Here is a 110,820-nt window from a genome sequence, read left to right as displayed (position 1 = left end):
TTAGGTAAGAGTTGATGAACTGTGTGATTTTAAAACTCTTTGGTGTGAAGACGTGCATATTTTCTCCGCATTGATATTCAGTCACCCTGGAGCGAGCCTGTCTGCTGGAGCTGTCTACTTAATGGGAGCGGGTGGGTGTGGCAGAGAACTAACTGGCAATAACAACACCACGGGTCTGACTCGATGTCTCCATCTAGTGATCAAATGAAACTTATCATGGGGAGGTACATTAAAATAAAATCTAAATAATAAAAAAAAAATCAATAACAGCAATAATGATCACCTTTAAAAAGAATAAACGTTTTTGAATCGTGTATTGTTAGATTGCAGTTGAATGATTTTCTGTATTATCTGCTGCAGTCACTTTGGGGGTTTCCTATTGAGCATCTAGCTAACAACTGAGCCACTGGGATCATTCCACACAATCATGTCTAGGGATTACAGAGAATGGTGCGACAATTGTTACATAGATTAAATTGTTATAATGTGGGTTATATGGGTTAAAAATGGTTTAATGACTCCAACAAACCAAACTAAACACTTAAATGTCATTTTAGGATTAATGTTTCGTCAACTTATGACTCGTTTTAAACACAGGCTTGTTTTATTTTATTTTTTTTTTTAAAGGTAAATACTCATCACAATAACACATAATTCCATCGTCAAGTTGATTTATTTGACAGACCAAACATGATTCATTACAGTCCATCAAAAAGTTGACCATGCAACAATTCTGTCATCACATCCATATATTTTTAAATCACTCTCCAAAAATACAAACACAAATGACTCTTCTCAGTGGTCATATATTATCAATATTATTATGCACAAAATATAAAACTAGCATCCATCTTTGAAATCGATACACTGCTGATGCAGTATTACTTCTCTTGCATGTATATTTATATACACAAAATTAGTGACTATGCAACACATAGTCGCCTTAAACCTCTCGCCATGATATTGCATAATAAATATGAACCGACTTCTAAGACTTAGTTTGAATTAGACAGATGTGCTGGCAGCGAGAAAAAAAAAAAAAGACTCAGTTAAGACACAATAAATAACCCTTCAATGTGTTTGTGCATACAAGAGCATGAAATAAAGAAACAAAAATGGTCAAGGGCATGAAACATGACCTCCTTGAAGGCCTTCTGTGCATCTGTGTAGGTGCACTCGCATGTGATTGAGATTATGTCATTAACAGAAAAGTCTCCTCAGGGACCCTGAGATAGCCCATGTAGCCAGCAAACAGCCCGTCTGTCCACAACACTGTACAGTACTTGTAGAGTTAAAATGGGCGAAACCAGCCAACCCCACAAGAGTTTGGCTCTTTAAGTATCTCTCAGTCAGGCTAACCGCTTTGTTAAAACATCTCAACCAGGAAAGGGTTGCAATCTGTTACTTCCATGAAACACTGCCAAAGTAAAAAAGTAAAACCTGTGTAGTTAAATCATTGTTTAGTAGGTTATATTGTTCATGTAGTTTTTTCTCCAGAGTCCCCACTAATTTATTTTAATTTTGCCAGCATGAAAATAAAATAAAATGACAGCAGCACAGCTGATCATTTAGTGCACACAAAAATCTTGCACTTTTTTCCCTTTTCACTTCTAACCAGTTATCAACATCTAGAACTCTGGATACACCGGACAAAACATTGGGATACAAACTGTATTTTACATAGCTACTGTATATGTTGGCCTGTGAGATGGCAGCTGATTTGTCAACTCTGTTTGAAAGAAGTAGTCTACCTTTTATTTCCACCAATGGACTGGAGAATGTTATTTTTAAGATGTACTCTTAGAAAAGCTCTTGACTTGTTTGATTTTTGTGTTTTGTTTAGTTTTTTTTCAGGCATCTTGTTAAGTTAGAGGCCTGACTCACCTTCCTTGAGCAATGACGTCTGTTTCACACTACAACAGCCATCAGAAAGCGATGACGCAAATGACATCCACTCTGTGCTTCACACTTCATTCATCAGCCTGCTATCAGGCTCAGCTCCTGTTGGGGCAGCCTAACACTGCTTCAGGGGAGCAGTGACACTGCCTTCATATAATCTGTACAAATTTTCTTTGTCGTCTCCTTTCCTTTATTTATTCTCTTCGACTCTGAATTATTTGCTTTCTGCTTAGCTTTTCGCTCGTCTGCTTTGGTTCCTGCTTTCTCTTTCTGTCACCTCTTTCCCCTCACTGAGCTGCTTCCCTCAGTGTTGCAAGAGGAAGTTTGTTGCCATATTAATGTCATTATTTGAAGCTCTGAGCGCCTCGAGGGCATCGATCCTGGAAAAGCCCATTTCCACTAAACGTGCAACCTGTAGGACACAAGATAAAATCAGCTCAAACTTAAGCACAGAAACACACACATACAGGAACACTGAAGTGAACGTCTACCTGTTCTTCTGCTACAGGGGAGTTGTCCAGAAAAGGTGGCTGTGTGGATTGGTGGGCTTGAGGCTGAGGACGGGGCTGCACCGGGACGCGGTTCTGTCCTCTGTGTCTCAGTGAAGGGAATAACCTTGTCCACTGTAGCAACCCGCTCTGCACAAATACACAGACAAAAGCAGTATCTAATACTTTGTAATACCAATCACTTTCATCTAGACAAGAACCAATTGAATACCAATATCAGATATCTGTCAGATACTCTGATAGCTCAGTGATTGTACAGCATACATCCTTAATGACTTAAAAAAAATGTTCTTCTTCTCATGTTTTCTGACTCTTTTTCACTAGCTCTGCATTTGGCTAAGTTCAGTGTCACTACTGGTAGCATGAGTTGATATCTGGACCCTACAGACGCTACACAGGATCATGGTTAAATGTCCGACTACAACCGTAACTGTAAGCATGCTTCCCTCTTTCTTTCATTGCTGTATCGCATACTGTCATACTGGCATTAGAAGCAAAATCAATTTCTGAGAAACTGGGTGGTCTATGCATAGGGTTCAGTTTTAAGTCTTTGTGTGCATCTACCTGTGGCTGATGTCTGGCATTCCTCCTGGCCTCGTTGTACTCGGCCAGTAGCAGCTGTTGGTCGAGCAGCTCCATCCTCTGCTGCCTCTGAACGTCAAGAGTGGCACCCATCCCCAGAGGTGTCTCGCTGGTAGGTTGGGAGCCTTGACAAACACAGATATAAACCACAGATTCATCTTAAAAATATCATATCATATCTGTACACGAGTGGATAAGTGCTATGAAGGATCATTTAGCACAAATTCAGTTTTTCTACGAGGTTTCAGGACCTCATATCCTATATAGTGGTGAACAAACTAGATTACTATTATCATGTTTCACTTCAGTCAGGGAACAATAGTTCAGTTAGGGAATTTGACATTGTTAAGCACTGACTATTTTGAGGCTGATAAGCACTCTAAAAGGCTTAAAAATCAGTGAGCGGGACATTAGGGATTAGAGAGGAAGAGCTACTTAAAACAGAACATTAAAAGGTAAGTAATCTATCGAGGAAATGTTTTAAGAGGTAAAAGTAATCTGCACATTAACATAAAAAGCTCATTTTTGGTTTAACTCCATCTGTTCACACATTATTTAATAAACCTTAATCTATTGGTGAGCTGACGACAATATCCCATCAGCCTTTTATAGCTGAGAGGTAAAAATCTTTTTAACCAGCAGTTAAAAAGATTAGCCAGCAGTGACAGCGGTACATCTTATCATTTTAAGTCACTCTGTGTCACAGCACTAGTCAAATGCCTAAAAGGTATGTATATTATTATTATCATTAAGTCAGGCAGAAAGAGACAACAACCCCACGTCAGGCTCTGCAACTCTTGTCCTTGTAAAAGGGATTTAGACAGGATTTGTGTTTGTTATTACGAAAGGATGGACTCACTTGAAAAGACTGGCTCCAGAATATATTGTCCAATACGAGACACCCAGACGGGGACAAACAGAATCTTCTGTAACCGTAGGACACTGGAGTGGTACAGTCCACCTGAGATCTGAAAGGCATATTTATAAAAGCACATGTGGACATAATACAGAAATAGCAATCTTTACTGAATACAGATTAAATTACACAGTAGAAAGTAAGGCAACAATATTAAGTGCTTCCACAGATATAAACTAGTATAGGGCAGTAAGTAAAGCTGGAGTTAAAAAAATAAAATAAAAAAATGTTCCTCTCCAATAAATCCTTTGTTTATTTTCCTCAGTTGCTTTAGTGATAAGATGTCAAAGTCTATGATCATGTCTTCAAAAGCTTTGCTTGGTCTAATCAGCTTTCCAAATCTTAAAACCCTGTAATGTGAAAAAGACAGTCACCTCCCCTTTTTTTATTCCAAGGATTTAGGCATAAAGAAAATCATAATAATACAACCTCAGATGAAGAACGTGTGTCATATTACACCTAATCATTATTTATTTAACAAAACTTAAGCCAAAATGGAGAACCAGTGTCTGAAAAAATAATCCCATCTCATGATTCAATAGCTGTTTGACTATCAGGCTCTCACTTCCTTGCAGAGGATTTCTGGGCAGCTCTTCTTTACAATGATTCTTCAGTCCATCGAGGTTTGTGAGTATTTGTTTTAGCACAGCTCTCTCCAAGATCCTGCCACAGCATTTCAATTAAGTTGAGGTCTGGATTTTAACTGGACCATTGCGACCCCTTGATTTTTTTCTTTTTCAGCCAATTTGTTGGTGATTGCTGTACTTTGGGAACACTCTCTTGTTGCATGACACAGTTAGCTAAGCTAAGTTTTAGCAGTTGGACAGATAGCTTCACACTTGACTCTAGAATACTTTGGTATACAGAAGACTTGATGGTCAACAAAACAAACCATCACCCCTCTACCACTGTATTTGAGAGTTGGAATGAGACGTGTATGCTGTGTTTGATACTTGCTTAATGTGGAACTGTGCATTATGGCCAAACATCTCCACTTTGCTCTTGTCTGTCCACAGAACATTGCTCCAGCAGTCTTTGTTTTAGATGCAACTTTGCAAACACAAGCTCTGCTAACATGTCTTTTTTTTAAAGATGTGTTAGCAAACTCTTCCAAAGAAGCCATATTTTCTGAGTTTTTTAAACTGTACAGTTATAAACTTTAACATTTAATATGGTAATTAAGCCCTGAGATCTAGCTCTCGGGTGTTTTGTCATTTTTCTGAGCATTGTATCCTGTGACCTTGGGTGAATTTGTTGTATGAAATTTTTTCCACTTGTGAATAATCTTTCATTAGAGAATGATGGACTTCAAATCGTTTTGCATTTGCCTTCCCATATTGATGTGCAGCAACATTCTCTATTCTAAGATCATTGCTGATGTCATTCTTCCATGGCATTGTATTAACAGACACCTGAATGCTCCACTAACAAACCTTCTGCCTTTATAGAGGTGCTCACACTTAGATTAGCATCTGTTACTACTTATAAATAATAGACTTACATTAAAACCTTGGAACTGAAAGTAGGCATACTTTTTTTCCCTCACACGACTATATATATTTTTTTAATCAATCAATCAATCAATCAATCAATCAATCAACTGTTTGATTAATACTGAAATGCTTATATCCTTTGATTTTGATTTCCTTGATTCATACTGCACACGGAGTCCTTGATGATCACCATTATTTATCCCTCCTGGTCATGAATAGCTTATTATGTTTTAAATGCTGGTACACATGCTAGATATACATTCAAAAGACAAGAAGAATTTATTTACTCACCAATCCACTGAGTGCAAGGAGCCACATAAAAGGGCTGGAAGTCAGCAGCTGTATCACAAAGAACAGGATGATAAAACAGAGATCAGTAAGAATTCAAACTTAAAAGTGAAACAGACTTCCACGTGTCCATAGGGATTTACCTGTAAGCCTACTATGTAGACCAGGGACTTGTTGGTGATGTGGATGCGACCCAGTACCTGTGTGACTGGCATCCTGGGGATCGACAGGTAGAAAGGCACAAACAGAGAGAAGACTGGGGCAAGCCTGTGGGAGGTGAGAGGGAAAAATCAAGAGGATTGAGGTTTGGGCTCCCTTGTGAACTTATATTGATTTTTATGCATTTTGATCTTTTATGTTAAGTTTACATGTATGTAAATAAAACTGCCATTGTCTCTTTTGTGGAGGTGGATTGTAAACTGATTATCTAATACATCATGAATGATGAAACAAAATATGGTCATGAAAACTGTTTGATTGCAGAATTGTCGCAGGCCATAAAACTGAAAAAGTCTACTTTTATTTTAGTGATGCTGCACGTGCGTTATAGTAAAGTCTACTTACAGTCCCGAAGGCAGTTCTTCCACCTCATAGTAAAACAGAAACTGGAAAGCCTTTGCCAGCAAGAAATCCATCAGTGCAGAAAGACACCAAGTACCAAAAAGAAAGGACTGGTAAAGGGAGAAAAGAGCACCATATAAGATTATCAGAGCAGTACATACCTATAAAAAAAGAAGAAGAAAAAAAAAAAACCTTCACACTGTATTACATAAGATGAGTTAAAAGTGACTGAGACCATAAACCTGGTCTCTATCTAAAGTCACAGCTGGGGAGTTTCACTTTCCCACAGACTTCTACAATCAGGCTTCTTTTTATTGGTGGCCATTACAAAGACTAGAGGTTTAAGGCACTTCTAATTTAGCTTTACTGTTCATACAGAGATGTTAAATCACTCTTTTATATGCAGCCCATGAGTCTACAAACATTTGCACAAACACAAAGCCACCTAAATGAGGAAGTTATGCATTTTCTTCCCTAAAAGGTGAATTCAAAACTGAGATGAAACTCATACTGATTCTGACTGATGATCACACCTATGAAATAATTCTAATTTGGAGAGTCAAAGGAGCTTGCAAAGAAAAGCGTCTGGACTTCTTTAAGTTGCTTGAAGACGTTTCACCTCTCATCCGAGAAGCTTCTTCAGTTCTAAGGTCAAATGGTGGGGAGTCCCAGATTTAAACCTAGTGGGAGTATCCCCCCACAGAGGGACAAAAGGACCCCCTGATGATCCTCTAATCGCCTGAGTCAATTTGGGGAATAATTTTTAATCGCTTTATACAGCACCATCCACTCTTCACTCTGGTTCAGCTAAATCTCTGGTTACACTCCTTCCTTAAATGTTTTTATCTATCAATAGTTTTTATACTTACAGCAAACTTCCTGGTGCCAAACCTCCTTTCAAAGATTCGAAAGTTGTAAATGAGCAAACTGCTGCAGAATGAGTCCTTGATATCGAGACACACCAGCCTGCCACACAATAATCTCCACACCTAAAACAGAAGGGACAGAAGAGTCATACACAGACACTTGCATCCAAAACATATGAAGAACAAATAAACCCCTGTATAATAATGCCTTTTATGTATATATATTACACATATTATACATATGTGTCCCAAATTTGGCATACTATCTCACATTTCTGAACCAAATACTAGTACATTTTACCATAAATTCCAACAAAGGTTTTATTAAAAACAAAAAACAAACTCAAAATCCATTTAGCAACTTCTCTTAGCACAAATAACATCTCCCCAAGCTCAGACTCCGATGTAATCATGCGACCTAAACGGGGAATTTTAGTTTCGTGATAACAGGTCATTACATATGACGATAAGATAATTCCTGTCACACCACACACTTCTGCATGGTTGATGGTGTACTACTGAGCAACATAACCAGGTTTTGTGTAAGCAGGCTTGACAACAGTGTATATCACCTTTCTTTGTCAACCCATGCTTTCTGCTTTGGGATCTTACATGCTACTCAGTATATTCAGGTTTAACACTGTCCCACCCCCTGAAGCAGGAAGCATGGACATCTCTTTGTTAACTTTCAGTTAAGAAAGTAAAAGTAAGAAAGTAACTTTGTTGACTGATTATTCTTTGTGATAAATACCCTACAAACTTAATCTGTTTTAACCTGTGTTCTATTAGCTGTGTAAAACAAATATGGTGACAAATTAGGACAAGCATAAACAACATTTATGTATTTTCTGCATCGCCAGGATACATGCAAATTCTTGGAACAGGAAATTTACTCCACAGCTTTATTCTGCAGTTCAACAGGTAAAATGGATTTCTTCAGCAGACAGTCTATAAGCAAAACTTCAGAAAGACCAACAAAGCTGGTGTCTGTCCTCCGAGACAAGGTGTGTTTGTTCAGGGTCTTTAGTCCTGGATCCTTATTGTTTCACTGTTGTAAACTATCAGATGGCACTAGGTGCTGGTTTTAGCGTTCCCTCTATGTTTCACCCCCAAACACACTTGTAGATGCCGGGCCGTACCTGATGCTCCTGTGTGATAGCCTGCAGGTGGTAAACAAACAGGTCTTGGTACTGTGGCAGCAGGGTGAGCATCACAGTTAGCCCATTTAGAACCAGAAGAAGGCTTTTCGACAGAGGAGCCTTGTCTGTCAAAGACACACACACACAGTATAATTAGCAGCAATATACAGCGTCGCTTTGTTCATCGATTTATCTAATATTCTTTAAATATTGCCAAGAGTCGTGAAGATGGAAGGGCTTATTTGTATACAGAGGCGGGGCACACATAGACACACAGCCACCTCAGTACTACGAAGTTAGCATAATATTCACTTTATTTGAACTTTGAGGCCTTAGCTGAACAAACTGAATACTTGGAAACGTGTAACATAAGGTTCTAATTAACAAACCGAAGCGTTAACTGATAGATACCGTTCAGAGTAAATGAATGACAGCGCAATGCTAACGTCAGGTAGCTAAGCTAGTAGTCCGTTGAGACTCGCTGTGGTTTTAACGGCAAATTCACGATACTTACAAAGGCCACGAGAACCGGTGGTTGTGAACATGACGTCCAGGTATTTTACGGTGTCCAGGCGACGGCTGTCAATCCAAATATAGCGCCAAAGTGACACTAAAACACCGAAATAAAGTTGGAGACAGGATCCATGCTGTAACCGTGGAAGGAAAGGCAGGGCAAAGGACTCCGCTACGGAAGCCCGACAACAGCCAAAAGGTTTCTCTCGCAGAAGCCCCAAATGTTAAAAGAAATTCGTCCTGTGGGGGTCGCTGTTGTTCTGTGTTGAGCCCGGGAGAAGTCTCGCTGCTCAGACATTTTTATGGATGAACTTCAGATTCAGGTTCAGCTTCAGGTTACTTTATTTGTACCCACAGGCAGGTTTGGTCTGCTGTAGTGAGTCATTCATCCTTACGTGTGCATTTTTAATACATACACAGATCACAGATAAACACATGCTTAGAGAATCCACATAGCATCGTGTAGGAAAGCTACAATATGTCTATCTGACTGATAGCTGATGGAAGAAAGCTGTTTTTAATATTTGATGTTGTGCACTTTGAGACCAAAAGCCTTCAACCAGTAGGAAGAAATTGAAACCTACTATGCAAACGGTGCAAATCATCAAGTAAAATCAAACCAACTGGTGTAACCATCTGGTGTATGCTGGGTTCAGCCTGTCAAACCATTTAACAATTTCATTAAGTGAGTTTGTGTTCTTTACAGATATATATCCATTACTACGAGACCAAGGAAAGGGATAAAACAGATTCAGTAAAAGCACAGTAAAATAATAACATCATGGTTTTATCAATCTGGAAACAAGAAAACCTTCTCATGCACGGCAGTCGCTGATGCCCTTTTTATAAGTGCAGCTTCACACTCATTCGTTTCTGTGAGCGTTTTCTGATTCGTTTTGCCATCAGTTCCTGAAGACATGCCACAGCTCACTGTTTTCTGTTGCTTCAAGTGCTTCGTAGATTAAAAAGTTTTAAATTAAATTTTATTTGCATCTACTATGATAAGAAAATGCTGTATGTTGCTCAAAAGAGCAATTTTATTTTAAGGCACTCATATACTATATTGATACTCAAATACCCATATCACACCATCTCTGAGAGCCGGGTCACCTCCATCAGCCAGCGACAACCATTAGGTCTGTATCCTCAGGTTAAAAGCTACTCCAATAACAACTGGGTTTTTGTATCCATGATGAAATATCAGGCATTTCAACAGTACAGATGCTGCAGCTGGATGACCCTCAGAAAGGCAGTATTTTCTACACAGTGCCCCCTTGCTGTTATCTTATAAACTAATCCAAGGGGATTATCAAGGCCTGAAGTCTGATCTTTAACCTTGTCACCTATGACCATTTTTAGGTATGTAATAAGCATTTATGCAGCACAGCAGATGTTTATAACTTCAGCTTTCTCAAAGAGTGCTACCCATGTAAATTATTCTGTGGCCTTTGAGCAGGATGTAACTACACAAGTCTAGCTTAATGACTTTTTCTTATGGTCATCTGGCGTCATGCACACAGTGTCATATCTTGTCAAGGTCCAGACTTCCTTTGCAGAGGGCCTGCTTTGTCTTATTGTCAAATTGCTGCCAGTTTTAGTCACATCAAAATGTGTGTATTGCTTCTTGCCTGGGTGTGATAGCTCCAGAACCAGTCGATCCAAAGCCTAGTGCATTTGAAAAGATATGGCGAACAGCTGTCTAATAGTGTTGCACTTTCCCCATCATCAACAGATGCAGTTGTGTTAGTTCCCATTGGTTAGTTCCCACCCATTAGGTCTATTTGGCTGCCTGTGGTCAGATGTGACTGCAAAGCAGAGCTCAGTAACAGCTTGCTAATTGTGTTTCAGACCTTCTCTGTCACTGATGTAGGAGTGAGGTCTAAAAAGGTTGCTTTGCCCCTGTTCTCAATCAAAGATAATCAGATTAAACAGCACAGAGATGTGTGTATGTATGTGTTTGTGTGTGCTTACCAATAAAGAGACTCCAGATTTGGAGACAGCCTTGACTCCTGCTGTTTGCTTTGTTCATTAAGAGGAGATGAGCAGATGGTTTGCTGGTCTGTTGTGCAGTGCACACATGCAGGCACACATACACACACACACACGCACGCACATGCAAATACACATATACACATGCATGCTCGGTCCTGTCACCTTAGCTTTATCCTCCATTTATCTTTTCCATTACACATCTCTCGGCAGGACAATGCCACTCGGTGAATTGTGAGGGATGTGTGTGTGTGTGTGTGTGTAGGTGTATGTGTGTGTGAGAGAGACAGAGAGAGATACAAGGGAGTGTGAAAGAGTAGTGCGCTGCTGAATGAAGTCACAAACCTTTTTAGTCAAGACAGCCTCTGAGGTGGTCATCTGAAAAGCTGATGACTCATTCATACATTCATTTATGTGAATCATTGCTATTCACTTGTCAGCCATTCTGTATTCAGGAAGAATTGCTTATAACAGAGGTATTGTTTTCGTCCTGCATCACAGCTTATCTGCCTGTGTCCAGGAAATGGCACACTGCACATTTAGACAAGGTTACACGAGCAAAGCCTGGCTGAGTGCAAAGATTCCTTTTCTTTTTGGCACAACAAATGGTTTCAGAGCAATGAGAAATGTATTGTTTGGGATTTTAGAAAACTTAATATTCCTCCTGAGCCGAGTTCCTGAGTATGTCTTCAAGGCAACTGCTTCTAAAGTCCCTAAACTGCCAGCACTTTTGATCTGTAATGCCTCTTAATATATTATATATCCATGCTTTTAACATCTGCATCAGTAAAACAACACTTCTTAAACCACACACACACACACACTTTGGTTTCACTGCTCTGACCTCATTTTATGAGCCAAATATATCTTATACCTGTAAGTAGGCACACACTTTTTTTGAAATTCTAAATTGCAAATTAAGCTACACTGGATTTATATTATAAGACTTTACAGGAGTTCAATTTAAAAAAATCCTATTGATTAGTTTGATTATGCAGGGTTCTGTCTCCTGCATAAATACTAAGACCATAAATAGCCACAAGTGTACTATTTTCTTCCACAAGTTGTTGTCAAGTTCTTAACAAAAAAAAGGTGCCAACTACTAATTGTTGACTCAAAATGATCCATTCTTAATGAGAACTATTGTGTCTTTTCAACATGTGTCATTAATCAGCAGCTCACTTATGACCCTGCTCTTTGCCATCAATACTTGCGTGGAAGGTTTTAAGGATGGAGCAAGAATCAATGCCACGTCCCTCTCCATACCCTCACAATGCATAATACACATGGACCATCTCTTCCTCCACTCAGGCAACTTTTTACAAAAAGTTTAATATAAATCCATAAATTAGAAATGAAGACAAACAAAATGAAAAATGTCATCAGAGACTACACTAGTAAAATAAAGAAAGAAACAGTGACACAATTTAATAAAAAGGATTTGTATTGTTTGTATTGTCAAACTGCACTACTGCATAACATACACAATACAAGTCATTTCCTGACTGTACAACATGCCATTATGAGTTTTTTTTTCTTCCTGATAGCGATAACAAAAATGATGACTATATATATGTACACAACTCTGTTACAAGTTATATCGATCACTTGTGTCGAGATAAACAGCACTGACAAAAAAACAACTATGGTCATTTTCGTCTAGGATCTAAAAACCTTGATTGAAAGAAACACAGTCAAACACAACATCAGTACTTTTCCCACTAGAATTTGGTGATAAATGCAATAAATTAAACAAGAGAACAATGAGAAAGTTCAAATGTCACTCTTGAAAATGTAGGAAGGGGTCCTCTTGGGGATGTGGAGATGCCACTGCGCGACTGAGCATGCCTGTCGATTGTATTTCCCATGAATGAAGAAATTTCATTACTCTGTCCATCCATCCGTCCGTCCATCCATCCATCCATCCATCCATCCATCCATCCATCCTCTTCAGTACATCCCAGTGGTTTGCAGAAACACTCTCCCCTCTGAAACAATAAAAACGATAATGAATAAAATTTCAGCACAATAACATTTGTCAATTTCAGGGGAGACAAGCATTATTCTAACAGTAAAAGGCACGGTGCTGGATCCAATTCATTCACTAATTTCAATATCGAGAAGGTCCTATAGAGCCACAAGCAAAGATCATTAACAAAAGAACATTATTAAGGCTCAGTTGAAAGTGTTTTTCTGCCGCTGATCTCCATTTTTGGCGATAAAACTTCCTGGCACAAAGGAAGCACATCCTGCCCTGCTGTCTGACAGACAATTCCCCTTTAAATGATTTATTACTGGGTGTTAATTATGCAAATGATGTCCAAACAAACTCGTCATGAGGACAATTAAGACAGCCATTAATTAGTGGCCAGTTCTCTTCTTGCTTCACTGACATTCAATTAAAAATTGCTTTTGAACAAGCACGCTGTTTGGTATGGCGGTCTTGGCACAGCGCGGAGCAGAGGTGGGCTGAAACCATGCACTCTTTTGATGAGGCCGAGCTAGAGATCATGGCCATTTCTTTTTCTGTCTGTTTAAGATGTTACATGTGGGATTTTCTCATTAATCTATGAAGACAATAAAGGTGGCAAAATAAATATATTAAATGCCTGTCTCCATTAAACCGGCAACCTCAGAAAACTGTCTCATGCTTCATTTCATTTTGTTCAATTTCTCAGGAGTGGTCTCCCTGTGAAATCTTTGAAAACTCTTCCAGTAGACCGGTCAGTTAAGCATCAAAAGCAGTGAGTAGGTGAAATAAAGAAATCTCCTTCCCCAGCTTGGTCGATAGCTGCTAAATAAATTCCTGCCACTACGTATATGTATTTTTTGGGAACATTACGTCAGTTTTTAGCCATTAATATTAAATCAATTAGTCCCCACTTGTTTAAAGTTTTAAGTTTAGTGCGTTTCTGTTGGCATTTCCTGTATTAATCACATTTAAGTTGTCTTTTGGTGGCAGAACATTACAGCAGTGACAGCTTTTGTGCAGCATTTTTACCACAATTTTTTTAATCACAATGTGACGCCTGTTTTCACCTCTACATACTGAGAAAGCTGCCTTCGTTATCTGGTCACTTGTACCTTGTACTGTTGCCTTAGTGTCCACCCTGCTGTCATCGTGGTTGTTCCCATCCGAGTCCTGGGTCACAGGCTCTGTGTGGGGAGGGGCTGCTGATGATTGATGGCCTGTAGCTTGGCCATTAATTAATAAAGACACTTAATTAGAGGCTAATGAACAGTCAAAGCTACACCGTAGTGAAGGCTTGGGCAATATTAGATATGAAAAGAAGAATTACGAAGGATTTAGTCACTTAAATAAATTCTGAGTCAAAACCGTTTCTGTACCTGTGTGTGTGTTGGCAGTGTGCAGGAGACTGTGCTCTGCCTGATCACGGAGTTTCACCTCCTCCTCCAGGGCCTCCTGTAGTCTCCTTTTACTCCTCTTTTCCTTCTTCAGGCGCTTCTGGATAAGAACTTAAAAAAAGAAGAGGAAGAAAGGAACAAGCAGACGGCCAAGAGTGTGAAAGGATGTCAGAAAAGTTCAAACTTTGCAATCAAAATATTTAGGTGCTTTTTTTAATGCTTGACTTGCATGCAGTGTTGGATGCTTTCTGACCTTGGTGGATATTTGCAACAAAAGCTCTGATGGCACTTTGACCTTAGTAAGTGAGGTCAACATGCTATTAAAGTATAGCAAACTCTGCATTTGCTCAAAAACCCCTGCAACAGGTAAGCAACATCACGCGGCTGTTTTAGTTTTTGTGTTTTGTGGTCATTTTCCACCACAAGTTGCATGCTTCCCCACCTGGTGTGTCCTCATCAACCAAACTGTCCTTGATTGGAATTTTCTCTGACCGTGCCGTATACGACAGCTTTTGTAAACTTGCCAAACTTGATTTAGTTTGTAGCAGACTGCCAACTTTAGTCTAATTCACCTCTGCAGATGCCTTGAGGGGTAATATACAGTAGGTGTCCTCACTTCCTTATCTGATTTTCCCGATAATGGACGTCCTGTCAGCTTTACAAGTGGATTAGACCACTCTTGTTTAGCTGCACGGCCGATTTTGTCAGTGTTTCGACAGTAAAATCCACACCGTGCCAGAGTTAATAAATTCACGAGGGCCAAATGTAACACTCCAATCAACACTTGCCAACTAGAATAATTTCCAGAGACAAAATCTCGAGTTAGCACTGACATTTGTTTCTAACTCATCTGTATGTGGAGCAGCCTACCTCTGTTTTTCTGTTCCATGCTAAGCTGTCTCTCCAAGGTCTCTCTGAGCTCCCGCTCTCGGACCAGCTCCATCTTCAACTCTGTCCTCTCCAGCTGGTCCTGCTTCTCCTGCGCCCTGGCATTCTCTATGGCAACTCTCAGTAGACCCTGCTTGGAGACACACAGACACACAGCAACAGGTTACACCAACATTAAAAAAGTAAACCCTTTACCAGCTGAACCTTACTAATACAAATTGAAAAAGACGGTGTTTCTGAACATTTCATGTTAACATAAAAAGTCTCCTAATTGTAAAAGTATAACAATCACAATTAATCTTTTTTAGGGGCAAAACTTTGTCTGTCATCACATTCGGTTAGGATTACCGAGTGGGAAAAAAATGCTGGTCTTTTAACTGCCATCACTTCAGGGTCAGATGGGTTATTTATTTTCTCCCTGTGAAAACCCAACCAGAGAGGGCTTTCATTGTGACTATACTATAACAAAGATGTAAAATCTGAGAAGCAGGTCAGCACACGCCCATCTGAATTACTGCATATCCTAAATGTCTACTATTTACCATTTCAGGAAATCCCAAAGAGTGGCTCATCTCTCTTCCTATTCATCTTGGGGTATAATAATAACAATAAAGCCCGGCAGAGCCTCACCTGGATGTTCGTGAGCAGGGTCTCTATGGAGGACAAGCCTTCCGGGAAGATGAAGGGAGTGTGGTGAAGACCTGCTGGGAGCTTCTGTCCTGCCGGGTAAGAAACCCTCTCACAGCCCTCCCTGCTTGATGGGGGTTTCTGGTAGACTTGTCTATCACAGCTCTCCCTGGTCGTCTGAGCGGCCAAGGAGGTGTTATCTGGAGGCAAGAGAGACAGTTTGATGTCTAGTCTGTAAGGCTGATGCACATCTGACTGAATCAGTTTACCACAGTGAGCCCATGGCTTTCACCTTCACACAGACTCTTAAGGAATCACACACAGGGGTGCCATCACTTCATTATGTGAAGTAAGGATCAATAAAAAAATTATTAGAGCAAGAAAAGTAAATTACTGACCGTGGTAAATACCACTTTGAGAAAACAAAGATAAGGCAATAAGTGTATGAGACTTTCAATTTACACATTTATATTTATCATGATAACTGGTACGTCATTTACTCTAATATATTCTTCATCCACTAAGAGACAATAGAGAGCTCTGGAAAAAGCTAGAAAGTGGATCTTGATAGTTGATAATTTTAAATACAAGTTGACAAAGCGTATTTCATATAGATTATAAAAGCAAAACACTTCAGCTGAAAGCCTCCTGCAAAGAAGGAGTGATTTAAATAATGTACACGTATAAAAATCGATTCGATTTTCTTGAGCTTCCAAATGTATTTTGTGGCCTAGGCACCTGTTTGGTTTTTTGTTTTTTTAACATCTATTCTCCTTCCAAAAGAGCAAACCTTTGAAAAGTGGTATGCATATTTGACAATACTTACTGTGTTAGTAATTTGTCTTACAACTGTCTCTTTTATCAAGTGTGTGCTTCAATCCTATTAGTATAGTATATATTGGTTAATGTTTGTTTAAAATCAGCAAAAAAGATCTTCATTCTTGCGACAATATGTAATCAAAGCACAGAAATTTCTAGCTTACTAATATAATTTACTTAATTTCTTGTAAACACATCAAGCCCAACAGCAAATAGGTGTTTACACTAATTACTGCGTGCAAGTTCGTGCACACATGCACAAACGTCCTGGTTTGGGGTTTTAAAAATGTGGTTACCCTTTATTAGATGGCAGTCTGCCTATTGATAATGCACCACAGCTTGACATCTCCCATAAAACCAGCTAAGAACCTGCATTATGGATGACCATCTGTTTGCAAACCTGAGAACTGCGTGTACCCTATTCGTGACAGAGAGGGAGATGAAGATTAGCCATTTCCTGCATGGTTTTTTTTCCCCTTGCATCAGGCAGTTGCTCAGTTTATGCGTCTACTGTCTTCAGAGCCGCCGAGGACGAAGACGTCCTGGGAGTTCGGCAGTTATTGGAGCAGAGACGAGTGTGAGCGTGCGATGTGATATCTGGCAGTTTTCTCTGTCTGTGACAAATGACAGTGTTTTCTCCACTTAGCTGACCACAGCATCTTCTGCTCCAAATCCACCCACCTTCCCCACACTGCCTCGGCCTCACGTCTTGGCAACTGTCACATTCAAGGTGTTTCACAGATGAGAAGCAATACCCCCCCCCCCCCCTCCCCTTTCTCCCTCTTTCTTGCTAAAAGCATTGCTCTGTAGAGAAAGGTAATTAGCAGGTGCTGGCGAGCTCAGCGGAGGGCATCCAACTACACTCCTGTGGCTCTCATACAGACGCACACACACACATATTCGAAGCTGCTGAAGTGCGCAGTCAGCAGCGTGGGCTCCCCAGGCTCCTTGGATGTGACTGATCCTTTATTGAGTTACAGTTTTACGCCTACTTTACCTCACACTCGCACACAGGTCTGGCATACACATACACACACAGACACAGCTGCCAGCTTGTTTGATCATTTACCCATCTCTCTAACCAAGGTCACTGTCTGTTTTTCTCTTTTCTCCCAACTTCTTCCCCCCCCCCCCACCCCGTCTCTCTTACTCTTCTCCCACCCGTCCCCAGGGCTAATGAACTTCACCACGTGAAGACTGCCAGTCAGCGGAAGAGGGAAAAAAGGGGGAGTGGGGGGAGCGAAAGAGAGAGACAGTGAGAGAATAAAATTTTGCTGATGTTTGGTTAATGGGAGTGAGGTGTCAGGGATGGCCTCTGATCTTTGCTGCATGGATACGTTGTTCAAAGACCAGTAAAACAGCACACACAGCCAAAAACGGACTCGCATACACACACTCGCAGATTATCATACAATGGATTGACAGAATGACAGCGCTGAAGTGCTCTTTGAAACTCTGCTCAATCCACGATAAAGCCTATCCTGTGATGTTCTAGGTCAAGCACAAAAGTTTGCAATCCAGTAAATGCACATGCGTTTCATTTGCATGCAGGAAAATCAATTGAAAATCAATCACATAAATGCAACGTGTGATGCACGGCGTTCACGTTGTTGGTGCCCTCGCTGCTTTGTCAATACTGTCAGACACCTGACAGCATCAGAAACCGTACCTGGGAGGCCTTTGTGATTTTTAGATTCAATTACTGAATAATGCGATTCCGTATTAGAATACATTTACATGCACGCACACACGTACAAACTCGCATACAAACAGTCTCTCTCTCTTTTTCTCTCGCAGTAGATTTCTGCTGACTGTTTGTCCTTGAGCAGTCCTCATTAAGCTAATGCAAACCTCCCTGACAGAGAGAACCAAACAACTGACGTTGCAGCGCCGTGGCAACGCAGGCCCTAACGACAGGGAGGCAGTCGTTATGCAGATGAGGTCCAGCTGAGAGCGCGGGAGGCCGCCTGGCTCGTTAGACCGCGGCCCAGCAAATGGCTCGCTAATGTAACACCGCTTCCTGGTCTAATGGAGTCCTGTTTTGCAGAATTATTTGTCTTTGCTCCCCGCAGGGAGCCTGGGGGCCACTGACAGCAAGAAGGAGAGAAAGTGGAGAGAAAGGGTAAGACGGTGAATGCTCATTGACCTGTTACTGATATACTGATTTCTTTCTTGTTGAACCCTCTTTCTTTAAAAATAAATAATTAATGAGAAACTCTCAGATAGGTGACGGAGGTGTTTAAATCGCCTTTAAATAACAATGTGCTGTGGATGAAGGTGAACTGCAAGGAAACTGAATGCTTGCTGTTCTGCATTGACAGACCTGTTTCAAAGGCAATTCATCTGTCTGAGAAATAATCAGTAAGCATTATTAAATGACTAATGACTAACTATACAATATATTCTCAGAAAGCAGTTATAAATTGACCTTTGCAGTGAGGTCAACACACACTCTTTAAGATTTTGGAACTTCAAGCGCTGACTGTCTTACCTCTGTCAGAGTGGCTCCTCTTGTTCTCCTTGTTGTATTCCACTGAAGTCACATCTGTATCTCTGCCCCCCTGCACCAAACCAGGAGAATGACCCAACACACTGTGACTTGACGACAGGCCGTCATGGAGCGGATCTGGAGAGAAAACATACAACGCAAAAAGGTTATTAACGGACTTATAGCTCCTGTTACAGCTAAGAAAATGAAATATAAATAATATATATATGTATGTATGTATGTATTTTTGAACAGATTGAACCTGCCGCAATACTGTGCGTACACAAGTGAGTACATACGTGTAGTTTCTGCAGTGCGTTCTGTGTGAGATGGTGAACTTGACACACTGCTGCTGTGATTGGACGACAGCTGAGCTTCCTCCAGTGAGGGAGATGGGGAGGGGCTGTCACGCATTCGCTCCTAAGAAGCACCAAAGTGGCACACGGTCACAACTCAATTCAACTGAAATTATGGATAATAAAAAGACACACAAAGCTCACAAAAATCAAACTTTACAAAAACGAGAATCCAGAAATCTACTTTCAGGTCTTTTAAGCCATCCTAACCAATCATCAAAACCATACTTAATAACATTATGAGATGAGACACTGGGAAAACTGTGTTGAGTGATTTGTTAATTTGATGTGTTTTATGTGTCTCTTCAAACTCTAATTTATTTTAACAGGTTCAATTTCTTTAATTATACATAGCGGTTTATTTTTAAGCAAAGTCATCAACTTGGCGAAGAGGATTGCATTTTCTGTCGGTATGCAGCACATCTGAAAAATGCATAAATAGATATTGGATTGACCTGAAGCCAAGAAACGACTAATTATATTCTGGTAGCGATCCATAACTTGATTCCTAATTTTGCACGTAAAGGATAGAGACATTGAATCATTTAGAAGATGTAGAGATAAGAACTATTTCTTTGGATGTTAAATGTTGGGAGAAATTTGTTTTAGCAAATGTTTTGTTTTGAAACAACATTTCGATGTAAATCTTAAACTCTGATTTCTTCCCTGAGCATCACGCGGACTCAGGCAATTACTGGCTCGTGGTCAGATCCACCGGGCTGATGGGCCTCTGAGTTCACCTTAATGACGGAGGTGGGAGCCCTGGCAGGGGGGTTGGCGTGGAGATGCGCCACGTTGGCCATGCTGGCCAGCATGCTCTGTCGGTTCATCTGGCCCATCGCCATGGAAACGGAGGCTGGCGCCAGGCTGGCAGGGATCAGAGGATGTGACATCATCATGAAGGGCAACTGCTCAAGAACTGGAGTAGAAAAGAATAAAAAAAGAAGGAGAACAAGATGGAGTAAGACAGTCAGTTGGTTTTCATAAGTCAGACCAGGCTGGCTCGTCATAAATGTGGGGCTTCTTTCATTTTACCTTCAGCTGTGTTTGTTTTATTTCTTTTACCCATCACATCTTAAAAGGCTTTCCTCTGTTCGGCCCAATGTCATTTACTGAACTGAAAATGCACAGCATCTCTCATGACAAGAAATAAATCTGAAAACCAGCATCATTCCTCTTTGTTGTATTACCTGGATGACTGCTCTGCTTCTAAATCACAACTTGAAAATGTGCGTGAAAAAAATGTCGAAAGGAAGAAAAGGCAACAGAGTAGAGGAAGACACAGCTGTTTCTCAAAGGCTTTGATGGCCTCAAGATTTTTTCTGAGCGCCAAGAAACCTACAAATTCAGCCCTGCTGGAGTCAAGGGAAAAACACATAACTTTTCTGTTAGCACCCCGGTGTTCTTTACCATAAATTAACACGTTTTCAGCAGTTGAAACTAAACTCCTATTATCTCGGCCAATCTGTCGTTCGCGCTCTTCTCTTTAAGACAAGCATCCACTATCTTTAAAGAAAATCCTTCCTTCACAGCACCCTAGTGGGTTGTTGCAGTCCTTCTATTCATGAAGCAAACAATCCTGTTGGGGGGGAGGGGTAGAAAATGACATAAATATTTATCATTTAATAAAAGGAAAAACAAAAACAAAAGAAACACAGGGAGGAAGTGGAACAAAAGAAGCTGATGGCAGTCCTGGTGCTGGGCCAGCAATGCACGCTGGGTAATTATAAACACAAAGGAAAAAATCTTGGACTCTATTCCGCACAATTGTCACAAATAATAGAACGAGTGCATGGAAACAAAAAAAGGCTATCCAAAGAAGAGAGATGAAATAGAACAAATAAAGAGAGAAAAGGGAAGAAAGAAAAAGGGAGAGAATGAAAGAAGGGGAAAAGGCAAACTAAGAAATAAAGGGCGAGGCGTTGACTTTATGAGTTGGGCTCGCTGGACATATGTGCAGTGCTTTGTGCATTTGGCAGATTAGTCTCTCACTTGCCCAAAGCAGAAACCAATCCAAACAAAAGATCTGTCTGAATGGAGCTGAATAACCAGATGCTCCAACAATCAACTATGAGCCAACTCTAAATATTAAGCCTTGGTTTGAAACCAGCGCTCCACTTTTGTCACCCCCCTCAACCCCAACTCCAATCCCACCTGCCTCCATAAATTTCATTTTTCTATCCCTCATCCTAACTCTGTTTTATCCCCCCCTCTCCACTCTCTCTGCCCTCCCATCACTTTCTCTTATGTTTCATTAAAAAACATCAAAAGTCAAAGTGCCTCTCTTATGTTTATCCAAACAAACCATTACTGTAAACACACAGTTACTGTAAATTTCCCAGAAGATCTTGTTAAATGCAGAAATGGCTGCTCCCTGCTCTTCCCCAGCCCATAAGGTGTCACACTCAGCATTTGTGAGTGTGTGCGTGTGTGTAATCTGAGATTGCCTTTGTAGTGGTTAAAGCTCTGGTAGGGGCCTATCCTTCCCATAAGGCAGTGGGTGGCGGTATGGAAAAAACACATTGTGCTTATGTGTGTATGTATGCCTGTGCTGTTTGTGTGTGTGTGTGTGTGTGTGTGTGTGTGTGTGTGTGTGTGTGTGTGTGTGTGTGTGTGTGTGTGTGTGTGTGTGTGTGACTGAGAGAGTGTGTGTGTTTCCACTTGACTCTATCATTAACAGTGATTAAGCTTTACAGGTTTATAATGGCTGGTGGTAACCATGCCATCTAACTGTGCACAGATGCAGGCAGTTGTAAGTGAGTGTATACAATGGTAAACAATGCTTAATGTTGGGATTGTTTACAGACACAAGCACCGTACACACAAAGCAAAAAAAAAAAAAAAAAGGTAATAATGGGTTTAAACATACAGGGATTTAACTGTAAGGACATTTTTTAGGACATTTCTGTCCTAAAGCCTTGTGCTGTGCTCCACATGTTAAGTGTGTGTGTGTTTGTGTGTCTGGCTGATAGCATATTCCACACAGACCTCCATAAGCCCAGTCATCTGTCTAAACACACTGATGTCGCTTTAACCTGTCGATAACAGTGTGTGAGTGTGTGTGTGTGTGTGTGTGGTGGGGGGGGGGTTGTGTGTGTGCGCACACGCGCGTGCTTGTGCCCGTCCCGCCATCGATTGTCCAGCGTTTGTCGTTTGCATTCAGGATAGTGAATTAGAGAGAAGACTATTGATTTGGCTTCAGCCTCTCATCTTATTCATCTCTCTATCATCCCCGTGTGCTTACTACCGTGCACCGATGCTCCAGATCTGCTGGCTGCTCTCCCTCGCTGCAAATCCAGGGATGGGCACTGTGAAGGGAACGGGTTTTTCTAACATATGACTAAAATAGGAGAATATCTGAACATGTAATGAGCAGCCAACAGGGATTCGATCAAAAAAATGAGAAGGTGATTCTTTGCTTTCCAGGGGCAAACTGTAAATGAGAGCACACTCCTTTGTCAGCTCTGAAAGGCAAGACTTTTTCCAGAACAATCCTGATTTAATTTCTCTCCTTATGGCAAACAAGTGTGACTAACAAAGCTGGTCTGAGTCGACACTCTCTCATTGGGATGACTAATAAGTACTAATGACTTGCCGGCAATGTTTTGAGGCCACAGAGCAGATGACCAACTGCGTTTTTCAGGAAATGATTCCTGAATCTTTTTGAGTACCACAAATATGCAAACTAATCCAAGCTGGAGAAAATATTCAGCCTTATAGTCAATTATTACAAGCTGGGAAAAAACACCACAGAAGCAGTAATTTAGATAGATGTGTTTATATATTTGTTTGGATTACCTCACCCAGATATCCTTTTTTGAATTTCATCTCAAGATCTTGCTGCTGTTGTTTGTTTTTCTACTAACTGTCTCTCAAAGGAAACATACAGGCTGCAGAGGTGATGTCACATCCTGGTTTTAATCAGCCTGGTTCATAAACACAGCTGCTCAAGTTGTATTGACTTGGCATCACAGATGTGTTCAACAGTGTTATGCGGGTCGTGATTAACATAACACTCACACACTCACATATGCACGTACCAAAAAAAAAAGGATGAGACTCACCCAGTCCGGGGTTGTGGTCGCCGTTTTCTCCGTTTCGCCCGCCATGTTGTTGGTTGCTGTGGTAACCGGCCATCGCCTCCAGTTTGATCTTTTTGGCCAGGGCAGAGAGATCTAAGAGAGAGAGACAGAGACAGATACAGAGATGAAGAAAAAGAGGGAAAGAAAGAAAGAAAAAGAATCAATAAGGGCCAGATCAATGGCCCCCGGTGGAGGATTAGAGCAGTAGGTAGGCAGGAGGTTGTCATAGGAGGACAGGGGCCAGCCATTCATTCTGACTGCACCGCTGCACTGGCCATTTAGTCTGCCAGGGAATCAGCAGTGATAGGAACAAGCCAAGACATTCATCTCTCCCACACAGGGATATCACATCCCACAGCACAGAGCACAGGATAACACTCAGCAGCGGCAGCAGCAGCTCCACCTTTCATCCAGAAAGAACTTCGTTATCGGTACGAATTAGACGCACAAGGCAAAAAGTGAAGATACTTTCTAATGGGGGTTGTGCACTTTTGGATAATGTGTAATAGAGAGTGAAAAAATGCGAGCCATGTTTTAATTTGTGCGTTGAACCCCAGAAGGTAGTTTGACCCTCAGATCACCCTGTAAAATAGAAAATTAAATATGTCTTGTGCTAACACAGTCAAACACGTTGAATTATTAAAGTTCAGACAAACCACACAACTGTGCAAACACGGCAGAGGAAACACAAACAGACCGTAAGTCTTAATTTCCTGGTCTTCAATACGTCTAAACATTTGCAACAAACTGAACTGCTGAGTGGTTTTCTACACTCCCATCAGACGGCGGGTGTCTGAGGTGAACAGCTGAAGACGTTGACAGCCACAACAAAATCGTTCCTTTTTCTTCTCGTCTCCTCTTCTTCTCTCTCCTGCCCTCTCCCCTTCTCTCCTCCCATCCCCTCTCCTTACGTTACCTTTTCAAATGTCAGCATCACAGCGGGACATAAGCCACTGTGCTGCATGTGTGTGTGCGCGAGTACACGAGGGCGAGAAAAAGAGACTAAGGAGGATCACATCAAAGATTTTCCCCTGCCTTTTACGCTCAAATGTCCTCCCTCTCTCTGTCTCCTTCTCCCCTCTCATGTGGCCAGTTCTAATCAGTAGCACTGACATTGCCGCCGTGCCCTCTCCTTTGGTGGAAAAAAGACTCTTTTTTCCCACTGAGAAAGATGCTCTTGAACGCTCGCGCAGACACAACGCACACACACACGCGCGCAAATACACATACACACTCAAGCACCTTTGAACAGTGAGAGGAAGCGGAGGCTAATAGAAAATGGCTTCTTTTGAGGCGGGGAATGAAAAGATCAGGTTGCAGTGAAGAGCACAAAGCCAAGGGCAACTTTGAGAGCGGTGAGGTGCCAACAATTACTTTTCTCCCTTTCTCTTTGCAACACACACACACACACACAAACACACACAGACTACAAAAGGGACTCAAACACAAAACCGTGACTAAAACAAGCAGCGCCATGGCCTTTAGCAGACTGCTCATAGAAAGTCAGAATATAAATGTAACATGCAGCTTCAGATTGTAAAATTTTAAGTGCCAGATGTGCAAACACTTCAAAATGATCATAAATTCTAACTCATACTGAAAAGCACAAATAACGATTTAAAGTCTCCTTTACACAATAAGAACTTAAAGGTTTACAGTACCAAGCTAAACACATCCTCACTTCAATTATAAAATGAATTTCAAAGAGGTTTCAGAGCTTTTAGAGATTATGATTCTAACCCAGTTCAACAGAGGGCTTAACAGGGAACGCTGTACTTATAATTCAAGAAAAAAAGACCAAGCTTGCAAGTTATGAGTTGTTTCTCATATGTCAGCAGTGCGTATGCTAATTTTATTAATCAACACAGCGGTCACCTCCCCGAACCCCACCTCCTCATACTATTGATGAGGGGTAAAATGTGCCATCACGGGGGTCTGCTTGGAAAAGCGGTGAAACCCGCCCCATTCTGCATAAGCAACCTGTTCTTTTTTTTTTTTTTAGACTGATGGGGTAACTCAGCTGGCTGCCAGATCACTGCTTTCACTCTGAAAGCTGAAGCAAGAACAGTTTTTGAACTTTGCTGACCGCCACTCTTGTCTGAAGCAACAACGTGTCACTAGGAGGGATTTGTCTGGTGAACCCTGACATCAGAAAAAATTGTGTAAAGGGGTGATTACACAGGCTTTCTCCTTCACTTCTTGAATATGGAATACAATCACAGATGTTTCCGTTATTAAACTTTAATATTAGTTTTGTTTACTTAAATGTTAATGTCTTTATAAGTAACAGCTATACTAAAGTAATTTTCTCACCATATTAAATAGTTAATCTTGAAATACATGAAACTATGTGAACAAACCTTAAAAAAAGCTGATTATAGATATTATTTGCATTAAAATCAAATTAATATATATACATTAAATAAAATATTATTTTGATAAGTGCATTTTCATTTATTAAAATTTTTCCCCACATTTAAACATTGCACTGCAACTTCATACGTGTCAGTAATTACATTTTTTTCACTTTTTAAAATTAATAAATGTGCATTCCTTTCTATTTCTGTTCTATTTCTGTTCCTGAAAGACCAGGTGGTTGGACCAACTGTTCATTCGTCTTTATTGACGATTATTTGACTGCACTACATATGTACTCCTCCTCTGATTGTCCTGCTTAAACAAATTATCTTTTTTCTACGTGCAGCAGCTTTTTTACATCAACATGCCGACTAAGGGCACACATCGGGATCGTTTGTGAGTCGCTTACTGTAGACAAAAAATTATTGAGAAAACACAAAATACCAGAACCTGAAAATATTGATTATTAAACTATCACAGCCAGTTAAACAAGGTGAAAGTCAAAATTTAATAAAAAATTTATTGTGATATGTGTAAAACAAAACTTGCTTCTTTCCTATACTCTTTTAAGAACATGCCCTGCACTACACATGATGCCACACTGGTAATTTAAGACACACACTGTCATAATAGTTTACTGTGCTCATGCACTGTTGTGATATTGTTTCTTCAGAAAATATGCTCGATTTATGTGTTTGTGTGTGTGTGTAGGTCTGGGTGGTCACCTGCAGGAGGTATAATCCCAGCATGCATCAGACCACTGTGAGACAGCATGTGGTGAGTCCCGCCCTCTGTCGCACTCTGCAGCCTCTTGGGCGGTCGTCCAGGCCTTGAACTGCAGGCGGAAAACACAAGCATGCATTAATAATTAGGCAGTTTAATACTTTACCCACTTAGTCACTTTTTCATGCCGAGACTGAGATGGGTGGCCCAGTTAAAGAAAGTGTCCTTCAGCCTGTAAACCTCTGATCCTGCTGAAGTGTCAACAAGCAAAACACTGAAACCCGACCGGTTCCAGGAAGGCTGCTGTACAGCAAATCTGACCTCCCTGTGGATACGAGCAAGCAAAAAACGAGTTTCCCTATGGCATCAATAAAGCACCTCATTACTGTTCAGCTTACTCATTCATTTGTTTGCTTATTAAATGTGTTTGCTCGCCTCCTCTTTCCTTCAATCCTTCCTTCATTCAGTCCTCTTTCCCCGCCGTGCCACAATTTTTCCTCAATAAACACTGACTACAAGCAGATTCACATGGATTCTTGTCTTGTGTGCGCGGGTGTGCGGTTTGATTGAGCCGGGCATGCTCAATCAATCTTAGAGGAAGTATGTGAAAAGCTGTCAGGCATCACTTTGGCTCTGACTAAACGGTGTGAATGTCCTGACAGGGGAAATGACACGGGCCACATCAGGCTTAATGACAACCAGCGTACCTCATCTCCTTTCATAGCAACCTGACATAACATGAGTCTGTGGGCAAGTGCGAGACAGAGCGAGGGGAACAAGAGGAGATGAAGACGGAGTGACCGAGCGCTGAAGAAACAGAGAGAACAGTTGAAAAGTTGATGCAAGACAAGGAGTGTAAAGCGAGAGGAAAAGGTGAATAAAAGGGAGAGTTTGAAAGTGTAAGAAAAGGTGGGAAAGAGTAAAAAAAAAAAAAAAGAGGGGGGGGGGGAGAGATAGACTAGCAGCAGCAGCTTCCTAGCGTGGGGTGTCTTTGAGCAGATTTTAATTAGAATCTAATCCAGCCGTCATTAAGGCCCCATAAACGAAGCTGTCAGTCAGGAGATTAATGGCGCCTCATTTGCATATTGCATATAATTCATCAATTACACAGCAGAAAGGACCAATCCCCTGTTGACACACCCACTGGCTGAGAAGGGGGGAGACGGAGAGAGACAAAAAGACAGAGAGAAAGATTGTGTAGTCACTAACTGTGGGAGAAAAACAGGTAGATTGTGAGTGTGTGTGTGGGCGTGCGTGTGCGTGCACATCGGAATGTGAGTGTGTGCATGTGCGGGGTCGTGTATGGGTTTGTGTGAGTGCGCGCGCGTGTGTATGAAGTGTTCAAAGGTTAATTTGATGAGCCGATGAGCTCCACAGTTCCTGCCCTCGGTTTTAATGAGTTGTTATTATTGTCTCTTATTATGGGCCCAGACCGACTGGGATGTGACAGCTGACATCAGATATCTCACACTATCACACACACACACACACACACACACACACACGGGGGACGCAGACAGTGAGAGACGCACACAAGCATGCAGACACACTCAGGTAGATTCGCATACCCACGCACACGACATGAAAGACATACAGCAGGGATGTGTGAGTGGGATAAAGTTGTAAGTATGTGTTTTGTGTGCGCGTGTGCGCATGCACGTGTGTTTGTGTGGGAGTATGTGCAGTTTTTGTGAAGGTGGGGGGCGCATTCAAATTACAAACAATATTCTTTTGCAGTCCTTATAGAGCAGCATACTGGGCTTAACAAAAGCAGGAAATGTATTTTTAGGTCTCAGGTTTGAAGGTAGAGTAACAGTTCCACCGCAACTGATGTTGAAACACCTTAAATGAATACACACACACAGACACACATGCACACACACACACACACACACACACACACACACACAAACAGATGCGCGCAAACACACACAAACGCAGTAGTGAACATCAGTGGGGGGAAATAAAATACACAGAGACCAAAAGACCGTGGTTGGTTTTTACTGCAGCCGCTTCCCTTTCCCTTACTACTGTTTATTTGCACACACTAATTAATGGCCTCTGCGTGTCTGCGTTGATGGGTGGGTGTGTTTTGTATGTGTGTACGTCTGTGTGTGTGTGTGTGCGCCTTTGTATATGTTGCATTTTAGGGGGCATAAAGAACTCAAACCTAATTTTGTGTTTAGTCTGCAAGTGCGTTGATACATCAAAGTGACCCATGGAGGGAGGTCTATGTGTGTGTTGTGCATGCAAGTGTGTTTGTGTGTGTGTACATGGTGTGTGTGTGTGTGTGTTTGTGTGTGTGGTTGGAGAGCACCGGTTCCCTGAGGTAGGATTAATGAAAAAGCCTTTCATGGAAAAGTCATCAAGCTGAGGGGATGGAATGAGAGAGAGGAGGGGGGAGAGAGAAAACAGTTCATTGTGTGTGTGTGTGTGTGTGTGTGTGTAAGGTGTGTAAGGTGTGTGTGAGTGTGTGTGTGTGCAGAGGAGGGGGTGTATGGCTTATGACCTCTTTGTCTCAAACTTTAATTAAAATCTCACCCAGACGTCCTCCCTCATGCCAACGCTCTGGCCACACATGCACACACACACACACACACACACACAGTTTTTTTAAATAAAGGTACTCTGTACATTGAGTTCTGCCCTCCAAGCTTAGTGTGTGTGTGTTACCTGAAACATGAAACGCCAAACATGGCAGCTGGAGCTTAGTGCAGGTGGAACAGAAACAAAACACAACAAAGATGACAGATCTCTATCCTTGCTAACACACACACACACACACACACACACACACACACACACACACACACACACACACACACACACACACACACACAGGGGAAAGAGAAAAGTAATGAAAGAAGAGGAAGTGTTACAGTCAAAACAGTGGAACAGTGGAACAGCTACTAGCTTGGAGGGACTGAGGTGGTGATAGGTAGCAGCTGTGTGTGTGTGTGTGTTTATATGAATGTGTGGGGAGAGAGAGCGAGGAAAAAAAAAAAAAAAAAGAGAACTTGCTCAAACAAGATTTTGTTTTGAATATATTAGAGGCGCTTTACAGCTCCCATGCTCCCATCCTTTCAATCTGTGTTTATCACATGGGTTTGTATTCGCCGTCACGGTCCGGTTTGATAAATCATAATGTCGCTGCTGTACGCAGGAAGACTTATGTTGGTGGTTACAGAAGGCAGGGAAAGATTGATGTTGTGATCTTCCTCTCAAATCGAGGGCTGAAAAAGCTTTCTGCGCCATTGTTATTAGGAAAGCCTGCGTGATGATGTCATGAAAGAAGCAGGCAGGACAACACACACACACAGACAGACGTGCGCACACACACACACACAGTAGGGCTCGACTTTGAGGACGTTTGATCATGGCAAAAAATCTGATCTCCTAAACTGATACCGCTTCACATTCCTGTCCCGCATTCCAGGGTCAAAGCTGTGTCAAGACTGAGTGTGTCTGTGCGTTTGAAAAGTATGTGTACTCCATTAAAACCTGTCACAGTGGAAGACATGGAGGCCCTCTCTATCTCATCGTGCTCGTCTCTATAAAACATCAAAAGAGTGATGAGGTTAAAGTTGAGCTAACCGCCCCAGCCTAACACAGACACTCGAACACACATGAGCATACACACAGCCCTCCTCCCCTTCATCCTAACACTGCTGACTTTGACAGTGAGTTATGGCATGGCAGTGGGGCTCAGCTCTGAGAAGTCCACCTTCCCATGCACACACACACACACACACACACACACACACACACAACAACAACACTGGCTCGACACTGCCAAGTCGAGAAACACAAAGAGGGTGCTTTTGTTGTACTCTACATACCACTGTGTCTCATTCATCATTCGTCGTTTGATTTAAGTTCGAGTAACATTAACACCTGCTTCATATATTTGACTCTGCTTTTGTTGACGCCCCTGCTGCATGAGCTGCAAAGAAAAGCGTGTGAATGCCAGCTGAAAATTACCCAAAAAAAGGATTTCTGTTTCCACCCAAATATATTTGTGGTAAATGGAATTTTGCTCACGCTATTAGAAAAAAAAGGGGCCTCTTTCAGCAGTATCTCCCAAGAAAATGTGACCTTGGTACTGTGGTTCATCAAAAATAACACACTATCAGCAGTTTTAATAGGGACAATTTCTTTGGAAGAAATTAGGTCCTCTGAAAACTGCTATCTGTCCAGTTGTTATCTGTAACATGGACTTTTTTCTGGAAAAATTGCCATTAAGTTTTTTTTTTTTTTTTTAAAATGTCACAATTACTTTTACCTCATTTTACAGGGTTGGAGGCAAGAATCTTAATGCAAATATGAGGGCAAACAAACCTATCTGCAAGGTCCAAATCAGGTGCCAAGTTAAAAAAAAAAAATGCATATATAGAAATAATATAAAAATGCACTATAAGTTGCAAACCTTAAATACCATTACTTATAAATATATATCCTGTGTTACTATTCAAGTGTGTTGTTATTAACGTAATCAGTTTGCCATGTTACACTACTTTTATGTAACAGTCAGGAGGATAGGCATATATGGACACTGCATAATGAATACTTATAGGGCATCTGTAAACTATATGCACACACACACTTTGACCTGAGCGAGCTATTTGATGTGTGTTACTAACAGAGAATGAAACTGTTCCTTTGTCAGGGAGAAAGAAAAGGATGGAGGATCAGGTTGCCTCCTACACGCCATGTTCTCACTGTGGAACTAATGTCATTTAGCAGCAAAGCCAGCAAACACACAGGCGTGACCATGTGAGTTTCTGTGTGTGCGTGTTAACAGAGAGTGTGTTTGTGTGTCACCTATGCATGAATTATAACTAGGCTTTGAGTGAGGGTGAAGTCGGCCCTTCTTCATGGTTTGATGAGTCAGTGGTCAGTGTGTGTGTGTGTGTGTGTGTGCACAGCAGGAGTTAACAGTGAGACAAAGAGGAGAAGGAAAGACAACGGTAAACAGAGGACACTGCTTCAAAAAACCACTTCATTTTAATCTAAAAAAAAAAAGAACCAATGAATAAACAAACGGCCCAAAGAATAACTAGCAGGATGAAAGCCATGTAAAGCATTCTGTTAGTCATGTTAAACTATCAGACAAGGCTGCTATTTTTTTTCAAGCCTGTCTCACTGTAGTGAACTGGAAAATAATAAGTGATGGCTGTCTTAATCAGTAACAGGAACCTCAGTCAGCCTTGACGTGGTCAGAAAGCTGTATCATCAAAATCTCTGAGATGTTCTTGAAACTTTTCGCTTTGGTCAGAAATCTTTAAACAAAAGCCATCGTGAGTTTCACTTTTTACCTGCTATTGTATGTCGATCCGTCCACGCCGGGGATTACTTAGAAACTTCTAATGCAGGTGGAGCTGATACTAATGGCTACCGCAGCACACTTGAAGCCTTCAGACAAAGAATCACAGAAGTCGTTTGAAGATTTCAGACGAGTGATGTTTTAAGATCTCATTAAGTAAAGGCTGTTTGAGTGTTGTGTGGATAATTAGAGACGGCAGAGGATGTGTATTTTTCGGGGGTTGTATAACATCGTTCCCATTAACACCAGACATAGAAGAAATCCCTAAGCAGCCAGAAGATGCATCTGGATTTTGTCTTGGTTGGAGGGCCGCAAATGCTTAAGCGCAGGTGTTAATCCACGCATGTAAAGCTGGAAGCTGATTCTCACAATAGTATGTTTCTTTTTGGAGTTTTTTTCTGGGCTTGCTCAACAAGTCAAAGCTTGTCTTAAATCCCACACTTTGACTTAAAAACCAAAAACGGCTTAAAGATTACATAAAATGAGGGCATATCAAAACACTGGAATGATCTTACCTGCAAACAGTAAATATAAAGAACTGGGGGGGAAAAAAGTAATTTAAACATTGCAGAATCGGTATTTTGGCATTTATCAGCGCACATCTAGATGCATTCTCCATCTCCATTTAATGGCAGGTGTAAATTGGATCATTCATGCTCCAAGGAGCTAGGATTAACCATCAAACAATATAAATTCCCCAAACTAAGACTAATCCACACTGCTCTGGATTCAAACTCATGCTGTTATGAGCATGTGGTCTGCACAACAGCAGACTGAGGCACCAGGAAACCACAAATCCCAGCCAATTTAGCCCCTTTATCCAAACATATCTGCTGCACACTGGATTGATGACCCATGTAGCTGGTCACCATCAGAGTTCTGCAAAACAGGCTAATTTACATAATCGCATCATAAATACCGAGAATTCATTTAATCATCTCCTCTGTTCTGATGCTCAGGGCTAAAGAGTGTTGATATGATAAGACAGCAAGTTATTAAGAAGGGAGAGAGGGAGAGAGGGATGGAGCGAGGGAGGCAAAGAGAAGGAGGGAGAGAGTAAAGGGATCAGTGAGTGAGTGAGTGAGCTTGTTCTGATTTAAGCTGCCGCTTGGGGCCAAATGAAAATTAATTAATTTCTGTGAAGAATCAATTTCTCAGAATGACAGTGTCACATTCAATGTGTGCAAGTGTGAGTGTGTCAGAGAGAAAGGGAAGTAGTGCGTGCGTGCATGTCAGCGCCAGAGATCAGACTCCCAGATAACATGAGAAACTTTTAAGAGTGTTTTTCTCATAAGGATTACTAAAATTCATTATCGCAAACACCATAATCACCATCACAGTGTTTATCATCCATAAAAATGGTAATTAGTAACAGCCCCAGCAGCAGCAGTGCTGTGGCAAATGAGAAGGGGTTAACTGGACCCAAGTCAGTTATTATCAAATCAAACACGAACTCCAATAAAAGCTAAAATAAATAAATAAACATATGGAAAATGTATTTTCCCTCATGCAGCAGCTTTAAGGAAACTGAGTTTGCTTTTAAATTAGTGGAATCATTTGTAGGCAAGTTCTGAAACATAACAGACACACTCTGTAGAGATACCCTATTAGATATAAAATAACACAAGGTCATTAGTAACAATGGAGTTTATATTATTATGTAGATTTTTGTGATCCTTTTCATGACCTGCTGACTGTTTGATCCCCAAATTTGATATATTTGTAGCTATCTGCTAACCCCACCTGCTGCACTCCCCCTCCCTCAATAATGAGCTGGGTAACCCTCCATCACACTGCCACCCTCCCCACCTTCCCTTCGCTCTCCTCTCCCCGGACCCCTGCCTCACCTTGCATTGGTACAGTCGTTGTAAAGCGTCTCAAAGTCCTGCCTGGAGATAAGTTTGCACCGGTTCACCCCGGGCTGGATGGCCCCGAGCCCCCGAAGAACCCGGACCTGCTCCACGTTGCACACCACCGGGGTAATGTCCAGCCGTTTCAGCTTGGTGTAAACGGTGTGTAGCCCGCCGACCAGGTGTTTGAGAAACACGTCGAAAGCCTGAGGCAAACAGATGAGCTCCTTGTCTTTCACCGTGAACGACGCCAGTTTGGCACCTTTCACCTCCACCAGTTTGCACTCGTTGTTCTGCGGCGTGCTCTCTACGGGCGACGCAGTGGCGTACACGGGCTTAGCGCTGCTGGACACCGGAGCTCCTCCGCTCTTTAACGGGGTCCCGTTCGGCAGTAAGAGGTCCGCCCTGAACTGGTGAAGCAGCGCCGGGTGCGCCACCGGAGGAGCCGGGGAGGAAGCGGCGGAGGTGGCCGCAGGTGGCGGAGAGTTTGTGGCCGGAGACACGGAACTTGGCGCCGGGTGGTGCCCGAGTGGAGCTGCGGGCAGCAGAGCCGGAGGCGCAGGAGTTGCCATAGTGGTCATGACCAAGAACTGGAGAATAAGTAAACTTCAAAGTCAACTATTTAAGAAAGTAACTTGGCCGAACACACGCGTACACTTTGGAGAGTGTGAACTGCGCATGGAGCGTGCCGAGGAGGAGAGAGGGGGATGAAAGAAGAGTAGACGGGGTCCGTGTGTGGAAAAACAGATCACATACTTGAATCAGAATGAGCGGAGGCTTGTCTCAGAGCTGGAGATGCTACTGTCACATTAACATAAAGAGGAGGAGCCTGGGCTTATTCTTAGAGAGTGAGAGACGCGATCAGAGAGAGGAGAGGGAGAGAGAGCAAAGATTAGCCCACATAAACTTTGGATAAGCCTATTTATGAACGCCTAACGAAACGACACCTAAATATTAACGCCTCTGATGTCTGTAGCAATGCAATCTCCAGCTTTATAACATTTAAATCTCCATATTAGGGTAATCTTCCTATAACATATTTGGGTATAATTATTTTATCCTCGGGGGGGAAAGAAGTAAATGACTGCAGTTCTTTTTCTGAGAGAAAATGTTTGTGTTATCCCCAAATACTAGTCTTTATGGATATCAGAGGGACTTTTAAAAATCTGATTATGACAAGCAGAGTGCTTTAAATAAAGTATTGAACGCCTCACTCTAAAATATCAAATATTAGATATGTAGAAGTGGTAGTATTTGACTTTTATGTGCAGTCTATTTTTTTTTTAATTGCGCTGATGAAAAAATATATATTTTAGATTTATGCAGATCTGTCAATGAAATTAAATATTTGGAAAAATACCACCCCGCCAGTGTTGAATCTGATAGTGTTATCACAGGTGGATTAAAAAAAAAATCATAAAATGTTTTAAAAATCAATTAAAAAAAGGCATAACTTTTTTTTAAAGGTAATTTGTGTTGCACCTCCTCTCTCTTATAAATGCAAAGCGGCTGTACAAGAGCTCGTACAGGGGCCAGTAACCTTGGCTTGACAAATTGACCCCTTTACCCCAAACTGATTCCTTATCCACACACACACACACACACACACACACACACACACACACACACTTCCATCATTTACATATGGAGCTTGCAGTCCTTTCAAAGTGGCTTTCACGGAACATTGTGTTGATAATGATCTCGGTCGAGAGGGAGAGAGAGACACAGATCTCCAGAGACCATCTCACCATAAGACAAGGGGGAAGAGGATAAAACTCTGACTGTACTCCAACTCAAAGGACTTTAACACTTCTTTCCCTCCCAACCCCCCCACCTCTCTCGAATAAGCCCTCTTGTGTTTTTTAATTGGCAGAAATTAATCTTTAGGATGTAGATGGTAGATTTACATTCATTAAAAGTCAAGAGAGGAAGCCAGGCTTGATGCTAATCAAATCTGCTTAATTATGCTTAACATGAGTATCTCCAGGGGGAGAGAGAGAGAGAGAGAGAAAGAGAGAGAGAGATAGCTAACTCGAACTTTTTACTTTTTGCCTTTGATAACTCCTGCTGAGTATGGCCTTTTCCTTGGCAAAAAGAAATGTCACGACTCTCTTTCTCCATCTGTAGAAAATACACCGATAAAGCCATTAGTGTTGAGAAGAGCTGATTCATGTTGTAAATTCCCACCTTTAAGTGTTTAATAGGTAGTAAAATGTTCGGTTCTAACCTCCCAGGGCAGGGCTTTGCACGTTTTTAGCCATCATCTGATAGGCTTATAGATTCGCTGATCTATGATGAACTCAGTCAACTTTGCACAACGGTATAAACAAGGACCTGATGAGTAATATGCCAGCCTAGAGGAAAGCTTCGCACCTATAAACTGCACCGCTAGGTTACAGTTTAATTACATTTTTCATTTTACCAGAGAATACCACTGCAGGATGAACTGGTGGGAAGTGACTTTGTCTCGCAACAGGAAGGTCATGGGTTTAATTCATACAGCAGCTATTGTGCTTAAATTCCCCTGAAAAGAAAACAATGAAGTAGCCCAATACTCAAGTCACTCAAGTATAAAAACACAGTGTGGCACACACAGGAAAACTAATTCATACTTCACTCTAACGTTAATCAAAGCTTGCTCGCAGATCTTGAGAAGTACAGCGTGGTCCTCGTTTATTTTGAAGTCTAAATTATCCATTGTGAGCACAACACACCTGATTCTCCAACGTAATTATCTTTTTGGGTTATGCGAGCAGCATAGTTTTTAAACTCACTAGAATAAAATGAATGGAATAAAATACTTACATTTTTTAATTGTAAATCTGACAATATCATAGCAGTGAAATGCCAAATCAGTTGTATCCTTAGTCTTTGAAGTGCTTTAAGTTCCTCTTCCTCAGCCTATCTATCTTGACCGCCTGGGAAGATTCTCCCTTCACTGAATATTAGCCTACTGAGTTAATTAATGTTTAATATCTTCTTCAGGACCTCTAATTGCACCAGTAGTATTATAATTTAAGTTTTAACCTCCAACATTTCCCTCACTTTATTTTTATTGTATTATATAATCCTTATTAGTTTGTTTAAATGTTTGTTATGTTCGGCGGACTTATTGATTATATTAAAGATTTCCTAGGAAATAACAGTCAGATCCCAAGTGAGTTGCCCCCGCCAGAACAACGAGCTCGCCAGAGATTTAAATCCGGTTTAAGATGCCTTTTCCTTGCCGTTTTATTGCCTGAATCAAATACACGCAGCTTCCTTTAAGATCCCAATTCTGGCTGCAGTTTTCTTCTTTTAACAGTTCATATTTATCTTGCCACGCTGCCACCATGAGCCAAAGAGACAAAGATAATGTTCATGTTGTGTCGCTGTTTGAAAGCCAAGCTCTGGTCCTTTCCACATGTCTGTTTTGGCCAGTGAGCAGCAGAAGCATGAGGGAAATGTGTAGGTGGTTAGATCAGCCGATGAAGTGTAAATACCACTCAATCTGTTCTCATTAGAGGAGTAAAAACATACGAATCACTTCGCCTCTATTAAAAATGCCCCAGGGTCCTAGTTAAGTGTGTGTGTGTGTGGTCATATATGTGCTTGTGTGAAAGAGAAGGAGGGGGGTAATGACAGAATGATGTTTTGGCATTTGTGTCTGCAGTGGGGATCTGAAATGCCACCACCATCAATGCTGCTTAATTCTCAGAAACATACACTTAATCTGAACAGACAATCCGTTCCGACAGCCACTGTCATGATTCAAATCAACTTGGAGTGAAGAGTGTGCGTGTGCTCTTGTGAGTGAGAGAGTATGTTATTGTGTTTTGGTATGTCATTAGGTGCCTGTGAGCGTGTGCGTGTGCATGACCAAGATATCACACATCCATTCCACATTCCCCTATGATAATGTGGATTGATTATGGATATGATAATGAGAGGCCGGCGCGGCGTCGCGACCTTCACAAGGTCTAATTGAAACAAGCGTTGGTCCTCCGAAGCACTTATCAAGTCACACAGCACATCATTAATCACGCAGAATACAAGCTGTCACTGTAACACACATGCAAACACACACACACACGCGCGTGCACACATTCTCTAAATTTTTCTGTTTTTCGAATATACACACACACACGCATACTCTCCATCTCCCTTCTCCTTTCTCTCCCTCTCTCTTACACACACACAAGCGCACACACAATGCAAGCTGTCACTACAATATGCCTGGCATTGTCTTCTTTTAAGGAGAGTGGACAGCTCGTCCACCCTCCATCTCTATTTTCTACAAGAAAAGTTGAAGAACAAACAAGCTGTTGGAGTTAAACCTTACAAATAAGAAAGAGGAGAGGGAGATTGTTAAAGCAATCCAGCAAACAGAAACAGCTGTTCACTCCAGAAAAACTCTCCTGAAATTGAATTAGCACAAGTTGTTTTACTACCTGCTTTTATTAGAAGACAATTTAACAACCAAATGTGATTCCAATGTCTGATTAAGGCAGCATATGGTGCCTACCTGTTAAACACAAAGTGTTCAGTACCAGCTTAACGCCTCAGTGAGTCACTCGAATAAACTAATAAGCTCAATATCATATTAGTCATTACATAGTCCAACACACAAAATTTCAATCTGATAAAAAGGTGGTTTCATTATCATCACAGGGAAAACACAAGGGAGTTTGCATGCGCTGCCGATACCATCATCAACTTTGTTAATTGTTATTCAATTAACTGCTTTTGTTAATGAAACCAATTAATACTTTAAAACAAGCAGGGAGATATACGATTATTATGCATCTATGCAGAGCACAGCTAATTACAACTGTAAATCAATCATTTCCAAATTAATCATCTTGGAAAATGTCCAAAAACAACAAAGTCACTAAAAGACTTTGGAAGTTTTTTGCTTTTTTTTTTTAAACATATTTTGATTGCCATGCTATTATCTTGTCTAATGATTGTTAACGATCCTTTAAAGAGTTTATGATCCAATTTCCTTGCTATGTAATTGAATTGGAACCTAAACAGTATAATCTTAAGGTTTAAAAATGTGCCCAGTATTTAATCAGCGGTGGAGCATTGGCGAAATCACTAACAAGGTCACAGAACTCCTCTTGGGGCAAATACAGTCAGTGGAGCTTCACCTTGCGGAAGGATGAGGGCCAAACAGGCTCAAACCGTTACAGAAATATTAATCAATCAATCATTTCAATACAGAATACAGACCTCCAGGATATGCTCCACTGCTTAGTAATGACATTTTTTTTTAATCAGTGTTAGAAGAACCGTTTTAATTTCCTGCTTAAGTTATCCTTACTTAAGTAGGTACACCAATTACCAGTAAAGGATCTGCTCTACAAATATTACTTCAAACAATACTGGAGTGCTGCTATTGAGGCTAATGTACTACTGCACACTCTGTACTGTTATGATCAATAGTTTGTGATAGCTGTGAGATGGAATGGATAAACATTTTTAAAACAATAACCAAACCCACCACCGTGTAAAAAAAAACCCCACAAAAAACTGTTGCTTTCTGCTTATGGTCCCATGCCACTTGCTCTAAAACAAGTTGATGCCATTAAAGCAATAGTCTCGAGAGAATCTTTAAAAAATTTAAGTGCCATTATCCTGTACTAGAGACCATAGTGGCCACTGCGCAGCAAAAGATAATACTTACTAGCAAAATTAACTTGAAACCTAAAAATATTCACATACAGAAAAAAGGAGCCAAAATTACTGTGCGTTAAGTGGATTCCAGTTGCTTATGCGTTCATGTAACGCACATTTTAACGCAAGCTATGTGGATATTATGGGTTTTAAACCTAATCCTTGAAATATTGTAGCAGAAGTATAAAGTGGCATATTAAATTACTGAAAAAAAGTACTTTGAATACTTCTCTATTACTTCCCATCACTGTGTGGATTGTGCAAATGCAAGTGTCTTAGTGGTGGTAAAACATTTGTTAGACATAGAATATTTCAAATAGTGAACTTTGTCTCTTCTTTTATAACTCAATTAAAAAATTTTTAATTCTTACCACTACCACACAATTTTAATAACTTGTCAAAAATGATGTTTTCTTTTAAACCAAAAACTCTAGCCTTCGTGGACAAACAAAGCCAGGGAACGCCTCACCCCAGCCTATTTATTGCTGAAGGTAATTAGTGACCTGAACACAGAGATTTTTGACTTTTGTTTAAACTCTGCTTTAAATTAGTCTCTCCACTGTAGTTGTTTTCATACGCCAATATTGCTGTAATTTAGGTTTGGAAAAACATCAACAGACCATCTCTCCCTTTACTTAGGGACCTTCTAATCAGTCCAGTCTAATTATTTTCCTAATATCCACTGCACACACCTGAACTGTAATTGCTGCACATAGATCTTTCACTTTTAAATGAGACTGGCCTCATTTATCAGAAAAAATAATCCTCGCCCTGGATAATTATCAGACATACAAATATAAACACCTTTAGAAGTTTTTACGTGAGGACCCGCTCGCCTCTTAAGTTGATACAGTCATGTGACCTGACCAGTGCCCTAGTTGAACACCTCTTAGATGTTCATGCATATATGGACGCTAATCTCTGTTAGGACTGTGGGATTTGGGAATATTTTGTTTAACAGAGATCAAAGTAGCTGCTAGGATGAGGAGAAACCTTCAAACACATCAAACAGAGGGCAATACATCCCGAATCCCATGCCCATAGTAGCCAATCAAGCCGTGCATAACAATTTTCCTTTTGTAAAAGAAAAAGATTCCAGGTTTTGGTCTTCCTTCATCAGCATCTCCTGTGGCTCACCCCCCACCGAGACCTGGGGTTGTTTTGGCTTACGGACTATCAAGCAGAGCCACCGTATCGAGTCTGTATGTCTCTCATTCTTGGTTAAACACGGTGTTGGTAAAGAAGAACAGAGAGATACTGTGTTAGGAGATCAAAGCAGCAGTACAGAGATTTAGACTCGGAGCCTGTCAGTCAAGATGGCGAGACAAAGCAGAAGAAGACAGAAATGCTTACACACAACACATGCTCTCCTGCTCAATCGCTGGCTTTCTCTGTGGCGTGCCTGTGAGCGGTGAGGTGTTACTGTCAGATGGCTTAGGGGCTACTCATTTGTAGACATCTACAGCACTGCATGAACACCTAAGCTCTCACACATAAGGGGACACAGACAAGCTACTGATAAAAGCCTGTGTGAATAAGAGGTCTCCTCTAGCCTATATATGGCCTGTGGAGGAATGTTCCCTGCTCTCAGCATTTTCTCTCGTCTCGAAGATGAATAGATCTATTTTAAAGACAGGACAAAAACAAAACAATGCATGTGCTTGTACGTGATTTAGGAGTTTTATTCCTTGTTGATCAAAGATGTGTTTTCTTTTTTTTTTTGAGGAGGGGAGGGGCAAGTTTGCAGTATTCTCCAATGATTTTTGAGAATAGAGCACAGACGTAAAGGAGGAAAGATTTCAGAGCAACAGTGCATCCTGCTGTAAAGAATGACCCTTGTTCAAGTCTTCGTTTTTGAAGTGCGTCCTGCACGGTCTGTTTTTGTATTACACTGTGCAATGTTCCGCCAGTATCTTTTCCTTTTCACCCAGTCTGACAGGAAAAATAATTTCCTTTGTAAAATCCTGCACAAAGATAAGCTCCCAATAAAAGGTGAAGGGGTGTAACTATGAATTCATCGGGATGGATTTGGAAAACTGGCTCAACATAAAACAAAAATAAAGAAATAAAATGTGAAAAATGTGATTTTAAAAAGTACCTGATTAAATCACAGAAATGGTGAATCAGTAGGAAAAACTTGGTGGAATAAATTACAACTGTGCAAGCTTCCCAACAGCGATAAAGACCTCTGACTGTAATAAGAAAGACAACACCACCTGGTGGCCGCTCACTGTAACACTTTAATTTACACTTCATCTGCTACATGTAAAACAAAAATGGCAAAAGTTGAGAAAAAACAGAAATGCAAAACTAAAACAATTCGCAATATATTATAGATCTTAAAAAACAAAAACAAAGTAATGATCAGAAATCGAGTCTGCACTCAAATTAAAGCAGGAAGTCAATTATAGCCTGAAGTAACAGGAAACACATGGAGTATGTCTATATTTGAGACAGAATGGTTGAGTATGAGCTCATTTCAGGAGAAGACTACATTAAAAACACAAAAGAGAAGCACATTAGTCACCAATTAGACACACAGTGCCAAAACGGAGACAAATCTGATTGGCTGGCGATCCCATGTATGTACACTTGCAGGTAGGATGCACGATCCCATTAAAAGGTCCAAAAACTTAAGTGATCTGTTTTTATCTTCAGTTTGTACAGTTCTCGGAAGCCTGAAAGAGAAAATAAATAAAATGCTAGTTAGTCATCATCACGACTCATATTTTTACCAGTAAAAAGCATATGACATCTTTGCCAAACAAAAAATGAATGGGTGGGAAAAGATGAGGAAAACACAAAGGCTGCCTCAAAATTAATACCACACATCACCTTTGATGTGGTTTTTCAGTCTCTGCGATGAGAACCAAAGAGTTTTTTTTTTTTTTTTTTAATTTAGCACAAACAGAAAACTGTAAGCGAAATCAACAAAATTAACAGACCAACCAGAACTAAACCTCTCAGTCTGTACTGTCTGTCATTCTGACATACACTCACACCTTGATAGAACCGGGATGGACCACCTTTGGCCTTCAGCACTGAAATAACTCTTCAAGGCACAGATAGAGATTTCAGTCCATACTAACATCACAGCATCACACAGTTGCTGTGGATTTGTCAGCTGCACACCTATGATGCTCTACTGGGATCTGGTAAATCTGGGTGCCATCTGAATACAGTGAAATAACCAGTTTTGGATTATTTGAGCTCTGTTAAATGAAGATAACACACTTTGGTCATTAAAGGGATGGATAAGCTCATCAACAATACTGTCCGGTTTCCACTAAGGGGCCCAAAGAATGCCAAGAAAACATCCAACCCGATTACACCACCACCAGCGTCCTGAATTCTTGATAAAAGGCAGGTCCTTTGCAAACAGTAGCCTCAGTTTCCTGTTCTTAGCTGACAATAATGCCACCCAGTGTGGTATTCTGCTGCTGTGGGCAATCTGCTTCAATGTTCAGCATATTATACGTTCAAAGATGCTCTTCTACATACATTTGTTGCAACAAGTGGTTCTTTTTAGTTGCTGTTGCCTTCCTATCAGCTCAAAGCAGTCTGGGGATTCATGGCAGGAAAATCCCAGTAGATCAGCAGTTTCTAAAATACTCTGACCAGCCTGTCTGGCACCAACAACTATCTTGTGCTCAAAGTCAACTAAATCACCTTTCTGATAATTGGTTTCAGGTTCAGCAGGTTGTTTTGACCATCTCTACATGTCTGCCTAAATACATCAAGACGCTCACATATGATGGGTTAGGATGTTTGCTGTATTGAGGACTTGAGCACTTGTACCTAATAAAGTGGCCAGTAAGTGTACAGTAGGTCGCTTTTAGATCAATGTTCCTCCCAGCTTCATACTCACAGTAGCCTCATGACACTGAACGACACGTGTAGAATATTTATCATCAATACCAAAGATTTGTTTGCTTGTGGGCTTGAGCACTGACCACATTTGCTCTTCATGCTTTTTATTTTTGTTCTCCAAGCAAGAGGTGTGTGTGTGTGTGTGTGTGTGTGTGTGTGTGTGTGTGTGTGTGTGTGTGTGTGTGTGTGTGTGTGTGTGTGTGTGTGTGAGTGTGAGTGAGAGAGAGAGATTTTGAGTACTGGGTGGTAATTCTAAGAAAGCTGTATGTATCCTTTCATACACAGCTTGAGAGAAAAAGATCTCTCTTTGGAATTGGGGAATAGAGAAAATGCAACATACACAAGAAATGCCGAAAATTAGAAATGAGTGAATGGGACAAAATGCTTTTTGCATGTGCTATGACTGTTTATGGCATTTTCTATTTGTTAAGGCAACTGCATGCAGTAAGACTTCTGTTGAAAGATATGAATAAAAAAAAAAATGTTACAAAGGCTCACTTATAGTAATGACTTTTTTTGCAAGTTGACTGGGGTGGTCTTTTAGACAGGAAGCCAACAGATTATAGATGCAGCAGAGCATATCTGAAAGGGGCCAATAGCAGCAGGTTAGGAGAGAACTTTATATAAAAACCCCTTCTGTGAATCTGGTACTTCATATCCTGATATGCATTAAATGACCACAGTTTATTTTCTGGACGACATGTTAAGCCTCTTTCAATGAGCAAAATAAGCTTCGTTGGAAATCTGTGTTTAAGATTTGGTTATATTGATTGTTATATCTGTGCAAATCTAATAATATGCCCATAATGCTTTAAAATCAGGTGTTTTGCTTACTTTGTGTCGGCATATCTCAGTAAAACTGGTATGCAAAAAGAGGTTCTGTCACCCTACACCAGGCCGCATCTTTATAAACATTCTTAAATTTCAGATGTTATCTTCACACACACACAGCTGCTGCAGGCAGTTCACCTTTCAGCCTGTCACACTGCCAGTGCTGGTGTTCGCTTTAGTATTGACATCAATTAAACATCTGAATAAGTCTGGAAAGACTCGGTTGGCTGGTGTGATGGTAAAAAGAACAGGTATTACATATTTGAGGGATTACACACAACACTTTTCTTAAACATAATGGATTAAGTTGCTTAATTATTCCCAGGAGAAAGTTTTCTCCATAAAATGACCTGAAACTCATTGTTTCATAATTATAGAATTTTATCTCATATAACAGTATAAACCTATACAGTCCCACACACAGAAACAAATCCCTATCCTACTGAAGACACGCATATGATCTTTGCTCTAGTATTTTTCTTTAGTATTTAGGCATGAACACAGAGTATGCTGGGCTGGGGTCAGCATTCGCTCAGCTTTAACATCACTCTGGGTTCTTGGCTAGATTAGCGTTAGCATATCGTCTGTGCAGGTGCTTGTAAAGATCTGTAGTTAGGTTAGCAGCAAAATTCAGTTGTTTTTGTCCTGGACACAGTTTGCAATTTACCATCGCACTGGCTTTTAAAACTAAAGTATTGTTTAGATCCATGCTGTAGACTGTGTCACTATTTTCCTCCTCATGTTGCACTACCTTTCCTAACAAGGAATCAAGTATAAGCCTGTGGTACCTTTAATAATGCTGTAGATTATACCATTTTTATCCTTCTGCCGCTTTAACAATAATTTCTTTGTTGGCTCAGTAAATTATCTACATGTATATTAAACAATGTGAGCTGATTAGCTTTTAGGGAGGCTGTGTCTGTACCTTGAGGGACTCGGAAGCTTTCCGCAGTTCTTTGATGACTGCAGAAAGGGCTTCTGGGTTGATTCCCTGCTCACACAGTCTCACGCATATGGATAGAGACTCCATATCCAAGCCAGTGTTGAGCAACCTGGAGATCTCCAGCAACACTGTTGGGGGAGGAGGTAAAAACAGACACAGCTATGACACACATGCTAAAACGTACTATATATATATTTTAAGATGAATTTTCAACTACTACACAAATACACAAAACACTACACGCAGAAATTACATATTTACCGTCCATCGTCTCCCGTACTGCGTTTAGATTTGCGTTTGCTGCACTGGCCATAGCGATGGATGATTATAGCTAGCCAACGCTTGCTAGCAAGTGGCTGACAAATTAAGATTTAGAGACACAACGCAAAAAAATCAGCCAGATTTCAGGCGTGTCGTATACATTTAGATTGAATCAGCAAAAACCAGGCTAGCACAATCACGTAAAGGTCAATATAAGCTCCTAGCTAGCTGACAGCGCTCATTGCCGCTACTCGCGAAAGTGTGCTGAAGGAAGTGACGACACGAAATTCTTCATTGGTTACGCGAGCTTCCTGCGACGATTCTATTGGCTAGCCTGCCTTGTGGGTGAAATTAAAAAACGTTTGAACTGGTCTCTCTGCTGATTGTTTGCTGCTGGCGTTTCAATGAATATTGCTGTTAGAGTTCCGGCTCGTTCACAATTGTAAGTACCAACAGTTGTAAGGCAAACGTTATCTAGTTCTTGCGTAAATGTATAAATAACTTAGGGGTGAAGTGAAATGTGTGAAGCTAAATCCTCTTTTTAAAAGCTGCTTTCTTCCAAGGTTTGTTAACGCTATAGAAACAGAGGAAGTAATGTAGCCAACGTACTAGAGGTAGAACAAAACGAAAAATCTCCTTACAACGAAATAATTTTAGTGTCTTTTTGTGTTTGGATTGTCATTTATCGTCATCCCGACTTGGATATTTCTTGTCAGCTAAAATGGGGGACCATGCTCAGATCCAGATCACTCCAGAGACTCCAGGCAGGCCCTCCATTAGAAACCCCTTTGAAAGTCCAAACGACTATCACCATCTTCGCGAACCGCTGGTGCCAAGTCCATCTGTATTTAAGTCCCTACCTTGTAAAGCTGTAAGTTTTAAATTTACTTCATATCATCTACTCAACTCATTTACTCATGAGTGGATGTAGTGTCTTAATAATTTTAGACTTGTTTAATTTACCCAGACTCCACCTAAGTTTAACTGGTCTATTGATGAAATGGCCAGTCTCCTACCAGTGCACATAGACCCAGAGGAAATTCAGCGGCAATCTTTTTACCTCAGTCAGACAAGGTAAGTGATGTAATAAGGCTGACACTGTGACAAATGTGAAATTCTTTGAGGAAGATCTGTATTGTTTTATCTTGTGATTTTTAATACCTCCTCTATGTATTAAACCTGGGGAGCTTATTAAAGACTCTATCAAAGTGAGTGGTCTTTCTTTTAGGACGGATTCAGACATTGAGGAAAAACGTCAGAATGCTATTGAGCAGGTAACCAAATCTCATCTTTGCTAATGATACAGAATTTAGTGTACCCAGAATTTATAGATTCCCTTTGTACTGATGTCATTATCCTGTCTCCAATAAAGTTTTTCACCAAAGGAATAATTGTCCCTTCCCCCTGGGCGGCACCAGAGACCCGTAAAGTCCCTCAGATTTCTAAGAATAGTGAGTTATCTTATCGTTTATGTTACTTCTTAATTCTTGTAGGTTTTGTATTTATTTTGTTTTTATCCATAGATTTCTGTTAAACTGTGGTTTTGTAAAAACTTTTATTTTTAATGTTGAAGGTTCAATGTCTGCAATGATTGCAGAGGAGCCACAAAAAATTTCAGGTCGGTTACTTTTTCTTTTTCTTTTACCTACTTTTTTGATAGATAGATAGATAGATAGATAGATAGATAGATATTAAAATTATAAAACTTTGTGTGTTTTGATCTACAGTGGGATGTCAGACCACCCTTACATTGCCTTTGGCTTTTGATTTGGAGAAAGTTCTAGGTAAACCTTGACTAAACACCAACAGGATCATAGTGAGAAAAAGAAAATCGAACAATCTGCTGTCAAGTCACTGTTTCTGTTTTTTTTTTTTTTTTTTTTCCTCACAGGGGAATATTACCGTTATGAAGAGGTGTGTGATCCAGTGCAGGAGAGTCTGAGCAGCTCCTCCTTGCGACGAAAACTATTCCTTGATGGCCAAAATAGTTATAGTGGCTCAGACAGCTCGAGCCCTCCAAGTCCAGAGAGAGGCAATGCCGGTCACGAAAAGCCATCTCCCAAGAGAGGAGACTGCATTGAAGGTTCTGAGGGAGAAGCTGTATCGGCTATCTTTTCCTCCCCTTCGGCCTGTGGTGTGTCAGCTCCGACGCCTTCTACAGTGAGTAGAGGAGTGTAGAGATTTCATATACACAACCGTTACCCAAACTATTTATTTTAGGCATAAAATTCAAGAGAAAAAAATGTATCTAGAGATCATATTTTGCTCAACGAATAATTTTAATAACAGGAAAATGAACATTGACACTGTTAGCCTTCACCCAGGCTTACATTAAATAGTTGCTGTTGATTTGTTTTTGTGTTTTTGCTGCCTTAAAGGATTGTGAGCATACACAGGTTTTTATCTTCTTTGTTAAGCAGTTTACACTTAACGAAATGTGCTATATAAATAAAATTTCTATTGCTATTTTAGGGTCAGTTCTCTTCGAGTCCCATCCAGCACGGACGCTTCCGGGATTGTAGCCTTGGCAGCATCGACAGTCCTCTCTTCCGTGATAGGTCCTCTCCTGCTGGCCTCATCTCCCCCACAATTTCTCCTATTGTTGCACATGCAGAACGCACACCTGTTGGCTCAGGTACACAGTTGTAACTAAAACACTAGTTACACTTTGTAACTAAAACTTTAATATCCGGACAAATCAAAATTGGAGAAATATTGGCTAAGGCTACATCCACACTGACACGATTTTGTATTTAAAATATATAAATATATATATATTTTTTATTATGACAACAGTTTTCATCCAGCTAGTAGTTTTAAATCTTCCTCTATAATACATAATCCTTTGAGTATGGTGGTGATGCCTCCATGTGTTTAGTTGGTGATATTATAAAATGCAGAATAAGTTGCATTGCAGCAAGAAGAACACCTATAATTTGGTCTTTACATTAAATTAGCAACTGGTAATCGAGGCAGATGTGTCTTCGTTATCTTCTGAATGGGGTTGTGCTTCAGGAATGTTATGATCCAATAAAGAATATGTGACTGAGAAGACAAAATGTTGGTAAAAAGGCAAGTAATTGTTACTGTGTTCTTTCTTTAGCTGAGAGGAAGCAGCCGAGCTGTTTGACCCCACGTGGTGCCCCCTTGGATATAGTCGCTTCCTGCAGTGAGAGTCCATTTGTTGAGGGTTGCTCTCCCATTCGTAGCTGCTCCCCACACCAGCTCCATTGCCACAACGAACCCCAGCGCATTTCTCGACCCAGGCCCAGACCTAGAGGCCGCTGCTGGGCTTCCCCTCCCCTCATCTCACCGATCCTCAACCCTAAGCTCCCAGACAATGAGGTGGCTGAAGAACACCTCCCCTCTGCCACTCGCTCTTCTTTCCCCTCTATGGAATTAGATTCATCATCATCCCTGACACAAGACTCTCACCCCACCAACACTGAGAGGGTTAGCGTGGACCCAATGGAACCTGTGAAAATGGAGGAAGGCAAGGAGACAGAAATTGAGCCGAGGCTCGAGTATGAGGAGGACGAAGGTGTGGGGCCTTCCGAGCAGCTGACCAGCTCTCGCATGGTTAATGCATCAGCAACAGAAAACTCTCATATGTTTGTGTCTCTCCTGGCAGAGGGAAGCAGCATACGCTACGATTCTAGCATGCAGGTTTGTAAAAAGAGCTTAACCCCAGCAAGGGTAATTTCATATTGATGTTTTGGGTAACAGAATATTTCTGATTGACTGCTTTTTGCACGTGTTCAGGTGGACAGCGGTTATAACACTACCTCAGCAGTCAGTCTTATTGATGGCACAAACAAAGACTGTGACAACAAAGAATTCTTCAGTTCACACATGGCAGAAGACGCCTTCCAAGTCACTCGACACACTAAAATAAAGGTACTGACTTTACACACAATCACAAGAATGTGGATATTTGAGTTTGTGCCCTTAGATCTAGATTAGTTATTATCCGCATTAAGTTTTGATGCTTTTCATCCATTGTTTAATAAAATTTAAGCAACTCTTCACTAAGAAAAACTTAAGATTAGACACTTTAAACAATGACCACATGTTCGTGTAACAGAAAACCCTGAAGTGTGCTCTAGTGTGTACATTGTATATCCTTACTTTCTTTTTCTTTCATTAAAACTAAGTTTCTTCTCTTTCAGGTGTTTTTTCCTCACCACTGAGCCAACTGATAGATGGATTGAAAGGGATTCTTCTTCTAGTGAAAGCATGTGCTTAATATGTTGCAATCAAATACAACAAGGTTTACACTATGTCTAAAGCATTTATGGTAAATATGTTTGGTTAGACTGAATTGTGTTAACTGTTAAATGAGGTATGAATACAACCATGGGGTTTCACAAGTTACCTGACTGGAAGCAGTTTCTTTAATCACAGGTTATCAAAGGGAAGTCTAATCCACAGACAGGTGTACTTTTGAAACCAGCATAAAACTATCAAGTCTGCATTCAACTTGCACAACGATAACCTTCCTGAAAGCTGTATTGATCCTAGCACCATTTTTGTTGTTGTTTGGGGAGGTTTGTTTTCTTTTAATTTGGTGTTGGATATATGTTGACTTTCTGGTGACATCAGATCTGAGCTGTATTTATGATTTTTTTATTTTTTATTTTTTTTTTTTATATGAAGAAACTTTTTATCATGTTGTTTTGATACTGAGTTGTTTTATATCAGTCTGATGCACTGAATAATGTCACTAATGAATTAAAAGCTGACTGAGCCATTTCTTTGCTCTGTTTCTAATAGTTAAATTCAGTTTCTGGATTATTGTCACATTAAGTTGCGTTCAAGTTTGGTTTTTTGTTTTTTTGTTTTTTGACTGGCTTCAGGACACGTTGTTTTACGGACCTCTGCACAGGGTGTTTATTTGCTAATAATTTAAATCAACCCAAGGAATAAAAGTAAAACAAAACTGTAAACTTCTAATATTTAAATAAATGCTGAAATCTTCCAATATTTTGATTTATGACTCCATTCAAATCATGTTTGAAAATAATTCTGAGAAGTTTTGTACATCAGAAACAATTAAATAACTTTAATGGCTGTCATTAAAATGCCTTTAATATGTAAGACAGCTTACTCTTCCAACAAATGTTTTAAATCATAAAAGAGCAAAATTTTACTCATTAGAAAAGTTGGGGTTTTTTTTTTGTTGTTGTTTTGTTTTGTTTTTTTTTTAAAGCAAAATAAAACAACTGAACTTTATCAATACATCAAACAGTCCAAGCTGGAACATCATGTGGTTTAGGTGAAAACCGAGAGCTCCTTCCTGTGTCAGCGGTCCAATTTTTGTTTCTTGGCTGGTCTTTCGGTATCTGGGGCTGGGACACTCACACCAGGGATCTAAAATAAAACAAACTTTTATTTCTAGGGAAAAAAACGAGCACATTTTCTTATCATGGTTGACTGAAACCTGTAAATTAATAGTATTCAATTTATTCTGAATACTTTTAACTGTTAAAAGTTCAGTTTTGGTCTTTCTTACCACTGGTTCAATCAAAGCCATGCGGATCTTCTGGTGTTGAATATTGGAGTCATCTAGGCTGATGGTGACCTTCACCTTGTCGAATATGTGGAACTTGTGCTGTTCTACAGACAGAGTGGGACCCTACACACGTGCAAAAAAACAAAAACCATGTTAAACCTTACTGACTTTCTATGCATAGCTGACTGCTTTTAAATTTAAAAAGAGAAAGGTGTTTATACCTCTTCCTCAAACACAATGTTTGGGGAAACCTTGTCTTTTGAGTCAAAGAACACCGTTCCCTCCAAGCCAAACTTTGGGATGAGTACGATGATTGCGTTCTTCCTCACAAACAGAACGAATCCTTCTTCATTAAGTATTCCTCGGCTCTTGAAGAACAACTGCAGAAAAAAAGGGGTTTTAATATGAAGCAAAGACAGCCAGTTCACACAGTTCAGATGCTGATATGCGTTTACCTGTGTGTGGAAGGCCACAGAAGCCCGCTGTGCATACTGAGACATTTTGTGTCTGTAGTTGAGGTTATTGCAGAGAGCTGACTGTTTATGCTTGTCCATTAAATCTGGGTAGGTGGTGTCTGCACCTATAGCCACTGCCAGCAGTCGGTGCACGATGATATCAGCGTACCTGAGCACAAGATAAAAACCATGAAACGGGATGACAAAAGAGTATATTAACAACTGATCCATAATCAATTGTGAACATCTCTTTGTTAGAAAAGCCTGACGTACACATATTTTGCCAAGATGTGTAGAACATCTGTTTTCATACCTCCTGATAGGGGACGTGAAGTGCGTATAAATGGGCGAGGCGAGACCATAATGATGGAAATCGCTGTCCATGCCAGAACAAAAATAGACGGCTTGCATCATGCAGCGAGTGGCCAGGATGCGCAGCAGCGTGTTAAAGTATGGGAATCCATCCACTTTGGCTGCATCAAGCGAGTCAGCCAGTGCCTTTGCCGAATCTGTGTGGATCTCGACCTCCTGATGGGAGTTGGAAACAAAAATGTTGACACCTTAAAATATTTTTCCTATTAAAAACGTAACCATATTTACTAGTTTTTCTACTTAATGTACTGCTGTGATTCAACTAGAAGCAGAGACTTATGCAGGTTGCTTTCCAATGTGAGAGAAACCCACAAAACTATTTCAAATTAAAAATGCTCTTAGTCAGGATCTTGAATTAAAGCTGCTTTACTGACACAATGTTCTTCTTTCATAGCAAGAACTCACATGACTGTTTTCCTTTGCTCACCTTAGACTTTGCAGCTTTGATTAGGATGTCATAGTTAGACGGAGGTGGTGCTGGGTGTTTCCTCAGCAGAGCGCACTCTGAGAATTCATCGTAAATCTTCTGAGCAACTGAAATATTGGCCAGCAACATGAACTCTTCAACCATTGAGTTTGTCTCCCTAATGAACAGGAGATGATTTTATTTACACTCATTAAAAACACAGCATGACTCATACGCTGAAAAATATGAAGACAAAAGGAGGCTTCTGCAGAGAAATGGATTCTGCAGAGTGCTCCTTTTCAAAGTAACCTACATGAGTTCTTTGGTCTGAAGATCAATGGGGTCGTGGGTTTCACTGTCCATGTGAAAACGGACCTCTAAAGAGGACAGTGTCAGTGCCCTAAATGATATCAAAATGAGATTCATGTGAATTACAACAAGTCTAAATATCCAGCTTTTTGCCTTTGTTTTTTACTATTCTTTCACTTTGGTCTTTACCCTTTCTCTATCCTCTGCCTCTTGAGGATTTTAGCTAGTTTGTTCAGACCCCGTAGGCTTTTTGTTATATCGTCATTCTTGTTGGTGTCATCAATCCTCATCTGGGCCTCAGCATAGGTCAAAGATGCCTGGACCAAAACAAAGAAAATCATCAATAATAGTAATAATAAACCTTACACAGAAACAAAATTATTGCATAAAATCTAACACAAAATGGTAACATTAAAAAAAAAGGTATAAATTTAAAAAACAAAATGCTAACTGTCCGTGTGTGTTGGCACGATACCTTGGAGTTAATAACACTTTTTGTGAATCGAGTCTTTAGAATTTCAGCCTTGTGGTTTATTTCCCAGATACACGAAAAGGCGAGTCTGGTGAAAAGCAAATAAAAGAACCAGAATTAGACACAAACAGTCTAAGTACATTCATTTTATTCATTTAATGGGAAAAGTATGTGTTTGTGTCACTACCTGTCCACATTGGACCGCAGAGAACAAAGATTGGAGCTGAGCAGTTCAGGAACCATGTCTATCCTCTGCGAGATATAAAATTAAACACACTGTTAAAAATCAAACATGATCAGATGATTTCAATAAACTACAAATAAGAAGAAATTTGCTCATTTGCTTCTACTATTAGAGCCATTTCTAAGTGAAAGGGCCCTAATAAGCTTGTTTTCACAGTTTCCTGCAGTGTTGAGGAAAACGCAGCACAGTGCAATGCAAGCATGAAGACCGGAGAGCAATCGCACAATCAAACTTTGAAATCAGCACGGTATTACGTACATTTGGTGTGACACATACTTATGTGACCAATAAAAATAGACCAAAAATGCAGAGTGACAGGGAGTAGGAGCTACATTCGACTTGGTAAAACAAAATCTGTGCACATGGAACGGATGAATGGAGGTCTGCAGGGATTTGGGCTGGATTTTATGGATGAAAAAGGTGATGTATTATGGCATGTTCTGTGAGAAGTTCCAATTGCGCTACTAAATGTTATAAAATACTGACAAAAGCCAGCCCAGTCCCTTTGAGATCAACGCACTCTAAGATTTCTCCTGGACTGATAAAACTCTGCATCGCATTAGCTGACTTTTGTGACAAAACATTGAGATCGAAGAGGTTAAGGTGATACAGAGAAAGTATATTTCACTTCTACTTCCTCCCAAAGTAAAAGAGTTTAACTTCAGTCCTAAATTGTTTAGATAAAATTCAAGACTTTGTTTTAAGTTTACAGCACTATGTGAGTGTTCTCTTTTTCTGTAAACACTTAACCTTTTGCACATAGGATAGTACATGTGAAGACGCCCCTGCAAAAAATGATGTAGTATAGAGAGAGCTGTCATGCTGGCCAGTTCAACACAAATTTTGAGCCGTTTGCTTAAAATAGTTGTCAGCAGAGTGCTTCCTTTTTCTCTTCTGTGGTACTGCTGTTGATATCGTGGTTTAAAACGCATCGATGAAGGATGCGAACATGCGAGGTGGATTTTCTTACTTTGCCACACAGGTACACTGTGGTGCCACGGTTGGCTGCCTCTTTGTCTAGAGCGTTGCCAGGTCTGATGAAGTGGCTGACATCAGCAATGTGGACGCCCACCTGTTGCAAACGAACATGGATAGTACATCAAAAGACTCGCATGTACAGTTTTACAGACACAAGTACTTTTACTAATAGTGTATTTTTACCTCGAGGTTTCCATTTTCCAGCTCTCTACAGTGCAGAGCATCGTCTATATCTGTGCATCCTGGAGGGTCCACACTGCAAACTGTCAGAGGCCTCAGGTCCTCCCTTTTCATCATGTCCTGCACCACATACATTTACATTCATTTATACACAATTGTATATGTGCATCCTGTCAAATTATAGGTTGATGGACCAACTTATGACTTAAACAATAATATACCTGTGCTCCATTTATCTTAAGGAAAAAAAATGTTACCTCTGGTGTGATGGCCCACGGCATCTTAGGGAGGAAACTGAGTACTGCCTGGGGGAAAGCCTGATGAGGGACATCATGCTCCAGTAGCAGCACCTCCTCTTCTGTGTCCTTCTCCCCCGCACCTCCCAAACTGCGTACAAAATGACCCTAAATAACAAAAAATAACAATAATAAAATAGAATGTTTCCATGGACAAATTGGTATTCCTTGAATTTTATATTTTCCTGTAAATGTTGTGCTAATTTTTTATATTAAACTTAACATAGAAATGGTAAGTAGATATGCAGGTTCCAATTATTTGACAGTCTGAAGAGATTCCAACTCACATTTGGATATCTGGAGTCTTTGGGCCAGCCATCAATGGCCACCATGATCCTCTGGCCTGACAGTGTGGATGCCTGCCGCGTTTCAATGCGGATGCGTGGGATACGGCGGTCTGCTGGGGTGAAAAGATGCCGAGTGGACTGAAAGAACAGGAAAAGAATAGGGATTGTCAGTGCTGACAATAAGAGGAAGCACAAAACTATCTGTAACTAAGTTGTATTAATTTACGTCAAAGACGCATATCAATTTTGAGGAATGTTCCATATATTATTGAGCAGCTTTAACGTACCTCTTTGATTTGGGAAACATTCAGCATGCCACAGAATGGCCTCCAGTTCCTTTTTATGATCCCCACCACCTTGCCAGTGGGCTTCCTCGCTGCCTCGACTGCAGCTGTTCTCAACTGCTCAAACAACAAGGAGATTATTAATAACACTCTAAGACACCTTTATACATTCAAACATCTACACCAATACTTATTTTAAATTATATTCCAACTAAATTATAAGAAATAAAAAAAGCAAACAACTCAACTATAAGCAAATATACAGATTTATCTAATACCATCTTCTTCCATAAAACTTACTTTCCCCTCCTCTTCTTCAGCATCCTCATCATCCTTTGCGGTGCCTTCATCCTGAAGGACAACTGAGGACGGTGCCACCCACTCACTTCGCGGCAAAAGCTGCACAGCAACCACATCCTGATGCACTGCTCTGTTGAGGTTCTGAAGACCCTGGATGAGAACCTGTGAACAAATAAAAGGACCGTAGAGAGCTTTCAGCATGCTTTCGCTTTTTTGAAAATTAGATTATTTGCACAGAAAATGACAAACTTAGACTGCACGACATGATCAACAGAACTATATATATATTCACAGACAGATGTACATGCACACAAACACACACACACACACCTCTGTGCTGTCTTCTCCCTCTCCCTGGACAAACACAGTTGCCTCCAAATAGTTGTCTCTGCTGGCCCTAAAGGTGCCTTGGAGGAAGGAGCCACTTTTAATTCCTGTTTGGATTCTGGATAGGGGAAGGTGCTCTGGAAATAACACTTTACTGCTAGTAATTTCATTCTGATGGAGGAGAGACAAAGAATACCAAAAAAAAAAGAGGTTGGGTTAAAAAGAAAATGAAATATGTAAACAGGAGAAACAGATTCAAGTTCAGGTACAGACACCTGACTTTTGTATGTAACAATTTTAGCTTACCTTGTCATCACCGGACAAGGCCAGGCGATCCACAAGCTCAGGGTTTGCTATCAGACTCTTGACATATTCTTCACCTATAAAAAAATTTAAAAAGTATTCTTATTACAAACTGTTAAAGCTGATGTCATTTAAAATTAGATTAAATTTAAAAGAACATAGTTAGAAGGTATTTTCTTGCTGAAAATGTGATACATTACATTTGTACACCAGCAGGCCGTTGTCCTGTGCTTTCTGCTTGTTCCCTTGATCATTGGTGAGGAGGACCACCTTGAGACCATCTGTGTCAGACTCAAATGTCTTCAGGTGCTGGCTGTACCATTTGACTGCTACACGAATTGCCCGGTCATTTCGGTCATTGGCACTCTCCCCTGGTTCACGTTCAATGAATGTATCTCTGGAAGAGCAGGAATTATAAGCATGGATAAAATAAGGTATCGAGCTTCAAAGTAAAATACAGTTTCATGCCTTTTTAAAGTGATCTGATACCATGAAGAAGAAAAAGATCTTTCTACTTATTACTTTTGTGTGTGTTTATTTTTGACAATACTGTGAAATTTGGATGTCATTATGATGTTAAAAATGCCAACAGTGTTTCTCTACCTGTGGTGTTCATTGGTAAAAGTGTAGAAGCGTTTTTCTTTCTCGTGTATAATGTCCTTCAGGCGCTTGTAGACGGGTGCACTGCGGTGGCGCACCTCCTGCAGCACAGTTTGAAGGATAATCACATTGCAAATCACAGGATCTTCCAGTATATCGATCTGCAGGACAAAGTGTACACAAAGTGTTAGGGAATCAGGTGCAATGCTTAAAAGGAATCTCTTTCACCTAAATTGATGTCAGATATCTGTTCCAACTGGTTAATAAGAACTGGCCAAAAAACACTTTCTGAATATGGTCAGTCTTTTTTCTTGAATAATAGGCAAACAGTCACTACTGATCACTACTCAAGTCAGTAAAAACAAAAACAAAAAAAACCCAACTTTTATTAAATTTGTATTGAATCTGTAATTGTTACTATATCTGCTGATCTCTCTGTTAGGTCACTTAGGTCACTGTTAGGTAAAAAGGAAAATATTGACATTGGCCAGAAAAAGTGTTATTTGTCAATAACATAAGTTTAATGGCCCCAGTTTGTGCTTTTTGTGTCTTCTTCTTCTTCTTGTGACTACTCCCTTTAGGGGCCCCCAAAGCAGATCATCTCACCCTATCCTAAAACTGTCTGTTACATCCTTTGCAAGTCTTCCTTAATTCAATCCATGAAACTGCTCTGGCATATTCTCTTTTGTTGCTGCCTAGCAACTCGGTAGCCTCAGCCTCGCCTCTCTAACTTTGTATGCAAACTGCTTAACCTGAACGGTCCTACTAATGTACTCATTTCTAATCCTGTCCATTCTGGTCACTCGCATCTTCTACTATCTACTACCTCAAGCACAGCCATGATTCGTGCTTCTTCTATAGTATACTGTACTTTTAGGGGCATCATCGCAGTACTTGAGTCACAAACTTGTACTATGTGCCTAGGGAAGAGAAGTCAAAGCTTACACGTTTAGAATACCACATTCAATTGTTTGAAGAAATTTGATGTCACTTTTTACTACCTGATGAAGCACCACATTGGTGTCAGGGACCAGATAATGTGGATAGGAGCAGAGACTGCTCTCCATACACGCGTCTTTCTGCAGCACCGTGGACTCCTGTTTGCATTCAGTGCAAACTTCACTCCCGCACCAAATATCATCCCTCAGATAATGCTCACGCACTACCTTCATCACCCCACCCGACCGGGTCTTCTTAACGAAGGTTTTAGACTTCAACATAATGACGATCAAAAACCGAAAACAGATAAAATTCAGATGTTTTCTGCTACCAACTGATGGTAAGCCTTCAGCTCCCCATGTGTAAACTACCTCTTTGGCCCGACAAAACTTTCCAAAGGTTTTGAGAAAAACGCTGCGTCTAACTTTACGCGTTTTTGATCGTTTATATTCCCATTTATAATCTTCTGCATTTAGAAATCATGTCGAATAAAAAGCATGTTATGTCGAAAAACACAAAAGTATTTTTCAGCATTGTGTAAAATATTATACATGTTAAAAGTTAGTTTTGGCTGGCCATCTAATTGTTTGTTGAAAACAAATTCTTAAAGGAAGCAGTTGAATTATTTGTCGCTGTCGTTATTATAGCGACCCCCGTGTTAGGAGGGGGTACTGCACGACGGTGTATCGTTATCACGTACAGAGAACTATATGGCGATTGCACTTCACGGTTATTACTACAGAGGGCGCTGTAGCTGAACCCACATAGAAGTCGAGCCGGCGGCGGCTAGCAGGCAGCTCAGAGCGGGACCCTTGAAAACAAAAACAATTCTGTGGCTTCCCTTTTAGAGTCCGGGGTGTCACTGCAATTCAGCATGAAGTTCATGTCCTCTTTGTTTAACGCTGGTTGCCAGTGTTTAGCGGTTTAGCCAGAGAGGTACCGAGGAGTCAGAATCAGGATTCAAAACGATACAAAATGCCTCCGAAGAAGCAGCATCTCAAGCCGACTGCAGCCAACGTCTCCAGCTCTTTGGACCTAGAGTCTGAGGACATCAGCTTGGAGACTACCGTGCCCACCACCGAGGATGTCTCCTCGTCCGACGAGCAGCGGAACGGCTCCCAGAAGGTGACCCGCCAGCTGATCGAGAGGAAGGAGCTGCTGCACAACATCCAGCTGCTTAAAATCGAGCTATCTCAGAAGAATCTCATCATAGACAACATGAAGGCCGATCATATGTCAAAGGTAGACTTGGGGTGGGAAATGGAGGCAGTGTTTCTGTAGATATCTGGGTGTAACTTTTCCCCTGGTTAGGAGAAAAACGACCTGGTACTGCAGCATCATTGTTGCAGTAATAGTTTTGTGATTGAATTCAAGCGTCTATAATAAAATATCTGGTGTTTCAGATTGAGGAGTTGGAGGAGAGGCTGAATGACGCCCTGCATCAGAAACAAGTGTTGGTTCTAAGACTGGATAACCAGCTGAAACTTACTCAGGAGGAGAACAGGTGAGAAAGGACACAACCAGAGCAGGGGTTTCATGACTAGTTATATTTTCCGAGACATAAAGACTTAAATTGAAGTCTTTATGTGTGCATATAAAGCAGCACTCTTATAGACGTGGCCCTGCCCCCATATCTCATTGTATTACATCACACAAGGATGTTGTGTCTGCCCTGTGCCCTTTGTAGCATCAGTGTCATGTTTGGGAGCAAGAAATGCATATACAGCTTAGGCTATTGAGCAGTATTTCCAACAAGGCAAGGTTGACATGGTTTTGACACGTACAGTGCGTGAATAATTGATACAGTATGTCCAGTGATTGATAATTGATATATCGGACAATTATATATCAGATATATCAGTTATCCGTGCACTGCACGTGTCCAAACCATGTCAACCTTGCCTTTCTAACTTTGTATACAAACTGCTTAATCTGAACCATTTCTAATCCTGTTGGATCTGGGATTGGAGGTCAGGGTCTTATGGCGATGCCAGGCAGGAGGAAAACAGGAATACCACAGAGAAGATTGATGGATGCAGTGAAAGAGGACCTGCGTGTTATGCATGTTAAAGTACACAATTATGTGTGCTTTAACGTGCATAAGCAGAGCTTCTATAGTGCATTGTAATGGAATTTCTAACTAATAAAACTACATATACCCTCCGTCCCATCATTTAGCTGCTGAGGTCAAATGTCAACTTTGTTAAAAAAGGCTGTCATCACCAGGAAGCAGCAGGCTCTGCGTAAGCAGGAGATGGAGGCCATCCTGCTGAGGCAGCAGCAGCTGGAGGAGACTAACCGACAGCTGTGTGAGAAGGCTGGAGAACTGAGGAGGTCTCTCAGGGATCTGGACCTCTCCCAGGACAGATACCAGGAGCTTCGTGGTCTTCCTGAGGACAAAATATCTATACAGGAATATGTAGCTGTGAGTATGAGGTGGTCTTCTACTGGTCATTAGAAAGGACAACATATAAAGAAATCAAGAAACAAGGTGACGTTTTCTTTGTGCTGTGTCCCTAGATGCGTTTCTACGAGGTAGTGACTCCTCTGCGGGCCCAGCTGGTTGAGCTTAGTCTGAAGGACAGCAGTGTGACAGAAGAGCTGGGTATGCACAGAACCAAGATGAAGACACTGATTGAGGTAAAACACACAAACCCAACCTAGCAGCACTTGTGCAAAGTGTTCACATAATTGTTTGCGTAGCATATCAAACACTTGTTCTTTTTGTCTTTATTTTCTTTTGTTATGTTTAAAGAAACATACTTGAAACACTCAGACTTTGAGTCACTTGTTTAGGAAATGTAAAAACAAAGATCGCAGATGGTCAAGATGTGCTAAAAGCATCAATCGTAGCGACTTTTCAGTGGTCATGTTAAAAACTGCAGTGTTGAGAATGATATTGGTGTGAGTTAAACAAAAACAATACAGTCAATACAACTACCAGACACCCCGTAGGCATGCATGACACAATGATGAGAAAATGCTGTGTCATGCTGACAGCAGGGTTATAATATGCCAAAAAAATGTCATGAATTCAGACTCGGGCTGCTGGAGGGATGTTGGCTAAGCAGTTTCCACCCTAAGGAGGTGAATGTGAGAACGCAAATGTCTGACACAGTCGGACCAGACATGCTGGTATTTAACTTGACGGTTCCATAGTAAAAAGTAGGCATGCTGTTGCTTTGTTACAGATTGTAAATAGCACAGGTGTACTGCATTACTGAGTGGATATCATGTGTGCTTCCACATGTGCACTATCCAAACAGCATGCTTGTATTACCCACACAGAGTACTAACAGTAGTGTGGATGTCTTAAAAGCAGACTATTTCCTTGTGTTCGGAACATCTGAGAATGGGAAAACTGTGGAAAATATCCTGTCCTAATTCTCTTCTTGGCAAGAGATGCTTTAAGATGAAACTGCCACAGGGCATCTAAACATTGCTGTGTGACAGGTGATTTAAAAAAAAATGTAGACATCCCGCACCCTGAAGAACACGCAAGCCAATACATGCTAGTGTACATATTCTAATTCCTCTAGCTCACTAAAAACAAAGGCCTTTTGATCAGTTGCTCCTACATTGAGTGCCTGGACTGGATTCTTCCTGAAATCCTAATCTTTCAGTTTTTCGTTATTATTCCTTCCAGTGTCCAAGGAATACTAGTAGCAGAATTCCTAGTATTTCTTTCGGATGCCTTATTTTCTTGGCAAGGTTTCGGTTTGTGATTTGGAGACGTCTGGCTGTAAAATTGCGCATCACCTCGTGCTGAATGCGGGAATGTGTCTTATCACATCTAATAATAATAATGCTAATGCTAATAATGATGATGATAATACTAATAGTAATAATAATAGTAGTAGATAATGTGCTTCTTGTATTTTCAGTATTGTTTTTTCTGTGCATGTGTCCTCAAAGAGCTACGAGGAAGAGCGGCGGTTGCGTACAGAGCTGGAGATGAGGAGCCAGAGATTGACCTTAGAACTGGCTGACACCAAACAGCAGATCCAAGATGGCGACTACCGCAGAGAAAACTACCCAAACATCAAACGGTGTGTTTGCTTATGTGACATTTGCTAATCAGAGGTCAGCTTATGAGCTTTCTATATTTCCTACGAAGGCCACAGTACATATTTTAGGCTCTGTCCTTGTCCCAGAAACACAATTTTTAAACAGTACATGGGGAAAAAATGCAGAACTGTATTGTAGATTTAAGAGCAGCCCGCTGCTTTTTCTTCTATAACAGTAATGAATGAATACATTATAAATTTGACTACTGTGAGTCAGATCCTTTGAAAACCAGTGCATTGTAACATTTGATACTAGCGTTGAAACACTTAATGGATCGTCTGGCGTAACAGCATGTCTGTAATAGATGTGGTGGAAAAGTAGGACTCCAGAAGCCTTTGTGTTTTATTTAAAAAAGGAAAACCAGCCGTCAGTTTTTGTTTGCTATCATTTTAATTACTTTAATATTATGTAATGTTTCAAAGAGCAGCATTTCACTATGATATTATCTAATAAACTGGAAACAGCAAGCTACAAACCCCTTTTCCCCTCAGAAAACAACAAATAGGAGATGATGAATTTAAACTTACCTTTATATTTAAATTTTGAACTTGTAAGTTTAAATTTGTGTCCACCCCTGATGTTGTGTTTTGTAGGGAGCGCGACAACTTTGAAGCAGAGCTGAAGGAGTTAAAGAGGAGATACGAGGCCGTAGACTTGTCTCACGCCGCAGTGACCAGAGAAAGGGACACACTCAGCAAAGAGGTGCATCACACAGATTTTTTCCTTGTAATACCCTCTAAATCTTTCTTTCATGGTTCTGGGTTAATAGTTTTTTTTTTGTTTTTGTTTTTATGTATTCTTCCTTCGTGTCCTCCAGGTGGCAACATTGCAACAATCAGTGACACTCCTGCAGAAGGACAAGGAGTACCTGCACAGGCAGAATGTGGAACTCAGTGTTCGCTGTGCACATGAAGAAGACCGCCTGGAGAGATTGCAGGTTCAGACGGTTCATCAGCAAAATGCTTCTAGTAACACAAGAAGTCCCCGTGTGGTTTGCTTTCACTTTTGTTTCTGTTTTTTTGACCAGGTACAATTAGAAGACACTAAAAAAGCCAGGGAAGACGCCTATGAAAAATATGTAGCATCCAGGTTCGGCTTTGCTGTTTTTGTTCTTTTATGCTTCTCATAAGAAGCCACTATTCTAGTGCTTTGATATGGAAGAAGTAAGCTGTGCAAGTATTATAATAGTCAATAAAAATTAGATGATGATACGCAGTATCTGCCAGCTGTATTTTGATCTCAGTTCTTATGACCTCACCCACATGAAGAAAGCTTCTGCGTATGATGCTCTGTTCATTTAAAAAAACATTTTTTTTTATCTTCTTTTCTCTACAGAGACCACTACAAGTCAGAATATGAGAGCAAATTAAGAGAGGAGTTGGAGAACATCAGGCTGAAAACAAGTCAGGAGATAGACAACCTGCAGAGAACCTCCAGGGAGATGTATGAGAGGGAAAACAGGTATCAGCATCTTTTAGTATAACTGCTGAAAAACTGAATACCAGGGGTGCTGTTTAAACCAAGTAAAGTCAAACATTATTCATTACTCATTAAGAGTCAGTGAGTGGTTTATAATTACAAATCGAAGCATTGCATTAGGGAAGAGACTGGTGACTCAATGATGTTGTGGTTTACAAATTCACCTAAAAAGCAAAAGATCCCCGGGAGGAGGAGGAGAAACAAGAAGGACATCAAACATAAATATTTGCATTGTTAAAATGTGTAGAGCTACTTGTGGTGAATTAGAGAACAGCAAAAAGTAGAATAATTGTGCACCCACTACACTTGGTCTTTTTATTTTTCATCTTATCTAACATAGAGTAAAGCAAATTTCGCAGTAAACTTCACCCTGATCCTTTGTGAGTGTGTAAGTTGTGTGATTATATATTTATTCGTGTCAACTTAATGTTTCTTTTCTTTTCTTTTTTTTTCCTTTATATTTACATGTTCAAAAAAGGTCAGTAAAATAACATAACATTTGTCTGTTACTGTATTTACTTGTGCCTACACAGATATTTAAGAGAATAAAGAGCTGTTACAATGTTACAATGTAACAGTACCTCAAAAACTAAGAAAATAGAAGCATATCTTCGAATGACTAAAATCATTGCTTTCCACAGGAATGAGAGTGTCTTTCAACTGTGTGCGTGCGTGTGTGTTTGATCAGGAACTTGCGCGAGGCCAGAGACGGCGCGGTGCTGGAGAGAGACCGAGCAGTGGCTGCTGAGAGAGACGCCCAGTCCAGATATGACCAACTGCTGGAGCAGTGAGTTTTATCATCTGTCACATGCTTAAAGCGCAACACTGACATGTTTTTTTTTTTTTTCCCTGTCACTCCATGTCATGCACAGAAGTCAGAAGTCTCCCTTTAGGTCATTTTTGTAGCCAAGAAGATAAGTGGAAGTTATTTTATTGATTATTAATAAAATTCTCTCAGTCTTAATTTGATTAAAAAACAAAGAGAGAGAGTGCTAAAAAAAGTAAGTGGGAAAATGGGACTGTCTATGCACCTTGTTAAATGCATGTTAGGGGTAACTTCTTTTATTTTTTCTTGTATAAACTAGATTTTTAATGCGGTTCAAAATGGGAGGTTTTAAATAACATGAAAACTGGTAGTTTTAGAATAAATATCAACATTTTTATCCGTGCAAGCAGCGATATAATGAGTACAAATTCTTAGTTACAATTGAAAATACCACACATGAAAGTTGGAAAAAAGTGCTTGGTCACATGATTACATACTTTAGACCAGCGGTCCCCAACCCCTGGGCCTCGGACCGGTACCGGTCCGTGAGTCGTTTGGTACCGGGCCGCGAGAGTTGAGGCTCAGGTGTGAAATGTATGGTTTTCAGGGTTTTTATCTCTTTTCAGCGTTATTTTGTTATCGTTTTTATCGTTTACTCGGTTTTCCTGGGTCTTTTCACGTGTGTTATGAATAAATTTTCTTTTTTTCAGTACCGGTACTAGTTTTATTTTGTTGTATTTATCCGCGACACCTTAAAGGCCGGTCCATGAAAATATTGTCGGGCATAAACCGGTCCGTAGCGCAAAAAATGGTTGGGGACCGCTGATTTAGACTACTAAAATCTGTTTTTGTTTCCAGCTGCATGAGAAAGATTCGTTAATGTGACAGGTAGCGTCGTGGTTAGTTAACACCTTCCAATGTTGGCTACTTAAGAAACTCCACCTGAGGGTAACTGAGGGCATCTGGAACGACTCTTTGTTGTCGTTGTTAACCACGAAATATTTGAAACCCATTTGCATAATTCATTGTATTTTGTGTTTGTGTGTGTTTGTGTGTAGAAGACCAGCCAAAGAAGCCAAACTAGTTTGATTAATAAAGCCAGCTTGATTGCTGTGCTTTTTATAAAGATTAAGTTCTCACCGTGTTTCTTCTGTTTCTTTTAAAGCTGTGAGCTTGTACTTGCTTTGACGCTGACATGCGAGCCACTGGCCGCCTGTCATTAGCAAATGTTGTGGGCGCGGCAGGACTTTGGTGGCTGTGGTTTACCATCTCTTACTAAAGATCACATGAAGGCTTTGCTGTAGCAGAGAGATCAAAAGGTTGCTCGGAAGTCAGTTTACTTTATAAAAAGAGGTCCTAAGCAGCCAGTGTCTTGGCCTGTATAAGCTGAAACAGCACAGGTAAAAAGCAAAATGAGGCACCGATTATTTGATGGCACTGACGATATTTGCTGAGGAAATAAGATGAGATTTTGAAATTGCTATTAAGAGAAAGTGAGTTTAGTAATCAAGTTTTGTTGCCTTTTAATGCTTAAACTATGTGGGTTTTTTCAGATTTTGTAGGTTTTTTTAAAAAAAATGAAGTTGTTTTTCTAGTATTTTTTTTTCCTTTTCCACCCTCCTTCTGAGTGATTAGTGTTTGACCAGCTAGTCTCTATCTCTGCTCCAGGCCACAGAGGCCATCTCAGTATAGCCTGGAAAGGTGCCTCTGGGCCACAGCCTTGTAAGAAGTTTTAAAAATTGCATGAAAATTGCTATAGAAATATTGTGAGCCCTGATGAACACGCCAGCACATAAATACTTAAGGTGTAAGATTTCTTTTTTATTGGAGGTAGCATTTCAGTCGTCCTGGTGTGTTGTGCCTTATTTCTGCTGTGTACATACTTGTGTCATTAGTCACATGGTATGTGTCTTTGCACCTGATTTCTCAAGACTCCCTTTTGAAACCACATTTTAAAACTAACAATTATTTACGTGGAGAAATTTCTTTCTGCACCATCAAAAATTCTCATTTCTCATGTCATAAATCTTTATTTCTTTCACTTTAAGTGTCTCTGCAACACACAAACAGAGCCACTTACACAGCAGCAGCAGCAGCAGCAGCAGTAGTAGTAGTGCCCCAGTCCTGGGTTACTACTACATGCCATGCATTTCTCTACATCCAAACCACCAGCTGTTAGTCTTTCCATACACACACACACACACACACATATGCACAAAGTCACTTCACTCTCCCTTGGACTCTCTCTACAGCGATCACATTCCCTCTCTACATCACATCGCAAGCCAGCAATGACAGATGCTAGCCTCAAGCCCTTAACCCCTAACCCCACGCATGCCCCTATTTTTGGGGCAAAGAATGAGGGTGAGAAGCCTGAAATGGCGTCAGTTAATTTAAGCCTAAAGGGCCAGCTTGAACCTTAGCGATCCGATTGTCCAAAACAAAGGCAAAGTGTTGTTATAGCATAGTTTTCCGTTTTCACCTTCCTGACAGACTTTGCTGCAGCAACGCTGCCTTGGGAAGCTTGAGTGTCACGTACTCTTATTTGCCACTGTCATAAATTTGCCATTTAAAAGCACAAGAATAAACGCAGCTAATGACAGCCTTCCGGAAGGGTAGCATTGTTTTCCTAAGAAATTTTTACTTCTTTGCTTCCATATTGCGGCCACGATGAATAAAAGAAGGCATAAAATGTCCACCATGTGTACACGTCTATCACTGTGAGCACATAGCTCAGGCCTGCGCACTATGGATGATGAAATCTTATCAGGTCAGCTGTAATCGAGAGTTATTAATATTATCCAACCAACCTCCACGACTTGATGGGGTCTGTGTGTGCATGCTCGAACGCTGCCTAGGGAGGAGAAGTGAGCTTGAAACTGTTGTCTGCTCGTGTTGTACTTTAAAAGGCTGCAGAAAAATCGTTGCCCTTTTTTAATTAGTCACGAAAAAATTGAGTTTATAATTTCTCTCGAGCGGGAAGTGATATCTTCAAGTTATTTTTCTTACTCATCTAACAGTCTTACACATGCTGCTCGATTCATCAGGATCCATTTGCAGTTTCAGCCTGATAAATGACTGGAAAGATTAAAATAACCAACCAGTTTGTTATGTCTTTGCATTTACATGCATAGAAAATTGGATCAAAATGAAAATAAAAGCACCTCTGTCTTTATATTCTATATCCGACATTAACTGCAGGGCACTTTCGGTCCCTTTGTTCTTGTCTAATTGGTTAGGTTATATGGAAAAACCTTTTACTGGTGCCAACTTAATCACTGTAGATGGAACAAAATCAAAAACTGCTGCAAGCACAACTGAAGAAATGGTGCACTGTAACAAGCAAACTTCCTGCTTATTGACTTTGTGTAGCGGTGGAGGCACAAATTGAACTTCATTTCACAATAGTGTAGAATGGGGAATTAAAGTATACCAACTGACAGCTTCTTTGCCAGTTTCCAAAGGAGCATGCTTTTAAGACATTTACCGCAAAATGTAATTGAGTCCCTGTTACGGAAGAAGTTGCAGCATTTGTTTAAAACCACCGGGCATGCCTGAGCTCAACCACCAGCCTACAGCTGAGTTTACCTTTTGTGTGAGAAGCACACTGTGCTCCTTTATTATCTAGTCCACATAGTCTCTTTGTACCAAAACATGTTGTAACATTTAAAAAAAAATACAAAAATTATCTTTAATATCTAGTGAGGTGTGTGACTTTATCTCCATCTTTTCTTACTCTAGGTTCCGTCAGCTGCAGCTGGGTACAGACAGCCGGGTGGCAGAACTATCCAACCAGGCCAAGCTGCACTCTTTTGAAGCTGAGCGTGCTAATATGGTCAAGGATGAGACGGCTAAAGCCCTAGCTCAGTGTCAGCTAGAGTGTGAGAAACAGCAGAAGAAACTAGAGGTACTCAGACATAAAATGATGGGATACCCGATTACTAGTGTGTTTGTTTTACTTTCTGCTTGAGTTAATGTTACAGGTTGTTTATTCGTATTAGTAATTGGATTTCTCCTAGAATTTTTAAAAGCAGGTTCAGTGCATCCTGCTGAGGTCTGTGGAGCATTCATTACAGAGAGTAGCACGCAACTTAAAAATTCTCTCAGTCTTCTTATTTAATTCAAGATTACCTCAGTCTGATTGTCACCTTGAACACTTCTTTGATAACAAAGTTGATGCTTCTAGTCTACTCCTAATTATCAGTCAGTCAAAAATGATCTGTTTGGCACAGATGGGAGAAACGTTGCCCACAAACATACGATGTTGTTGTTACAACCGAATATGCACAACCGAAGCCTAAAATCAAGTCCGTCCATAGTACTTAAAAATTAACACGGCTATCCGTCTTCATAAATCGCTCCAGTGGCTTCATTTTTATTTGTGTCCAATGAATCAAGCGTACTTATGAAAGAAGTACACTAAGTGCAATTAGTCCTTGATGTCTGGATGCACCTCTCATCACATCACGTGTTCATAAAAGGAGAAAAATGCTTAATAAATATATATATATATATATATATATATATATATATATATATATATATATACAGTGGGGCAAAAAAGTATTTAGTCAGCCACCGATTGTGCAAGTTCCCCCACTTAAAATGATGACAGAGGTCAGTAATTTGCACCAGAGGTACACTTCAACTGTGAGAGACAGAATGTGAAAAAAAAATCCATGAATTCACATGGTAGGATTTGTAAAGAATTTATTCGTAAATCAGGGTGGAAAATAAGTATTTGGTCACCTCAAACATGGAAAATCTCTGGCTCTCACAGACCTGTAACGTCTTCTGTAAGAGCTTTCTGTCCCCCACTCGTTACCTGTATGAATGGCACCTGTTTGAACTCATCATCTGCTATAAAAGACACCTGTCCACAGCCTCAAACAGTCAGACTCCAAACTCCGCCATGGCCAAGACCAAAGAGCTTTCGAAGGACACCAGGAAAAGTATTGTAGACCTGCACCAGACTGGGAAGAGTGAATCTACAGTAGGCAAGCAGCTTGGTGTGAAAAAATCAACTGTGGGAGCAATCATCAGAAAATGGAAGACATACAAGACCACTGATAATCTCCCTCGATCTGGGGCTCCACGCAAGATCTCATCCCGTGGGGTCAAAATGATCATGAGAACGGTGAGCAAAGATCCCAGAACCACACGGGGGGACCTGGTGAATGACCTGCAGAGAGCTGGGACCAAAGTAACAAAGGTCACCATCAGTAACACACTACAACGGCAGGGAATCAAATCCCGCAGTGCCAGACGTGTTCCGCTGCTGAAGCCAGTGCATGTCCAGGCCCGTCTGAAGTTTGCCAGAGAGCACATGGATGATACAGCAGAGGATTGGGAGAATGTCATGTGGTCAGATGAAACCAAAGTAGAACTTTTTGGTATAAACTCAACTCGTCGTGTTTGGAGGAAGAAGAATACTGAGTTGCATCCCAAGAACACCATACCTACTGTGAAGCATGGGGGTGGAAACATCATGCTATGGGGCTGTTTTTCTGCCAAGGGGACAGGACGACTGATCCGTGTTAAGGACAGAATGAATGGGGCCATGTATCGTGAGATTTTTGAGCCAAAACCTCCTTCCATCAGTGAGAACTTTGAAGATGAAACGAGGCTGGGTCTTCCAACATGACAATGATCCAAAACACACCGCCCGGGCAACAAAGGAGTGGCTCCGTAAGAAGCATTTGAAAGTCCTGGAGTGGCCTAGCCAGTCTCCAGACCTCAACCCCATAGAAAATCTGTGGCGGGAGTTGAAAGTCCGTGTTGCTCGGCGACAGCCCCAAAACATCACTGCTCTCGAGAAGATCTGCATGGAGGAATGGGCCAAAATACCAGCTACTGTGTGTGGAAACCTGGTAAAGACCTATAGTAAACGTTTGACCTCTGTTATTGCCAACAAAGGTTATGTTACAAAGTATTGAGTTGTATTTTTGTTATTGACCAAATACTTATTTTCCACCCTGATTTACGAATAAATTCTTTACAAATCCTACCATGTGGATTCATGGATTTTTTTTTCACATTCTGTCTCTCACAGTTGAAGTGTACCTCTGGTGCAAATTACTGACCTCTGTCATCATTTTAGGTGGGGGAACTTGCACAATCGGTGGCTGACTAAATACTTTTTTGCCCCACTGTATGTGTGTGTATATATATATATATATATATATATATATATATATATATATATATATATATATATATATATATATATATATATATAATTTTTTTTTTTTTTTTTTTTTTTTTTTTTTTTTTTAATTAACGCTGTGATTGCAAGGCTTGCTTTTTGTCTCCGTCTGATCTTTCTTTTCTCCTGATCTATTTTTCGAGTAAATGTTGAAAAGGAAAAATGGTAAAAGGAAACAATTTCTAACAAGTTAATCCAAAAACAAAGTTTATGTAATCACATATGTAATGGGAACAAAAATATACCCTACGTCTCAAGATATTACTCCATTAACCATCATTTGATTACGATGGTGGAACATTCATTCTGATTAAAAGTCCGTGTAACGCTTTGTAGTTCACCGTTGATTAAATCAAATGGGAAAAATCAGTTTAAAATTTTCATTATCCCTTTAAGGTATTTATCAGTGCTGTAATTACGCCATCTTCTCTTTTTAGTTAATTACTATCTAGCCATTATCTTATTTATCTTGTCATTATCTTATAAGCTGTATTTGAGCATGTGTTTCATTATGCATCTGCACGTGAACCGAGGCATAGTGGAGAGACACACTCAGAGGGGTATGTAAGTGAAGAAACTCTATGTTTAATCTGAACGATAACAATATTGACCTGTGGCTTCAGTACATAAATAATGTTTAGGTACTTCTCCACAACTTCCCAGTATAGTGTACTGTGATTAAAAAGACAAGCGTCAAATAGTTCCTAGCTTCCTCTTTTTGCATTGGACATTGCATCTTTGTTACACTTACATGTTTCAGATCCTCAAACAAATTTTCTTTTAAACAAAGATAACCCAAGTAAATACAAAATGTAGTTTTTAAATTATGATTTTATTTAGTTGGGGGGAAAAGAGTTAAACCCACCTGGCCCTATCTGAAAAAAATATTGTCCTGCCTTTTTAAGTTGTTAATTAATTGTGAGAAAATTAACCACATTTATTTTGGAAAGCTAAGTTTAATTTCACTAACCTCACCCAGGCCTGATTCCTGCCAGACCTCTTGAATCAAGAAATCACATGCCACCATCTAAAAAAGCTCAAGAAGAGATGGGAAACAATGTCATTGTCATCTCTCAGTCTGGAAAAGATTAAAAAGCAATTTCCAAGGCAAGGCTTTGGAACTTCAGTGAACCATCGTGAGATCTATTAATTACAAACAGAGAACCTTCCCAGGAGTGGCCGTCCTACCAAATACTCTAAGAGTGCATCAATGACTCATCCAGGAGGACACAAAAGAACTGCAGACCTCATGTGTCTCAGTTAAGGTCAGCGTTCGTGATTCAACAGTAAGTAAGAGACTGGGAAAAATGGCCATGGGAGACTTCCGAGGAGAAAACTACTGTCGACCAAAAAGAACACAAAGGCTCATTTCATATTTGCCTTAAAACATCTTGATGATCTGTTGATGAAGACTTTTAGGAAAATTCTATGGACTTATGAGGGAAAACTTTCTGGAAGATTTGTGTCTCATAACACAAGCAACACAGCATTTCATAAAAGGAACATCATACAAACCATCAAACGTGGTACGGGTGGTGGTGGTGGTGTAGTGTGATGGCCAACTGGTGGAACCGTGAAGCTCTCTACCACCTCTGAATGGCTACAAAACAAAGCAAAATGAAGGTTTTTGGAGTGACCTAGTCAAAAGCCCACATTTAAATCTAATTAAGATGCCTTGGAATGACCTTAAACAGGCCATTCATGCATGAAAACCCACCTGTTTGGCTGAATTAAAATTTCTGAAAGTGCGGGCCAAAATTCCTGCACAGCAATGCGTAAGACTATTTCCAAGTTACTGCAATTCTTGCTTCCAAGGAAGGCACAGCCAGTTATTAGGTTAGGTTTAGATAGCTGTTTTTCTGTAACAAATGACATTGTCATTTAAAACCTGGCTGTCTTTTTATAATACTAAAATTTGTTTCATAGTCTGAAACATGTAAGTGTGTCAAATATATAAATGTACTTGTTCCCTACAAGCCTGTTGTTACGATGAATTTCTGCCTGCAACCATATATGAAACCTACAAGTAAAATATAGGCTCGATTGTGCAGCAAACTGTGTGGTAGTATGAGCATCAAACTGAGTTTGGTAAAACAGCAAAGGCAAGAAGCAAAATAAGCAAAAGCAAAAAAGCACTCATCCAATTCAGGAAATTCTTACCCCTCAGCTGTAAAAGTTTGATGGGGTATTGTCGTAACCTTGCTGGCTGGGCGGGCGGTTTAGACACTCAAGTTAACTTAGAAACGAGGTGACTTCTCATCTCAATGAACTTGAACTCAGGGTCAAGATCAGAGGTCAACCTTTTGGAAAATCGCCTCAAATTTATACGATGGGTGTCTTTACTAGCAGGCTGAGGCACAGCATTTTACATTTTCTTTCAGTCTCTATAAACTTGGCAGTATCAAAAGATTTCAAAGCCTTGTGTGTGTCCAGGGTTACCTTAACATTTATTAACCATTTTATCTTTGTATAGCGAAAGGTTTTTTGCTACTATGTTCGTTTGGGGTGGTGGGGAAAAATAAATCAATCAATAAAAAGTATTGGGATATTTTGCATGGTGATTTTTGTAGCTATACAGAGAGACCAAATATCAATATTATATTAAATTATTTTAAATACTCTGGGAATTCTAGAAGCAAGAGGGCTCTTATCATGAGTTTTAATACTGAGATTAGAATTTATATTAAATCGCCTCCATCAACAAACCATCCCACACTGGGATAGCTTGACATGGCAATGTTGCCATCAGTGCGAATGACTCTCTGTCAGTAAGCACGACTCATAGGGGACTCGAGTCAACTCTTGTGGCAGTTGCACAGGTCATACGCGGCAGGTTTATGACAGGATTTACTGATAGCGTTGGCATGTTTGACAACCTCATTTTACAGCAAAACATAACTGAAGTGAGATAACTTTTATCATTTTGGAAAAAGCTGATCTTGATAAACTATAACTCTGCGGACATAATTTGGAAACAAAGGTGTTAAAGTGCAACTAAGAACAATAGTTTTGAACATTATTGTCTGTCTCTCTGTCTCTCCTCCTGCTGCTAAGCTCCTCACTCAGGAGTTTTACAGGCTACAAACTTCCTCAGAGAGGCGGGTAGCAGAGCTGCAGACTCAGAACGCTGAGCAGGCGTCTCGCCTGGAAACGTATGAAAAGCTCGAGCAAGAGCTGGACCAGGTCACCATGCAAGCCGCCGAAAGTAAGAGTATTGCATTATCTCTGTGGAAACAGCTACTTTAAACACATATCTGTGAAATCAGACAGACAAAAGCAAACAAGTGCACTCAACTGGAACCTAACATTGGAAAAATGTGTGTAATACAAATTACATAATAATCTTATTTGGGTAAGATGGGAGATTGACATAGAAAGATGGCAACAAAATCATAATACAGTTTTATCTTTTGATCGTTTTAAATGCCTGAGCTTTGCAGGAGAAGAAAACAAACCACATGTTTGTACCTGTTTATCTTAATAGCCCCGCAGACATACTCTAATTCCAGTTGTACCATTATCTCTTGCCAGTTGAGAATGAAGAAGAGGCAGAGAGGGTTTTGTTCTCATATGGCTATGGGGCAAATGTTCCTACAACGGCCAAAAGAAGACTAAAACAGAGGTATAGTACATGAAGCACTTCACTGCATTTCAAGCAAAGGATGCAACACAAATGTTGGTCTTTTAAGGTTTTGCATCCTGCATAAGATTTGCAAAACATATTTTGAGTGTTTAAAGAAATGCATCATTTATATTGTCATATATTCTTTTCCTTTGTATTTGATTTTGAATTTTGCCCTTTATGTTGCAATACTGGTAAACAATTTGCTGTTTATGGTTTAAATGTGACACATATCGTGCATCTTTGTGGCTTTCTTCTTTGGCGGTCACCCACGCGGTGTCTTTTGCCTTGTGAACTAAACAGTTGTTTAACAGTAATTCCTTAGAAATACCAAGCTAGAACATCTGGGCATGTTTCCACTTAGTATTTTATTTGATTTTTATCTCCAGCATCTGCAGCCAAAAGGCTAAATTAATCTCATTGCCTAGCAGCAGACTCTAGAAGATGCATTGTGTAAATACACACTAGTGTAATCTTGTTGATTTTTGTCTTGTTGATTGAAATTCCCATAACTTTATGTGGCTGTTGTGCAGCGTTCACTTGGCCCGCAGGGTGCTGCAGCTCGAGAGGCAGAATACATCACTGAGGAGAGAGTTGGAAAGTCACAAGTCGCAGACGGGGCAGATATCCGAACAGGTAAACACCTGAAACAATATCAAATTCCCTGGAGAACATCATTAATATGAGAGTGGTACTTGTTAATTTCTAAGGAAAACAAACTTGAAAGCATTTCAAGTCAGTACCTGCAAACACTTGTTTTCCCGCTGTGACAAAACTCCTACAGCGACTCTGCTTAAATTTATTCCACTTTTTCTGTCAAAGTCACAATGATTTACGTATTCCCTCTTGTAACAAAAGAAAGTCATTACAAAGCCCAACCTTGATGACTCCTCTCTCATCTCTATTTACCTCCTCACATTGTCACGACTGTGGTATAATCACTTCTCTCTGAAAGGCTGCCATTGGAGCCGTGACATTAGGTCACATCTTGAAGAATGGAAAAAATGATTTTGGCAGAGTGTGCGTGTGTGCTGTACTAAGCCAAAGTTTTAGGTACTTCACAAGGGTAAGCATGACAGTGACCACAAATATATCCATAACGGTGAATCCTGATCTCAACGGCGCTGAATTTGCGTAAAGAGAAAGAAGCACCTGCCACAGGTTAAGTCCTCAGAAGTGGCATGGCGAGTTTTCCTGGAAGACGTGCCAGGTGTCTTTAAAATTTATGCGCAAGTGAGCTTAGGAGGATTTTTATTTTTATTTTCTTCTTAACTACTGCGTAGTTGTGTAAGACTTTATTTGTGGTATTATTTCTTTCATATCATCCTCAGGGCCAAACTTTTGCACAGTAGTGAGTATCATCCAACCCACTTAGGGACACATTGTGATGGTCCCCTGCTTTTTTTCTGAATCTTCTGTCAACATTTAACAATGAAACTGTCAGATTCCACGTTTGAAGTCAAATGACGAAAATGGCAGGTTGTTTAAAAACAAACAGCATGCATTGCAGACTTTGTATGAGAAGAATGTGAAGTTAGTCATAATACCTGTCAAACGTTGTTGATACAGTGGGAAGTATTGCCAAAAACCATGACAGCCATTGAGCTTTTGTTGCGTTTGGCAGACTGTGTATGAATGTGCAACACTGAAGCTTAAAGTTTGGGTGTGTGAATTCTCTCTGTATACAAATGTGTATGTAAAGTCACGTGTCTGCCACTCGTGCACTAATGGGAAATTTTATCCAGGAAGACTTGTAGCCTGATAGCTCTGTCAGCCAAATGTGCTTGTGTTTTCCTTTCTTTTCTTCGTCTTTCTCCTCACTCATTATTATAAACTCAATGAGAGGAGAGGTTGTGCAAGCCAGAATGGGCAGGATTTAAATAAGCCAACCATTCAACTGTCAGCTGTGATCAACTGGCATTCATCTGGAATAACTCATGATTCACTGAGTATACAAGAAAAGAAGAAGAAAAAATTATACTTCCTTTTCACTAGAAAGGCTCAGGGTGTTAACTGCTAAACCACCCACACGAATGCCCTGACTAACTAACGATTGTCCTTAGCCTCCACCCAGTTCTACTCACTATCGGCCAGTTGTAAAAGCCGTTTAATGTTTAACACCCATACTTTATCTAGTGTTCAGCAGATTTTAAGAACAATACCAACTGATGGATATGTTTGTTTTTTTTCATAAAAAGCTTGAAGTTTAGATATGCCTTCATAAAAACTCACTTTTATGCAAGTTTCTCCTGATGAGATCAGAGATGCCATGACTGTAGATCTTGCATCATTCAGAAATATTTGCTAATATTTTAGTTGATATAATTTTATAATATGAACTAAAACCAGTTTCTAAAGAGAATTACTTAACTGGTGTGACATTAGTTTATCAATTACTGTGCACTGTACTGAGCCACCGCTGATTTCTTTATATTTTGCTTCTAAGCTGTCAGACGTTCTTGAAATATATTTTGGGTTTTTTTATAAATTGATTTTCACTACTAGTTTTCTAAAGGTCTTTTAAAGGTTTTTTTTCTCATTTTTGTGGAAATTGGCTGCTTTTTCACTCTTTTTCCATCAAGTTATCGTACCTGACCATTTCCAGGGGAATGTTTTTGTTTAAGCCACTTAACACTGACCTATGAATCATTCAAGCATAATAAAGGCACCTAACTTAAGGAATGAGGTAGTGTTGTGTCTACACATAGCAGACAACTTTGCAAAGAACTTGGTTTAAATTGCATCTTTGAGCACTTTGTTACTAGCCGTGTGTTTTGAAAAACACATTTTTCTAATTTCTTTAGTTGAATCTTTGAAAAATGCCGGAGATAAGAGTTTGACAGACCCATGAAAAATTTACACAAGTCAAACGAAACATTACATACGTGAAGTAATTGCTCTCTAACTGCTCAGGTTAACACATACTTTGTTTTTTCCACAGTTGTTGGCCGCCAACCAGCTGTTACAGCAGACGCAGCAACCTTATAGTTACTTGATTGAGACGGTGAGACAAAGGGATGCACAGATCAGCATACTGAAGGAGCGTGTCACCTCACTTGAGGGCAATGTCAGGTACACATGCTGCATACTACATTAAAAAAAACAAACATTCATTCACGACCTTTTCAACTGAAGGTTGTTCAGCCTTCTCTCCTTCTTGGAAAGCGTCCTTTGCTAATTTGTTTGGTTAAACTTTGTATCTTGTAAATCACTTGATACAATAGGGAGCCCATACCTCCCCACCCTTTGGTTTATCTCTTCTTTATCATTATCTCCCAGTCTCATCTTTTGTCCCTTTCACACCTAGCCCATTATGTCTGTGCAAACCTGCATGCGTGCATGTAAGTCCCCACATGAGTGCATTTACAGGTTCCTGGCAATGACCTAAATTGCTGTTGTGCCCTCTCTATTTTAGCCTGTCAAAAATGCAAATTGACAGACTGCAGGTTTTCTCTTGCTGTGCGCTACCACAGAGCGCTCACCAGGTGCAGGAACAAGAAGGGTTAAAAAAAAAGAAAAAGGTTAAGAAATGCTGTCAGACTTTCCCTGTCGGAAACATTTAAGTTTTCTCTGTGGGTCTGCAAGGTTAATCTGTTTGGCTGCAGATGCACAGCTCAGGAGAATTTTACGTGATGCACTGAAGTCCTGTTGCTTTTATCTATATGAACGTTTTTGTTTATTTTTGCATACACAAATGAATGAACATTCAAATTACGATGCATACCACACCTTCACATCTGATCCTGTGTGTCCCATCTCCTGACCTGACGCTAAAGAGCAATAAAAAAAACTAAAACCCACTAAATCTGCTTCATGAAGGACATTAATATTACCGTTTCTGCAGTCTTTAAATATTTTTGTTCAAGACATGTTAATATTTTACTACATATACTTACTGAATAAATATTAAGTGTACTTTTTGTATTAACTAGAGATCTGATCTCTCTTTCTGTGTTTGAATATGACCTCAGTTCTCTGAGGAAAGAGCGGACCGCTCTGGAACAGGTGAGAAACAACATGGCCGCTGATCTGGAGCGACTTCTCAACCATCAAGAGGTACACAAAGGGACAGTGTTGGTTACTGGTTGTGTTTTGTTTAGTGTTTATGTGATTGTTAGCAATCAATTTGCTGAATGCTTTCTGATGATATCAAGATATAAAATATTCGTAAACTGAGTGGGTGGTACATTTATTCGAAAAGCTACATTGCTATTTATATTATCAGTGGTTTTTGTTGGAGCTTTTTTTTTTTTTTCAAACCCCACACAAATAGACTCCAGGGGGCTTAATTATAAGCTGCAGTGATATTTCAATAACACATCACTGTAAACATAAAAAAGCCAGAGTATTCTCTGAAAGTAAGGTCACAAAATGAAAAGTGAGAAACCTGGAAGAAAGAAAGAAAGAAAGAAAGAAAGAAAGACTGGTTGGTTGGTTTCTTAGTTTCAAAGTGTTGGATCAACTTCATCACACAACTGACGTAAACAGTAAAACCCTCAAACAGCAGTCACCTCTTCCAGCTCAGCATGTTGTTTTCTTCTGAAGTGCAGACAGAAATGTGGCAATTCTGAGCTCAAATCACAAGAGTTTACTTGTAGCTAAACCAGATTGTAAAGCAGGCTGTAATTTGATCACATCATCAGCTGCAGGGATGAGACACAATTTCTTTTTTTCTTTCTCCTACAAGTTCATGACTTAAACCTCAGAGTTTTTTATTTTGATTTTTTGGCAATGTATGATTTTAAAAACTAAAGAGATTACATTTATTTTTTGTTATAGTACTTCCCAGTTTGCATGAATTTAATGACTAATGATTGCAGATCTAGTTTTCGGTGATGAGGTTTTGCAGCTGTGTTACCTGCGACATCCACTGTATTGTCTGAGTGTATCTTGCTCCAGGTGGGTACCGTACCTGTTAATCCATGCTTCAGTGGAACAACACATATAAAGATTTAATATCTCTCTTTAATTATGGCCCCAACAGTCTTTAGTAAATATTTAGGAATTTTCCTTTATAATATCCTAGAGCTCAAGTCTTCTTTAAATAAATAAATAAATGAATGAACACAAACCTAATTATAATTTAATCAGATAATTCACACATCTTTTTTTAACCTAAAAACAAAACGTTTGGTATTTTTGTCTGAAATTTAACGGTATTAATCAATTATAAGTAATAGCTGCTGATTAATTTAATGTTGATCTTCACACCGGAGAATTTAGTGCAGCGTCTTAATGATCGTAGGCACGCGTGCGCGTACACGCAGGAGTATGTTCCCAAGCAGGCCGTTTGCTGTATGAAGTATGTGCCCTGTCATAGACAGCTGTTCCTCAGCTTGACTATTTGGGATGCCTCTAGCGTGTGTGTGCTCGTGCGTGTGTGCGAGATGCCAGGGCTCATGTCCTCAGAGGTGATAAATAGAACCGTGAAATGGCCGAGAGTCCCCCTCTCTGCCCTGCTGCTGTTGCCGCTGCTGCCATCCCTGCAGACCCTTAGTGCAAGTCGTCCCATCGTTGGACTGTGTTTGGTTTCTTCGACCTGAATTCTTGAAAGCAAATGTTTCAGAAAACATTAATAAAGATAAAAGAGAAGAATTACATTTTTTTTTTGTTAAATCAAACGATTATATAGTTGAAATCTGTGGCCTTTTGGACTCTACACTCCCAGTAATTTCTCATACACTCCTTCATTTATTGTTTTACTCTTGTTTCCTCTTTTTTTCTTTTATGAACTGTGCGGTTTTCCAGGAGTTAGCCATGATGAAGCAGGTCCTGATCAGCATGCGGTCCAGACAGGCAGACGCTCTAAACCTGTTGGAAACAGATAAAACTGGTATCAGGACTTCTGGATTGGGGAAAAAACAGCAGTCCAAACGTATCAACAGGACAGCAGAAGAAGAATCACCAAACAAACCCAAACCCACTGTGTTTGTAAGTGACTGTTGTAGCACCACCCTTTTTATGAGTCACACCATGTGAACGTGCTTAGACACATGTTAGGACAAAGCAATAGAAATGAAAGGATGAATAGTTTTTAAAAAAATCATTTAGTGAAATAGCCAACTTCACTGAAAAACTTCTAACTGAGCATATGTTCTAGTATGTAGCCATGAGTCATGAGAAAGTCAAATAGATGAGAGTATATTAACAAATCTCTTTCACTTTTCATATTATTTCTTTCTCTTATTTTCATTTACAGACAAATAAAGAAGTTCCCGATTGGTACCAGAAGCAGAAATCCAAGTGACCGTTTGTGTCATGACTGGAGCTCAGGACCTTTGTTTTGTTTTTAACTTTTAGGTTTTGTCTAGACCTTTGTAAGTTACAGTTCATTTCATTGCTTGATTGCTTTTCAAATACAAAGGCACAAACAGTTTGAACTGTCTAAGCGTTTTGTTTTTCTCATCCTTTGTTAAATATTGTTCATGGGATAAATTATCTGTGTGCTGGTCCAGAGATATTACCTTCCACAGGGTACACATTCCAAGCTAACTGAAGGCCCAAAAATTCCTCTTTTTTTGGCAGTGGCCTGTTTTATTAGGTCTGTCTATCATTATTTTCTCATCTTTTCCAAGTTTGCAGATACTGCTCGCTACAAACAACACTGCAGGAACCTTAGCCTTTGATTTGCACAAGCTGAGGTTCCTTAAATAGAGACATAGTAGGCATACCTTTATTATTTCTGACCATGTTCTTATCGGTGTCATATTAAATTTGGGCGGGCGGCTAATGCGAAACTGGTTTGTCCCTTTTCAGGAGTTTTGTTATCCTACATGTGATGTTAAAACTCGCATAAGAAGTAGTAGTAGATCTGTGGAAAAGGTTTCATAAACCTCAAGAGTAGAAAGGCTACAATACACTCAACTAAGAAAATATCAGAAAATCAGCTTTGGAAGAGAAAATGTCAGCCAGATGAACTTGAGATTAACCTTGATGGGTGTGAGGTAGGGTGAGGAAAGAATGAAAGGAGGTTTGGACTGGATGTTAACCCGGCGAATACATTATCCTCAAAACACAGTGGAGACGAGTGATGGCATGGGTAGGCATAGCTTCTCAATTCACTAAGGTAGTAGTGATCATTGATAATGCAACAGAAACAGCTGGATTAATCGTGAAGTGTATGGTTTTTGCTCATATTCAGCTAAATGCAGCTGTTGATTGGAAGCTGCTACACAGCACAGATGTTGAGGGAGCCAAAGCATGTTGCACAAGGCCCAGGTGATTCTGAATAAAGTGTAAAGAAATGGGATATTCAGTAGTGGCCGTGTAAATCTTCTAATCTCACCCTGATCGAGCATCAAGTTTTGAAGGCGAAAGGCAGAAAGACTCAAGAGCAAACCATAATTGATGGCAGCTGCAGTGAAGCATTTGCTTTACTGCATTTGGTTAAATCCATGGATTTCAGACTGTCATTGTTTTGGCAAAGGTTTCTTAACAAAGTACTACAACTGAACATTATACTCTATAATTATTCCTCTATTTGTCCAATTACACTTGGGTAGATAAAGATGGCTCATATATTTTTTGCGTTCAGCCCTCTGGATTACAGATGAGCCTGGGCTTCACCTGATTCTTGATTGTTTAACTTCAAATCTACTGAGGTGGAAACAAAAGGCAAAAATATAAACGTTGTGTTCAATTCAATTTTATTTATATAGCGCCAAATCGCAACAACAGTCGCATCAAGGCGCTTTATATTGTAATCTATTATTGTTATTGTAATTGTTTGGTAATTTACTAATTTGATGGGTTATAGGAGTCAAATAAACCCACAATATTTTAATAATAGTTTGATGACAACACAAATATTTCCTGTAACAGATGGTCTCATTTTACTCAAGTACAGTTTTAAAATACTTTCAAGTATTTCCATCGAATTCCACTTTATTCTTCTGCTCTGTCCAATAGTTTCCTTGATTCCTTACTAGACTAACCACTAATGCAACATCGAAACAGTTTATAGATTATAGACACAGCATTACACAAGAGTAACCACACCTGTAACCACACCTGTACCTGCTGTAACTATATTAAGTAACACGCGTGTGTCATATGCAGTCATGTGCATCATACCCACTATTTGACCAATTTCGCGGTGCCTTTCCACGTTTTATCTGTTTTTATCATCTCAAAACACTTTACAAAAACTCTGTTGGTTAACGTGGCTGCGATGAGTTTAACTTTCACCACTTTAATGCGGTTTGACCGGTCTCGTGGACTTTTTTACGGCGCTGTTGTCGGTGTGTATGGATGGCAAACGTAGGGCGGTGGCCGGTGAATGAATGATCAAAGCGTTTTTAAAGGTTTGGTGGGCGGTGCGCGGTCTGTATTTACACTGGGGCCGCTCCGCCCTGCGAACGCCAGATAGAAAACTGTCTGTGGGCCGGAGCAGAGGGATGAAACAAGTGGAAGGAGATGTAGCCGACAGGCACACATTAATTACTCTAACGCACGCACTACACCTCGTCGGCTCCACTCCTTTCTCGGTACGCTGTAGCATCCTCCTCTTTGCATAATAACTCACGGCAAGCGATCGTTTTTGCGGCGCTGCGTCGGAGCTTCATGGCCGCAACACTCACGATGAGCGGCGGCGTGCAGGAGGATCCCTTCTACCCGCTGCAGAAGGCGACTCTGCCCGCTGGGTTCCCCTTGGAGGACTCGGCGTTGTTCGGCTTGGATTGCAAGATCACCGAAGCAGACAAGGCTGGACAAAATGATTACGCACAGGTAAACCGGTTGGAAATCAAACCGACTTTACACATTAGTGATGCATTTCACTGAATGGGCGTGGCAGTCTGGCTTTAAATCCAGCTTGTTTTTCTGTTTGCTTGTTTATTTGTTTATTTATTTGAGTCTAAATTTCAGTCGTCCCCCTCTGCGCGATCGTAACCGTCACTTTATTCAGCTCTATTTTCGGTAATAAGCGACCAGCTGGACGCGTTGTCGAGCACCTCCGCCTGCAAAACGCATTCACCGCATGTTTTCTATGCCAGCCAGCCAGTTGGTCACCAGTTGTTGGTCTCTCCTTGGCGTCCCTTCTCACCATCATACCACGCTGACAGCAACTGACTCCAGCTTCGGACAGAAACGTCCCGGCAACTCTGTCCCCAGTTAGAAAGAAACTTGTGCAACATAGCAGGGAGATCTATAACAGCTGGTAGGATCAGGACCCTCAAATAGCAGCCCATCCCCAGACTACTACTGCTGCTGCTGTTTCTGCTGCTGCTGCTGCTGCAGGGAGACATGGGTGTTTCCCTATTCCCTTTCATGTTACTGTTTCATCCTCTGGTGCTCTGCTTCTTTAACTTTTATACCGATTAGACCCCCCCAGAGCCACAGGAGCTGGACCAAAAAGAGCAGTACGAATGAAGCATTTTTTATGCCAAGTTGTTCACCTGTGGTGTGCAGTTTGACCGGCGATTGGCTGCTCTGTTACGCTTGTAATAGCTGCACATGTTCAAATAAGAGGCGTTAGATCAGGTTCTTTATTGACATAACATCGTTTAATCCTCAAATGTGGGCCTCACCACCGTCAGGTTTCTGAGTTCAGCCTTGCAGGCGGCGAGGGAATGTGGCAACTGCCTTTTGATGACTACTTGATAAATGCTTTAGCAGTGACTGTCCTATCAAACCTTTTGTCTTCTCATAATAGTGGTTCAGAATAGAAGCACTGAGAAGGACTTAGTGAAATCAAGCTGTGGTACTTTTCATTCAACAGAAAGTTTCTTTTTATGTTAACTGCTTGTTTTTTGTTTGTTTTTTTTTCTTAACTTTTTCTTTTTAATGTGTGTTTTCCCTTTTAATCCTCAGGCAAAGTGTGAGATGGACAGATATCTCTCCCCTCAGCCTCTTCCACTTCCAAACCCTGCAGACAACCAGCAGAAGTCACTCAGAGACAGCTCGTCAGCAGTGGATCAGTTCTTCACTGACGCTGGGGCTCCCTATACCCTCAACATGAATCTTTATCTCCCTGACGTCGGCTACCTGAGGATGGGCTTGTGCCAGCAGGTGCGGTCCCCTCAACACCAGAACCACCCGAGTCTCACTCACATTAAAACAGAATCTCCCTCCTCGTGTTTTTCCTCTAACCTGCAGCCCCACTGCCCCGGCACTACGCCCACAAGTAGCTGCAGCACATCCGGCCACGGCCCTGGCAGTATGGCCATGGAAAACTCCGCCACAAACATGACATTAACTGGGTTACCAGAATTCACCAGTGTTTTCAATCAGCTGGGAGGCAGCCGCGGTGGTGATTCACTGCCAGAAGTGTATGTCAAACAGGAAATGTCACCACAGTTTGAGCAGCACGCTCTCCACCACCACCATGACAACAGCGGCTCGCTGTTTCAGCTCCTAAACTCTGGCTTGGATCATCGCCATAGCAATGGCATGGAGGCTCAGCATCATCATCACCATCAGCAGCAGCAGCAGCAGCAACCGATCCAACACACTACCACGATGCACACACCTTTTCATGATTTGCCAGTAGCTACTTCTGCTTCTCAACAAGAGCAAACTGTCAAGCCTGCCTACCGCTGTCCAGGTGGTGGGGTATACACACATCCTCATTCTCAGGCACATCCCCAATTCCTCCAGCAGCAGGTGCCCTACCTGCCACCCTCTCCGCCAAACTCAGAGCCCGGCAGCCCTGACAGGCAGAAGGAGCTGCTCCACAACATGTCACCACCTCCATCGTATGCTGCCACCATTGCCTCCAAGCTTGCAGGTAGCACACCCGGACTTGGACCTGGCCCGGGACCAGGTGGCTTAGCTCTGCCCCACCCTACAGGCCCCACACCAGTCCCAGGCCCAGCCACAGTCCTTCCTCAAGCCCACACAACAACACCAACCCCAAATCCAGCACAGAACGCAGTGGCTGTCCGCTACAACCGAAGGAACAACCCCGACTTAGAGAAGCGACGGATCCACCACTGTGATTACCCAGGTTAGAAGAATGACACACACACACACACCACTGAATGTGCACTGTGAATGTAATCACCGTTGTGTGTTTATTTTATCACTGCATTGTAGTGAATGTTTCTGTTCATGTTTTGAATGATTTGCCTATGCCTTTGGGTCGTGGAGGCAGAGTACACTCTGTACTGCCAGCCAGACTGTTACTACCTTTCAGCCAACTATCTGGTTCAAACACTGCTTTGCATATATTAGCACACCTCAAATGACTGTGGCACTTTCAGCTATGAGCTCTCAAACAGTGTGGTGGCTTTAAAGTAATCACTGGTATGATTGTGGAATGAACCTGTTTTTGTGTGTGTGAGAGAGAGTGCACGTTTTTGTATGCAGGGGCTGTGTTAATTAAAAAGATGTTCTCCTTGAATCATTTGATCTTTTTTCCCACACACATATCTTCATACTGTTACACTTGAGATTGCATGCTGAGATTAAAGTATTTATGTTCTTTAGCTGGCGCACACACACACACACAGACACACACACACACACACACACACATACAGACTGTATGATATGTAGCTACTTGTAGAACATGTAATGTCAGCTAGCCTGTGGCGGCATGTAAAATAGGCTTAAGCAGAGCCTACCGCAGCACGTTAGCACACGTCTTACTTCTTAAAAAGCCAGATGAAGCAGATCCATCATATTCACAGAGCCACACTTCATCCAAGTGTATGTATATTAGTCACACTGTTGCAGCTGCTCACGGTTTAATCATAGCAATACACGAAATTTTATCGTTTCCTAACTTAAAGTCATAAGATATCTGACAAATATCTTTCTAAATCGTTCAAAATCCTTAATGACCTTTCTGACATTGTAGAAACAAACTGTAGCGTGCGCAGAAGGAGAAAACAGAGGTTTTCAGGTCGCATTGTTGGTGATTCGAGGCTTGTAATCAAATGCCTTTTAATACCAAATGAGGCTATGAGGGCTGCTTTTAACAGAGCCTGTTTTGTTCATTTTGGAAAACAGCAGATGAGATAGAGCAGGATTTGAGGCTCTACGAAACACACTTTACTATATTTGATTCCAAAACGGCTTCTGTTCTTCATTAGTTTGGATTTTTTGAATTCCACAGCTCAGTTTATTGGGTAAATGCATATTTGCCACGTGTGAATTACTTGGATTAAGCCGTCTGTTTGTGTTTATCTCCATGTCTGTCGTCAGGCTGCAAGAAGGTCTACACCAAGTCGTCCCATTTGAAAGCACACCTCAGGACTCACACTGGTAAGAGATTCCTCTAATTAATGCAGCTTTTTAAAAAGAGACCCATCAAAAAAAAAAATGACGCTACCCACAGGACTCGTATTTCAGTATCTGCACTGGCACTATGTTGCTAGGCAGAGTGTTGTGTTCTTGGCATGTGTGTGTAAATGTATCCTAGCCCATTCCCCATCCTCTGCCCAATATACTATTCCATCAAAACAGGTGGAAGTGACACACTTCTGCCAGGGGATGACTCTCAGACTATGTGGTCAGTGCTAAACGTGTGGTGCCATGTTTTTTTTGAATCCCATCGCCCGTTCAGGAATTGTTCAAATGCTTTAATGCACTTTTCCACTTTGATTCCGTTCCCTCTGCATTTCATTTTATTCCCTTTCTTCCTGTCACGTTTAGATTTGAGCTTGGATTTGAACAAGCAAAGTCAATAAACAAATGCTTAGGTGTTGGGCCCCACCTCACTCCAGCTAACAAAACAAAGCTTCTGTTGATATCTACACATTCCTCGCTCATCTGGATACACACACAAAAGCCAGAATGTGTCCTAATTATGGATCTAAACTACTTGTTCGGAACATCGTTGCGGGTGCGCGTGCGAACATGACGCGACAATTATATCTGGCGTCACTCATGCTGCAGGCTGATTGTGGTGATTGCACTTATTACAGACCGCAAGATGAGAACTCGACACGTAAATGTTATCTAGCAGCGACTACATGTCCTTTATGCCTCTGTCGGCCTTGCTTAGTTATTCTCTCCCCTCCTTCTTTTTCCTATCCAATCCTGTTCTCCTCTGTTTTTGTGCTCTCATACTTTCATCTTCAACCCTGCCCTCCTCCTTTACTTCTATCTTTGTCTATAACTCGTTCTCCTTCTCTTATTCAGCTGCTCGAATGCACACTTATGTACTCGTACACACACGTGCACACCCACACACGGACACTTCCACACACACCTGTCAGTAATCTCTATGAGATGATTCCTAATGCGTTTGGGTCCCACTGGGAGTTCCCACTCTAATCTCCATCAACATCCATTACCCTGATTGTTAGTGTGTCTGTGTGTGTGCATGTGTGGGTGGGTGTATTGTGAGAAATATTCTCTTTCTGTATTGGAAATCATTTCTGATTTTTTTTCCCCCTTAAACAGCGCCTTCTCATGGTCTCTCTTCCTTGTGTTCGGTTTAAGGTGTGTGTCTTTAAGTTTGGTGACACTGTGGTTCTAACAGGTTTACTCTGGGTTTTTTTTTATAAAAAGCAATGCTGCAGAGCTTGATGTGCTTGTTTGAAGAGTTGGTCACCTAAATGACAAAACGGGGAAAGAAATTCTTGGATGTCCCCAGCGGCGTTTATCATGCGGAAATAGTTCTGTTTTTATTTGTCCAGATTATAAAACAAGCCATCTCTGTGATTTATGCTGCCACTTCAGTTTAATGGAAGTTAATGGGATTATGTTTATAGTGCAAAGAGCTTTGAAAAATGATTCTCAAATAGTTGTTTTTTCCACTATCATTATTATTATTATTATTATTATTATTATTATTATTATTAACTTTAGCCTTGGTGGCCTGAATAAGCCACAGAAAAGGCTCAAAACATTTTCACTGTTTTCTCATTACAATGGAATGGGGGGTATTTAGAGTAATGGGGACACTGATTCTGGACTCTGTTTTTGATATGTAAATAGAGGTTAAAGGCAATGAGGAGTGGAAGAAGGAAAACAACCACACAGCTTGATTTATTCCGTTTGATTTTGCACCACAGTGGCTCATATTCATGAATCTTAAAAAGCCAAAAAATGTGTTTGCTGAAATGAGATGCTATTCCACCTAACCTTCAAAATCTGGATGAAAGGGTACAAAAAGAAGGAAAAGGGAGGAATATAGCTCAGCAAAAATCAAGTTCCTTCCAATCCTTTCATATTTCTTAAGCATCCACTGTTATCAGACACACGCTAAATACAAAGAAGCAGTAGATGCGTCAACATGTACAAGTTATAATTCTAAGTTTTTCTGTTCTGGTCTTTTGCATGTACTGTAGTTACTGTAGGTTTGTCAGGTTGGATTTAAGTTGCAGAAAAATGAATTATACTTGCATACTAAATATTTAGCAAGTGCTAAACCTCTTTACATTTAGTAGACCTGAGTATACACTGGTCAATTTGTGGGCCTAAGACAAAACTCTCCCAGAGGGACAACGAGCAGAGCAGACTGGTTTTTCAGAAAGTGCCTGAAGCTGCAGGTGAATTTTGCTGGAATGACTGACAGAAAGACATACGTGCTGCAGTCATTAAAGAAAAATACCTGGAGGGAAAAGTTGACAATACAGACCAGGCACTGTGGGAAAATTGTGAAGCACTGGTTGCTGCATTGGCGTGTGAGTGCTTGATGAATGCTTTTGAGTGACAGTGTTATGACTGTATATCTAGTTAGACAACTGGCGTTTTCGGTGAAGCCTGTTTTCCCAGTTCCTCCACCCAACTGTATGAATCGCTTTAGTTAGAGAATTGGCTTGTGTCACAATAATTGTTGTTCTTAGTACCTGAATATTGACAGTCCTGCTCTGGTTCGTATCGTGTGATCAAGTGATAGCTCAGAATAGATCACCAGACGGCATGGCGGTTTGCACTCACTCAAACTCTTTCTCCTGTCCTGCAGGCGAGAAGCCGTACAGGTGTACGTGGGACAGCTGCGACTGGCGTTTTGCTCGTTCGGATGAGCTGACGCGTCACTACAGGAAACACACGGGCGCCAAACCCTTCCAGTGTGGCGTCTGCTCACGCTCCTTCTCCCGATCGGATCACCTTGCCCTGCACATGAAGAGACACCAGAACTAGCAACGTTTTGCACACATGCTCAAACATACAAGCACTATCTTGACAAAACATAAAGCATTCACTCCGTGTCCCGCAGCTACACAAGCTGCCTGATGCAGAGTGACTTTCAGTGACATCACAGCTCTTCCTGGTGCTGCTGTCGTGGGCTAAAACACTTCGATAGCCTAACAAACATGTTGCTCTTAACGCCAAGTGGAACAATTTGGAGGTTTTAAAGTAGGAAGATGGTGGCCAGATGATCTTCTGGTCCCTTAACCACCAGATACACATATTATAGATGTGTTTGGGCAAATGAAAAGATGAGATGGGGTGTGACTGGAATGAATTAAAACAGCATCTTTTTTGTCTTTATTGTAACATAGAACTGGCTTAATTTTCTTTTATAAAAGAGAAGCTTTTGTTTGCAAAACTAGTCAAGCCAAATCTTTGTTTACTCATTGATTTGTTAGTTTCTCTCTAGAACTGGAATGTCCAGGTTTTTATTCTTTACCAAATCCTTAGATTTGCACTAGAATTGGTAATCTAAGCCTCAGCCTTTTTGGCCCAAGTATCTCATTCACCACTGGAACGATCATTATCACTACTGGACTACATCTCTGTGTGCACCACACAAATCATTGCTGTTCAGATATTAAAAATTGAAGGCATTTGTACTCTGGAGAGAGGGAAGAGAGAGCAGGGAAAAAGTGAGAGTGTGGGGGTGGAGATGGAGATGGAGAGAAAGACCGAGAGGGAGAAATTTTTGATTTTAGAGAGAGGAGATTGGAAGACGATTGAGAAACAGAGGGAGGTGGATGGATGCTAAAGAGCAGCAATTAGATGATGAATTATTCAGGTCGTCTTTTGATGGATTTCCATCCAGAGAAATGTAAGCAGAACCCATAGACGTGTTCTAGGACTCATTCAGTTAATACAGAATCGACAGTATTTGATGCACAAACTTGAATGTGCACTGAAGTGTCTTCAAAATGCAGCATGCTATTAGTGTAGATCAGTCTCACCCAGCGTTTTACTTCTGTTAATTGTTTTAACCAAAGCATCATGTTCAACACATCGCCAACACCTTATTAAGTGCCTCTTTCTCTCATTTATGTGTTTTTGTTCTCTAGTAGCAGAGCTGTGATGAGTGTAGTCAATCGTTTTAAAAACATGGTGCTTTTTAAGAAAAGAAAAACTAAATCTGTTAAATCTCTAGGTTTAGCTTTGAAAAGGTAAATCTCTTGAATTATAAGGTAGCCACCCTTGTGGTAATGTAACAGCACAGCTCTGGCCACTTCGCGGACATCCTGGGATGCTCTGGCTCTACGGAGCTATCTTGGCTCTAACTACTCCTGGACACGTTTTGTTAAAGGACGGGTTCACTTTGTTTTTTGTTTTTTTTTTTAAATTTATTATTAACTTGTTGAAACTTTGGTTCAGCTTCTAAAGTTGAAGATTAGTTCCCCCCCCACAGAATATTGAATTTGCCCAATTGCTTGCATTGAAATCGCTCCCCAAAGGGATCTCGTCAATCACCAACTCTTTTAATGTACATATGGATATGGAGTATTGTTTAAAACAAAAAAAGCATAACAAAAAAGTGTGAACCTATCCTTTAATGTACGCCTGAATGTCCATTTGATGGGGAGATTTAGCCTGCACTTATAACTGTATTTGTTCATTCACTGCAGGTAGCATATCGATAATATAGCACTGTAATGTATAATGGTAAATCTGACTATTTATTTGATTGTGTAGAAGCAGGGGTTGTATCTGATCAACCGTCTTTTTTTCCCCAGCAAAAATGCCTTAATGTAAATATATGCACTGTAAATACATTTTTTTTGTTTGTTTTCCTCTTTTGTTATTTTTTGTAAACAACAGGGCAAACAGAGGAAAAATGCCCCGCATCCAAAAATATTTGAGCCTTTTTTCTTTGTTTTTTTTCTTCTTGTCAAACCTATTTTGATGCCATTGTTTTATATATTGTCCTTCCAGCAACTTATTTTATAGATGCTTTTTTTTTTTCTTCCATGGTTAAACGTTCCAAAGACAAAAGTTGTTTTTCTTCAACTGAGTGAAGCTGATGCTAATAAAGTCAACTGACACTTTTACAGATGTGCTTGTTGTGCTGAAGTTAATGGGGAATATTTCTTCTTTCTTCTTGCTAACAACATGCTGCAGTGGTGGAGTTGGTAATCTGTCTGTGAACTTCGTATAAAATCAAATCCATTGCAGTACAAATAGAAAGTCAGGTACCTTTGGAACAATAAACATGCCTGACCAAACAAGACAAACAAGACATAACCGCGCTTAATCTTTTATAATCTTAACAACATTTCTGTGGAAGTGCTGATCCTTTGTTTCTTGGCTTTTCTGCGGTAGGGCCAGCATACTTAAAAAGTAAAAATAGAAGGAGATAAGAAGGGAAGATGTGGAAGAAAGGCAAAGCACTTTTGTCCAGGACCTGCAAGTAACCTGAGGAACCCTTGCTGATCAACAAACAATAGTCCTTTGATATCCCAGCAAGAGACAATGGACAAGAAAATAAATCTGACCACCACTCAAGGACCGTAGGGGAATCCCACTGTACTGAAATGGATGTTCAAACACGCATACACACCATATGTTCTTGGTTTAAGTCATAAATGTGACCCAGGGTCTCTGTTGTAATCTACCTCAGATGTCAAAAAGTGGGAGGTGGAGGGGAGAGAGTGAAAGAAGTGAAATGCAGAACAATCTAAACAAAAGAATCTCTGGGGGAACCCAATCAACCACTTCCGTCCTCCTACATCTTGTCTCCTTCTCCTCCTCCGCTCTTCCTATTTAATTTCATTTTCTGTCTCTTTGTCTTTCCATGCACCGTATCCCCCTCTCCTCCCCGGTGGAATGTATTGTATGAAAGTCCAGGGGCGCTGCTCCACAGGTCAGAGTGGAGAGTGTTCTCATAACCTGCTCCACTCCTAATCTTTCCCCCTTTTTTAATCATGTACCTCTCCTCTCTCTAGCCCGCTCTGCTCTGTAGTTTTCTCCACCTGAAACTCATGAATTTGAGTCAGTCTTGATTTCTATCTCTTACTTAGGGTTCAAATTAATAGACTTTATCCCAATAAAAACATACAGGTGTTTTATGGGTCTGAAAATATTAAAAAATTAGGTCGAGTGCTGCAACACCACCAGCAGCAGACACACACACACACACATGCTAAATGGTGATGACTGAGTGGGAGCTACCGGTTCATGTTTTGGATCAACTAAATTAATATCACACATCTGGAAGAAGACTCCTGCCGGCTCCACCCTCTGCTGTGCTGCGTTGGTGTGATTCCCAGTTTCCCTTTGTGCATGTGTAAAAGTGTGCGTGTGTGTACGCTGGTATAATGTTTCCAGTACTCCTCTCTTGGAACAGACCACCCACCCAGAAGACCAATAGAATGACCACGGGGAGCCCAGCTAGACACAAACATCTACGCACACACACACACATATGCAGCTCCCTCCAAAATCAACCCTTCCCAATATTCTCAGAATAGAACACGTTGTTATCAAAGATTGAAGAGATACCGCAACAACTGACACGCTGACACAAAGTTAAAGATAATATCAGAAATTGAGGAGGTTTTCATATCACGACGTTACGTTCATTTTTAAAAATGTTGCCTGAGGTGAACCGCTCAGCAGTTAGAAAATATTAGAAGGCTGAAATCGGATACCAGAGCCTCATCATGCCTGCTGATAGATGGTTCTCTATATGACAACTGCCACGGGGGACTTCGTGGGCCGTGCAGCCGAGCACTGTAGGCCAAAGAAATTCCAAAAGTACCAGAACACTCCTCAATCTACAGGTGCATCCTGAGTGAAGACCCAAATTGCTCCTGGTAGTTTAGATGACACTTTGTGTGACACATTTCGGTAATCAGTGTTTATCTCTGTGTCACTATTATAGCTTTAGCATTTAAGTTAAGCCAAGATTGGCCTCAACAAAAGAGGAATTATTAACTGGGGAAAATGGCATTTTCTCTGGCTGTTCCCCTGAATTTTTGGTTTTGGTAGTTTTTGTATGATCTTGATAAGCAAACAGCACTTACGGTTGAAATATACCAACAGGACAAGGCCTCAAAGGTGGCTTTTATATTTTTACCTAAATTTTGAGAGGACCTTTGTGTCTAAATCTGATTTTACTCAAAATAAATACAATTGCATACTGATCAGTCATTACAACTGCTTTTGGTTGATAACTTTGGTTACTACCTACTGGGATTAAAAACAAAAAATATAATAAAAAATGGCAATGGGTTAATGTTTGAATTGAAATGAGATTATGCTGTTTGAGATTTCTTATGTGCAAGACAGTTCCCAATCTTGCATATAATGAAGTGATCATTCAGTTGCACAGAAATTCAAGTTTGAGTCATGGGCTTAAAGCACATACAGTCACAGCAAGGCAATGAAGAGTGAAGAAATTTTCAATATGGGGGAGGACAAAATTCACAGCGAAGATATGAACCTTATCTGAGGCTTCAGACATTTTTGGACTAAATGTTCTCATTGTTATTTTTTCAGACAGTGCTCTCTGGAAACACATTATAGCAAATGAGAAAGGACTGGACCTCTATGTTGCAACCTTTCACATATCTTGAGAGAGTTTCAGGGATTCAGTTTCTTCTAATGCTGAGTGACAATTGCGTCCCTAGTTTAAAAAAAATAAAATAGCCACAACTGGGTGACAAGCATGGATGAAAAATTCACAAACTGCTACTAGCAACTGAGAGCAAATGGTGTCATTGCTAGGACTGACACCAGAACTACTGATTGATTAAGAGAAAATAGCAACCCTAAAATTTTTAAATTAAAAAAAGCTTTGGACTGGAAAATGCAGTGAAAGTCATATTGACTGATTTTGACTGATTTTGAGGGAGCTCATTATCCCGTTGGATGGCTGATGATCAACAATGAATTTCTAACCCTTCAACAATCAAACAACAGATACAAGAGATTGGCAAACAGTAGCATGACTAAAATACACACATAGTTGTTGAAATTTAGTGACCTTACGTTCTGAGAATGAAATAAGTGGGCCACAAAAATACTATTATGAAGTTTTAGCCGCTGTTCTGAAGGTTGAAGTCTTGTGTTATTTTGTCTTTTATTGACTTCCTTTTTCAAGTTCACACTTTTGTCACCGCCTCACTGAAACATAGCAGTGTTTCAAACAATCGGTTGTCAGGGAGTTTCAACACGACTTGACAAATGACAAATGAGAAAAACATGACATTGTAAACCCAAATAACAGTCATAGTTCCTGTTGAAGGAGCATTTTCTAGTAATAATTGATGGTCAGAAATCTGTTGCAACAGCTATGAGTCATCTTAGGTTAGATAACTTTATTCTCATGCTTCCATTGAATGTAAAATAAGCTCAGAGTTTAAACCTGTGACGTTTCCCTGCATATCAGACAAATATCTTTCCACCTACTGAACACTCAGGGCCCACTCAGAGTCACACTTTAAGTGGGGATACAACAAAAACCTTTTCCCTTCACATTTGAGGTGTGACTCTGAGTGGTTCTTATCATGTTTTTTTTTTTTTTTTTTTAAAGAATCACGCCACAGGTTATATATCATCCACATACGTGCTCTTAATCATAGCTGTTTGCTTACTGAAAACTCCTAGGCTGTTGGATTGGACTGAAGGCCTCGCTGTCCAAACAGCTAATCGTTTCTCCACGTTTTCTCGCAATCTTTATCACTTTATAGGTTCAGATTAGAGGTGATGAGCACATGTGGTCACCATTTGGTTATTTGTACAGTCTTACTCGTATAACTGGAACCTCACGGTTCAGTCCAACATGTCAGTCAGCTGCAGAGGTGGAATGTACCTAATGACATTTACACAAGTGCAATACTTAAATATAGCTTTGCTGCACTTTACCTGAGTATTTTCAGTTGCTGCTTTATTATACTTCTTCTCCAATACATTTGAGAGGAAATATTATGTAGTGATCCTACTTTGAGTTTACCTAGTTACTATGAAGAATGAAAAATAAAAAAAAAATACAATATATATAAAATAGATTTTAAAATTGCTACTTTAACCTTTATCTTGATTCTAATATTTTAATACTTTTGTCATTTTACTGTATTGTAATTTGGAATGCCCAGTTTTTCTACACTGTAATGCTCCTACGCTTCATTAAATTAGATTAGATAAAAGATTAGATAAAACTTTATAAATCCCTTAGGTGGGTTCCTCCGGGAAATTCGGTAAATGTAATTAATGTAATTTTCTTGACACTTTTGAGGTGTTTGTGTGAACTCCTCAGTCAAACAAAAGCAATACATGACACAAATAGAAGTAAATGTGTTTCACTTTGTTGTTTTTGGCTCTTCCTATAATGGAAACAATCAACAGACAGACTAAAATAACTGGATTACAACATTTTGTAAAAATACCACACGGTCAACATTCTTTAAAGTATCTTATATGTCCCTTCTTGTTGTGAAACTGATCAAAACAAAACAGCTATGATGTATTTCTATTTTAAAACAATGTTTTCTTGCATGCCTTCTTGAAAATGTGTTATTCCCAATCACAACAGTGAGTTAAAAAAAAAATCCTACCCCTCATAAATAAAAAATGTTGGACACAGTCATTGTTTAACATATTAATCTCCACTTCTGTGCACACTGCATTGTGTTACCAGTTAGTAAGCCAAACTCATCTCCAACTTTTTGACACGAGTGGCTGCGAAACACAATACCAACTTCAGCTTTGCATGTGACTAATCAGAAACGTGTAATTACACGTGTAAAGCTTCAAATATCCATAAATGGAAGGGCGTGAGGGAAATGATACGCAGCAGTTGGTCAGTGGCCTTTCATATGAGTGTACAGTAGACAATGACTTGAACCTGTGGCTTAAGAATGTTTTGTGCTTTTGTTGTTACTGTTTCTGTTTGAGGAACTGATTTATTCTGTTTGAGAGGAATCAGTTGGGGAACTCTGAGGTCTTGTCATCGCAAAAAAACCAAACAGGATTCTTTAAAAAAAGAAAAAAGTATCATTGTTGAGTCTTTTGTTTTGAATGGCAAACACTCATCTTTGGTAGGCAAACTAATTGCAAAATGTGACCTCCCAGTGAAGCAGGAGACAACCTAACATTCCTATCTTCTGGTTTTAGTTGAAACATACGCTCAGGAAGGGTGCAAAGGAGATTATTTACAAGCAAAGCCCTACCAGTAAGAAAACCAAGGTCATTTCTAGGAGGGATTAAAAAATAAATAAATAAATAAAGAGAAGAAAATAAAATAAATGTTGAAATCATCCAATGCATTTTCATATACAACATACACAGAAATAAAAAAAAAACATTTGAAAGGGTTTATAATTAAATAAATGTATTTTTTTAGAAAGTGTAAAAGTATGACAATTCTGAGAGCTATTGCTATGACATATTTTATAGCATATTTAATTCTTCTTCTTCTTCTTCTTTTTTTTTTTTTTTTACAATATTATGCCTGTACTTTCAACCTCAACTTATTTTTTTTATTTAATTTTTTTGTTTAACATAATTTCATCTGTTTTTAAATATATATAGTTGGTGTACTTTTATCCTAGTTATAGCATGAATACAAATTATAAAGTTACAGTGTGTAAAATTTCATAGATAAATGTCAGTAGATAGCAGTTTGCAGTCTACTGCACCTAATTCTTTTTTTCTTATTCCCCCCATTCAAATGCAAAGTCCCAGCTGTGGTGGCTGCTGTGGAACAAACATGCAGCCACCACAGGTACCTCTAATCAAAAACATTAATTCTAGAGTATACCCCATAGCAGCCCCAGCGAGCTGGTATGTTTCTACTACATTTGTGTAGTTTTAACATAGTTGGATAGTTTACATTTTTCAATTTATTTGGCAATAAATAAGAAAATAAATAAACACATATGTGTGTGCATATATTTTGTGGTTTTATACATTTTTACCTCCAGGACATCTAATAAAATCACTGAATTACTGAAACGTACTGACTGATACTGAGCTGAGTTGTTGAGGATATGTGAGGTTTTCCATCTGTAAGCATTATTGTTTCCTGCTGTTAGATGGTGTTAGCCACTGTTAGTTGCTGTTAGGCTCTGTGAGTTGTTAGCCTCTGTGAACTGTTAGGCTCTGTTAGCTGCTGTTAGCCTCTGTGAGCTGTTAGGCTCTGTGAGTTGTTAGCCTCTTTTAGCTGCTGTTAGCCTCTGTTAGCTGTTAGCCTCTGTTAGCTGCTGTTAACCTCTGTTAGCTGTTAGCCTCTGTTAGCTGCTGTTACCCTCTGTGAGCTGTTAGCCTCTGTTAGATGCTGTTAGCCTCTGTGAGCTGTTAGGCTCTGTTAGCTGCTGTTACCTGGTGTTAGTGAAACTTTCTTTGAAGTTCATGGCACATTGTTAGCAAAAATAAACTTCCATACAGTGTGAGAATGAAGTCAAAATGTTTATCAGAGTGTGATTTTTAGAGCACTGAGCCCAACATTAGCTATTAACTACCTGTTGTTGTTTATTAACTGGCTTGTTGTCAGCTATCTGAGGATGGGAGGGTTGCATATCTAATCTGCAAATAATAATTAATCGCGACAATAATTGGAATAAATAAACATTTTTAATGCCTTGACCTCAGTTCAGGAGATGAGGCATAAGGTGAGGAGGAAGAGGATGGCTATTTAATAGGATGGTGTTGTGTTGTCTCTTTCTTTTGCGTTTAGGCTTCTTTAGTGAAGGGACTCTTCAGATGAGGTATGACTCTTCGTATCTTGATTCTGAAGGTGCAGGCATGAATTAAAATTTACCCCCATTGAACATGAATGCCTGCTCCTCCACCTTTAGTGTACTACATATGTGACCAATCTCTAGCTATATGCATAAAATGTGATTACACAGAATGGTAATGCCCGGTGAGGCAACATGGCAGCTTCCACAATCAGGCGCAAGCTTCTGTGTATTTTTAATCCATCAATTCTACGCTTATGTGATATATCACTTTATTGAAAGATGTAATATGTAGTAAACAATGTATATTTATGATTACAATCATTTTTTATATTAAAGAAACTTTGTAGACTTTAATTTATTTGGGTTTTTTCTTGTTTACTCCTTGTTTTGTGTTATTTTAAGTCTGTCAGTCATCTTTGAAACTCTTTAAACTGCACTAACCGACATGAAAGCTGATATATAAAAGTAAAGTGATTGATTTGTTCACTGACTAACAAAATTGATTGCATTAAACAGAAAACGACATACCTGAGTTGCTTTTCAGTTTACTTAACATGTTACTCTGGTTTATGGTCTATGATTCAAAGTTTAACCTTTTTTCAGTCATGCATTACTGCAAATGCATAAATCACTGAATTGAAAAGAAAATATGACATCATGTTAAGCCTGAGAAATCATGTGAGGTTTGAGTACATTCTCCCAGTTTCAGGAAGAATGTTTATGAGAAACAGAAACATCATCACCTGTAGGAGGTTCTGTCATTTATATGCTTAAATAAGCTCTGGGATAAGCTGTCTGAAAATAGTGCCTGCTGCTGAACATGTATGCAGATGAAACTGTATTGATACTCCAATGAAGTCATTTTCATAATAATTATCACTTGTTCATTCATTTATCTATGACATAGATCACTTAAGCCCGTATAAAAAGCGGTTTGGTAACCTTACTGAAACCACACATGTTCAGTAATTATGATCAAACTTAAGATTACACATTATTTCTTTCATAACTAAAATATTTTCCATATTTGTCTTTTTGTAAGGTGTTAGGTGGGGTGGTGTTAGATTAACTGGTAAATCTAAATTGCCCATAGGTGTAAATGATAGTGCAAATGATTATATGTCTCTTTGTGTTAGCCCTGCGGCAGACTGGCAGACTGTCCAGGGTGTTTCCTGCTTCTCACCCCATGGCAGCCGTTCCAGCCTCCCCAACCCTGAATTGGATAAGTGGCAAAAAATGGATGGATAGATGGAGCACTGACATATTACATGTCACAAACTGACTAAAATCTGTGAGTAATCTTGTGTTGGTTTGACAGCTAGTGTGGGAGTCCAGTGTGACCAGAAATGTTAGGAAAACGTCCGTCCAGTGAATAGACGAAGAGGTCTGAAACGAATAAATTCCCATCACACCAACCTCATACTTTTAATTTTAGCTTATATTTAGCTCTGACCTGGAGGTGTATTTGCAGTGGGAGGCAGAGTCCAGTATACCACTGAGGTCATTCAACCAGTAAGATGTTGTATTGATATACACTGGTAATTGATATTCAACTAAGTGATTTAAAAAGACAGTTAAACAAGCTATTTTTACTGGTTTCCATTAAAAAGGAAGAAAGCTATGGGAAGAACTCTCTAACTGGCAGCAAGTACACTCACACACGCACAAACATGCAGATTCTTGTATCTAAAGGATAAGCACATAATTCTGTTTGAATAGATGTTACATAATGAAAAGATGTTCCTAGAACTTGTCCTAACTTGTCTGACTAGATACTGCCCCGTGCACATATTCTTAATGTGTGTGTTTGTGCACGTGAGCGATGGATGCATCAGGCAGGTTATAAAGATTCGTAGGAGGACAACCATGACATCTGCTGTATGAAAATAATCAACCCCTTCCACTGCTTCTCATTACCCCTCTTTCCTCCCCCTGTCTTCCGATGAGATAAAACATTATCCTATTATACGATGAAGGCCTCTATCATGCCTGAATCCCCCTGCTGCTGCCAAAATATCCCCAAACACCTACACACAGTCACTGAACACATGGCTCAGGCACACACACACATAGAATCACACATCCCCTACCTCTCAACCCCCCTTCTCCCTTCTTTCTTCTTTGGCAGCTGTGCGTCATTTAAACTATTTTCTATGAAAACTGGTATTCATAACTGCTGGTCATGATTCCACCCTTGAGTACTACAAACATTATAATGGTAACAGTTAATCTGTATGGTCCTGACCCTGTCCTGTTGTTTAGCTGTGACCTGAGTGGGAGAAAAGAGGCTCCCTCAGCTCGGAGACATACAGCTGGGAGCCATTGTTTCCATGAGAAAAGAGTTGGTCTGAATTCTATCTATCTATCTATCTATCTATCTATCTATCTATCTATCTATCTATCTATCTATCTATCTATCTATCTATCTATCTATCTATCTATCTATCTATCTATCTATCTATCTATCTATCTATCTATCTTACCTAGTTATGTAGAAACCTAACTTACGATGTGAGTAGTGATTCATGAAGGAGCAACCACAAGGAAATATGGCAGATAAGTGTTAGATCCCCTTTCACACACTCCTCCACCCTTCTGGAAAAAGAATACATGCAGCTTGCAGAGAGTTTCTCCACACCTTTGTGCAAAGAAGAACACAATATTATGAAGTACTCCTAATTCGCATCATCCCTGCCTGTGTCAAAAGTCCACCAGCAGCCTTATCTACCCAGGCTCCTTGAAACCCAAAGGCTGTGTGTGCGAAATCATTTTTCATGTCAAAATAAGACCATGGCATTTACCAAACAGTTCTCTTCCAGGCACATGTAAGAGTGTTGCAATAGGGCAGCAGCTGGAGTATAAAAAGAGTGTGGTTAATCATTGTGTATCACCCAGAATCAGCTTCTTTCTTTGACAAATAACTATATAACCAACCGACCAAAAGAAAAACAAAAAGCTTTCTGATGACAGTGTCTCTGCGTGCAGTTACTCTATCCAAAAATAGCTGCACTACGATGGTGCGTCCATCGACAGGTGATGCCTCATGACGTGAAGGTGACCTCACGAAGCAGGATATGAATTGAAAACCATAAATATAACCATTAGAGCACTGATTACAACATAATGACATACATTAAAGGTGTGGGTGAGTGTGTGCAGGGTTAAGAGCTTGATTAAAAGAGGGTGGATTGAGAATGTCATAACTTTGCACACACAGGGTGGGTGGAGACTGCAGACATTGTGGAGACAGAGGTTATATACTTGGTAGAGCATTCTCTTGTGAAACTCCATTGTGTGCCTGCTTTTATATTTTAGTTGTGTAATGTTTAACAACATTTCTGAAAACCATAGGTCTGTTTACACTGTAGTGTAGGAAGAGATGTACTTATAGGTGATATTTATGCAAGGACACAAGAGACTACAAAACATTTAACATTTAAAACACATTTAAAACAAATTTTTAATCCTGAAGTGTTGTGTTTTTCCTCTTTTTTTATATCTTATCTGATTTTTATAGTTTTTTTTTAAGTTATATTTTTCTCCTGTCTTTGTGCAGGTTAAACAGATGAGCTTTACTGAGGCCACGAGCTGGTCTCATAAGACACTGAAAGTGTTCTTTACAAGTTAGCTGGAATTTTGATTCTGGATACTGAGCCTAGTTTCATTTCTAATACCTTGGTAGTTGGAAAATACCAACCTTTATATTAATATATCACTTATTTCTTAATGAAAATTAGTAGAACATTTTTATTAGTATTGTGCAAATTTCGTTTTGATCTGATACCAGGTAAATACAGGGCCAGCATTACCAATACTTAAATAGACTAACCTATAAAGACTGCTTGTATGGGGGAGATCAGCATATCATATGAGCTCAATCATTATCATTATCAAATATCAAATAATGATATTTGAATTGATCTGCCTGCCTTCCATTTGAATACACATTAAATATGAAAAGCACGTGTTTATACATAAACTGTGCTTTACAAATCAAAGTAAATATTCTTTTGGGATTTTTTCCAGACATCACTGCCAATAATTCATATTTACATTATAACATTTGCTGTAGAAACATTTAAAATGACACCTATACCCTAATTACATGCACTCAAGTGGTGTTAAGGACCATCTTGAGATGGTTCTCTGTGGTTATCTATTTTTTGAAAGCAAACATTGTGCATATTTAGACCACATCTTTTATCTTAAAGCTTTAGTGACAGGTTAATCTGTAGATTCTTGTTATTAATATGACATAATATTAGGGTTAAGCCACTGAAGGGTCACGGGAGGTCACGAGAGAGGTGCAACAGTCAGTGTGATCGTGGTTTGGCGCATTTCAGCCAGTGGTGCTGGGGATCTTGTCACAATTGATGGAATCATGAACACAGAAAAATACTGTCACATTTTATTTCACGATGCAATACCATGTGGAAAACATCTGTTGGTAGTTGCTTCATTTTTTAGCACGTCAATGATCCCAAACATGCGGATGCAGTTGGAGCATATATGGGCAGAAAAGCATGCACAGTATGAGTCATGGATTGGTCTCCCCAGAGCCTGGACCACCACACTATTGAAGCAGTGTGAGATCATCTTGACAGAGAATGAAACAGAAGTCAGCCAGCATCCAAAAAAAAGCTTTGATTGTCCCTTTAAGGACTGTTCCTGTAGACTTCCTAAAGAATTTACAAGAAAGCTTGTCTAAGAGATTTCAGGCTGCATTGAAGAACAAAGGAGGTCAAAGTTTTAACTTTCACGTTAGAATTGTAAAAAATGAGTTTTGGCCTCATGTTCTGTTTGTTCATATATGCTTGCAGATGTTTCAGTATTTTTCGTTCCAATTTTCCTTGCAAAATAAAAAATTGAAATGAAGGCTGTGTCACGACTTTTGCACAGTAATGTAGATACTCTGGGATATTTTATACACAGGAATAATCAGAGTAATTTCGAGAATGCAAACAATAACATGGATAAGAAAACTGAAAATAACTGTAGTGCTACACGGAGAACAGTAAAATCTACAAGATTAGCTTTAAACTCAAGGAGCTTTGAAAAAGATAAAAAAAAAGAAGTACACACAAACAATGGCAAACAAATATATCTTCAAATTTAATGTCAGTGTTGACTCTAGTCTTAGATTTGAGTAATTTAGAACAAACTAACACACGATAAACAGATACAGTTCCAAATGTGTGATTCTGAATAGTGAGAATGTGTACTTTTGGTTTTATTGATGTATTTTGTAATCTATAGTAACTAAAACATGAATTCAGGACTTTAATTTATATCCAGTTCTTCTAAATTATGGTTTTGGTACGTTTACTGTAATAAAAGACTTCCACTGCTATTTATTGCCGTTGTTAATAAGAGACATCATTACCGACTGTTTTTCTGGAAAAGAATTATAGACTTTAAGCAAACTCTAAATTCTGCTAACAGTATGGAGATAAAGATTTAGCAGGCATTGCTGCTATTTTTCCCCATTGTGTGACCCTTTATCTGTTTGCGTCTTCACAGCTCTCTCCTGTGTTTGTCCACCCCTGGGAGCTGTTCGCGGTTGTGTGAACCCCCAGAGACAAGCTGCTGCTCAGCGCTCAACTCAATTGATCTCCCTATTGTGTAACTGCTTCCCCACAGGCTTCTCAGTCTGTATAAATTATTATGATTCATTCCTTCAGGCATGGGAGAAAGTCATGCCTGATTCATTCTCCACCAAACTGTATGTTATTTCCACTTTCTCTCTCTCTGTTTCCCCTCATACAAACTCATACTCACAGTAAGGGGTAGAAATAATATTTTTCTTGAAAACTTCTTGATCTCAGCAGATGAGAAAACATTACACTATTTTTGCCAAACTGTTTCTTCCTGAAGGTTAAGTTACCTCCAGCCTCAGGAGGTCAGCCAGACAGTCTGTTATTGAGCATGTCATCAATAAGGCGCAAAAATAATTCAATTATATAGTCTCACTTTGGTTCTCAGTCCAGTTATAATGCATTTAACTTCAGTGCTGATCAATAGGCCGATGGTGAGAGTCGCTATGGAAATTGAGATCTGCTGCCCTCTACTGGATTTGTCTCACATCACACCGTCATTTATATATTTTGTTGTTCCCGTTTTTCTCAGTCGCTTTGGTGCTTTTCTCACATCACTATTAACATTTGCACAGCAGTTAGAGTATTTCTCAAAACAATTGGTGCAAACTGCAAAACCTAGTGGATAACCTGCAAAAGGAGGTCACTCGCTCAAAATCGATAATCCAGTCCTCAAAAGCAAGTATTCATGTCAATGAAACTGCTAATGTCATCAAAATGAGAAGTCTTGACACCATCTTTATAAACAAGATAGTCAAATGGCTTTGTCATGTTTTCATTATTACAGTTTACAGTATTCTCTCAGTGTTTCCCAATGCAAAAAAAAGGTCAGAACTTGACACTACCTGAAAATGCTCCAGACAGCACTATACACTTTTTGTACAGCCATTTACAGTAAAATCTACAGTAAAGTTGGACATTCCTGTAGTTAGGCAAGTAAGGGAGTACAAGACACTGAATACGTATGTTTCATATTTTTACTGTTTAGGCTGTTTGTAATTCTACAACATTGTGTAAAAGAAAAATACCCTACAGCCACTTATTTAGAATAAACATAAGAAACACTCTTTTGGTGGAGCTGTGCACAAATGTGAACAATATAACAGTACATATTGTAACTGAATATACGTAAATCATTCTGGCACATCCAGACGTTCCTGTCTGTCTTGCCACATATTTTCATCTACATCCCTTGCAATACAGTGAGGAAAGTATCTCTTGGAGACGACATCACTGCATGACTCTGCTGTGATGTCTTCACATGCTGCATCCATGGCTGCTAGCAGGGCCATTTGCGCATGTGAATGCCGGTCATAAACCTTCCACCTCCAGGCAGAGAAAAAAATCCTCTATTGGATTAAGGAACGGGAAGTAGGGAGGGAGATATTCAACCAGCATTGTGTCATGTGCTGCAAACCAATGTCTGACCAGATGTGAGCGGTGAAAACGGACATTATCCCAGACAACAATATACTTGTTGAGTTGGCCTCCACCCCTCTCATTCTCAGGGACTATGTCCTTGTAAAGAGTGTCTAAAAACGTCAGGAGCCGTTGTGTATTGTATGGACCAAGAAGGGGAATATGGGTGAGAATGCCATTGTCTGGGACATCAGTGGTTGCTCTCTGTCCTGTCCAATGCCATTTCTTCCACGCCTTCTGCCTTTGGCAAGATTGAAACCCGCCTCATCAACGTATATGAACGTGTGCAGTGGTTCCCTGGCTTCCAGCTCCAGTACACGCTTTAGAGAGAGAGAGAGAGAGAGAGAGAGAGAGATGTGTTACATAATGCGTTCTGTATGTTCTGTGAATATATGTACAGAACTGCTAGTCTACTACATAAAACTACACAATGTAAAACAGTTTACTGTGCTGAACATTAAAGTATACATAGAAGACATGTTTTACCTGTACATACTGGTGATGGATCTCCTCCACTCTTTCACTGTACCGTTCAAATGGCACTTTGTACAATTGTTTCATGCACATTTCTTTTCTCTGGAGCACTCTGTCAATTGTTGCAATTGACGCAGATCCATTATTGTCACCGTTATCCTCTAAGACAGCATTTTGGATATCTTTCAACTTTATTGCATTCTTTGCAATCACCATTGCACAAATGGCTTCCTCTTGCTGCGGGGTCAAAAGGGGCCCTCTTCCACCTCTGCGAGGTTGTCTTTCAATCCTTTGTGGTGCAGATTACAGTAAAAATTACAGTGATGTACACTAAACATAAGATATTATGAGATGTTGGATTACTGTCCAATACTATACATACCTGTTCTCCCTACGAAATGTTTGAATGATTGAATTCACAGTGGTTCTTCCAACATTTGGTTGCACCCTCCGACCAGCCTCATCCATTGTGAGGCCGTGATTGACAACATGGCCAACAAGTGTTCCCCTAAGCTCATTAGGAATCTGCCTGTGTATTTGGTGTCTTTTCCTTCTTCCCCTGTTTTGTCCCCACCGCATCCTCACCCCTCTTCCACGATGCTGACCTTCCATTTCTGTGTTGAGGGTTCATGGGATTGATCCATGAGTGACTGTGAGCAAGTGGCTTGTCATTGGTTACAACTAATACTTCACACACCTCCTCGTCAGTGAAAGCTGAAGTTCACCTGAGAGAAGTTGTTCAATTTAGGAGACATTTCCAGGAAAAAATAATAACAAAAGGTATAAAATTTGCTTGACAGAATTTGATAACTAATTCAACAATTTTGTATGTAATGACTCAAGCAATCAAATGAAGACTATTAGTTTGATTAGGAACGACTATTCAGCATCCAAAAGTATAGTTCATTTTGACTGACATGACATAAGCAAATGATAATGTTATAAAATGGCAGAGAATTGTATGAAAGCAACTGATACATGTCCAGGAGCATTTGCAATTTGTTCAGAGGAAGGAGAAAATGCTACTATGATGTGCACAAATGACTAAATGTTGCGGAGGTTGCACTAATGGTTTTGAGAATTTTCATTCTGATCTGAGAAAAGCACCAAAGGAACTGTGAAAAACTGTAACAGCACAGTTCTCATGCAGGGTATTCAGCTTTGCATTTGAACCTTCAAATCGGCCTGGCCTCTAGTAGTGACTTTCCTAACTCATATTATTTTATGTGGTCTCAACAACGATGTGAAAAGATGAAGATGAATATATATTTACAAGGACCATTATTTTCTGGCAACTTTGAAAAGTTTGAAAAGTAAAATTCATAAACTTTACATTTATATCTTTTTAAAAGAAAAGCTTCTATTATAAAATGTCTTACAATTCAAACCACAGTGTCTATAATATTAATGCTGCTTGTCAGGCATGTCCTATTTTCCTCTCCTTAATTCCAGCAACACTGAGGTTATTGTACTTGGTCCTAAAAATGTTATAAATGTGATGTACTCTCGATGGCATTGCCCTGACCTCCAGTAAAACTGTGAGAAAACATTTTTGACAAGGATATATCCTTCAATGTGCACATTAAGTAAAAATGGTAAATAAACTGGTACTTACATACCGGTAGTACTTTTCTACTCAGATGAAGACATTTACACTCACATTCAAACTCCGACGGTGACAATGCAGCCAACTGAGGTTTCAGTACTTTGCCCAAGCATACTCTGACATCCCAAAAGTCAGGGATCAATCCCCCAACCTTCAGACTGGTACACCTGCTCTACCACCTGAGCCACAGCTAATCCAACCATGCATTATGTTAATGCTGAAATATTGCAATTCTTTATTATCAGGCTATTCTCAAGACTCCCTGAAAAGCTTTCAGTTGATCCAAAAAAGGCTGCAATTAGAGTACTAACAGCAATTAGAAAGACAGATCATATTTCTCCCATGCAAGCTTCTCTTCACTGGGTCCCAAAATCTTAAGTAATCAGCCCCCCTTGAGCTTATAAGTAGGGATGAATCAGGTGACCCTGAACCCTATGTTAGTTATGCTACTTATAGGCTCAGGGTGCAGGGGGACAACCCATGATACACTGAGCACTTCTTGTCCACTCTCCTATAGTGAATGTTTGGTCCCCTTCTCGTTCCTCTCATCCCTCAACTACTTTTAGGCTCTTTAACCGTGCAATTCTAAAGCACTTTGTGCCATCTGTTGTTGTGAATTGGTGCTAAATGCATAAAACAGAATATAAAATTGAATTGAATTTAGTTTCTTTTTGATTGATGTAGCTGCTCTTTTGTCACACTGAGTTCTGTTTTGCTGGTATTGTGGAACTGCAGTGCACTCAAACCTCTTTTCAGACATCAACCCTTTGCTTTCGTATTCTTCATGTCATGCTCTGCACAATGAAAATTATTTTTTATTGACATCATTGCCCAACTCTTAAAAGTGCCTCAGATTGATGTAGGGATGGAAGTCTTGCATTTAAATCTGGTGCAGGGGCAGTTTTTCCACACACTCTTCCCTTCCAGTTTCTTCACTTTCGCCTTGTCAATCCAATCAGCACTTAATATGTGAAATGTTGCTGTGGGGGCTTTAGCACTCTGCAAACCTCCTCTGAGTACTTTATGGAAGAATTCGTGTCAGGTTTTGCCACCTAATCTGCAGAGAAAAGCAGGAATGGGAAATGAGTCTGAGTCTGCTCAAATGTTTTTGAAAGCCTGAGGGCTGAAGGTGAATTTATTGTGTTTCAAATGACTTTACAAAATCATTATTTTTGGAGGGAAAACAGGGATATTTCATTTTTTACACGACTGAGTAAGACCGGATGAGATTATCACAGTTTGCCTTTAAGTAATCCTATCTCTTTACCATGGCTCTTCTTTCAAAATCTTATTACATTGTCATGGCATTTAATTTCAATAACTAAATACTACTAAATCACAGAAGATATGAAACCATTTGTATGACATATGAGACCCATCAGTTATTCCCATGTTGTATGTAATTATGTAAAACAGTTCCCATGACATACCTTCCATAAAAACAAGTCTCCTGACAGCACATGTTTGCCAAACCACAAACATTTATTACATATTTCGTGTGGAGCTTTCAGCCCTGCCCTTCTTGAATTAAAACTTTGGAATAAAGGATATGTTTATCACGAGTGATGCCTACTGCTCGTAGTATAGATCTCCTACCATCATTGTGGGATAATTGGATTCAAACAGTGGCACTCTAAAGGAAGCATAATAGTATAATAAACCAGTTCTTTGACAGTAGGGGAATAAAATCATTTGTTCAATTACAAAACCAATTTGCACTTTCCTCAAATTACTTTCTTTTGCTACCTACAACTAAGGCACTATATCCCAAGGCTGAAGAGAGCAGTGGGTATTGAACAATGTTTTATTACTGGAACTGGAAAATATCTGCTAAGAACCACATTCTCGCACATATAGAGGATGCTAGTAAATAAGATTGTAGAAAACACTCTCAACAACAACAACAAAAAAATAGTGGGAACTTTAATTAAATTTGGACTCTGAGGACACGTGCATGAATAATCACAAACCCATTAGTAGTAATATATGGAAGGAATTTGATTGAAGGATCAAAATGTGTGTTTTTTAAATCCGAACATTTTGTAAAGCTTCTCCATCGCCCTTGTTTTGGAAAAACTGCCGACTCATAGGTGATCTTTATGCATGTCTTGTGGAACAGTGCTCCAGAGGTATTGGCAGGATATAAAAGAAGAGATTGAAGAAATATTGAATGTTATTCCTGTGGATCCTATAGTGTTTGCACTTGGAGTTCTTCCTCAGCAAAATAGTAGGGGTCTGTACTCTGTATAATAAAACTGATTGCCAAGAAAATCACAACTGTTAGTTGGAGGAACACTAATCCAGTCGACACAAAGACTCAAACAAATAGACATAATGAGGTACATGACAAATGGGTATGGATACAATTCTCTCAGTCAAACAGTCATAATGCACTTGAATGTATAATTCCTTTAATGTGACTCTGCTCAGATATAGTCAGCTAATATATATTCAGTGTCCACTGTTCTGTACAAGATTTAAATAAAGCAAAAATTAAGATGGCATGTGGATTAAATGGGGGTATTTATATTTATGCGGATATGATGAGACAGGACAATAAACAGGTGAAATGTTGCTAAGTGTTGCACATAATTTGTTTTGTTCTTTTGGCTGCTTGAAGCTTTGGCAGCTTTTCAAACTGAAAGAAAGATACTCACGGTGAGGCTGACAGTGTGTATATGAACGAGTCCTTGGCAGGAACAGTAGGAGCTGAGTAAATCCACAAAGCGACAAAGGGAGCAATGCATGGGTTAGTCTGTATTTTTCAATTCAAACCGGAGATCAGACAAAGTGAGAAATGGCATGAATATGCATCCCATCAAAACCAAAAACAAAGTGTAGTGAGCTGGCTGTGTAGCTTGCAGTTCTCACATTGCAAACGTCATGCTCTCTAGTCTTAATGCAGTTCTCATGTTAGCATTATCACAGTGTTTTTTGTGCATGCTGTTGTGGTTTCTGCTTTAGCATTAAAGATATTTGTTATTGCGTTGACACACTTCTCATTTGAATCTCACAACTCATCAAAACAGGTGTGTGTGTGTGTGTGTGTGTGTATGTATATGTTATTACATGTATATGTATATGTTATTACATTATTACATTATCCTGGGTATTACAAGGTTAGATCCCCTTTTTCTTCAGTGGTGCAGGGAGGTGCTGGAAACATTCCTCAGATAATTAGTTCCTTATTGATAAAATAGCATCCCATAGTTGCTGCAGTTTTTGTTATCCATTTATTCACATTCCAAAGGTGCTCTACTGGACTGAGCTCTGGTGACTGTGGAGGCCACTGTAGTGTAGTGTATTTCCAATCTTCTGTTGTGCAGTTTGTTGAGTCAGTGGGAAATGTAGCCTCAGTTTCCTGTTGGTAGGTGATAGGAGTGGCCCCCGGTGTAGTCTTCCGCTGCTGCCCATCTACATCAAGGGCCAGTGTGTTGTGTGTTCACAAATGCTTTTCTGCATACCTCATTTATAACGAGCGGCTGACTGAGTTACTGTTGCCTCAGCTCAAAGTAGTCTTGTCGTTCTCCTCTGACATCAAAAAAGGTATTTTCTCCTTTTCAGACCGTTCACCGTAAAGCCTACAGATGGTTGTCCAAGAAAATCCCAGTAGACCAAATCTCTTAAGGAATGTTTTCACCATCTTGTGCTGATTTGATTGAAAACACTAATTCAATGCTCTTGATGAGTTGTGAGATACAAGTGAAAAGTGCAACAACACAATAACAAATATCTTTAGCAGTGAAGTATAGAAACCATAGCAGGATGTATAAAAACAATGAGAAAGGCTAATGCGTTACTGATTTGAGAATTGCATTAAGCGCAGTGAGAATGACTTCTGATTTGAAATTTCTTTATAAATGGATTGCATTAGATCCAAGTGAAACTTTGTGGAAAAATGAGATACAAGTCAGGCTCTGACGTACATTTGACACAAAGTCTCAGCATTCCTTATGATTTACAGTTACCTGACGAATAATAAGTCTCTCCAACTCTTTAATGTGGCACTTATGAGTGGTGTTTTAATGAAAACACATTTACACGACAACGTTGTACAGCTCATCACCACACACATTTTAGAAAGTTATTTGGTCCAGCATACACCGGTTATTACATTTTTTTTTTCAAACACAGCCAGCTTTAACATTACATGCACATACACACATCCTTCTGGCACTTCTGTGAAGCTAGATAACACTTAGCCCACAGTAATCGCTTATGCCACATCCTGCAGCCACCATTTCAATCCAGAATCATGGGAAGCGGAACGTTTTTACCACATTTTGGTGCTTAGTAATATTGTTATTTCTGACATTTTATCTGGAAATAATAGCGGTACAACTCTTGCAAAAAAGCTCCTGAA

General features: G+C 40.0%; 7 protein-coding genes and 1 long non-coding RNA gene across 12 annotated transcripts; 4 read left to right on the top strand and 4 right to left on the bottom strand.

Annotated features, from left to right (window-relative positions):
* Positions 1-654: 654 nt before the first annotated feature.
* ubac2 (UBA domain containing 2) lies at positions 655-8,974 on the bottom strand. The gene is made up of 10 exons (XM_040001674.1): positions 8,768-8,974; positions 8,254-8,378; positions 7,118-7,237; positions 6,252-6,358; positions 5,831-5,954; positions 5,691-5,738; positions 3,850-3,958; positions 2,973-3,115; positions 2,391-2,537; positions 655-2,311 (listed from the first exon to the last, which is right to left on the bottom strand). Exons 1-10 carry the CDS (start codon positions 8,796-8,798, stop codon positions 2,204-2,206), a joined length of 1,062 nt encoding a protein of 353 aa, XP_039857608.1. The 5' UTR covers positions 8,799-8,974; the 3' UTR covers positions 655-2,203.
* A 2,028-nt stretch (positions 8,975-11,002) lies between these two features.
* On the bottom strand, positions 11,003-34,447 carry dachc (dachshund c). 3 transcript variants are annotated; one of them, XM_040001294.1, is made up of 11 exons: positions 33,633-34,447; positions 26,465-26,574; positions 23,364-23,474; positions 20,040-20,218; positions 19,243-19,363; positions 18,947-19,081; positions 15,640-15,836; positions 14,992-15,142; positions 14,104-14,232; positions 13,840-13,911; positions 11,003-12,743 (listed from the first exon to the last, which is right to left on the bottom strand). In XM_040001294.1, exons 1-11 carry the CDS (start codon positions 34,214-34,216, stop codon positions 12,706-12,708), a joined length of 1,827 nt encoding a protein of 608 aa, XP_039857228.1. In that variant the 5' UTR covers positions 34,217-34,447; the 3' UTR covers positions 11,003-12,705. The 3 variants fall into 3 exon arrangements, with proteins under 3 accessions (XP_039857228.1, XP_039857226.1, XP_039857227.1); XM_040001292.1 differs by having other exon boundaries at positions 11,735-12,743; positions 13,840-13,950; positions 33,633-34,444; XM_040001293.1 differs by having other exon boundaries at positions 11,741-12,743; positions 13,840-13,950; positions 14,992-15,139; positions 33,633-34,443.
* LOC120714812 lies at positions 18,386-20,080 on the top strand. Its single transcript, XR_005691511.1, has 4 exons — positions 18,386-18,577; positions 19,031-19,109; positions 19,199-19,230; positions 19,971-20,080. It is a non-coding gene; the product is annotated as an uncharacterized LOC120714812 (long non-coding RNA).
* A 2,971-nt stretch (positions 34,448-37,418) lies between the features above and the next one.
* bora (bora aurora kinase A activator) lies at positions 37,419-49,822 on the top strand. 3 transcript variants are annotated; one of them, XM_040001298.1, is made up of 12 exons: positions 37,419-37,423; positions 45,915-46,069; positions 46,166-46,272; positions 46,427-46,472; positions 46,571-46,649; positions 46,772-46,816; positions 46,926-46,982; positions 47,090-47,358; positions 47,671-47,833; positions 48,302-48,864; positions 48,961-49,095; positions 49,368-49,822. In XM_040001298.1, exons 2-12 carry the CDS (start codon positions 45,920-45,922, stop codon positions 49,386-49,388), a joined length of 1,635 nt encoding a protein of 544 aa, XP_039857232.1. In that variant the 5' UTR covers positions 37,419-37,423; positions 45,915-45,919; the 3' UTR covers positions 49,389-49,822. The 3 variants fall into 3 exon arrangements, with proteins under 3 accessions (XP_039857232.1, XP_039857230.1, XP_039857231.1); XM_040001296.1 differs by lacking the exon at positions 37,419-37,423 and adding an exon at positions 45,528-45,640; XM_040001297.1 differs by lacking the exon at positions 37,419-37,423 and adding an exon at positions 45,680-45,812.
* Positions 41,514-45,450, bottom strand: mzt1 (mitotic spindle organizing protein 1). The gene is made up of 3 exons (XM_040001300.1): positions 45,199-45,450; positions 44,920-45,065; positions 41,514-41,971 (listed from the first exon to the last, which is right to left on the bottom strand). The coding sequence occupies exons 1-3, from the start codon at positions 45,248-45,250 to the stop codon at positions 41,948-41,950; spliced, it is 222 nt and encodes a 73-aa protein (XP_039857234.1). The 5' UTR covers positions 45,251-45,450; the 3' UTR covers positions 41,514-41,947.
* Positions 49,823-50,268: 446 nt separating the features above from the next.
* Positions 50,269-58,007, bottom strand: dis3 (DIS3 exosome endoribonuclease and 3'-5' exoribonuclease). Its single transcript, XM_040001290.1, has 21 exons — positions 57,525-58,007; positions 56,527-56,684; positions 56,124-56,320; positions 55,927-56,000; positions 55,624-55,791; positions 55,294-55,455; positions 54,997-55,110; positions 54,710-54,847; positions 54,384-54,530; positions 54,130-54,246; positions 53,939-54,040; positions 52,912-52,976; positions 52,728-52,812; positions 52,442-52,569; positions 52,257-52,343; positions 51,965-52,121; positions 51,479-51,693; positions 51,166-51,334; positions 50,932-51,090; positions 50,711-50,833; positions 50,269-50,568 (listed from the first exon to the last, which is right to left on the bottom strand). The coding sequence occupies exons 1-21, from the start codon at positions 57,741-57,743 to the stop codon at positions 50,500-50,502; spliced, it is 2,853 nt and encodes a 950-aa protein (XP_039857224.1). The 5' UTR covers positions 57,744-58,007; the 3' UTR covers positions 50,269-50,499.
* Positions 58,008-58,126: 119 nt separating this feature from the next.
* Positions 58,127-79,982, top strand: pibf1 (progesterone immunomodulatory binding factor 1). The gene is made up of 18 exons (XM_040001291.1): positions 58,127-58,704; positions 58,866-58,966; positions 59,689-59,887; positions 59,983-60,102; positions 61,378-61,511; positions 62,124-62,232; positions 62,348-62,467; positions 62,558-62,619; positions 62,866-62,991; positions 63,698-63,796; positions 67,517-67,682; positions 73,035-73,185; positions 73,512-73,602; positions 74,136-74,238; positions 76,544-76,674; positions 77,574-77,658; positions 79,351-79,533; positions 79,802-79,982. Exons 1-18 carry the CDS (start codon positions 58,438-58,440, stop codon positions 79,847-79,849), a joined length of 2,295 nt encoding a protein of 764 aa, XP_039857225.1. The 5' UTR covers positions 58,127-58,437; the 3' UTR covers positions 79,850-79,982.
* A 1,718-nt stretch (positions 79,983-81,700) lies between these two features.
* On the top strand, positions 81,701-90,735 carry klf5a (Kruppel-like factor 5a). The gene is made up of 4 exons (XM_040001299.1): positions 81,701-82,329; positions 83,413-84,547; positions 85,750-85,809; positions 88,460-90,735. The coding sequence occupies exons 1-4, from the start codon at positions 82,165-82,167 to the stop codon at positions 88,636-88,638; spliced, it is 1,539 nt and encodes a 512-aa protein (XP_039857233.1). The 5' UTR covers positions 81,701-82,164; the 3' UTR covers positions 88,639-90,735.
* The last annotated feature ends 20,085 nt before the right edge of the window (positions 90,736-110,820 follow it).

Source organism: Simochromis diagramma, unplaced genomic scaffold, assembly GCF_900408965.1.
Source record: "Simochromis diagramma unplaced genomic scaffold, fSimDia1.1 OVJJ01000421.1, whole genome shotgun sequence".
Taxonomy (NCBI): Eukaryota; Metazoa; Chordata; class Actinopteri; order Cichliformes; family Cichlidae; genus Simochromis; species Simochromis diagramma.
This window is presented reverse-complemented; position numbering and strand designations above follow the sequence as displayed.

Coding starts and splice junctions, on each gene's coding strand:
- ubac2 (XM_040001674.1), bottom strand. CDS start 8,798: ATGTTCACAACCACCGGTTCTCGTGGCCTTT. Junction 7,238..8,253: donor CTATCACACAGGAGCATCAG/GTACGGCCCGGC, acceptor CTTCTGTTTTAG/GTGTGGAGATTATTGTGTGG. Junction 5,739..5,830: donor TCTACATAGTAGGCTTACAG/GTAAATCCCTAT, acceptor TTTGTGATACAG/CTGCTGACTTCCAGCCCTTT.
- dachc (XM_040001292.1), bottom strand. CDS start 34,216: ATGACCACTATGGCAACTCCTGCGCCTCCGGCTCTGCTGCCCGCAGCT. Junction 23,475..26,464: donor TGGGATTATACCTCCTGCAG/GTGACCACCCAG, acceptor TCTCTCTCTTAG/ATCTCTCTGCCCTGGCCAAA. Junction 15,837..18,946: donor GAGGAGCCACTCTGACAGAG/GTAAGACAGTCA, acceptor TCTTGCCTCCAG/ATAACACCTCCTTGGCCGCT.
- mzt1 (XM_040001300.1), bottom strand. CDS start 45,250: ATGGCCAGTGCAGCAAACGCAAATCTAAACGCAGTACGGGAGACGATG. Junction 45,066..45,198: donor AGTACGGGAGACGATGGACG/GTAAATATGTAA, acceptor CTCCCCCAACAG/TGTTGCTGGAGATCTCCAGG. Junction 41,972..44,919: donor AAGCTTCCGAGTCCCTCAAG/GTACAGACACAG, acceptor TTTCTCTTTCAG/GCTTCCGAGAACTGTACAAA.
- bora (XM_040001298.1), top strand. CDS start 45,920: ATGGGGGACCATGCTCAGATCCAGATCACTCCAGAGACTCCAGGCAGG. Junction 46,070..46,165: donor AGTCCCTACCTTGTAAAGCT/GTAAGTTTTAAA, acceptor TAATTTACCCAG/ACTCCACCTAAGTTTAACTG. Junction 49,096..49,367: donor CTCGACACACTAAAATAAAG/GTACTGACTTTA, acceptor CTTCTCTTTCAG/GTGTTTTTTCCTCACCACTG.
- dis3 (XM_040001290.1), bottom strand. CDS start 57,743: ATGTTGAAGTCTAAAACCTTCGTTAAGAAGACCCGGTCGGGTGGGGTG. Junction 55,456..55,623: donor AGGGAGAAGACAGCACAGAG/GTGTGTGTGTGT, acceptor ATTTGTTCACAG/GTTCTCATCCAGGGTCTTCA. Junction 52,570..52,727: donor AAAGTGTTATTAACTCCAAG/GTATCGTGCCAA, acceptor GTTTTGGTCCAG/GCATCTTTGACCTATGCTGA.
- pibf1 (XM_040001291.1), top strand. CDS start 58,438: ATGCCTCCGAAGAAGCAGCATCTCAAGCCGACTGCAGCCAACGTCTCC. Junction 60,103..61,377: donor AGATGAAGACACTGATTGAG/GTAAAACACACA, acceptor GTGTCCTCAAAG/AGCTACGAGGAAGAGCGGCG. Junction 62,233..62,347: donor GGGACACACTCAGCAAAGAG/GTGCATCACACA, acceptor CGTGTCCTCCAG/GTGGCAACATTGCAACAATC.
- klf5a (XM_040001299.1), top strand. CDS start 82,165: ATGGCCGCAACACTCACGATGAGCGGCGGCGTGCAGGAGGATCCCTTC. Junction 82,330..83,412: donor GACAAAATGATTACGCACAG/GTAAACCGGTTG, acceptor TTTAATCCTCAG/GCAAAGTGTGAGATGGACAG. Junction 84,548..85,749: donor CCACCACTGTGATTACCCAG/GTTAGAAGAATG, acceptor GTCTGTCGTCAG/GCTGCAAGAAGGTCTACACC.